Source organism: Papio anubis, chromosome 16 (assembly GCF_008728515.1).
Source record: "Papio anubis isolate 15944 chromosome 16, Panubis1.0, whole genome shotgun sequence".
Taxonomy (NCBI): domain Eukaryota; kingdom Metazoa; phylum Chordata; class Mammalia; order Primates; family Cercopithecidae; genus Papio; species Papio anubis.
In genome coordinates this window covers 56,028,386-56,144,751 of record NC_044991.1, presented here as the reverse complement: position 1 = coordinate 56,144,751, position 116,366 = coordinate 56,028,386, and the positions used below count along the sequence as shown (strand labels likewise).

General features: G+C 43.7%; 3 protein-coding genes across 5 annotated transcripts in view; 2 read left to right on the top strand and 1 right to left on the bottom strand.

Moving 5' to 3' along the window:
- Positions 1–5,074: 5,074 nt before the first annotated feature.
- On the top strand, positions 5,075–6,648 carry LOC101017281 (heterogeneous nuclear ribonucleoprotein A3-like). Of its 2 annotated transcripts, XM_009216450.3 has the most exons (2): positions 5,075–5,134; positions 5,201–6,648. In XM_009216450.3, exons 1-2 carry the CDS (start codon positions 5,129–5,131, stop codon positions 6,263–6,265), a joined length of 1,071 nt encoding a protein of 356 aa, XP_009214714.3. In that variant the 5' UTR covers positions 5,075–5,128; the 3' UTR covers positions 6,266–6,648. The 2 variants fall into 2 exon arrangements, with proteins under 2 accessions (XP_009214714.3, XP_003905018.3); XM_003904969.4 differs by having other exon boundaries at positions 5,086–6,648.
- A 24,434-nt stretch (positions 6,649–31,082) lies between these two features.
- On the top strand, positions 31,083–85,788 carry TGM6 (transglutaminase 6). The gene is made up of 13 exons (XM_031656025.1): positions 31,083–31,089; positions 44,807–45,016; positions 45,583–45,825; positions 46,865–46,983; positions 48,273–48,401; positions 49,931–50,108; positions 50,671–50,809; positions 53,744–53,847; positions 53,929–54,171; positions 69,301–69,642; positions 82,448–82,602; positions 82,896–83,029; positions 84,489–85,788. The coding sequence occupies exons 1-13, from the start codon at positions 31,083–31,085 to the stop codon at positions 84,640–84,642; spliced, it is 2,157 nt and encodes a 718-aa protein (XP_031511885.1). The 3' UTR covers positions 84,643–85,788.
- Positions 85,789–111,742: 25,954 nt separating this feature from the next.
- SNRPB (small nuclear ribonucleoprotein polypeptides B and B1) overlaps positions 111,743–116,366 on the bottom strand; it is a 9,131-nt gene continuing 4,507 nt past the window's right edge. Inside the window, exons 3-7 of one of the 2 annotated variants that reach the window (XM_017944952.3) lie at positions 115,732–115,843; positions 113,852–114,004; positions 113,194–113,332; positions 112,746–112,871; positions 111,743–112,040 (exon numbers count right to left, since the gene is read on the bottom strand). In XM_017944952.3, coding sequence (XP_017800441.1) covers positions 112,030–112,040; positions 112,746–112,871; positions 113,194–113,332; positions 113,852–114,004; positions 115,732–115,843 — 541 coding nt within the window. In that variant the 3' untranslated portion in view covers positions 111,743–112,029. The remainder of the gene's footprint in view (positions 112,041–112,745; positions 112,872–113,193; positions 113,333–113,851; positions 114,005–115,731; positions 115,844–116,366) is intronic. The other variant, XM_003904973.4, reaches the window with a different exon arrangement.

Here is a 116,366-nt window from a genome sequence, read left to right as displayed (position 1 = left end):
GGTTCTGGAGCAGGGGAGCAAAGACAGTTGGGAGTACCCCTGGTGTGTGTGCGGAAGATAAAGGAGGCAATGGTCCTGCAGTGAAAAAGTAAGGGTAAGGGTAACTGGAGGGGAAAACAGATCCTGTGGAGCCCTGTAAGCCGTTGTAAGGACTTGGGCTTCTATTGTGATTGAGATGGGAAGCCCAGGAAAGTTTTGAGCAAAGAAGTGACAGGATATGACTTGTGTTCTAAAGGAAACCCTCTGGCTGCTGCAGAGAGTCCATGGAGGAGGTTGTTGTAACCACCCAGGTAAGAGATGAGGGTGGTGTGGTCCAGGTTGGTAGCGATGGGTGGGTGGGAAGTGGAGAAGGCAGAGCCCACAAGACGTGATAAGGGACTGGCTGTGGGCTGTGAAAGAAGGAAGCATGCAACTGACACCAGTGCTTTTCCGCCTGAGCAATTCAGGGACTCCAGCTGTCATGGGGCACAGCTCTGTTGCTCTTCCTCCATGAGGTGGGCCCTAGGGAGCTGTGATGTGGGAAGCTCCTTCCCTCCTCTTCAGGTTCACTCTGTCCCCTTTTCAGTCACCTCTCTGTGTCTGACTCCTTAATCACTGTGCTGCAATCCTGGCCTCAGCTCAGAAAGTCACAGCTGCATCTTCTTTGATAAAGTCCCGGGTGCTCAGAGCTCCACACCAGTCCTGGAAGGAAAAGCAGGTTTCAGAGGGAAAAGAAGCCCTAAGGCCCAGCTGGGAGGCTGGAACAATCAGGGAGGACTTCTCATAAGAACTGGCCTTGAAGAACGTCACGATTTCCTCAAATTCAGGCAGGGGGAGAAACATGAGAAGGGAAGATGTGTTAATGAACCAGAGTGACATGAGGCTGAGAGGCAGGTGGAAGGGACCGGGAAGAGCCTGACCTCGACTGGCTGGAATTAATCCCAATTTAGTGGGTTGGAGCAGTGCGGAGTGGGTGGGCAGGGAGGCTGTAACAGATCATATTTTCCCAAAAGGAACACAGTGGTATTTCTAATTCTATACGCTCTTCCTGTCTCAATCAAAAGGCGGAGTCTAATTTCTCCCTTGGGATATGGGTCCTTTGAGACTGCCTTGGCTGGTAGAGTTCAGTGGCAGCGATCCTATGTGACTTCTGATCAATTATAAAGGCAATATGGCTTCTGCCTCTCTCGCTCTCTCTCTCGCTCTCTCTCTCTCTCTCCCCCCACCTGCCCCGACCTCCACCAGCGCTCACCCTTGGAACCTAGGCACCATGTTATAAGGAAGTCCAGATCACATGGAAATGCCTTATGTGGGCATTCAGCCAACAAATCAGCTAATCAGCCACCAATCGTGTGAGTAACTAAGCTTCCGGGTAACGCCAGCGCCAGACACTGACAGTTATCCTCAGCCCTCAAGTCTTCAAGCTGAGGCCCAGACGGCGTGGAGCACAGACAAGCCATCCCCACTGTGCCCTTGCTGGAAATCCTCACCCATAAGAATAATAAATGAATATTCTTCACCACTACATTTAGGGATAGTGTGTTATGCAACAACAGTAACTGGAATAAGCCCCAACACAGGCCAGCCTGTGTATTAATGATACACCCTGGTATCATTAATGTCCCCCCTGTTATTTCCAGGGTTACCAGTGTCTAACTAGGCATTATGCACAAGCATTAGAGCCAGTTATAGTCTATATCTAATTATTATTTTATTATTATTCCCTGGTATGCTTGGCTAATGGGTGTTTGTTGTGGTGGCGGGCACCCTCCCCACCCAGGGCAGGGACAACCCTTGTGACCCTGCTTAAGAATAGAGTTTTCTCCTCATGATGCCTTCTTGTGATCAACGATGGCAAAAGAACAGAACTGGAGTCTCCATGTGACTCTGGAGGAAGGAATGTGACCTGAAGCAAGGGGCTTATCTGCCCATCGGGTGACTCCCAGGTCAGCCCCATCTCAAAACAAGCCCTCTTCAGCCATTCATGTATCCATTCATCTACTCAACCACAACCATTTTGAACACCTGTTGCGTGTCAGGCTCTATGCTATCCGCACAAGAAGACAGTGGTCCATCACTCCGTGGAGCTTCTAGCCCAGTGGGGAGCCAGAAAGCAAGTAATCAAACAAAATACTGACAGGCTGTGATAAGCGTGATGAAGGAAAGACACAGGTTTTGTTACGGGAATAATAGGCAACGCTCCTCTGAGCCCTGGGGACGTTTCTGTGGAATGTGTTTCAGCTGAGACCTGAAGGATCCAAGCCTGGTAAGTCTGTCTGTAGCAATGAACATTCACTGGCTGAGTCAAGGAGAGGAGAAAATATTGAAAGGACATCAGGAAACTCACAGACTAGCTGGGAATATTAGGGAATCATGCTTAGAAAACATGCAGGAGCAAAGAGTGACCATGAAGCCAGGCATTACAGCCAAAATTGCACGACAAAACCCATCAGGTAACAACATCATTGCTTGACCTAAGAAAAAGGTGGCAGGAGAATCCATTTTGGCCACCAGGGCCATCACCATTGTCCCCCAGAATGGTGCCCCCACTGTGCCCTCTTCTTGACACCAGCTCCCAAGTAAAAATTCCAGGTGAGAACATCTGCTAGGCTAAGCCTGTCATGTGACCATGCCCTCGCTGCAACAAAATCCAGGGAAGTAACTGTTTAGATAAGATGCCTGGATCTGCAGCAACCACCTTGTGGCAATGAAGCAACAAGCACAGAAAACAGCCAAGTGTCAAGGATAGTGAAACACAGACGTTGAAGGGACGAGGTCCTTTGGCACCATTGCTGAGCTGCTACACCAATCTTGATACTGTCAAATTCTGGACATTGTATGAACTAAACAAATAAAGATCTTGAGGATTTTAAGCCACTGTTGTCAAAGATTCTGTTACTTGCAGAGAAGGCATTTTTAACCATTATAAAGAAAAAGAGATCCACGCTCGAGTAGTATTTATCTAAGGTGACTGGTGGAATGTGCTCTAATGGACGGGGATGGGCAGGGTGGTAAGGTTTCTCAAACTTCTGTGTGAATCAGGATCAACTGGGGGTGCTTATTAAAATGCAGATTCTCACAATCCCTCCCAAAGCTCACTGGCTGAGACTCACTAGGAATATGCATTTTTGTGGCATACAGATGCGTCTGATGCAGGAGGCTCACTGGGCAGACTTGTTGAGCAGGGGCACAGGCAGACCCAGGTCAGCTGCAATGTCTTCCTCTTCCTCTCTGAGTCCCAGCTTCTCATCTGCAAAGTTAAATGTGATCATGGATGTCAAGGCCCTAACAGTGCCTCGGTGGGCACAGTCATAATACAAGTAATATTTATTGCACCAGACGGCCTAGGGATCCTGGCTCTGCCCCTTAACTGGCTGTGTGACTTTGGGGAAAATACTTAAAGTCTCTGCACCTCAGTTTCCTCATTTGTACAAGACAGATAATAATGGTGCTCACCTTATAGACTCATGATGATGAGTGAGTTAATATATGTCGAACACTCAGAATAGCACCTGGCAGATAGTAAGTGCTCGGTAAGGGCCAGGCATTGGCTAAAGCATCATCTCTGTCAAAGTGGTTCCTTACTGCCACCTCACAGCACCAGGATTTGAGAGTACAATTCATTCTGAATGGAGGTAATTGAGAGGGCTTTTGAAAGAGGTGAGATTTGGATTTTTCTTTGGTCAGAAGTGGTCTAGTCAGAGCTGAGTCTGTGATATCAGCGAGATCCCTAGATTGAGGGATCTGTGGGTCTGCCTAGAGCACAGCAGAGGCCCCCTTTTCTGGGGAATCACGGGGTAGGCATGGATAGCTGTGGGCTGAAGACAGCCTGCTGAAATCTTAATTGTAACCAGCAGAGGGAGCCCTAGTTACCACAACCAGCCTCCAGAGTTTAACAACTAGTGAATGCCAGACTCAGGAACCCAGTGATTTCAACGTGCATCGTGCATCAAGAGTTGCGTCAAGAGTGAGATAAGCGCCCTCCAGAGTACATTGAAAGCAGCTGGAAAGCTTGTTATAAATGCAGATCCTAATCCAACATGGGAGGCGGGGACAGGGAGCTGGGGTAACATACAGATGTGTATTGGGCCCTGCAATCTCTTGACCTTACCTGTCACTTGTGCCAGTCGCTGCTGCAGGAACTGGTGTTGGCACGTGACAGCATGTCCCTTTGCACCTGTACTTTGGACTCTTGTTCCCTGTCTGTGACTTTTCTTCTGATGCCAAGGAGCCACCTAAGCAGCCACACACTTGAAACTGGAAGTATAGAGGAGTTAATACCCTGCGTGATGATCCTTTCATCAAAAAGGGCTCAATGGATACATTCTTCCACCTTTCTCACAGAAGCACACAGCCCTGAAAAGCAGCTTATAATGACTTCTCAAAGGCAATGAGTTGGGAGGCTGGGCACAATGGCTCACACCTGTAATCTCAGCACTTTGGGAGGTCAAGACAGGTAGATCACTTGGGGTCCGGAGTTCGAGACCAGTCTGGCCAATGTGGTGAAACCCCATCTCTACTAGAAATACAAAAAATAATAATAATAATAGCCAGGTGTGGTGGCGTGTGCCTGTAGTCCCAGATACTCAGGAGGCTGAGGCAGGAGAATCACTTGAACCTGGGAGGCGAAGGTTGCAGTGAGCCAAGATCACGCCACTGCACTCCAGCCTGGGTGACAGAGTGAGACTCCATCTCAAAAAAAAAAAAAAGAAAGGCAATATTTTGCACTTAGCAGTGGCTAGCTCAATAACACCCTAGTATTGGCTCTTTCTCTAGGAAAGCCCTCCTTAATAAAGTATCTACATCTTCACTTGAGCCTCTGCTTTCTTGGGATGCAGACTACAAAAAAATGAAACAAAACCAGCCATATGTTAAAATTTGTTGAACCTGTCTTGATGGATACATGGGACTTTATTATCTTATTCTCTCTATTTGTGTATGTATTTGAAATTTTCTGTAACAGAAAATACACACATACATACATACAATGCATATTCTGGAGTTGGAAATTCAGGAATAAGGACCTCTTTAAAAGCAATGAAAATGCTGATGAAAATTGTCAAAATCAGTTTTATAGAACTCAAAATTAACCACATTTATAATAATCTGAGGAGGAACTCGAGTTGGAAGAGGCGAGTCCGGTCTCAAAATGGAGGTAAAACCGCCGCCCGGTCGCCCCCAGCCCGACTCCGGCCGTCGCCGTCGCCGCCGGGGGGAGGAGGGCCATGATCCAAAGGAACCAGAGCAGTTGAGAAAACTGTTTATTGGTGGTCTGAGCTTTGAAACTACAGATGATAGTTTAAGAGAACATTTTGAGAAATGGGGCACACTCACAGATTGTGTGGTAATGAGAGACCCCCAAACAAAACGTTCCAGGGGCTTTGGTTTTGTGACTTATTCTTGTGTTGAAGAGGTGGATGCAGCAATGTGTGCTCGACCACACAAGGTTGATGGGCGTGTAGTGGAACCAAAGAAAGCTGTTTCTAGAGAGGATTCTGTAAAGCCTGGTGCCCATCTAACAGTGAAGAAAATTTTTGTTGGTGGTATTAAAGAAGATACAGAAGAATATAATTTGAGAGACTACTTTGAAAAGTATGGCAAAATTGAAACCATAGAAGTTATGGAAGACAGGCAGAGTGGAAAAAAGAGAGGATTTGCTTTTGTAACTTTTGATGATCATGATACAGTTGATAAAATTGTTATTCAGAAATACCACACTATTAATGGGCATAATTGTGAAGTGAAAAAGGCCCTTTCTAAACAAGAGATGCAGTCTGCTGGATCACAGAGAGGTCGTGGAGGTGGATCTGGCAATTTTATGGGTCGTGGAGGAAACTTTGGAGGTGGTGGAGGTAATTTTGGCCGTGGTGGAAACTTTGGTGGAAGAGGAGGCTATGGTGGTGGAGGTGGTGGTAGCAGAGGTAGTTATGGAGGAGGTGATGGTGGATATAATGGATTTGGAGGTGATGGTGGCAACTATGGTGGTGGTCCTGGTTATAGTAGTAGAGGGGGCTATGATGGTGGTGGACCAGGATATGGAAACCAAGGTGGTGGATATGGTGGCGGTGGTGGAGGATATGATGGTTACAATGAAGGAGGAAATTTTGGCGGTAACTATGGTGGTGGTGGGAACTATAATGATTTTGGAAATTATAGTGGACAACAGCAGTCAAATTATGGACCCATGAAAGGGGGCAGTTTTGGTGGAAGAAGCTCGGGCAGTCCCTATGGTGGTGGTTATGGATCTGGTGGTGGAAGTGGTGGATATGGTAGCAGAAGGTTCTAAAAACAGCAGAAAAGGGCTACAGTTCTTAGCAGGAGAGAGAGCGAGGAGTTGTCAGGAAAGCTGCAGGTTACTTTGAGACAGTCGTCCCAAATGCATTAGAGGAACTGTAAAAATCTGCCACAGAAGGAACGATGATCCATAGTCAGAAAAGTTACTGCAGCTTAAACAGGAAACCCTTCTTGTTCAGGACTGTCATAGCCACAGTTTGCAAAAAGTGCAGCTATTGATTAATGTAATGTAGTGTCAATTAGATGTACATTCCTGAGGTCTTTTATCTGTTGTAGCTTTGTCTTTTTCTTTTTCTTTTCATTACATCAGGTATATTGCCCTGTAAATTGTGGTAGTGGTACCAGGAATAAAAAATTAAGGAATTTTTAACTTTTCAAAAAAAAAAATAATAATCTGAGGAGCATTCATTCAAGAAAAATTGCAAAATCTCAATAAAAACATGAGGATCTGTGACTTTGTAATTTGACCTGTTTGCCTCCCCCTTCCCTCTTCTCTGTAGCTTTATAACCCAGAAACCTCACAATCACCCATATCTTTAAAAACCAGTAACTTGCAGCCACCAGATGGGGCAGACCAGGTTTGAAGCTCCTCATGTAGTCCCACCGCCAGAACGTTGTCACTATTTGATTCCTCTTGCAGTTCTCTGGAAAGGTGTTGTTTTTATATGATCTGACTTAAAGTTTGCCCTGGAGGAAAAGTCCTAGCCCCAAAGTGTTTTTCAAAAACAATCAGCAGCACCTGTTTAACCTCACAGCTGCCTGGAGCGGTGATACCAATTTAGTCAAACAAGAGCCTGGCCAAAAACTTAAAGAAAGATGTGAGAAGTGAAATATCCACATTGGAAAGATCTGACATATTCCTCAGGATCTAGAAGGCTGTTTTGTCAGCAGGCTTGTGTGAAGCCTCAAGAAAGCCTCACTATTTCACATGTATTTGGCCTTGAGGTCTTATGCAAGCAGGAAGTAAAGTCTAAAGCAGAAATTGTAGAACTGCCAAGTGATGCAGGTGTGCCCCAACACACACACAGAGCCCCTTAGCAAAGGATAAAAACACTTATTGATCAAGGGATTTAAGGGAATCTCTGACCACTAAGCCAACTGAATAGAAACAACAATAGCAGCACAGCAAAAAAGTGTGAAAATCTGATTTCCAGAGTCGCCAGGTTCTATTATGTAGAATGTCCAGTTTTCAACACAAATTATGAGACACACATGAAACAGGAAAATATATCCATACTGAGAAATTAAGTATTAATAAAAACTGTCCCCAAAGGGAAATAGATATTGTACCTACTAGGCAAAGAATTTAAAATCAGACTTATAAATATGTTCAAAGAACTAAGTGAAAGCATATCTAAAGAATTAAAGGAAAGTATGGGGGTGATGTCTAACCAAATAGAGAATATTAATAAAGAGATAGAAATTATAAACAAGAACTAAATGGAAATTCCAGAATTGAAAAGCACAGTGACTTTTCATAAAATAAGTAAAATGAAATTTTGACTAGAGAGGCTCAACAACAGATTTCAGATGACAGAAGAAAGAATCCGTTATCTTGAAGACAAGTTAATTGAGATTATCCAATCTGATAAACAGAAAGAAAAAAAAAGAATAAAGAAAAATGAACCTGTATGACACCATTGAGCACACCAACATACATATAATGGGAGTCTCAGAGGATATGAACTCCACATAGGAGAAAATCAAGGAAATTCACACTTAAGCACATTATTATCAAATCGTTCAAAGGCAGAAAGAATCTGAAAATTAAAAAATGACTAATTATATATAATGGATCTTCAATAAGGTTAAAAGGTGACCTCTTACTAGAAACTATGGAGGCCAGAGATTAGTGGGATGACACATTCAAAATGTTGAAAGAGCAAGGCCGTCAACCAAGAATTAAGAGAAATTAAAACATTCCCAAATAAATAAAAACAGAATTTATCACTAACCAACCTGCCCCCACAAGAAATACTAAAAAGAATCTGCAGACTGAAATGAAAGGACACTAGAAAGTAACATTAATCCACATAAATAAACAAAGATTCTTGGTAAAGTTAACTGCTTAGACAAATACAAAAGATAGTATAAGTGTATTCTTTTTGTAACTCTTTTTTTTCCTATTTGATTTTTTGAAACTTACTACAAATCATAATAGTGTGGTACTGACATTAAAGACAGACATATGGACTCAAAGGAATAGAATAGAATAGAAAGCCCAGAAATAAATCTTCACACATATAATGAAATGATTTTTGGCAAGGGCACACAAACCATTCAGTAGGGGGAAAGGACAGTCTTTTCAACAATTGGTGCTGAGAAAACTGTATATCCAAATGCAAAAGAATGAAGTTGGACCCTTACCTAATAACACATACAAAACAAATTCAAAACGGACCAAAGACCTAAATGTAAGAGCTAAAACTATAAAATCCTTAGACGAAAACAGAGAGCAAATGTTTCATGACATTGGATTTGGCAATGTCACCAAAAGCACAAGCAACAAAAGAAAAATAGACAAATTGGACTTCATCAAAATTAAAAACTTTGTAAACACTATCAATAGAGTAAAAAGGCAATCCACAGAATGGGAGAAAATATTTGCAAATCACATTTCTGATAAGGGATTAATATACAGAATGTATGGAGAATTCTTAAAACTCAAGAACAAAAAACAATCCAAAATTCTAAAAGGAGCAAAAGACCTGAAGAGAGATTTCTCCAAAGAAGATATACAAATGGTCAATAAGCACATAAAAAGATGCTCAACATGACTAATAATTAAGAAAATAACACTCATTTGGATGGCTGCAAAAAAAAATAAAAAATAAAAAAATAAAAAACACACACACACAGAAAATAATTTGTGTTGGCAAAAATGTAGAGGAACCAGAATCTTTGTGCACTTGTGTTGTGTTGGTGGAAATGGAAGGCAGGACAACCACTATGAAAAACCGTATGACAGTTCCTGAAAAAATTAAATGTAGACTTACCATCTGATCCAGCATTCCACTTCTGGGTATATATCCAGATGAATTGAAAGTAGGGTCTCAAAGAGATATTTGCACACCCATGTTTATAGCAGCATTATTAAAACTAGCCAAAAAGCAAAAACAACCCAAGTGCTCATCAATGGGTGAATGTAATAAGCAAAACGTGGTATGTGCGTACAATGGAGTAGTATTCAGACGAAGGAAAAAGAAATTCTGACACATGCTACAACATGGATGAACCTGAGTGCTAAGTGAAACAAGCCAGTCACAAAAGGACACATCCTGTATAATTTCACTCATGTAAGTTACTAAAGTAGTCAAATTCATCGAGACAAAACTAGGATAGTGGTTGTCAGGGGCTTGGGGTAGGGGGAAATGAAGAGTTATTGTTTAATGAGCACAGAGTTTCAGTTTTGCAGGATGAAAAGAGTTCTGGAGATGGATGGTGGTGATGGTTGAACAACAACGTGAATGTGTTTACTGCCACTGAAGTGTTCACTTAAAATTGTTAAAATGCTAAATTTTATGTTATGTATACTTTGCCACAAATTTTTTTAAAAGATCTATTATTTTAAAAAGACAACAGCATGAAGCAATAATAAAACTATGTTTATGTGCTTATAATGTATAACAATGTAATTTGTATGACAATAATTACACAATGAAAGGGCGAGGAAATTGAGCGTTATTGGAGCAAAGTTTGTGTATGCAATTGACATTAAGTTAGCATTAACCTAAACTAGATTATTTTTAAAACTGAGATGCTAATTGTAACCCCAGGGCAACCACTAAGAAAATGACTTAAGAATTATAGTGAAATAAATAACAAGGAAATTAAAATGGTACACTAGAAAATATTCAACATAAAATAAGTCAGTGACAGAGGAATAAAAGAACAAAGACTTAGGGCAGAAAACAAATAGCAAAATGGCAGATGTAAATCCTATTTTATCAGTAATTACATTAAATGTAAACGGCAGCTCAGAAAGGGTCCTGTCAGGGGTACGTGCATCTTAACAGAGATTTCATGTGAATAGAATAAGTGCTTGAGATTTTAATGCTGGAATTTCAGTATCTGCCAGGGAATTGGAGATACACAATCATATATGTCAAGGAGGGGCACACACAGTGAAGCTACTAATTAGGCTGAAATCAGACTGTAAAGAACAGTGTCTTTCAAATGATTGCAGCTGCAAAATGCTTTCTTCAAAACAAACAACTAATGAAACTTTGATGTACATAAAATAGTCAGGGAAGTTCTGTTATTTAGTGGGTGTTGGGTCCAGGAGCTGGGCTCACGCCACCTCCCCTTGTCATAAACATTTGTGATGCACTATGTCTTCCTCTGCGTACCACTGTAGGGTCCCATATCAAGTGCATGCCACGGCATCTCTCTGCTCTGCCTTTAGAGGAGCTTGAGAAGACTGCTCAGCCATGTGTTGTGCATTCCAGAAGTGTGGGGGTGTTAACCTCTGGAGGTGACACACAACCAGTGGAGACTGGGATCAGCCCTACAGCTCTAGAGGGACAGTTCTAGGATGTATTCCATATAGCTTCTCAGACAGTCCCAGTAAGACTGAGCCCCAGTTACCCATAGTGATCTACTCATTCACAAACGCTTGACTGACATTCCTCCCTTCTCAGTATCACTCCTAATGCTCCTTCACTTCTGCTTCTTTGACTCACCTCCCAAATCAACTTTATGTACCCATGATTATCTTAGGGTTTGCTTCCAAGGGAACCCAAACTAAGACACCCCTCACCCTGCTCCTCTGTGGAATGTGTGTGGCAATCACTGCCCTAAGCTCTCCTTCCCTGTGCTTCTCAATGATCTTAACCTTTTGCTCCTCACCTCTGAAAGCCATCTGGACTCAGGGAAAAGTTGACGCCATACAATATTTTAAATTCTTTATATATGAGAAAAACAAGATAAACAGGCCATGGTGACCAGATGTAGGAGTTGAGGGGCAGGAGGAGTAGAAGAGGACCACATGCTTCCAGCTGGAGTTGGAGGACAGGAACTGACACCATCAAATCAGATTAAGGGAAGACAAAAAGACAGCTTGGGGCATGTGTTTTTGGTGCTTGAGGGATATCCTGGTGGAGTTTCTCCAGTAGACATTGGTTATTGATTTCTGGAACTGAGAAGATAAGAGATACGAAACACATCAAACTACAGGTGATATTCAAAGTCATGGGCATGGATGAGATCACTCAAAATAAATGCTTAGAGCAGAAAAAGAATTTAAGAATCATTGTCTTTTAACCATGGTGACTTCTGAAGGGTGGATTTTAGTGGTATTGGAATGAAGAAACTTTTATTTTCACTTTATACACTTTTGATTTGTTGTTTAATATATATGTATCTGTAGGAGTTGAGAGTGAGAGAAAAGAGTGAAAGACATGGTGACAAAGACCCTCCTATGTTGTACCTGCTGCACCCTTCTCCTCACATCCTCTCAGCACCTGTAGGAGGGGGGCCAGCTTCCTAACACATGGTCCAACTCAGTGGGCAGGTTTGTTCTATCCTCTTGACATTAGATATGCCAGGTCTGGCCAGCACGGTGCCCAGAAATTGCATTCCATGGGGTTTGCTCAAGGGAGGCAAAAGCTTTATTTGTTCTACAGAGTCACCACCCAACAGTTGCCAAGCCCCTTTGGAATGTTTTGGAGGGCAGTTTCCCAAGATAGGCATCAGTAATTACACATGTTTTTCAGCCTCTTTGAGCAAAGTCATATAGGATTATATATCTGAAATTTTAGTGTAAATTATATTGTGCTGGAAACACTAACAAGGGGGTTGTTATTATTGCCCAACTGTTGTCACCAGCAATGGCTTCTTCACAAACATAAGGCTTCATGAACTCTCAGAGAGGATGGCCCCAAGGTGATCTATGAATCCCAAACTTCTGTGAGTTGTGAACTATCCTCACAATTTTCACCTTTCTCTGAGAACTATTGATTCTGTCTTTACTTAACTTTTTAATGTTTTTATATTTTTTATTGAGATATAATTAACATACAATAGAATGTAAATCTTAAGTGCTCCATTTGATGAGTTTTTGTTATTTTTAACTTTTATTTTAGGTTCAGGGGTACATGTACAGGTTTGTTACATAGACAAATTGTGTATCATGGGGGATTGATGTTCAGCTTATTCCATCCCCCAAGTAATAAGTATAGTACCCAATAGGTAGTTTTTCAATCTTCACCCTCCTCCTACTCTCCACCCTTAATTATACCCTGGTGTCTATTGTTCCCTTCTTTGTGTCCATGTGTACTCAAAGTTTAGCTCCCACTTACAAATGAGAACATGTATTTGGTTTTCTGTTCCTGTGTTAGCTGAATTAAAATAATGGCCCACAGCTCCATCCGTGTTGCTGCAAAGGACATAATCTCATTCTTTTTTATGGCTGCATAGTATCCCATGGTGTATATGTACCACATTTTCTTTATCCAGTCTACTGTTGATGGGCATTAAGGTTGGTTGCATGTCTTTGCTATTGTGAATAGTGCTGCAATAAACATAACGTGCATGTGTCTTTATGGTAGATTTATATTCCTTTGGGTACATATACAAAAATGGGATTGCTGGTTCGAATGGTAATTCTATTTTAAGTTCTTTGAGAAATCACCAAACTGCTTTCCAGAATGGCTGAGCTAATTTACATTCCCACCAGCAGTATACAAGTGTCCCCTTTCTCTATAAACTCACCAGCATCTGTTATTTTTTTGGCTTTTTACTAATAGCCATTCTGCCTGGTGTGAGATGGTATCTCACTGTGGTTTTGATTTGCATTTCTCCAATAATTAGTGACGTTCAGCAGTTTTTCATAGGTTTGTTGGTTCCATATATGTCCTGTTTTGAAATGTGTCTGTTTATGTCCTTTGCCCACTTTTTAATGGGGTTGTTTGTTTTTTGCTTGTTAATTTGTTTAAGTTCCTTACAGATTCTGGATATTAGACCTTTGTCAGATGCATGGTTTGCAAATATTTTCTTCCATCCTGTAGGTTGTCTGTTTACTCTGTCGATAGTTTCTTTTGCTGAGCAGAAGCTCTTTAATTTGATTAGGTACTATTTGTCAGTTTTTGTTTTTGTTGCAATTATTTTTGTCTTCTTTGTCATGAGATCTTTGCCAGGGCCCTTGTCTAAAATGGTATTTCCTAGATTTTCTTCTAGGATTTTTGTAGTTTTAGGTTTTACATTTAAGTCTTTAATCTATCTTGAGTTAGTTTTTGTATATGTTGTAAGGAAGGGGTCCAGTTTCAATCTTCTGCACATGGCTAGCCTGTTATCTCAGCACCATTTATTGAATAAGGAGTCCTTCCCCCATTGCTTGTTTTTGTTGACTTTGTCAAAGATCAGATGGTTGTAGGTGTGTGGCTTTATTTCTGGGTTCTCTATTCTGCTATATTGGTCTATGTGTCTGTTTTTGTACCTGTACCATGCTGTTTTGGTTACTGGTAGCTTTGTAGTATAGATTGATGTTGAATAATGTGATGCCTCTAGCTTTGTTCTTTTTGCTTAGGATTGCTTTGGCTCTTCAGGCTGTTTGGGTTCCATATAGATTTTAGAATAGTTTTTCTAATTCTGTAAAAAAAGTCATCAAAAGTTTGATAGAAATAGCATTGAATCTGTACATTGCTTTGAGCAGTATGGCTATTTTAACAAGATTGATTCTTCCTACATTTGATGAGTTTTGATAATTGTACACACCATGTAAATACCACCCAAATCAAGATGTAGAACACTTCCATCTCCTCCCTAAAATAGAGGGGTTTTTTTTATTTTTTTCAATTTTTTATTGTGGTAAAATATGCATAGCATAAAATTACCTATTTTAACCATTTTTAAATGTACAGTTTAGTGATATTCAATACATTCATATTTTTGTGCAACCATCACCATCATTCATCTCAAAACCTCTTTTCATCACGCAAAAATTAAATTCTATACTCATTAAACAATAACTCTCCATTCCCCTTTTCCCTGTCCTGGAATTTACCATTTTACTTTCTGTCTCTATAAATTTGACTACTCTAAGTATCTCATATAACTGAAAGCTCCCCATGACTATTTTCTTTGTGTGACCATGGGGGTTACATTTAACATCCTAAAGTCATAGCACTCTAATTTGAATGTATACCACCTTAACTTCAATAATACACAAAAACTCTGCTTCTTTACAGTTCCATCCCCACCCTTTCAGTTGTAAATGTCACAAAATTAATCTCCTAAATCATGTGTAAAACAAAAAAAGGAGTTATAAACCATTGTTACAATAATACCAGCTTTTATACTTGCCCGTGTATTTACCTTTACTGAGACTGCTATTTCTTCAAACAGCTTTGAGTCACTATATACTGTCCTTTTATTTCACCTAGAACAGGTTCAGCAGTGACACAGTCCTTCAGCTTTTGTTTATCTGGGGATGTCTTAATTTCTCTCTCACTTTCAAAGGACGGTTTTGCTGGATACAAGATTCTTAGTTGATAGTTATTTTCTTTTAGCCCTTTTAGTATATCAGCTCGCTGCCTTTGGGCCTCTAAAAGTTTTTATGAGAAATTTACTTTTAATCTTATTGAGATTCCCTTGTATGTGATGAGTTGCTTGTCTTTTGCTGCTCTTAAGATTTTCTGTCTTTGATTTTTGAGAGTTTGATTTTAATGTGTCTTGGTGTAGGTCTCTTTGAGTTCATTCTACTTGGAGTTCATTGAGCTTCTTGGATGTTTATATTTGTATCTTCATCAAATTTGGGGCGTTTTCAGCAATTATTTCTTCAAATATTGTCTCTGGCCCTTTCTCTCATTCTTCTCCTTTTGGGATTCCCACAATGCTTATGTTGGCCCACTTAATGGTGTACCACAGGTTTGTTAGGTTATGTTTACTTTTCTTCAATCTTTTTTTTTTCTGTTTCTTATATTCAATAATTTCAATTGTCCTGTCTTCAAGTTTGCTGATTCTTTCTTCTGCCTGTTCAAATAGACTTTTTAATCCCTCTATCAAATGTTTTTTATTTCCTTTCTTGTACTTTTCAGTTCCAGAGTTTCTGATTCTCTTTTGGTTTTTATCTCCTTTATTAATATTTCCATTTTATTTATATATTTGTTCTTTACTTTCACTACATTTTTCTTTTGTTCTTTGAGTATCTTTAAGACAGTTATTCTAAAGTCTTTGTCCAGTAGATCAAACCTTTTCCAGAGACAGTTTCTGCAAATTTATTTTTTCCTTTAAATGGGCCATACTTTCATGTTTCTTTGTACACGTTGTGATTTTTTGTTGAAAACTAGACATTTGAATCTAACAATGTGGTAACTCTGAAAATCCAATTCCCCTTTACCCAGAGTTTGCAGATTTTTTGTTTTGTTTATGGCTTTTGACTTTTTTTCTTATAGACTGTCTCTGTGCTGAAAATCAGCCTAAGGTATAAACTTAAGGTTGTATTGGGTCTTTGCTGAGCCTGCCCCTTTTGGGAGCATGTGCAGTCATTTTTTAATTTCCTCCATAAATACAGTTGCTTTTGAATATCCTAGTGTCTAATGTCTGGTCCCCAAAATCACAAAAACAGAAAAATGAAGGGAAAGTCAGATGTCCCACCCCTTTAAGTACCCTGGAATTTGCTTCAGCTGGAGGGAGAGGGGCTTGCAGCAATGACAGGAGGTGTAACAAGAGTGATTGCCCACCTCTTTGGCTGTACCTCTGTGATTAGAAGCAGCAATCAGCAATCAGAGCACAGATTCCTGATATTTGGAGGACAGGGTCCCTTTTGCCCACTCTGGCTCTTTTAAGCTGCTCCCAGAATGCATGCAAAGTTTCCTACTATGGAGAATGGGTAGTTGCTACTGCACTAAAAGCTAAAATTTAGTAAAATTAATTGCAATTTACCATCCAAACCTTCCCTTGGAATTTACAAGCCTTAGGTAGACTCCAGAGTTTCAAAATAGTTATATCAGACAGAGTCTGGCAGTTCAATTGTTGCCTAGGTGAAGAGACAGATTCCTGGTGCTTCTTATTCTTCCATGGCCCTAGAATCTTCTATTTACTTTTGTTACTTAATATATTTCTTTAACGTAACTGCCCCCTTTTTCTTAGCATAATACTAAGCAATAATATCTATCTTTTATGGGAAGCCAGACCCAGCTCTAAACTGACACCAGGCCTCATTCTCCAAGTTGACCACCCGTCATATTCCTCATGAGTCTTTCAAAAACATGCAAAGAAAAAATGAAATAAAAATAAAGTTCACTTTTTTCTTTCTTTAGAAACAGAGTCTCACTCTTTTGCCCAGGCTGGACTGCAGTAACACCATCATAGCTCATTGTAACCTTGAACTCCTGGGCTCAAGCAGTCCTCTTGCCTCAGCCTCCCAAGTAGTTGGGACTACAGGCACTCATCGCCACACCTGTCTAATTAAAAAAAAATTTTTTTTTTTTGGAGACAAGCTCTCACTGTGCTGCACATTGCTTGACCTCCTGGTCTCAAGTGATCTTCCCACCTCAGCCTCCCAAAGCGCTGGGATTATAGGTGCGAGCCACCTTGCCTGGCCCCAAAGTTCAGTTTTCTAATCAGCTTACTAAAAGGTAAAACAATAAAATGCTTTACCCTCTTTTAAAGAAAGTATTTTTATTTTTACTTCTTATTAATGACTTATACGCTTATCAGGCCTGCCTTTAGCAATTGCCAGGCTGGGACAAGAGTAGAAATGGAGGCTTATGAATTTGGTATGCAAATATTTAAAAGTCATAAGTCATTTTAATAAGCTGCTGAAAAATATGTATTCTCTACTCCAGCCTTGACAAATATGTATATTCAAAATGACCTAGAAGACCCAGTGTAAATTTTAGACAGCTCCAATTTTGTTTCATAAATAATAGTGTAGAAAAAGCTCCTACCCTTGGCCCTAGATCATCTCTGTCTTCCTTCCCACCTGTGGCTCTGTGCCACCCTTCAGAGTATAAAATGACACCTCAGGACTCCTAGTTTAAACAACACATCATAGACTTGATCACCCCACTTGTCCCCACTGAGTACAACAGTAAGCCCCAGAAATAACTCAAGAGGCAACCAAAGGAGAACTCTGAGAGGTGGTAAGAAGAAGAGGAACTAGTTAGAGATCCCAGGACTGGAGGAACAACACAGCAGCCAAGCATCTTACAACTCACACCCATCAGAGGAAGGTTACCCAGCCCCAGCCCCAGCCCCAGTATAGCAACTGAAGGTGGCTCGGGTTTCTGCAGGAAATATAAAAGAGAGCACTACCCCAGTTTTGTTTGTTTGTCTGTTTGTTTGTTGTTGTTTTTTGGGAGACGGAGTCTCAACAGAGCTCCAGGCTGAAGTGCAGTGAGGTCGGATCTCAGCTCACTGCAAAGGCCTCGGCCTCCCCGGATTCACGCCCATTCTCCCGCTGCCTCTGTATTCTCCCAGGCAGCTGGGACTACAGGTCACTACTTCTGGCCACCGAGGGGTTGCTAGTTTTTGTATTTTTAGTGATAGAGACGGGTATACACCGTGTTAGCCGAGGGATGGTCTCGATCTCCTGACCTCGTGATCCGCCCGTCTCGGCCTCCCAAAGTGCTGGGATTACAGGCTTGAGCCACCGCGCCCGGCCGTCTGTTTGTTTTTTACTGCCTTTCTCTGGTTTTGCTATCATGGTAATACTGGCCTCTGACTTGTCGTGCATATCAATAGTTTGTTCCTCTTTGTAGCTGCATAGAGGAACACAGTATAGATGTACCATGGTTTAACAATTCATCCGCGGTAGGACTGGCTGTTTTCAGCGTTGGAGTATTAAGAATAAAGTTGCTATGGACATTCATGTGCAGGTTTTAGTGTGAATATAAGTTTTCACCTCTCTAAGTTAAATGCCAAAGAGGACAATTGCTGAGTCATACGGAAATTTTATGTTTAGTTTTGTAAGAAACTGCCAAACTGTTTCCAGAGACGCTGTATTATTTTATATTCTCGCTGGAAATGCATGACTGATCCTAGTTCTCTGCATCCTCGCCAGCATTTGGAAGAAACTATTAATACATATAACAATTGGAAGAATCCCATGGAAGTTACACTGTGTAGGAAAAAAAAGTTAACCCTAAAAAGTTACATACTGTATGTTTCTATTTATATAACATTCTTGAAATGACACAAATTAAAGAAATGAAGAACAGCCTAGTGGTTGCCAGTAGGACAGAGGGAGTGTGGGGCAGAAGTTGGTGAAGTTGATGTGGTTATAAAAGAACCTAAGAGGCAGGGTGCGGTGGCTCACGCCTGTAATCCCAGCACTTTGGGAGGCTGAGGCAGGTGGATCATGAGGTCAGGAGATCGAGACCATCCTGGCTAACACGGTGAAACCCCATCTCTACTAAAAATACAAAAAATTAGCCAGGCATGGTGGCGGGCACCTGTAGTCCCAGCTACTAGGGAGGCTGAGGCAGGAGAATGGTGTGAACCCAGGAGGCGGAGCTTGCAGTGAGCCGAGATCAGGCCACCGTACTCCAGCCTGGGCAACAGAGCGAGACTCCATCTCAAAAAAAAAAAAAAAAAAAAGAACATAAGGGAACCTTTTAGTGATGGGGTTGTTTTATACATTGGCTGTGGTGGTGGATACACAAACTTACACATGTGATAATATTTGCATACAAATAAACACACACACATCTATAGGAGTAAAAACTAGGGAAATGTGCATAAGGTTGATGGGTTGCATCAATGTTAATATCAATTGGCCTTCTGATTGTCTTTTTCTCTCTTGGACATCCTTGGTTTTCTTTTTAAACAATTTGCTGAGCAGTATCTTCAGCTTTATTGTCCTATCTGTATACTTTGAGATATTTTTATTTCCACTATCATATTTGTAAATTTCTAGAGCTTTTTTTGGTTTGGATGTTACTTTTTTGTATCATATCCTGCTCTTGTTTTATGGTTGCGATATTTTTTCACAGCTCTGAAAACATCAAGAATAGTTTATTTTCCTGAATGTTCTTCTCCTCAAATGGGCTGTTTCCTCTGAGATTCTTATTTTAGTATGTTTATTTTTTTCTTTCTGTTTCATGTTAGAAATTTTCTTTAGATGTCTGGCAAATCTTTTCTGCTCATATTTAAAAGGAGGGGCTAAAAAAACTGATTGGGGCTGGGTGTGGTGGCTCACGCCTATAATACCAATGCTTTGGGAAGCTGAGGCAGGATTGCTTGAGACTAAATTTAAGACGAGCATGGGCAACATAGTCAGACCCCGATCTTTACAAAACATTTTTAAATTAGCCGAGTGTGGTGGTGTGTGTCTGTGGTCCCAGCTCTTCAGGAGGCTGAGGTGGGAGGATCACTTGAGCCCAGGAAGGTCGAGGTGACAGTGAGCTGAGATGGCGCCACTGCACTCCAGCCTGGGCAACAGAGTGACACCCTTTCTCAAACATCAACAAGCAAACAAATAAAAAACTGGAAGTTTGGAATGTGTGCTTGAGGGTGACCTTGTAAGGTGACTACACAGGGCTGTGGAGCTGAGGAAACTCCCATGTCAGTATCTTTAAGTCTCTCCTTTGGGGCTGACAGATTCGTGAGCACTGTTTCCTCCTGGCTGCCGGCATCATGGTGGAGCACGTGGGCAGGTGGAGGTGGGTGGGCCAGTGTCTCAGCATCCAGTAGACAAATGTCCCTTGAATGCCCCATTTTCAGCATAGACCCGAGACCTCAGCTGAGCTTGCTGTGCTTTGGCCCGGAGACCCTCTCTTTTACTCTCACTGAAGAACAAAGTCGCAGACTTCTGCTGGGCCAGGGAAGGGGCAGTGATTCAGTTCACAGAGTGTGGAGGGGACCTGGGACCCAATACTTCATAAATAAGCTCTCAATTCTTATTTTCTTACACAAGCCCCTCCACCCCAACCTCCATCTACAGAGGCATCTGTCAAATTCCAGAGCTTTTCGGCTTGCTGCAAAGGAAGATTGGGTTGGTTTTCACCACTGCCTGGATTTCTCATTGCCAGGTAAGAAATCGTTTTTTGTTTTTTGTTTTTTGTTTTTGTTTTTTCCCAGATCTGCTCATTATTTACCTGTCTTCTCCCTGCTTTTGAGCTTTCAAGGTTTTGTTGCTGTTACCTTCTCTTTGATTCTCCCAGTCCATCTTGCCATACTGGTGAGGCTTCAGGAACTAACAGCAGGTGTTCACGCCAATATCTATACCTGGAAGCCCCTTTTACTCCTCTGTTCTGCAAAGCTCTCGGTCAGGCATTTTTGTGTTTTAGGGAGCGGCATTCATGTCTGACTTTCTGGAGTGACTGGCCTGAGGATGAGCCAGGCTGTACTGGCCGGGACACAGTCAGAGCTGGAAGATTATCACTCCTAACCATTTCATCTTTTTCTTCCTTGTTCATCTCCCTTGAGAGTTTGAAACATTCTTTAAGCACAGGAAAGACTGGGGATTCTATTGTAAGAATATTTTTTCCAACTGATTTCCTTAAAAAACGCTTAGAATTTACAAGAAGTACATCATTCTCCCAACAGAATTAAATTACTTTCCTTCTCTTTCCCAGGAGAGTTTTGCTGGAAATGTCCTCTCCCAGCTCTGAGCTATCACAGCTCTCTGTTAATGTATTTCTTAGGAATAATCCACTTCTACCACGGGCTGTCACTTTTGGGTATTTGTTTTTCTTTCTTATAGATAGTGAGTTCCTTTAAGGCTAGGAACTGTGTCTTATTCATTTTTAATCCTTCCCTCTTCCCCACCATTATCATCTGGATGAATGAATGAATGAATGAATGAATGAAGAGATTCTGAGCAAGGTAATGCCTGGTAGCAGGATCGGGTCTAATTCCTCACTCTTCCACAATGACTTGCCCACATAGGCACTAACATAGGCTTGATGGTTGGTCAAATGAAGTGCAGAATCTTGAACAAAGTGATAATGGAGCAGCAAAGCTAGAGCATGGCAACCTCCTTGTGTTTCTGCCATATCCATCCTTGCCCATTTTAGCGCTAGCACCATGGTTAAGAAACTAGATACTAAACTCAGATTCTCTGGGTTCAAATTTTGACTCCATTCATTATCAACTTTGTGAACTTGAGAATTATGTGTATTCTTTCTGACCCTCAGTTTTCCCTTCAGCAAAGTGGGAACAACACTGGTGCCTAGTAGTAGATAAGATGCAAATTAGAGCAGCTCCTGACACGTAGAAAGTGCACAGTAAATGGTAGCACTGCAGTTCTCCAATGGGTAATGAAAAGATAACTTTATTTTTATCACTGAACTAATCTTTATTAGCCTGGTCCTACTGGGCTCCAGAAAAGAAACACATTTTAAACTTGGGTCAATCATACCTTAGACTCTTCCAGTCCAAGCCGTCTTGTAATTATAATCCAGCCCCTGCTGAGTAAGTGCTTAATCTCTCAGACTCTTCCTCCTTCTGTTCTCCTCCAGGATTGCATCTAGGGAGCCTGGAATGGGAGCTTCTATGAGGGAGGTTGGGACCCACATGTTCTCTGTTTATAGACTTGTCTGGTTTGGCCTGGTCCTTGATTGGTGACAGTTGATGTGTGTCTGATCACATCTGGCCTTCTGGATGTGGTGCTGGCTCCCAGCACTGGAGGCTGTGGTCCCTGCCCTGTGCCTCCAACTGAGAAGTCTTCACTTTCCATGGCTTCTGTCCCAACTCCAGGCTACTGCCATTCAACAAGTCCTTTCAGCATCTCCATTCCCTTCCCTTGACCATATGGGAACTTCTGGATCCCTACCTGCCGTGGACAGGAGGCTTGTTTCAGTCCTACCTCTCAAGTTCCTCTCTCTACAAAAATACATTTTTAAAAGGATAAAGGAGGACCCGCAGAATCATCAGGAGCACTCAGCTTCCAGGAATAAGATCCAGAACCTCAGAACCGGCTTGACGAGGAAATAGAAGCTGCTACCAACGCTCCTGCCCCTGCTCTGCCAATGCTCCTCTGGGGCAGGAACTCATTCTGCAGCTACTAGTAAACCATAATCCCCATGGAAGCTGGTCTCTGCCACCAGCCATGCCAACAGACCTGCTTCCTGCAAGTAATCCATGCCATCCAATTGCACACTTCTGAGCTGGAGTCTTGCTTGCCTGGGTTTGATCTGATGAGTGCATGTGGCAGGCCTGCATCCTACCTACCAGGGAGGCTGGGCTTTGAGTTTTCTGTGTTCTGGCTTTGGATGGTGGGACTATTGAGGCTGGAAATTTGCAAAATACAGCAAAGGCATTCAAAAGGGTCTGCAAGCCGTGTGCAGTGGCATACGCCTGTAGTCCCAGCTACTCAGGAGGTTGACATGGAAGGATCTCTTGAGCCCAGGAGTTCAAGTCCAGCCTGGGAAGCATAGTATAGACCTTGTTTCTTTAAAAAAAATTTAAATAACAATAAAAAGAACTGGACAGCTAAACAACATGATGCTACATGAAGCAAAAACCCTTTTTTCATTTTATTATGAAAATTTTCAAACAGAGAGCAAAGTTAAAAGAATTTAATAGTGAACGCCATATGCCCCTCACCTAGGATCCTACCATTAACATTTTACTAAGCTTATTTTATCGCTCTTCCATCCATCCATTCGTCCATCCACACATCCATCCAACCAAGTAAATTTTTGATGCATTTCAAAGTCAATTGCAGACATTGGTACACTTCCTTCTAAATACTTCAGCATGCCTATGGTTAACTAGAGTTTGTTTACAGTTTTTGTTTGTTTGTTTGTTAACAGTTTTTTTTTCTTGGTGTTAAATTCATATATAATGAGATACACAGTTTACAGTTTTTTTTTTTCTTGGTGTTAAATTCACATATAATGAGATACACAAATCTAAAGTGTACATTTGCTGCATTTTAATAAATGCCTATGTAACCAATATTCCAATCAAGATATAGAACAAATGGTCACTCCAGAAACTCCCCTCATGCCCCTTTCCAATCTCTGTCTCTAAACACCCCCAAACGCAACCACCATTCTGATTTTTTGCCTACCATAGGTTGGTTGGCAAAGGCCCTTTAATTTTGGCTTTTCCCTGAAACTATGGAAATTTGCCCCGGAAAGGGGAAACCAGATAGAGAATCTGCCGGCTTCTCCTTCCTTGGCCTCACTTCTCTTCCCCATACTCAGCAGAGGTAGGCTCCCCTCAGTGCCCTGGTAGAAAGGACTTCCCTGAAATGGTATATCGAGGCCAGGTGCAGTGGTTCATGCCTGTAATCCCAGCAACTGGGGAGACTGAGGCAGGAGGACCACTTGAGGCCAAGAGTTTGAGACAAGCCTGGGCAACACAGTGTGAGACCCTGCCTCCACAAAAAATAAAATAAAATAAAAATTTGGCACATGCCTGTACTCCCAGCTATTCGGAAGGCTGAGGTGGGAGAATCACTTGAGCCCAGGAGATCCAGGCTACAATGAGCTATGATTCATTAAGCCTGGATCCTGATAGTTAATGGAAACTAAAAGAGTTTACTAAACCCTTTCTTGGCAAAGCCTAGCTTTAAAAACAACATTGTCTTATGAAGGACTAAACAAAACAAAACAGAAACCAAAAAACCTGACTGGGCAGTCTGTGCTGGATGATGACTCATTATAATTGGTCTCCTGTGCCCTTTCCCTGAAGCACAGAGACTCTTGGCTTCAGTGGGTGGGGAACCTCAGGGCAACATAATTTACCAGAAACATGGCTGAAAATATTTCAAAAACACTATCCTCATCACAGAGTGACTGAGCAGAACTGAACCAAGGGGATGATCTAGAATCAGATGACACTGAGATGTTGATAGACAAAGTGTCAGAACCACTGACATCTCAATAGGTTCCACAGTGATTCTCCCTTTAGTGGGCATGAAGAAGTATTTGCTGAATGAGTTTTGACAGGAATGAATGAATGCAGAATGGATGACATGAATGAAGAGATAATAAGTGAGGTGATTCCTGAGCATCTAAAGCAGTGACACAGTGAGCTCTGCGGTCTTTGCAGCTTCAGAGCCGCTTGTAGGTGCTAACAATGTGTGATGTATGGAAAGACAGACGGGGCCACAATAGGACACAGATGACAGGGTTGAGGCCACCTCTTACCTCCAGGCTTGCCGCCCAGCTCTGGCCTACATAAGGTGGGCAAGGACGAAGGTCTGCTGATGACAGTACTAGAGCATCTTGCCTTCCGACTGGGTGAGCACCTCCCTGCAAGAGCTTGAACGCCAGCTGCCTATCACCTATGTCACCGGCTACAGGCATGGCCCTCAGGATGAGGTGATGTAGCGGTAAGTTAGAGCTTCACAGTCTTTTATTAGCTGACCGATGACTTCACCCAAGGGTGAGAGAGAGCAGTATCATCTTCCCTTTTATATCCAGGTAAACAGAGGCCCAGAGAGGGGAAGGGACACCCTGTTGCCCAACCAGTACAGGTCTAGCTGTGATAGTTGTTCCAACTCATTGTCTTGTGAGGATGAATTCCCAAAACAACACAGGCGACTCCCAGCCAGAGTGCACAGGGAATCCTGTGTCCAGCTGATTACTTGGACCTTGGAACTCACCCATGGGCAGTACCAGGTCTGTGGTTGCTGGACCCATAGGGCTCTGGAAATGGGGGTTCCAAGATGCAGGGAGGCCCGGGTGCCACCCACAGAGCATAGCTGCTCTGGATTTTTCTGGCCATCAGCCTCATCTTTACTTGAGTCCATAGCCTCAGGCCCCCTCCCCTGTGATTTGGGTCAGTCTGAAGTTTTCTCTTAAAGAACAGACCCGGAATCCTAGAGGGGAAGTGCACTCTAGGCCAGCAGTTCTCAATCATTTGGGGCTCAAGACCCCTTTACACTTTTAAAAATTATTGAGATCCCAAAGAGCACTTGCTTATGTGCATTATATCTATAGATATTTACTGATTTGGAAGCTAACAATGAGAAACTTACAAAAATGTATGCATTAATTCACTTAGAAACTGAAAAACCTATTGCAGCTTAACACAAACAACACATATTTATGAAAAATAATTGTACTGTCCAAGAACAAAAATAGCATTAGTAAGAGTGGCATTGTTTTAGATAAAAACTTTTTTTGCAAATTTCTTTAACTATTTAGTTCCATTTGGAAGGCTTAATAGAGAACAGCTGGATTCTCATAGCTGCTTTTGCATTCAACTTTTTAAACATTATATATCATGGAGCCTCTGGAAAATTCCACTGTACATTCAGGAGAAGATGGGAGTTAAACAGGCAAAAAACAAACAAAACCTTAATAGTAGCATTATAAAAATTCCCTAAAAGAGTCTTGAGGACCCTAGATCGCCCTTTAGGGACCACTGATGTAGACAGAGCACCCAAGGAACTGTTAAAATGCAGATTCTGGCTCAAGAGTCTTTCTTTTCTTTTCTTTTCTTTTTTTTTGAGACAGGGTCTCATTCTCTCTCCCAGGCTGCCATGCAGTGGTGTGATCTCAGCTCACTGCAACCTCCACCTCCCGGGTTCAAGCAATTCCCCTGCCTCAGCCTCCCGAGTAGCTGGGATTACAGGAGCATGCCACCACGCCCGGCTAATTTTTTGTATTTTTAGTAGAAATGAGGTTTCACCGTATTAGCCAGGATGGTATGGATCTCCTGACCTTGTGATCTGCCTGCCTCGGCCTCCCAAAGTGCTGGTAAAATATTTTTTTAAATTCAGGCCAAGCACAGTGGCTCAAGACTGTTATCCCAGCACTTCGGGCAGATCCCTTGAGGCCAGGGTTTGAGACCAACCTGGCCAACATAGTGAAACCCCATCTCTACTAAAATCACAAAAAATTGGCTGGACGTAGTGGTGCACGCCTATAATCCTAGCTACTCAGAGGCTGAGGCGGGAGAATCAAATCGCTTGAACCCAGGAGGCGGAGGTTGCAGTGAGCCAAGATCACACCACTGCACTCCAGCCTGGGAGACAAGAAGACCATGTCTCAAAAAAAAAAAAAAAAAAAAAGGTTTGGTACCCATGCTTTACTGGTGTCTTAAGCATGTGAAAAACTCATCACTGATCAAAGGGGAGGGGCCCTGCCCAGGCGTTTGTGCTTGGCTCCCTGGAGAAAGCCTCTCTTCCATCCTCACTCCCCAAGAGACTCTTATTTCTCTGAACCCCTCCCCAAAGGACAGGGTGCTTTAGCATGACCTCCTCTTCGCTGGATTTAGGGCTTGGTGCTGGGGAGCAGATGAGAGGACAGAGAGACCTGAATCCCTCAAGACATCCTCATCAGGGAGGCTGCGGTGGGAAGGAAACAAGCCACTGCAGTGTGCAGTGCATGGACGGACAGACAGACGGATGGACAGATGATGGACGTGCCCAGGAGCTCCAAGCAGGCAAGACTCCTGGAGACTATGGCAATCAGGCTTCCTGGAAGAACGTGGAGCTGGAATTCAGTTTTTAGGACAGGAAAAAGGGGCAACATGAATGCGAAATTTTTTATTTTTTTCCCGACTTTAAAGATAATACAGATTTGTATAGAAAAGTAAAGCAATACAGAAAATGAAAAGAAGAAAGTAAAAATAATTACAACTAATACTTACTGGGTGTGTGCCAGGCAGTGTTCTAAGTGCTTCACATATATTCACATTTAATTTTTACAACAACCCTATGAGGTAGGCACTGCTTTTATCCACACATTACACATAAGAAAACAGAGGCCGAAAAAGGTTACCTTATTTGCCAATAGGGAACTAAGTGATGAAGCTGAAATTTGACCGAGGCAGCTTGACTCCAGAGCCAAGATCTTAGGCAAACCATCTAAATACAGATAACCCGTCTAAACAGTCATACACTGAGCATCTTCTACATGCCAGGAACCCACTAAACTCTAGATTCATGAATCTGACTGTTGGCTGTGGTCTCCTACTTGAGCACATAGGACAGAAGAACATGATTTCTGGAAGTAGCTTGTTCAGCATCTTCATGCCATGGTGGAGTCAGGGGTATTCTGAGGGCTGCTGCTGAGCCTGTGTGAGGCCAAGTATTCATGAAGAGAAACAAAGAGACTTGGGATAAATTAAGATTGTATTGCTGGCTGAGCATGGTGGCTCACACCTGTAATCCCAGCACTTTGGGAGGCCAAGGTGGGCAGATCACTTTAGGTCAGGAGTTCGAGACCAGCCTGGCCAACATGGTGAAACCCTCTCTCTACTAAAATACAAAAATTAGCTGGGCATGGTAGCACATGCATGTAATCCCAGCTACTTGGGAGACTGAGACAGGAGAATCATTTGAACCAGGGAGGCAGAGGTTGCAGTGAGCCGAGATCGCACCACTGCACTCTAGCCTGGGGAACAAGAGTGAAACACCATCTCAAAAAAAAAATTGTATTGCAAAGGCATTGAAGGCCACCATAAAGAGTTTGAACTTGGGACCTTGTTGGCAGTGAGAAGCCACAGGGCCTTTGGAACCAGGAATGAAACAGAATAAAAATGGTGGTTTGAGAATACGTATGTATCTAGGGGAAATTTGGCAAAATACACCATAATTTTGCTTGTTTATTTGTTTTTAGAGAGAGAGTCTTGCTACGTTACCCAGGCTGGACCCAAACTGGGCTCAACGTATCTTCCCACCTCAGCCTTCCAAGTAGCTGGGAGTACAGGTGCACACCACCATGCCTGGCTTGTTGTTTTTTAAAAAAAAATAATAATGATGTTTTTGAAAGGTAGTATATACCCACAGTCAAACATTTCTAAGAGTTCAAAAATTAGGTTTCTCCCTGACTTCTCGTTTCTACCACCTCTTTTTTTTTTCACCTTACTTTTTGTTTTTAACTTGGCAATGTACCTAGGAGATTGTTTCACATCAACGTGTATCAGTCTGCCTCCACTTTTTAAATAGCTACATAGTATTTTATTACATGGATAGATCATAATTTATCCCACTAATGAAGACAGGAGAGTTTTCACTCTTTCTGTTATAATTAATGTTGCAATAAATATCCTTGTACTTAAATCTTTCCACACTTTTTGATCCATCTGTTGGACAAATTCTTGCACATGGAACTGCTGCTTTGAAGAGTGGGTTCACCTCAACAATTTCACTTTGCAGAAATTGTCCCATCATTTTTTTGTCCCATCAAAATAATACACATAATTTTGTGTATTAAGCACACAAAAATACATGCAAAAAATTACATTTCTTTGTAAGGACAAAAAAGTGGAAATGACCTAAATTCCTGTAAATTTAAGAAGGGTTAGCAAAATTATGTAAATTCACACAAGAGATGACATTTAATAATGACAATGCATAACTATACTCTGTGATTTAAAAAGCTGTAATCCCAGCACTTTGGGAGGCCAAGGCGGGTGGATCACAAGGTCTGGAGATTGAGGGCATCCTGGCTATGGTGAAACCCGTCTCTACTAAAAATAAAAATAAAACAATTAGCTGGGCGTGGTGGCGGGCGCCTGTAGTCCCAGCTACTCGGGGAGGCTGAGGCAGGAGAATGGTGTGACCCCAGGAGGCGGAGCTTGCAGTGAGCCGAGATCAAGCCACGGCACTCCAGCCTGGGTGACAGAGCGAGACTCTGTCTCAAAAAAAGAAAAAAAAAAAGAAAAGAAAAGGGAGCACCATATTTGGTCAAGCAAAAAGGACAGGTTACAAAACAGCTTCTGTGTACGATGCAGTTCATGTAAATTTATTGCCATGCATATGCAGCAATATGCATGTATGCTTTCTTCGTTCCCTGTATTGCTTGAATTTTGTACCTGAGTATGTATTATCTTTATAGCCAGAAGAACAATTAAACTGCTTTTAAAGCATCTGATTATGCACCAGGCACAGGTTTTAATTTGTGAAGCACCCACTTTATGCCTGGCATTGGGGTACCCTGAGCTGCCCAAGGCTTTGGCTCCTGTCTGTCATCTCTATCCTGATCATCAGAATCAGAGAACGTTGGAACTGGTAACACCTAGTTCACACCCTTGTTTTATAGATGAAGGCAATAAGGCCCAAAGAAGGTAAGCGACCTGCTGAAGGTTACACAGCCAGTTTGGACCGGAGATAACAGAACCCAGGACTCTACTGCCAGGCTATGATGCTCACTTCTAAACTGAGTATGGGCCAGGTGCGGTGGCTCACACTTGTAATCTCAGCACTTTAGGAGGCTGAGGTGGGAGATCATCTGAGGTCAGAAGTTTGAGACCAGCCTGGCCAACATGGTGAAACACTGTCTCTACTTTAAATACACAAAAAATTAGCAGGGCATGGTGGCACAGTCCTGTAGTCCCAGATACTCAGGAGGCTGAGGCAGGAGAATCGCTTGAACCCGGGAGGCAGAGGTTGCACAGAGCTGCACTCCACCCTGGGTGACAGAGCAAGACCCTGTCTCAAAAAAAAAAACTGAGGCATATGAATCATTATTTGGGGTCGCGAGGAGCAGGGCAGGGAGTGATTTTGATGCCCTGTCTTCTGGGAGCTCCCGTCCAAGCAAGCCCAGGATGAAAGATAAAAGGGCCCTGAATAAGACCATCATTAGTGGGGAGGAGCCTGACCCTGCATAGGCAGAAAAGCAACTTCAGCAGGGCCTGGGGTCTGCGGGGCAGCAGCCTGCAGGGTGTTGAGGAAGGAGCTGCCCTGGGCTGGTGCCAGATGTCAGTAATTATAAGGCTACGTGGGCCTGCAGACAGCCCATTAAAGATGCTTGATCTGCGTCAAACCAGGAAGCAGAACTCAGCCTCTTTGCCACTTTCTGTAAGAAATCCAACCACATCAAACACTTTGGGGTTTTGATGCAGTTTCCTGAATATTGGGGTGATCCCAGGGAGCGGCCTCATCATACTGTACTCAGCAGACAGTCGTCTCCTTGCTCCTCCTTGTCTCTTTCCCTCGATTCTACCCCCTCCCACTTTCCATTCCTCACTGGCCCAGGCTACATCCAGCCTCCGATAGCCCCAAGTCATCCATCAAAGCATTTCTCCAGCAAAAAGAAACCTACCCCACCAGCTCCCATGAGAATAAAATCCCCTCTATTTCATTACACAAAAGACTTTAGATGCCTTGAATTCCAGCATCTTCATGCCCAGAATCTTAGACTTTGAGCTAGAATGGCCCTGAAGAATAATTGAGTCCAGTCTCTTTAGTTTATAGGTAGAAACACCAGGGTTCCAGGAGGGGAGAGGTCTTGCCCAAGGTCACAGGACACCCATGGCCACCAGGCCTCTAAGCTCCTGGCTGGAGACCACTCACAAAGTCAGGGCAGATGGGCCTAGCTTCTGAGTCAGAACCAGCCCTCCCTTTTTCTTATCTACCTCCTCTCAAGAGTCTAGTGGCCCTGAAGGAGGATCATGGACCTCTGCCTCTTTAGATGCCTGCAGAACAGAGAGGAGCTGTGGGCCCAGGAATCTTCTGGTCTCACCCAGGAGGGGAGAGGGAGCCCCAGACTGACCCAGCTCTGCAGCATGTAACCATATACCTTGGGGTCCTCACGCTGGGCCTGCTTTTTCTCATCTTAGGGTTGTTGTGAAGGCTAAGAATGGTCAACCAGAAATCCTAGTTCCCTCCCACTCTTCTCTCCTTCCCCATTCTGTTTCTTGCCAGCCTTGTGACCTTTCTGAGCCTCAGTTTCTCCACAGTCCCACTCGCAACTCCATGTTTCCAAGGTCTCTTGGATGGAGCCACTTCCACAGTGAACCCCTCCAGGTGCAATTACAGGATGATTTTATGTCTCGTGGGTGTCACTGCTAGGGTGGAGGGCCACGCCTCCTCTTTTGAATTCTGACTTTCCGGCCTAGGAGTGTCCCGAGGTTTTCCTTGTTAAAATTGGTCTGGCTGGCTGCTGTGACATGCTACACTGCCCTGACGGTGCACACACCACCGTGGGGAGGAACAGAGGAGTCCAGCTGGCCATCGCATGGCAGGTGAGTGGGCAGAGCCTGGGGCCTTGGGGCACCAGGGCGTATGAGCGGGGCTTCAAGAAACACGGGTCTGTGGGATGACGTTTGATCATTGATTGTTAGGGTTTTATAGGTGGACGGCCCACCGTGAACACATGAACTCTTCATGTGTGTTCATGAGGCCCAGGATGAAAAAACCAGCCCTAGGCCACCCAGCAAGTCCATGGCAGAGGCTGGCTTAAGCGCTGTCTTCTGGGCTGGGGCCAGGTCTCACCCCTGTGCCTCACAGGACTGAAGGAGGCGGGCACAGGACGGCAGGGGCAGAAGAAAGAAAATCTTCTCGCACCCCATGCACATTCTATGGATCCAGAGACGTTTCTGGGCATAGTTGGGAATTGTGGCCTGGGTGGGAAGGAGTGAGAGGCCCCCACAGGCTGCATCCTCGCCCGATTCCCACCCCAAGCACTTGGCAAGAGCAGCTCTGGCTGAAGTGAAAAGAGCTATATGACCTTGAGCAAGAAAATTTGCCCTTGGTACCTCTGTTTTCTGATCTGTGTAATGGGGATTATAATGCAAATTATCTCACAGCCCTGCTGTGAGGAGTTGGTGAGACCATGTGTGCTGTTCTCCCACCACACATCTCAAGTGGGGACTTGTAAACAGTAGGCTCAGAAAATGTGGGTCGGGCACAGTGGCTCACGCCTCTAATCTCAGCATTTTTGGAGGCTGAGTTGGGGGTGGATTTATGGAGCTCAGGAGTTCGAGACCACCCTGGGCAATGTGGCAAACCCCATCTCTACAAAAAAAAATACAATTAGCTGGGCATGGTGGTGGACACCTGAAGTCCCAGCTACTTGGGAGGCTGAGGTGAGAGGATCGCTTGAGCTCAGGAGGTCGAGGCTACAGTGAGCCAAGATGGCGCCACTGCACTGCAGCCTGGGCAACAGAGTGAGACCCTGTCTCAAGAAAAAGAAAAAAAGAAAACGTGTCCCCCACGACCTCAATATAGTGGGCAGCAAACTCCCTCCGAAAGAACTTTTCTGTTAGATGCTGGGGCCCAGTAATGAGCAAGTCAGCAGAACCGGGGGTCCTACACTCAGGTATTCAAGGGGCTTGTCTGAGTCTGTGTCTGCCAGTTTTAATTGTTCAGCATTATGTGACAGTTTCATCAATCAACTATTTTTTTTCAACTTTCAAAGGCAGATATTTTAATTTCCTCATCATAGTCTAGCTCCCTCTTCATATTTCCTCCTGGCAGTTAACAGCATTGCTGGACATGTTGGGCCCTTCAGGCCCCTAGGATAGGTCTGTTCTCCTGAAGACCAGGCCTTGCCAACCCCAGCTTACAGCCCAGACTGCCTGTTTCCAGAGCTGGGGTTGCCTCCCTGATGGCCCTGGTGCAGAAGGGATTGCCTTTGTTCTTCCAAGATCTGCTTCTCAAGGCTCACCTAGATGATCCCTCTTCTCTGGGCCTTTGATAACCTATCAGACTTAAACTTGACAGTGCCAAGGTTAGCTGCTGAGGAAGGAAAAAAGTTGATGATGATGCCTATTGCCAGGTCTGTAACTAACTTGCTGGGTTCCTCTCTCTGAATCTCTGTTCTCTGTCTGTGAAATGTCAGCATCGGAGTTGTCATGCCTATGTAAACGGACTATGTGTTGGATTGGATTCAATTCCCTGGATTGGGTCTTCTGGGTCCTCTTGGGAGGATCTGCTTATCAGAGCAGTAGGTCATGCCTACTACATGCTCTGTGCCTGAACGGCTGAGACATCACATCCTAGATGGAAAGTGTGTTCATCTTCCTGGAGCTCCTCCTATCCCCTCTCCCTCACTCCGTCCATGGTGGACATCCCTAGTTGACCCCAGAGCTCTTCCCTCTGGAGCCTGGATGTGGCCCTAGAATGCTCAACCCAGTTCTTCAAGTACCAGTTGATCAGTTGGCAAAGGAGGTGAGACCCTTTTGCCAAGATTAAATTATGATCGTCTTTCAGCTCAGAGATTCCAAGAATTGAGTGGAAAACTGTGTGTGAGGCTGGCTCTGGCTGGGACATTGGGTTGCAGTTGATGCGTCACTGCCTCATGGTGAGAGAGAGACCAGCAGCTTCCAACAAGACCAGGAAGGAAAGGGAAATGGGGCAGTGGCCCCAGAAAGTCCCCAAGCAACTCCCGATTAATCATTTAGTCATGGAGTTCAGGTGCCCATGATGCGTACTAAGCATAGGATCATAATGGGGCCCATTAAAAACCAATTATGCTTAGTCCAGAGTCTGGGAGATGCTGCTGGCTTCAACAGAGCTTCCAGGGCTCAACCCCACTGGGCTGAGACAAAGAATTGGGGAGGATTATATCACTCAGCTCTCTGGTGTCACCCAAGGGCAGGAGAAGGAAGATGGATGAGCTAGGCCTTGGGGTGGGGATGGGTGGAGAGCTAAGTGGGCAGGAGGCAATGTTCTGCACATGGACACTTCCCTTTCTTCGGTGGAGCTCTGGGGCCAGCTGGTGAGCAAGTGAGATGGGGAGGAGGGGAGGAGGTCAGAGGGCCAGAAGTGATGGGCAGGGCCTGTCAAGGACCTTGAATGTCAACAAGATGGTTGTAGATTCCATGGTGATTGAGCAGGGAAAATTACATGCTGACACTCAGAAAAGTCCCTTCCCCTCTCTGAATCTCAGTTTCTCCATAGTGATGGGATGGATTGAACAGGATGAGCTGAAAAACTCTGAGGCTGTTGGGGCCATGCAGTCACTTAAGCAAGAGGCAAAGAGGGGAGAATAACAAGAAACCCGGTGCATGTAGGAACTGGGGAGGGGAGGACCAAAGTGATGGGGGAAATGTGGGGAAAGGAGGTGATGATGTAAAAATCCCTGTTTGTAGGCCAGGCGCAGTGGCTAACGCCTGTAATCACAGCACTTTGGGAGGCTGAGGCGAGTGGATCACGAGGTCAGGAGATTGAGACCATCCTGGCTAACACGGTGAAACTCCATCACTACTAAAAATACAGAAAATTAGCCGGGCATGGTGTCAGGTGCCTGTAGTCCAAGCTACTCAGGAGGCTGAGGCAGGAGAATGGCATGAACCTGGGAGGCAGAGCTTGCAGTGAGCCGAGATCGTGCCACTGCACTCCAGCCTGGGCGACAGAGCGAGACTCCATCTCAAAGAAAAAAACAATCCCTGTTTGTAGAGCTCATCACTGTGGACCCAGCACCAGGCTACGTACTCAGTGAATAGGGAGACATTCATCCTGGTGGAAGCCTATTGCCCTAGCGTGTTTATTAATGGCTTCTGCTTTCACTCTCAGAATTTCCTGGTTTAAGTGATGCATTTTATCACCACCCTATTTATAATTACTAACTCACTTAATCCTCCTCAAAGCCCTAGAAGAAAGATACTATTATTGCCACGTTCTAGAGGAGGAAATCAGATCCTCAGAGAGGCCCAATAACTGATCCAGGGCCACACAGCCAACAAGGAGATGATTCAGGATGGCAGGAATTGGCAGAGCACTGGAATGGCAGCCAGGAGGTCCTGTGTAAATACTAATGATCATAACACTCACATTTCCTGAGAACCTAGGATGTGCCTGGTATCGGTCTAAATACTCTATGTGAATCCTCCCAACCCGACGAGGCGGGTACGATCATCACCCACATTATTACCAGGAGGCTGAGTTTCAGAGCTCACTCACTTGCCACACAGCCAACAAGGGGCAAAGCCTGCATGAGAGCTCAAGTGTGTGCCTCTGAAATCAGGCTCCTAGTTGCTGTGCAGAGTGAAAGGAAGCCCCGAGAAGATGGTGAGAGGGAGAAGGGGAGGAGAACAGTCAAGTTGGAGGGGCTATGAGGCTTGGGGTAACAGGCAGGTGGAGGGAGCACTCTTACCACATCCTTTCCCTGTGCCTGGGGGGTACAGCTTCAGTCCTGAGGTTGGCGAGCCTTCAGCCCTGGGCTGGGAGTTCACCCTGCATATCCCAAGGGTGAAGGCCCCCCGGGGCTGAAAACAGGCTGCCCATTCTGTCCTCAGGGTCTTGGGTTCACTGTCAACTGGAGCAGTCTCAGAGCAGATGTTGCCTCTCCCATCCCCTCCATTGGGCAGTGGGTGAGCTACCTCTCAGAGGTATGGCAAGCTGGGACCATAATCCAGTATCCAACAAAAATTTAGCCAAGGGAATTTGTGCCTGGGCAGGAAGTTGTGAAAGAGATGCTCTCTGAGATTCGAGGATAATGATGATAATGGCAGTTCTGACTCATCCCACCTCCTCTTGCACGTCTGTGATAAGGATGCAGATGCCTCAGAGGGTGATGGGAGCTGCTTTGGGCTGTGGTAGAGAAGGGGGAAAACCAGTGCAGGAAAACCATGTCCCGGGGCGATGTGACAATCTGCACATTAGCACACTCTTGGCAGGGGGTAGGGGTGCGGGGGGAGGTGTCTTGTAGGGAGGAAGGCTGAGAAGGGTCCTTGCGGGTAATCAGAGGCACTTGCTTCAGCAAACCACAGACTATCCAGACCATAAGAATCCTTCTGGGTCATTTCACAGAGAAGAAAACAGACCCAGAGAGGCAATGCGTGGGGGTGGGTGGTCAGTGATCCGTCTGCCTGCCCATGTCAGAGGCCTCACACACCCTCCTCTTTCTCACTCTGTGGAAGGAAAGAAGTTAAGAAGGAAAGGCAGGCTTCGGAATGCGACAGCTTGAGAGAGAGGGATTATAGGGTGGGTGGGGTGTGGACTGTCGGAGCGTGAGCAGCTGACAGGGTGTGGGTGCTGATTCTTGAGGGCGGACCTAGGACGCTGCAGAGCATCAGCTTCCCCTTCCATACCCCAGCTGAGGGATGGGGAAGGAGATTCATCCATTCATCCAACCAACATTCACTGAGTACCTAATATGCCCTGGGCCCTTAGCCAGGTTCTAGCAACCCAGAGAGGAGGAGACTCAGCCTTTGCCTTCATGGAGCTCTCAGTCCAGTGGGGAGAGACATATGTAAGCAAACAACTATAACACAGCATCCCTGATCACAGATAAGGGACAGAAGCCTCCACCTTAATAGAATTTGAGCTGAGGACATGGAAGGGGTGATACTGGGTTTATTTTGACAAGGGGCCTGGAAACCATCCCAAGTGCACATCTATCTCCTCGCCTTGGGCTACCCTATACCTAGGAGCCTCTGCCTATGCCCATCAGTCTCACTGTCCCCATGAGGGCCAGGAAGGACACTGGCTAGGACAGAACTTATCTGTAATCACCAGTAGTTCCCCCTGCAGAATCTTGGACCCCAGCCCTGGCCATTACCCCACAAATGGCAGGTCATGGAGGTGAGATGCTGATGGGTGTGGGCGACTTAGATCACCAAAGCAGCAGCCCCAGGGACAGATTCCACGGGGATTAGAACAGCGACCTCCTGGGTTATGGGGTGAGTGTAGAGTTGGGCAGGGGACGGGCCGGGGGCTGGCAGGTTGGGATTTCTAGGTAATGTTTCTGCAAAACCCCATCAAAGAGCAAAGGAAGAAGTGTGTTCTATGTGGGTGATGGGGAGCAAAATAGGGACAAATGGGGAGAAGTTGCAAGAAGAAAGAGCTTGGTTCAGCAGAATGAAGGACTTTCTAACATTGGGCGGTGAGTGAGCTACCTCTCAGAGATATGGCAAGCTGGGACCATGATCAAGTATCCACCAAGAGTTCGGCCAAGGGAATTTGCACCTGGGCAGGAAGTTGTGAGAGAGATGGTCTCTGAGATTCAAGGACAGTGATGATAATGACAGTTCTGACTCATCCCACCACTTCCTCTTGCTCGTCTGTGATAAGGATGCAGATGCCTCAGAGGGTGATGGGAGCTGCTTTGGGCTGTGGCAGGGAAGGGGGGAAACAAGTGCAGGATCCATAGGGTTTAAACCCATGACCCAGGATCCAGCAGTCCTCATCCAATCCCAAACTCCCCTTGTATCCAGCCCTGGGGCATACCAGGGCTGAGATAATTACCACCCAACAACCTCGTCCCCTGCTTCTGACTCATCCACTGAAAAAATAGCATCCTGTTCTGGCCTGTCCCTACATACATTGCTTGGGAAGTAGCAACATGAATTGTGGGCTACAAATCCAGTGTGTCCTCAGGCAAGAAGTCCCTTTCTTCCCACTTCTGGATCTCAGTTGCTATGTCAGTAAATGGAGACCTGAGCTCCTAATGGCGCTTCCAGCTCTGCTGATATTAGACTTGACAATTCTATGTACAAGGTACCTGGTTGGGGGAGAGGGTCCTGCCTGTGTTTTCTGACTAAACCAAGGTCATCTGAGCTCAAAGTTTTGGAGTTTCAGAGGTTTGTGCCCGCCCTAGAATAACTGGGGCTAACTTGATGTGAAAGCTTTGGTTCTACTTTCCGTTGTGAGAATTGGGAAGGGTAATGGGAAAGCCCCCTGGCACTGTTGTTCCAGCTCATGCCACATGGGGTCACTGTTGAACACTGGTCCTGCACAGTCTTTGCTCACTCACCACAACAGGGGCTGTAGGAGCTCCCAATCTTGGGACACATGTGTCAGTCATGTGAGTTCCTACCCACATGTTCAGTCATTATCCCCATATCATGATGCCAGCAGGGGCTTCCGGCCTAAGCTAAGCTGAAACTAGTTTTTTCCATGAATCTCAAGCCTGAGTATTGAGACCACAGCACCAGCCCAGACAGCTCACAGGTGGAGAGCAGTTGGGAGGCTGTTGTGGTCTAGACAAGAATCTTGGCTCTCTCTATGTTTCAGTTATCAATTGCTGTGTAGCAAACCACCCCAGCACTTAGGGGTTTCAGACAACAATCATTCTCCTGCTGACAAACCTGCAATTTGGGCAGAACTCGGCAGGGACAGCTTGTGTCTGCATCAGCTGGGGCAGCTTGCCTAGGGGCTGAAGGACCCACTTGCCAGATGGCTCAGTCCCATGGCTTCCAAGTAGTTCTGTCTGTCAGCTGGGAGCTCAGTGGGCTGTGGGTTGGAAGCCTTGGTGGCTCTCCAGGTGAGCTTCTCCATGGGCCATTTGGGTTTCTTCATTGCATGGTGGCTGGGTTCTAATAACAAGCAACCCAAGGGAACCAGAAAGAAGCTGTATTAACTTTTATAATCTAGCCTTAGAAGTCACAGTGTGTCACTGTGTCTTAGCCACAAGTCTTCCAGGTCCAGAGGGTGGGAATACATACTCTACTTCTCAATGAGAGGAGAATCAACATCATATTGAAAGAAGAGTATGTGGGATGGGAGATATTACTGCAACCATCTTTGGAAAATGCAATCTGCCACATGCTATTAACCAAAAGATTGTACAAAGATGCTGGAATATTTAAAAAGTCAAACATTTTGACCAGCCCTGTCCAGACACTTGCACACACAAGCCACTGTTCTGATGCCTGTGCTGAAGCTCATGTTGAATTTTATAGTCTGGAACTTCTAGGCTGTGACTCCTATGGAGTCAAAGATAAAGGCACCATAGCCTGGGGATAGAAAAGCCACAGACTCAGGAGGCAGATTCCCAGCTCCATCACTTAGAAGGCTGTGTAACTCTGAATCATGCGCAGTGGCTCATGCCTGTAATCCCAGCACTTCGTGAGGCTGAGATGGGAGGATTGCTTGAGGCCAGGAGTTGGAGACCAATCTGGTCAACATAGCAAGACCCTATCTCAAATTTAAAAAAAAAAAGAAAAGAAAACAGGTTGTGTAACTCTGTACCTCATTTTTCTCATCTGTGACATGAGTTAACAGTAGTACCTCCCTCATATGGTTTGTTAAGATTAAATGAGCTAATATTTATAAAATACTTGGAAAAGCACTTGGTTCATAGGAAGTTTTATTAAATAAAACCTATCCAATGGTCTAGCCAACAATTACTGAACATTTCCTGTATGGTTGGCATCAAATAAGATACAGTTAAGAGTTGCATGACAAGTGTCCTTGGGTGGGGAGTACTTGGTGATATAACTTCAGTGGTTCTCAACTGTGGCAGATTATATTTCACAGGGTGGTCATATCAGTATACATCTCATCTCAGTGTTCTTTTTACAATGGGACATGACATTGGTACATTTTCAGCAAGAGATGGGGCATGTTTCTTCTCTTTGAACCTAGGTAGGCCTTTGTAACTGCCTTGACCCATAGGATAAGGTGGAGGTGACATTGTGTAACTTCTGAGGTTAGATCATAAAAACCATTGCATCTTCCACCATGGTCTCTCAGGTCACTTGCTCAGGGGAAACTAAGCACCATGCCAGGAGGACACTCAAGCATTTCCATGGAGAAATCCACATGGAAAGGAACCAAGGTGCTTCAACCTGTATTCAGCACCAATTTGCCAACCATGTAAGTTAGTCACTTTTAAAGTGGATTCTCTAGCCTCAGTCAAGCCTTCAGATGAGTATGGCCGCAGCTAACATATGATTGCAACTGCATAAGCAACTCCAATTAACAGCTGGCCAGTGGAGCTCTGCCCAAATTCCTGACCCACAGAAACCATGAAAGATAACATATGATTATCATTTTTCCAAGCTAAACTCTGGGTTAAACAGATTGGTTAAGAAGCAATAGATGAGTAAAACATCAACTCTTTTGTCCCTAATGCCCTCCCTCTCAATATAACAAATATTTAATAGTGTCCCTTCACCAACCTGAAATTGAATTGACACAGCTTACCTACCTCTATAGGCCACTTTTTTAAAAATTGTATCCTAACTATAATATAAATAGTAAATAAAAGGAAATCAGTTTTTACTAAACATACTTAAGTATGTAAATGCTTATTGAAACTTTACCAGAAGACATGATGAAGTGATCAGATGCCATCCTGTGACTGTAGTGAATCAAGACAAAAACAAGACCACTTCATAATCATGAGTGAACACAGACAAAAACATGAACATTGTCTAAGCCATTTGCTGGTCTCCATTTACTGACATATTAGCCCTATAGCTGGGCTAATATGAATAATGGCTGCTTCTTTATCACTTATGACACTAGCCTCAATTCATTCTTCCCACCTTCTATGTAGGACTATTAAGATACTCAGATATAGACTTGCCTCATTCCAAGATCAGCCTCCAATCCAGAGCAAAGCCCTGCTTCTCTGAACTTCCCCAAAACCATCTAACACAAGTCGCAATCTGTAAGTCCTCTCTAATATCCTCTTCCCAAGATGTTCCGTGGTTCTTTGTGGTGAGCGTTCTTTCTCATTGCCATGAGCGATGAGCCCTTCCTGTTCATTGTACTGATGTGTTGCTGGTGGTCTTTGGCTAGAAGGCTTTGACAGAAAAGAAAATAAATTTCAGTGTTCATCATTCATAATAAGGGGAAATAGTAATGAAACTTTTGTTTCAGTTTATATCTGTGCATGTATATATGTTTGCAGGCATATGGAGTATGGAACTTTTAAAACTGTTTCTTATGTCAATCACAATAAAACTAGTATAACCACTGACCCAGTGGTCAACAGCTGGAAGACTCCACTCCAGCCCTTGCTTGTTTGTGTGCCCTTTGGCAAGTTATTTCACTTCTCTTGACCTCAGTTTCCTCATTCATTCATTAACACATTTAAGAAATATTTGTTGAGCACCTTCCACGTATCAGGCACTGAAGATTCATCAATGAGCAAAACAGACACAGCTCCCTGCCCTTTTGGCGTTGATATTCTTGAAAGGGAAAGTAAGCAATTAAAATAAATAAATAAAATATATTGTAAGATGTCAGTAAGTGCCGTGGAGGAAAATAGTGGAAAAGGAGGGTAGGGGTGATTTGCAATTTATAAAGGGGTGGTCAGGGAAGGTCCCACTGAAAAGGTGACATTTGAAGAAGGAGGCAAGGGAGCAGGTTCTGCAGGAATCTGAAAGGAGAGCAATCCACACAGAGGGAACAGCAGGTGCAAAAGCCCTGAAGAAGGAGCCTGTCCACAGGTTCAAAGAGAAATAAGAAGGTCAGTGTGGCTTAAGGGGATGAGAGAGGGGAAGAGAAACAGAACGCCCAAAAAAGATAGCAAAGTGCCCAATCTTGAAGGGCTTGAGGGTCATTGTCGGGACTTCAACTCTGCTGAGACAGACAGGAACCAACGGAGAGCTTGAGAGCAACCAAGTGATCTTAGATTTTAACAGGATCCTTCTGACTTCCATGTTGAGAATGAGCCCTGGGGACATGCAGGGGTGGGGGCACAGGGGAGGTGAAATAGGGAACTCAGTAAGCATGACGGCATCTAGAAAATGAAAAGGATCGGCCGGGCGCGGTGGCTCAAGCCTGTAATCCCAGCACTTTGGTAGGCCGAGATGGGCGGATCACGAGGTCAGGAGATGGAGACCATCCTGGCTAACACGTTGAAACCCCGACCCTACTAAAAAAAAATACAAAAAACTAGCCAGGCGACGTGGCGGGCTCCTGTAGTCCCAGCTACTCGGGAGGCTGAGGCAGGAGAATGGCATAAGCCCGGGAGGCGGAGCTTGCAGTGAGCTGAGATCCGGCCACTGCACTCTAGCCTGGCCGACAGAGCGAGACTCCGTCTCAAAAAAAAAAAAAAAGAAAAAAGAAAAAAAGAAAATGAAAAGGGTCACAGTGCCTTCCTTAGGTGTATGTTAGAAGGCATAAGCACTTGAATACATACAAAGATTTTATTATTGTTGTTTGTATTATCCCAAATCTAATAGCTGATTGGACAAAGGAGAGATGAACTCTGGTGGCAGGGCCGAGGCAGGAACATCTCAGGGGACAATCACAGGCACCCCAACCAGGAGGGGCCTTAGGAAAAGCACAAGGCAGGAAAGAGATGTGTGGGACGTCAGGGCAGGAGGTTGCAGAGGTAGAGTCTGATGCAGCCAGAGCAAAGAGTAACTGAGCTGTGAGGGGATGGGTGTGAGCTGGAGGGGTCAGATCTTGGACAGACCATAACAGACAATGGGGCATCCAGAGGAGGCTTGGGAGCAGATGTTTGACAAAATGAAACCACAGTTTCATGAAACATCCCTTTGCTTACTAAAGCATCTCACCAGATATCACTAATTAATCTTCTACATGGCACCAGAATGATCTTTCCAAGGTGCAAATCTGATTACATCACAGCTTTGCTTAAAACAATATTTGGCTAACTACAGTCCTTAGGATAAAAGGCAGATTTCTCATCCCACTCCAAGCGTTGGTGGTCTGCCGACTATGGGCCCCTCCAACCTCATTGCCTTCCCCATACATCTGCTTTCTCCCAAATTTTAGAAGTCACCGTGCTCCCTCCTGTCTCTCTGTCTAGTGCCATAGCTGCTGGCTAGAATTCAAGGCTGCACACATCCTAGAGTTTTAAGCTGTTGCTTATAGTACTCTAGCGAATAGTTTTGTTAATCTAACTACTTTAGTTTAGGTGTTCTGTGCGCCTAGGACTCCCAATGCCTCTCCCGTAGGGTTCATCTCAAAGCTTGCCCTAAATGTTTGAGGTCTATCTGCTTAATGCCAGTCTTCTCCACTGGGCTATCAATTGTGTGATGTCAGGGCCAGAGGGTATTTGATGGACTGTTGGGTCTGTAGCATCCAGCACAATGCCCAGCACTTGAATGAATGAACGCTGAATAGAGGAAGAGGATGCTTGGACTGAGACTAGATCCATCACTCAACTCTTTCCTGGAGATACCCATCCAATTTAAGACTCAGCCTCAATTCCGCCTTCTCAAGGAAGCCTTGCTTGTCCTGCTTCAGACCAGGACAAGCCCTCCATTACTTTTCTTTCAGCTCCCATCCTTCTCCCTGATAGCATGTATCAAAGCGAGAATTAGTTACGTGGACTCACCTACTTAGGTGTCACCCCTGGAACATAATAAGTAACATTTATTGAGCTCTCATCTTCTGAGGACTCTAAATGACAGGAGCCATTATCCTCACAATCACACCACAGGCATTATTCCTATTCTGCAGAGTGGGGAACTGAGAGGCAGAGAGGTCAAGAAGGCAGGCTGGGAACAGTGGTCACACCTGTAATCCCAGCACTTTGGGAAGCCAAGTTGGGCAGATTGCTTGAGTTCAGGAGTTCAGGGCGACGTGGCGAAACCTGGTCTCTACCAAAAATACAAAAAATTAGCTGAGTATGGTGGCATGTGTCTGCAGTCCCAGCTAATTGGGAGGCTGAAATGAGAGGATCACTTGAGCCTGGGAGGCAGAGATTGCAGTGAGCCGAGATCGCGCCACTGCACTCCAGCCTGGGTGACAGAGCGACACTCAGTTTCAAACAAAGAAAGGAAGGTGGGTCAACCAGTAGATGGCCAAGTCAGAATCTGAATCCATGTCAGCTGCCCCCAGAGGACCTGCTCATAACCATTGAGCCAGACAGTCTCACCGCACCATGCATTGAAGGCAAGCCCACATCTACATCCTCAGCACCAGACATCAGCCTGGCATAGAGAATATACAGTCAATCCTCAATGTTTGTGGATTCTGTACATGCACATTGCTAATATTTATTTTTAAATCCAAAATCTATACTCTACACCTTCTTAGCCATTCACAGACATGCACAAAGTGCAGAAAAATTGTCGCCTGACCTGACATGCATATTCCCAGCTGAAGCTGAACAGGCAATATTCTGCCTTCTTGTTTCAGCTCTCATACTATAAACAAATAACCTTTCTCTGTCCATTTAAAACTAGGGGTTTTTTGCATTTTTGTGCTTTTTTTGTTGGTGATTTCTCTGTTTAAAATGGCCGCTCAGCACAGGACTAAAGTGCTGTCTCGTGTTCCTAGGAAAGCTGCAGGAAAAGCAGGAGCAGTAAAGCTGCGATATGCCTTACATGAAAAACATGTGTTAGGTGAACATTCAGGCATGAACTATAGCGCTGCTGGCCACAAGTTCAATATTAATGAATCAACAATATATATTAAATAATGTTTGTTTCTTCTGAGAGGGAGAGTCTTGCTCTGTGGCCCGGGCTAGAGTGCCGTGGTACAATCTTAGCTCACTGTAACTTCCACCTCCCGGGTTCAAGCGATTCTCCTGCCTCAGTCTCCCAAGTGGCTGAGATTACAGGCACCCACCACCACGCCCAGCTCATTTTTTTGTATTTTAGTAGAGATGAGGTTTCACCATGTTGGCCCCAGGGTGGTCTCGAGCTCCTGAGCTCAGGCAGTCCACCCACCTCGGCCTCCCAAAGTGCTAGGATTACAGGCGTGAGTCACCACGCCCAGCCTGAATAATGTATCTTTAAACAGAAATGCACATTTATATACTGATCAATTGATGAATAAGTTGGGACCAGAGGCTCACAGGAACCTAAACTTGTATTTATTCTCCCTAAGGGCAATGGGTCAGTTCTCATTAATTCAACCTTTGCAGTGATTTTACAGAACTTAATGACTAAGGCTGGGCATGGTGCCTCACACCTGTAATCCCAGCCCTGTGGGAGGCCGAGGCAGGCAGATCACCTGAGGTCAGGAGTTCAAGACCAGCCTGGCCAACATGGCAAAGCCCCATCTCTCCAAAAATATACAAAGAAATTACCCAGGTGTGGTGATGTACACCTGTAGTTCCAGCTCCTCGGGAGGCTGAGGTACGAGAATTGCTTGAACCCGGGAGGCAGAGGTTGCAGTGAACCAAGATCACACCACTGCACTCCAGCCTGGGTGACAGAGTGAGACCCTGTGTCAAAAACAAAACAAACAAACAAAAAAAAAACAGAGACTCGCTGACATATGATAAATAGCAGTTGGATGAATAAATGACTGGCTGGGATTGAATGGGAGGACAAGCCCAGAGTGGGTGAGAAACACAAGGCCGTGTCCTCATCTCCCTGTCCTCTCCCCACCCAGGGATCAGAGTCACCAAGGTGGACTGGCAGCGGTCAAGGAATGGCGCTGCCCACCACACCCAGGAGTACCCCTGCCCTGAGCTGGTGGTTCGCAGGGGCCAGTCGTTCAGCCTCACGCTGGAGCTCAGCAGAGCCCCGGACTGCGAGGAGACCTTCATCTTCATGGTGGAGACAGGTAACTGAGCTCACCAGCGCCCCCTTCTCATCCGCACCTGGAGGGACCTGTCTTATGACCCAGTAACCTGAGACCTTGCAGTCAGCAGCTCAGGCTCTGGGGGAAGCAAGTCCCTGTAGGTAGACGGAGCCTTGAACCCTGGAGGCTTCTGGTGGCAGCTTTCTGGGGGTGGTTGGCAGGTGCTGCCAGCAGACAGTGGGATGGATGGGATGCGTCTCTGGAACCCTGTGTGTACCAGACACCCAGGGCTCTGGAAGGGTATGAAAAACCATCAAGTACTTTGAAGCCCAAGCTTTTCTTTCCTTTCCTGGCCCGACATAGGCAGACTTTGGTTTCAAAGGATGCTGTCACTTTCTCCTTAGCCTGGAAGTGGCTGGGGTGTCAGGGCAGCTGAGGTGGACCCTCACTCGGCCACTGGCCTTCTTGCTCTTGGTTAGGTCCTTCTCCCAAAGCCTCCCAGCAGTTCAGGGGTGAAGGTGGGGCTTCCAGGCCTGTAGCTTTTTTCGCTTCTCTAAAGCTGGGTTTCCCAGGGGCAGGGTCTCCTAAGTCCCTCTCCCCTCCTCCAGGACCCCGGGCTTCTGAGGCCCTGCACACCAAAGCTGTGTTCCAGACATCGGAGCTGGAGCTGGGTGAGGGCTGGACAGCAGCAAAGGAGGCTCAGGTGGAGAACACTCTAACTGTCAGTCTCGCCAGCCCTCCCAATGCTGTCATTGGCCGCTACCTGCTGAGCATCAGGCTTTCCTCTCACCGCAAACACAGCAACCGGAGGCTGGGCGAGTTTGTTCTTCTTTTCAACCCATGGTGTGCAGGTAGGAGTGGCCAAGTCCAAGGTAGAGGTGTTTCCAAAAGACATCCTCAGAGGAGGGCCTGCCCTTGGAGGGAGCCTGGGAGGTGGGTTAAAGGACAAGAAGGTGAATGCCAAGAGCTGGGCAAGTACTTGGCCTAGGAAGAGGTAGGCAATGGTCAGAGAAACCTGGTAGCAGGTGCTTCAAAGCCTGTGCTAGAGGACCCAGTGGGCAGGAGAGGCCCAGGGGTGGGTAAGAGCCAGGACTTGGGAATCAGACTGGCTTGGTTTAGTCCCAGCTCTGCTGAGCTGCTCCCCTCTACCAGTCTCCATTTCCTCATCTGTAATATGGGAAAAATAACAGTGCCTACCTCTTAGGACTGTGGTAAAAATCCATAGAGCTAAAACTTGTAACATATGAGATGCATCATAAGGCCTTAGTAAGGGGTGGCCAGGATCAGTATTCTTATTAATATCTAAGAAATATGGCCGGGCACAGTGGCTCACACTGTAATCCCGGCACTTTCGGAGGCCGAGGCAAGTGGATCACCTGAGGTCGAGAGTTCAAGACCAGCCTGACCAACATGGAGAAACCCCATCTGTACTAAAAATACAAAATTAGCCAGGTGTGGTGGCGCATGCCTGTAATCCCAGCTACTCGGGAGGCTGAGGTAGGAGAATTGCTTGAACCCAGGAGGCGGAGGTTGCATTGAGCCGAGATTGAGCCATTGCACTGCAGCCTGGGCAACAAGAGCAAAACTCTGTCTCAAAAAAAAAACACAAAAAAAAAGAAAGAAAAAAGAAATATGAGGCTAATGTGTCAGGTCCCATAAAACTCTCCAGTCTTGGGCTGTTTTGGGATTGGTCCCTGCTTGGATAAAGACTTGCCGGGAGGGATGGAGTTTGGCAGGGAGGCAGCACGGGAGCTCGCAAGCCCCCTCTTGACCTCTCCTGCCCCAGTCAGCCTCCGGGCGCTGTCCTGCTGCTGATCCCTGATGCAGCCCTTCCCCAGGCCAGCAAGGCCAGAGCCCCAGTCCACACCGGGCCTGATGACTGCTTTTCAGAGGACGATGTGTTTCTGGCCTCAGAGGAGGAGAGACAGGAGTACGTGCTCAACGACAGCGGCATCATCTTCCGAGGCGTGGAGAAGCACATACGAGCCCAGGGCTGGAACTACGGGCAGGTCTCCAGGGGCACAGGCCAGACAGGGACGTGGGCTGGGGCATGGGGAGGTCGGTGGGACTGGAGTCCCTCTATCTGCTCACTCTTCTCAGGAGGGACAAAGGGGGACTCACTCCTAGAGAAAATCCACTCGTTCATTCATTCATCTACTATTCATTGGGCCAGGGCATGCGCTGCATCCTGGGGAAGGGGAATTGCTTTGAACACGGTATGGACACAGAATAGGTCAGTATTGTTGTGGAAAAATGAACAGCTCTGATCAGTGGTTTTCAAGCTCAAGCATACATCAGAATCCCAGGAGGGATGGCATGCTGGACCCCACCCCCAGAGCTGCCTACTGAGTAGGTCTCGGGCAGGGCCTGAGAATGTGCATTTCTAACCAGTTCCCAGGTGATGCTGATGCTGCTGGTCTGGGACCATGCTCTGAGAGCCACTGGCTTAGATAAGTAGTTCCAATACCAGGTGAAAGAGGGGAAGGAAAAAGAATGATAGGGATGGAAGCAAAGGGAGTTCAGAAGAGGGTGAAAGGAACCTCCACCTCGGCCATTATGGAGGCTTGCATGATATTGGGGTTGGGTCTCTACAGTGAGTCAGGATCTGCCCAGGCATAGGGAAGAGAGGCAGAGCCACATGGAGGTGTGAAGTAGGGAGTCCTGAGTCTGCTAGAGGAGTTCTGTCTGCCTGAGCTCCAAGTGCCCAGCGGAAGGAAGACTGGACTTGACTGTCAGGTTAAGGACTCACGCACTGCCCTGCAGGCCGGGGGTTTAAAGCATTCGGGATTCGGGTGCTGGACAGGGAAGATATAGGGAAGAGTTTAGGGTCCATCTAAGGGGTAGCCACTACTCAGTACCCACTTTTTGTTGCCAGACCTTGCAAATTATCAGTGACCAGAAACCTAAATGTGTATGCAAACATCCCCCAGTTTTTAAATATTGTTAACTAATTCAAATGTGTTTGAAAACATCATGTAGACCAAACGAGCGTATCAGTGAGGTAGATGTGGCTCAAAAGCCATCGATTTTAGCCCAGACTTTACTGTGGGTAGTAGGGAGTCATGGGAGGTTGTTAAGCAGGGGAGACGTGTGATTAAGGCTGAGGTTCTGATTCCCCAGGTGACTCTCTGAGGAAGGGTTTCCAAGACTAGGGGGTGCTCTGTGCTGCCCCTGGTGGTTGGAAGGGGCAGCAAACTGCTCTGCACAGATGGGGTGACTGACCAGGTGAGGGCTGTGGGAGGGCCTGGAACATGGGTGACTGAGCACAGCCTCTAAGCACAGCCTCTCTGGGGAGCAGTTTGAGGAGGACATCCTGAACATCTGCCTCTCCATCCTGGATCGAAGCCCCGGTCACCAAAACAACCCAGCCACCGACGTGTCCTGCCGCCACGACCCCATCTACGTCACCAGGGTCATCAGTGCCATGGTGAGAAGCCCTTTCATCCCTGCACATGTACTTCCTCAAGGATCCCCCAGCCAACCCTGGGGCCACACCCTGTGATTCTTCCCATCACCCCTTGTTTTAATTCGCTGTTGTTGCACAACCAACCACCCCAAAACTCAGTGGTGTAAAACAACCCTTTATTATGCTTACAGTTCTTTAGACGAGGAATTTGGGCAGGGCGCCATGAGAATGGTTTGTCTCTGCTCCAAGATGCTTCTTCTGGGGGTGTCTTAATGGCTGCATATGTCTGGGATGGTTTGACAGGACCTCTGTCTGGGGCTTTGGTTCTGGTGGTCAGCAGTTCCTAGGTTGTCGTCCATGTCATGTTTCCTGGAACTGGAACGTCCAGGATGGCCTCCTCACCCTCATGTCAGGCCCTGGGCTGGGGTGGCTGTAGCAGCTGGGACCCACCAGTCATCACTCTTTCCACACAGCCTTTCCATGTGGCTATCTTGGGCTTCCTCACAATATGGCAGTCTCATGCATAGCAATGGCTCCCTCACCCCCACCTCCCTGCCCCAAGCAATGCTTCCAAAAAAGAGGAAGTAGAAACTCCCAGTCTTATAAGGCCTAGACCCAGAAACTGGCACAGCATCACTTCCACCATAGTCAGTGGTCAAAGTAGTCATAGGCCAGCCCAGACTCAAGAGGACCCCTCCTCTTGAATGGGACATAGACCCACCTCTCCATGGGAGGTATGACAACTTTAACCTATCACAGGCCTCAGGCCATGGTGTTTCCTCCAGAAAGATGTCTGCAGGGCCCACCAGCTCCCTCTACCACATGCAGGTATTAAGGTCAGTGGGTGGTATCTGAGATTCCAAAATTGCACAAAGCTATATTTCTCCTATTTGATACTCTCAATTCCTCAAGACCTCAGAGAGCAGTTGGAGCACAGAGAATTAACATGAGTGACAATCCCAAACAGCAGAGCATCACAGCCCTGAGGACGGTGAAAGTCCTGAACTCTAGGCTCCCGAGTCCAAGTCCTAGACTCATGGATCACCACTTGGACTAACTTGCTGTGTGATTTGGGCAGGTCCCTGAATGCTTCTGAAGCTCAGTTTTCACATCTGAAAAAAAAAAAAAAAAAAAAAAGAAAAAGGATAAATAATCAAGCCCACATTGTAAACTTCAACAGGTTAATATAGTGTCCACAAAATTCTTGGCATAGTGGTGTCTGGCACACAATAAGCGTTGAATAAATGTTAGCTGTCCCTATAATTATTATGCCAACAGTTCCCCAAAACAGATCATTTAACATAAGAAATGCTCTGAAGTTGTAATGATTTTTACAACACAGTATCCAAATGGAAGATAATTGAAAATGACAAGTGCTACCAAAAAGTAGGTATTTTAAGGCAACAGATGCCCCTAATTTTCAGGCAGTTAAAAAGCAAGAGTGACCCTGATTGACCTGGTGGTCCAAAGTTGGAGAAGATTTTACCACGATGCGGTTCTTGAGGTAGGAAGCCCTGTCTGGTGGTGGACTCGTGCCCTCTTCTGCCCAGGTGAACAGCAACAATGACCGAGGTGTGGTGCAAGGACAGTGGCAGGGCAAGTACGACGGCGGCACCAGCCCGCTGCACTGGCGTGGCAGCGTGGCCATTCTGCAGAAGTGGCTCAAGGGCAGGTACAAGCCAGTCAAGTACGGCCAGTGCTGGGTCTTCGCGGGAGTCATGTGCACAGGTACCCTGGGAGAGAAGGGCCCCTCCCCCAGCCTCCTCTATCTAAATGTATTTACATATATTTGCATATGCTGCAACCCATCTTCATTGATGGATTCATTGAGGGGGAGAACCAAGTCTGGCTAATGAAGAGAGAAGCCAGAGAATTTATTTCCTTCACATCAGATCTTTTATTTTGAAAGAGTTACCTACCTCCCTCTGTCTCTCATTCATTGAGTACCTTGGGCGAGCCCTGTGGCTCCCTCGGCCTCCAGTCCCCTCAGGAAGATGAGTGGGCTCTATCAGGTGGCTTCCAAGTTCCTGCCAGCCTCAAAGCCTGTCTGCTCACATGAGGTGGCAGCAGCATCTCCTGAAGTCCTTGAGAGAATATGCAGGAGATGGTGGCATTTCTGAGAGTGGAGATGGGAGTCTCAGCCCCGGAACCTGCTGAAGTAGACAGACAGACAAAGATGGGGGGCGGAAGGCTTTGGCCACAGATAAGCCAGGGCACCTGTGGAAACCAGGCCCCTCCCTCAGGGGCCGGGGTCCCGCCTGCTCCGAGCCTCCCAGTCTCTGCTCTGCAGTCCTCAGGTGCTTGGGGATAGCCACACGGGTCGTGTCCAACTTCAACTCAGCCCACGACACAGACCAGAACCTGAGTGTGGACAAATACGTAGACTCCTTCGGGCGGACCCTGGAGGACCTGACAGAAGACAGCATGTGGTAGGTCCTGCCCCCAGCCCAGGCCCAAGGGCTCCGGAAGCCCTGCAGGTGGAGTAAGGCGTCATCTTCCATAACACCACCAGGGAGCGGCAGGCCCAGAGCCCAGTTCTCCTGAGTCTGAGCCGGCTCTGGAGGCAGCGAGAGGCGCCCTGCGGATAGAGTGGTACCTCTTCCAAGATGTAAGGTCTGAGGTCAAGAGATGTAGACTCAGAGGTCAGGAGGGGCCTCAAGATTTGATTGCCTCGAATGCCTGGTTCTACTCTCTGGGAATCTGTGGCTTCCTGAGGTGGGGTGGGAACTCCATCCACACAGGTAACTCTGGATCAGGCTCCTGCTTCCGTATCAGCTGCGGTTCTCCGTGCTGTGTGTCTCAGGTGGGAAACAGACTCCTTCCTCAGTTAAAACAAAATTCTTCACATAAAGCTTTAAAAAATTCATTCTAGGCTGAGCGCGGTGGCTCACAACTGTAGCCCCAGCTACTCGGGAGGCTAAGGCAGGAGAATTGCTTGAACCCAGGAGGCAGAGGTTGCAGTGAGCTGAGATCACCCCATTCCACTCCACGCTGGTCAACATAGTGAAACCCCATCCCTACCAAAAATACAAAAATTAGCCAAGCGTGGTGGCAGACGCCTGTAGTCTCAGCTACTCTGGAGGCTGAGGCAGGAGAATCTCTTGAACCTGGGAGGCAGAGGTTGCCTCTGTGAGCCAAAATCACACCACTGTACTCTAGACTGGGCGACAGAGTAAGACTCCGTCTCAAAAACCAAAAAAAAAAAAAAAAATCCTTCTAACTTAATTTTCTAAATAGGAAATACATTTATGTGGTTTAATATTCGAAAAGTATAAAATGGGTTGCAGTGATGTCTCCCTCCCGCCCAGTTCCCCAGCCTCCCCATCCTCCTCCTGGAGGCAACATTATCACTGTCTTCTACATCTCCTATCAGAGAGATGCTCTGTAGACACGAGAACATATGTACCTGCAGTGCCTCCCTGCCTTTTCCCCACTTAAACAGTATTGGCAGCTTTATGTGATACTGTTCTTGCTGGAACATTTAACAATTCCACATCAATACACAAAGAGTTTTCCTTATTTTCCATAATATTTAAAGTAATAACGTAACACTCACCAAACACCTAGCCTGTGCCAGGTCTAGTTCTAAGTGCTGTATATAGAGTAACTCATGTATTTCTTCAAACAACCTGTGAATAAGTTAAGATCATTGATTCTATTTTGCAGATGATAAAACTGAAGCACAGAGAGGTTAAGTAACCCATCCAAGGCCACACAGCTAGTGAGTGGAAGCATAAGGGTATGAACCCAGTCGGCCTCTCAGTTACATGAAAAAGCCATTGTTCATCTAACCATCCCATATGAAATGGACATTTCAGTTGCCTCAGTTAAAAATAAGTTTGTTTTTACAAACAACGCTTCAGTGAATAACCTTGTTCAAATGTCTGTTCACATGTGTGCAAGTCTGCCACTCAAAGCCAACTTTCTAAAGATTAGGAGAGACGGCCGGGCGCGGTGGCTCATGCCTGTAATCCCAACACTTTGGGAAGCCGAGGCTGACAGATCACTTGAGGTCAGGAGTTTGAGACCAGCCTGGCCAACACAGTGAAACCCCATCTGTACTAAAAATAAAAAATAGCCGGGTGTGGTGTCACACGTCTATAATCCCAGCTACTGGGGAGGCTGAGGCGTGAAAATTGCTTGAACCTGGGAAGCAGAGGTTGCAGTAAGCTGAGATTGCACCATTGCACTCCAGCCTAGGGGACAGAGCAAGACTCTATCTCAAAATAAATAAATAAATAAAAATTAAAAAATACAGATTAGGAGAGATGGTGAAGAGAACACAACACAGAGACACAGAGAGCCTTGTATCCTTGTTCCCCAGAGGAGCCTGCCAGGAACCCTTCCCAAGCTGGCCTCCAGCTCAGCCCATCTCTGCTGCCCTTGGTCTCTCCTCTTTTTTGGTTCTCTTCATTCCCTGGAACCCCAAAATACTCACATTCTTCTCTTTTCTTCATGCAGAAAGCACAGACACTTCATTTTGATGTTGAGGACTCTGTCATCACCCAGGTTATCAGGGTCCCACTTTTAATCCCCAAATGCTAATCAAGATACTTTCCCGCAAAAAAGACAGTTGCCTGCCAAAGAGGAGTTCTGAGGCCGGCTGTAAAGATGCCAAGACAGGCAAACCAGGAATCAGGTTTCTCTCTGCTCCTTTCTTTCTGCAAGACCTTGAGCAAGTGATATCTTGTTTCCTACTCATATTCTCATCTTTAACACAGGGAATTAAAAATAAGGCTGGAATTACCAGGGTCTATAGAGCTCTGCATAATCAGAACCCTACCTACCCTCTCTGCTGGCCATATCCCAGAGATACTTAAATACTTTCTGTTCCTTGAACACACTAGGCTTTTTCTCGTCTCACTCAGGACCTTTGCACATGCTGTTCCTTCTGCCTGGAATATTATTCCTTCACTCTTCCTATAGCTTATTCTTCCTCACTTAAGTCTCATCTTCAATGTCATTTACCTAGAGTAGGTCTATAGGGGTTGTTCTCTAGCTCAAGCCCCTCTTTATCTTCATAATATTTATTGTCACTTGCATTTCTTTATCTGCTGACTTAGCTTTGCCTGTCTCCTTTGTTAGAATGTAAGCAGCAGGAGAGTAAGGATCTTCTGTCTTAGTTGCAGTACCTTGAACAACAGGTTCTTGATAAATATACATACACATCTATATACACACATACACATATATACAAACATATATGAATGCCGTGTGCTCATTAGTGTGGTTGAATGAATGATTCACAAGATGCAGCCACAGTTCTTGTGCAGAGTAGGGCGCCCAGGGCCTGCCTTTCAGTAGGATCTTCCCTTCCTGTGCCCTCACTCTAGGCAGCTTCACCCATCCTCTCTCTGTGACAGGAATTTCCATGTCTGGAATGAGAGCTGGTTTGCCCGGCAGGACCTAGGCCCCTCTTACAATGGCTGGCAGGTTCTGGATGCTACCCCCCAGGAGGAGAGTGAAGGTATGCTCAACTGGGTGGGGTAGGTTCCAGATCCCTGCTTTTTCCTTACCCATGCTGCTCAGGCCCACCCCTCCTGCCCAGGCGTGTTCCAGTGCGGCCCAGCCTCAGTCACTGCCATCCGCGAGGGCGATGTGCACCTGGCCCACGATGGCCCCTTCGTGTTTGCGGAGGTCAACGCCGACTACATCACCTGGCTGTGGCATGAGGATGAGAGCCGAGAGCGTGTATACTCGAACACAAAGAAGATTGGGAGATGCATCAGCACCAAGGCAGTAGGCAGCGACTCCCGCGTGGACATCACCGACCTCTACAAGTATCCGGAAGGTAAGGGCCACATGGCAGCCTTTATTACCTTTATTACCTTCCCCAGGATGGCCCATGTGCTGCAGAGATCCCACTGCGGGTAGCCTGGAGTCAGGCCCCGCCCCAGGTATATGATGCTGACAGCAGCTTCCATGCACATTGTCTCTGTGCTCTGAGCCAAGTGCCTTTATTTAGGCTACATTAATAACTTCCTCTGTTTGCTAAGCACTTCTTCTGCCTTAGAAGATTTCCCATATGTAATAATAATAATAGCTACATTTCCTTGAACACTTGCCATATACCAGGCACTGCATTAGGTATGTTCACATACAATAATAATCACTACTAGTAATAATGGTGATAGTAGCAGGTATTATTTATTGAACACCTAGGACAAATGCATGGCACAGGCCCAATTCAGACTAATAATAATACCATCTCCTGTTTAGCATCTGCCAGGGCCTGTGCCATGATACCAATTTATGGCCACTGGTTTATTGAAGAGCCCTTACTTGTTAGGCTACAAAAACAAAACAGTTGTATTTTTTCTTACAGCTGCTTCCAACTATACACTTTAAAAATCTCCCTTTCCCACTGTGTAACAGTTTCCTTAGCAATGTTATGATCTGATTAACATATTTTCAACCATTTCTGCTTGTTAAAGCCATGTCACCAAGTAATTACGACTTCAAGCTCAAACTTGAATTAGACCCTGTCTCCTCCTGTCCCCTGAGCACAAGCTACAGCAATGACCCTGGAAGATTGCTAAAGAGGAGACACAGTCTGCTCTGAACACCTCCTCACCTCCCTTTTCTACTCTCTAGCATCATATTTTACAGCTCTGGTTGCACATTTTTTTTTCCTTTGAGATGGAGTCTCACTCTTGTTGCCCAGACTGGAATGCAATGATGTGATCTCAACTCACTGCAACCTACGCCTCCTGGGTTCAAACGATTTTTCTGCCTCATCCTCCCAAGTAGCTGGGATTACAGGAGCCCACCACCATGCCCGGCTAATTTTTGTATTTTTAGTAGACATGGGGTTTCACCATGTTGGGCAGGCTGCCCTTGAACTCCTGACCTCAGGTGATCTGCCCACCTCGGCCTCCCAAAGTGCTGGGATTATAGATGTGAGCCACTGCACCCGACCCCTGGTTGCACATTTGAATTATCCAGGGAGCTGTTTCAGTTATGTATCTTAAACAATAATTACTTATTTGGTCAATTCTATGGGTCAGCAATTTGGGCTGTGCTCAGCTGGGATGGTTCATCTCCAGGTGGTGTTGGCTGGGATCTCACATATGTCTGTCACATGGGACTGCTGAGATGGCTGGGTCTGTGTTCCCACTTGGCCTCTCTTGTCCCAACAGGCCAGCCCTTGCTATTGTCCCAACAGCAGCAACATTCCCAGAAGGTGAGAGATGAAGCTGTGAAGTTTCTAGAGGCCTGGCTCAGAATGTGCACCATGTCACTTCTGCCACATTCTATTGGTCAAAGCAATTCATGAGCCCAATCTAGATTCAAGGGGTGGGAAGTTGCAAGGCATTATGGCCATTTTAAATCTACCTCAGCAGTCCAGATTGCACCCCTGACTAATTGAATCATAGTCTCTACAGGATGTGGTTCTGGCATTGGGACTTTTTAAAGCTCCCAGGTGGTCTCTAGTGTGCTACCAATGCTGAGAGCACTGTTAGGCTAAGGGGGAGGAAAAGAGGAGAGAAGAGAGCAGATGCCTTGTCTTAACTGGGTGAGGATTCAGTGCCGGCTAAGTGGGCGGGTACTGCTGCCCTAGTTTCCTATCTATGCTTGCTGAGGACAGATGGTGGCTCCATCACAACCTGCTGCCATCAAGGCTAATTCCTGTGCTGTTCCTGTAGATACTGCTGATTTCTTGTGCTATTTGGGCCTTTTCAACACGGCTTCTTTCTGATGCATGGTGACTTTTGTCCCCAAGTTCTGCCGAGGTTTTACAAGGCTATGGTGCCCCACCCTAACTTCCACTGTCTCCCACTCCAAGGCTGGGAACTGAAACCTGACACTTGTGGGTAGGAGGAGCAGTCTTGACTGGCTGTCTCCCACCTGCTGTCTCTCTTCAGTTCTCTTCTCCCTGCTCACGTAGTACACGGCTTAGTAAGTAAGACGGGATGAACAGATCTCCCACAGGGAGGGGAATACCAACTTCCCTTTCTGTAGGCACCCCCAATCTTGATCAGCCAGTCATTTCTTGCTGAAGATACCCCCAAACCTTAACACTGATTCTTTTAAACACCTACACACACCCCCAACTCACACTTTAGCTCCTATCTCCAGGAACATGGCACTTTCTTGACTGTCAAAGACATCTTCCACTTTAGCCATCTTCTTACTGTCTTGGGGTGGGCTATGGATGAGGGGAGTATGTGGTAAGGCCTCTTCTGAGCTGGCACCTCTCTGATAAGACCTACAGATTGATGGCTGGGTCCCTTCTGCTGGGAGCTTCTGGAACTTAGAATGTGGGGTCTAGCCTGGGCAACATGGCAAAACCCCATCTCTACAAAAAATACAAAAGAATTAGCCAGGCATGGTGGCATGTGCCTGTAGTCCCAGCTACTCAGGAGGCTCCAGTGGGAGGATTGCTTGATTCTGGGAAGCAGAGGTTGCAATGATACAAGATTGTGCCACTGCACTCCAGCCTGAGCAACACAGTGAGTCCCTGTATCAAAAAAACAAAACAAAACAAAACAAACAAAACAAAACAAAAAAACATGAGATCTGTGGGTCTTTTGTCCTAAGATTTAACCATGACCAGCTGGGTGCAGTGGCTCGCACCTGTAATCCCAGCACTTTGGGAGGCCGAGGCAGGCAGATCACCTGAGGTCTGGAGTTCTAGACCAGCCTGGCCAACATGGCTAAACCCCATCTCTACTAAAAATACAAAATTAGCCAGGCATGGTGGCACATGCCTGTATTCCCAGCTACTTGGGAAGCTGCGGCAGGAGAATTGCTTGAACCTGGGGGGCAGAGGTTGCAGTGAGCCAAGATCGTGCCACTGCGCTCCAGCCTGGGCAACAAGAGCAAAACTCCATCTCAAAAAAAAAAAAAAGCCACAGGAGAAATTAACATCCTGTTACATGATGACAGTGATGGCAATCACTGTCACTGAGCGCCTGCTGTGGGCTGGCCATTTCCACAAGTTATGTAGTTATTTTATGTAACAAATGTTTACAAAGCCCTTACCATGAGCTTTTAAGTGAGACACAGATACAGCGTTTATTTTACAGAGGAGAAGACAGAGGTACAGAGAGGCAAGTTGACCCAGCCAGAGAACATAGCTAGTAAGGGAGAACTCCCCTGCAGAATCCAGAGCCCATGCTCCTCACTCTGCACTGCACTGCCACTGTTTAATTATACTATTGTTTACTATTTATTGACCACCTACTGTGGGCAACGTGATTTCACATCTAGGTTAACAAAAATAATAATAATAGTATCTAGAACTTGCTAAGCACAATGGTAAGCAATGTCCATGCATTAGTTCATTTAGCATTTATTTTATTTTATTTTTTATTGGTTTTATTGTTTTTTTGAGACGGAGTCTCACTCTGCTGCCCAGGTTGGAGTACAGTGGCTGGATCTCAGCTCACTGCAAGCTCCACCTCCCAGGTTTATGCCATTCTGCCTCAGCCTCCCAAGTAGCTGGAACTACAGGCGCCCGCCACTTTGCCCGGCTAGTTTTTTTTTTTTTTTTGTATTTTTTAGTAGAGACAGGGTTTCACCGTGTTAGCCAGGATGGTCTTGATCTCCTGACCTCGTGATTCACCCGTCTCAGCTTCCCAAAGTGATGGCATTACAGGCTTGAGCCACCACGCCCGGCCTTAATATTTATTTTAAAATCGTTTTATGAACCAGGCATGGTGGCTCACACCTGTAATCCCAGCACTTTGGGAGGTCACAGTGGGTAGATCACCTGAGGTCAGGAGTTCAAGACTAGCCTAGCTAACATAACGAAACCCCATCTCTATTAAAAATACAAAAATTAGCAGGGCGTGGTGGTGGTTGCCTGTAGTCCCAGCTGCTCGGGAGGCTGAAGCAAGAGAATTGCTTGATCTCAGGAGGCGGAGGTTGCAGTGAGCCAAGATTACGTCACTACACCCCAGCCTACAGAGCGAGACTCCATCTTAAAAAATAAAAAAGTCATTTTATGGATAATCAAACTGAGGCACAGGGAGGTTAAGTAACTTCTCCAAGTTTTCAAAGCCCCAGAGGAGCTGGAGTTCTAATGAGGCAGTCTAGTCTCAGGGCCTCTGCCCTCCTCGCTATGCTAGACTGCCCCTCTTCGCTGAGTGGCCTCGGTGTGCCATACACCATGCTAGGCTTTTTTCATGTGCTCTCAAAGTAGACAGCCTCCTGAGTGCCAGGCATGATTCAGAGGCAAGGGGACAAAGAGAGGTCCCCAGATAACACACCACATGGTGAGCTGACAACACGGAACAATTCAGAGTGACTGCCACTGTACTGGGGTGTCCAGAGGCTAAAGGAGCAGAGGGGAGGAGTCTCTAACTCAGCCAGGGCAGAAGGTATCAGGAAAAGCAGCCTATGAGAGGGAATGCTGAAGGGAGTAAGATTCAGCCAGGAGATGAAAGGTTGAGAAGGCATTCCAGGAAGACAGGGTCCAGCCGGATTCCAGACTCATGCTGGGCAATACTGCTCATGGAAGCCAAGACATCCTTGACTTGCATAAGCAGTATTCTACAGATGAAATGACAGGGGCTTGTGCCTCTCTGAGTCATGAGCCCTTGCTGTCTGTGGAACCAGGACACATGCTAGAGCACAAAGATTCAGAGCCCCTGGGTACAACGTGCTTTGCCCATACTCCTAAGATAGCCTGGAGACTAAGCAAACAGAGAATGAACCTTCCAAGCAAAGAAAATACAAAGTCAAGATCTTAGTTGGTAAGGCTGGTACCAGCAGTCAACAGGGAAGCAAGGCTGGTGCACCTGTCCAGCCATCAGCTTCTGGTCCTGTGTATTAGTTTCCTGGGCCTGCCATAATAAATTACCACAAACTTGGGTGGCTTAAAACATCAGAAATTTATTATGTCACAGTCTGGAGGCCAGAAGTCCAAAGTCAAGGTGCTGGCTGGGCCATGCTCCATCCAGAGGCTCTAGGAGAGATTCTTTCCTTGACTTTTCTAACTTCTGGTGGCTCAGGCATTCCTTGGCCTGTAGTCACATCACTCCTATCTCTGCCTCCACCTTCTCATGGCCTTCTTTCCTCCTATGTGTTTCAAATTCCTATCTCCTTTCTCTTACAAGGACAAAAGTCATTGGATTTAGAACCTACCCTAAATCCAGGATGATCTTATCCCAAGATCTTGAATTATATCTTCAAAAATCCTATTCATAGATTATATTCACACATACCAGGAGTTAGGACTTGGGCATATTGTTGAGGAGGACATTGTTCAACCGACTGCAGCCTGTGTGGGAAGACCAAGCACCTGCTGCCCAGGGCCTGGATGGCCAAGCAGACAGGAAATAGTGAGTGCAGTGGCTGTGGGGCTACAGCTGCTGAGAGGTTGATGCAGAGACCCTGTGACCAGCCCAGGACACTCTCCTTCCACACTCTCTATCTGTCTCCCAGCCATTCTGCTCTCTGCCTTTCTACTGTGCCTTTCTCTCTCCCTCCCTTCTTGCATTTAGTGGGCACCCCCAAATACCAGGTGGGAGGGTGGACAGGAAGCACAGGAAAGCAGATAACCCCAATGCAGTGTGATGAGGTCAGGCTGCCGAGGTACAGAATGATCAGGTTACAGCAGCAGGGAGGACAGTGCTTGTTCAGGTAACAGCAAGAGGGAAAGGTCATTAGCAGCTCTTTTATACCTAAAGGACTTGGCACAAGACGCTTTCTTTGCCTGGGAAGGACCTGCTGACTTCACCCCAAACTTTTGCCTGGCCAGGGGTCTCAGCACCCTATTGACTTCCTTCTAAGCACATATCACAACTTGATGTTTGCTTGAATCTTTATTGTCTACCTAGAACTCTCCTAGACTGAGAGTTCTAGGATGGCGGGGAGCCTGACTGTTTTGTTCACTGCTTTATCCCCAACCCCTACAGCAGCATCAACTGCATAGTAAGTGCTCAGTACAGATCCATGGAATGAATGAATTGGGGCCAACAACATATGAAGGGCTTTTAATGTCATAAGGAGTTTGAGCTGTATCAAGAAGGGCCTTGCTTTGTTGATTGTAGGACTGGCTTATGTGAAGCTACAGGACATGTAAGCCACATTTTCACATTGTTTTCTATTAGCATGTGTTTATTGAGCACTTACCGGGCGCCAGCCAACCAGTGAGCAAAATGCATATGATCTTTATCTTAAAGAAGCTGACATTCTAGTGGGGCAGGTAAAAGTAAACAAATAAGTAAAACGACTAGTATTTCAGTTAGTGATAAGTATTCTGGGGGAAAATAAAGAAGGGAAAGAGTTTAGGGACTGGTTGAGAGGAAGCGAGCATTTGTCATTTAAAATCAGGTGGACACTAACAGACACCTATAGAAGATTCCACATTATAGCAGCAACATATACACATTCTTGGAAAGTACAAGGGTAGCATTATCTAGAAATGACCATATGTTCAGCCATAAAATAAGCCTCCGTAAACTCAAGAAGATTGAAATCATACAAAGTGTATAATCTTATTGCAATAGAATTCAATTAGAAATCAGTATCAGAAAATAATTTGATACATTTATAATATGTGAAAATTAAACAACACATACATCTAAATATCCAATGAGCCAAAGGAAAAATCACAAGTCAAATTAGAAAATACTTTGCAGTGAAAGAAAATGAAAACACAATGTGCCAAAATTTATAAGATGTAGCTAAAGCAGTACACAGAGGGAAATTTATAGCCATAAAAACCTATATTAAAGAAGAAAGATTTCAAACCAATAGCCTAATCTTCTACCTTAAGAACCTACAAAAATGGCTGGGTGCAGTGGCTCACACCTATAATCCCAGCACTTTGGGAGACTGAGGTGGACAGATTACCTGAGGTCAGGAGTTCGAGACTAGCCTGGCCAACATTAGGAAACCCTGTCTCTACTAAAAATGCAAAAATTATTTGGGTATGGGGGCATGCACCTGTAGTCCCAGCTACTCGGGAGGCTGAGGCAGGAGAATCACTTGAACCCGGGAGGCGGAGGTTGCAGTGAGCCTAGATCAGGCCCCTGCACTCCAGCCTGGGCCACAAAAAAAAAACAACTCTGTCTAAAAAAAAAACAAAAAACAAACAAACAAACAAACAAACCTAGAAAAAGAAGAGCAAAGTAAACCCCTAAAAAAGCAGAAAGAGAAAACAAGAAAGATTAAAGTGGAAATAAATGTAAATGAAATAAAAAGCAGAAAAATCATTAAAGAAAATCAACAAAACCAGTTGATTCTTTGAAAAGATTGACAAAATTGATAAACCTTTAGCTAGACTAAGAGAAGAATCAAATTACTAAAATTAGAGAGGACATCACTACCAACCCTACAAAAATGAAAAGAATTATAAAGAGTGTGGTTTTTAAAGAAAAGTATTTGGTTATCATCCCCAGTTCCTGACACACAGCTCCTAAAACCCTTGGAGTCTTCAGAATGAGAAGAGCATCAGCTGTAGTATGTTAGTGAGATGACTATGTGCACCTAGATCACTTTCAGCATGGGGCTGGTTGCCTGAAAAATCAAGACATGATTAGGGATTTGGGACTTTAAACCCCACCTCTGACCTCCAGGGAGGGGAGAGAGGCTGAAGATTGAGTTAATCACCAAAGGCCTATGATTTAATCAGTCATGCCTGTGTAATGAAACTCTGAACTGTTTTTCTGAATTCTGTGAACCATGCTAACAAATTATCAAACCTAAGGCTGTGGGCAGTTGTGATAACCCCAAATCTGTAGCAAAGTTAGACAGAAGTGTGAGTAACCCTGGGTAACCAATACTTGTGACTGGAGTCTGAAGTCTCAGTCTTGTGGGACTGAGCCTTTAAACCTGTGGAGTCTGATGCTAACTCCAGGTAGTTAGTGAATGGAATGGAATGGAATGGAATGGAATGGAATGGAATGGAATGGAAGGAGACCCAGTTGGTGTCCAGAGAGTTGTAGAATTGGTTAGTATGAAAACCCCACACACATTTGGAGTCAGAATTGCTATAATTAATGACAGTTTATTAGGGGATACTATGAGCAACTGTATGACAATATATTAGATAACTTTAGATTAAATGGGTAAATTTCTAGAAAGACACAACTTACCAAAACTATCTCAAAAAGAAATAGAAAATCTGAATAGATTCACAACAAGTAAAGAACTAGTAACAGTTCATACTGAACTACTAATATGAAACTTCCCACAAAGAAATAATCAGGCCCAGATTATGTCACTGGTGAATTCTACCAAATATTAAAAGAACTAATATCAATTATTCATGAATTATTCCAAAAATTAGAAAATGAGGGAATACCTCTCAACTCATTCTATGAAGTCAGTATTATCCTGATACCAAAACCAGATGACAACGTCAGAAGAAAAGAAAACTATATATCTATCTCCCTTATGAATGTGAAAGCAAAAATCAATAATGAAAGCAAAAATTCATGAATATGAAATGAATTCAGTTGACTGATAAACTGAATTCAGCAACAAAAAGATTATATGCTATGAGTAAGTGGGATTTATCCCAGGAATGCAAGATGGGTTTAACATTGAAAATCAGCTAATATAATACATTGTATCAATAGAAAAAAGGACAAAACCACATGATCATCTCAATAGATGCAGAAAAATCATTTGACAAATTCTCATACCCCTTTTGATTAAAAAGAAAAAACACTCAGCAAATTAAGAATAGAAGTAGTCACCTATAAAAAAGCCACAGCTAAAATGATATTTAATAGTGAAAGGTTGAACACTTGCACCCCAAAATCAAGGGCAAGACCAAGATATCCTCTTTTGCCACATTGATTCATCATTTTGATGGAAGTGCTAACCAAGGAAATTAAGCAAGAAAAAGAAATAGATATCTTTTTAAAAATTGTGTTGGGAAAACTGGATATCTATGTACAAAAGACTGAAGTTAGACTCTTGCATTATATAGAAAAATTAACTGAAAATGGATCAAAGGTCTAAACGTGAGAGCTAAAATTATAAAACTCTTAGAAAAAAAATAGGAGAAAAATTTCATGATGTTGGATTTGGCACTGATGTCTTGAATATGTTGCCAAAAGCATAGGCAACAACAAAAAATACATAAATTGGACTACATCAAAATTTAAAATGTCAGTTCATCGAAGGATACATTCAAGAGAATGAAAAGGCAATTCAGAGAATGAGAGGAAATATTTGCAAATCATACTTCTGATAGGGGACTACTATCCAGAATATATTAAAAACTCCTGTAACTCAACAACAAAAACCAAATAACTTAATTAAAAAATAGGCAAAGGGCTTGAGTAGCCATTCTCCAGAGAAGATATACAAATGTCCAATAAACACATAAAAAGATGTTCAAAATCACTGATCTTTAGGGAAATGCAAATTAAATCTGCAATGAGGTACCACCTCATACTTACTAAGATGGCTACTATCAAATAAAAAAATTGTTGGAAGGAATGTGGAGAGAGTGGAATTGGTGGGAGTTGAGAATGTAAAATGGTGCTGCCACTGTGGAAAATAATATGGCTATGTCTCAAAATATCAAAAATAGAATTATCATACAATACAGCAATTCAACTTCTGGGTATATACCCAAAAGAATTGAAAGCAGGACCTTGAAGAGATATTTGTACACCCCTGTTCAGAGCAGCATTATTCAAAGTAGCCAAAACATCTATGGCCATACCACCCTGAATGTGCCCGATCTCATCAAAATGGCCAAAGGTGAAAGCAACCCAAGTGTCCATCATTGAATGAATGAACAAACAAAATGTGGTATATACATACAATGGAATATTATTTAGCCTTAAAAAGAAAGAAAATACCAACAAATGCTGGAACACAGATGAAACTTGAGGACATTATGCTAAGTGAAATAAGCCAGACATAAAAGAACAAATATTCTATGATGCTACTTATATCTATGAAGTACCTAGAGTAGACAGACTCATAGAGACAGAAAGTAGAATGGTGGTTGCCAGGAGCTAAGATCTGGGGAGAATGGGCATTATTGTTTAATAGGTACAGAGTTTCAATCAAGATGAAAAGAGCTCTGGATAGATGGCAGTGATGGTTACACAACAATAAGAATGTACTTAATGACACTGAAGTGTACAATTAAAAATGGTTAAGATGGTAAATTTTATGTTATGTGTATTTTATCACAATTTTTAAAATAAAAAGAAAGAAGAGAAAAGAAGAGAGGGAGGGAGAGAGGGAGAGAAAGAAGAAATGGAAATAGAGAAATTTCCAAATTAGAAAGATATAAAACTATTTCTATTTGCACACAACATAATCTTGTATATATAAAATCCTAAGGAATCCATTAAAAAGCTATTAGAAATGATAAACAAGTTCAGCAAGTTTGCAGAACACAAGATCAATATACAAAAATTAATCATATTTCTAGATACTAGCAATGAATAATCCAAAAATGAAATTAAGAAAATAAATCCGTTTACAATAGTATCAAAAAGAATAAAATACTTAGGAATAAATTCAACAAAAGAAGAGCAAGACTTACATGCTAAAACTACAAAACATTGTTGAAAGAAATTAATGATATAAATAAATGAAAAGGCATCCCATTTTCGGATTGAAAGGGTTTATATTGTTAAAATTGCAAGACTCTCAAAATTGATCTACAGACTCGACAAAATCCTATTAAAGTTACAGTTGAGTTTTTTCCCCAAAATTAGCAACCTGATCATTAAATTCATTTGGAAATGTAAGGGGACCCCAAATAGCCCAAACAGTCTTGAAAAAGAAGTTGGAGGGCACATACTTCCCAAATTCAAAACTTACTGCAGCCAGGCATGGTGGCTTATGTCTGTGATCCCAGCACTTTAGGACGCTAAGTCAGGAGACTCCCTCCAGGTCAGGAAATCTCCTTTCAGGACAGCTGGGCAACATGGAAGACCTCATCTCTACAAAAAATTTTAAAAATTAGCAGAGTGTGGTGGCATGGCTACCAGCTACTCAGGAGGCTGAGGTGGGAGGATTGCTTGAGCCTGGGAGGTTGCGGTTGCAATGAGCCATGATTGTACCACTGTACTCCAGCCTGGGTGACAGAGTGAGATTCTGTCTCAAAAATAAACAGACAAACAAAAATTACAACAAATATACAGTTACCCAGACAGTGTGATACTGGCATGAGAATGGACATATAGATCAAAGAAATTGAACTGAGAGTCCAAAAATAAGCCCTAAAAATTATGTTCAGTTGATTCTACAAGAGTGTCAAGACAATTCAGTGGAGAAAGAATAAGAATAGTCTTTTCAGCTAATGGTGTTGGGACCACTGTATATCCACATGCAAAAGAATGAAGTTGTTATACCCCACTGGTCACATGAAAAATTTTAAAAAGGAAAAGAAAAAGAATGAAGTTGGCCTCCTATCTCACACGATACACAAAAATTCCTCAAAATGCTTTATAGACTTATATGTTAGAGCTAAAACTATAAAATTTTTGGAAGAAAATGTAGGAGTAAATCTTCATAATCTTGGATTAGACCAAGCCTTTTCAGATACAACACCAAAAGCACAAGTAACAAGGGAGAAAATTGGACTTTATCAAAGTTAGAAACTTGTCCTGCAAACAGTACCATCAGGAAAGTGGAAAGATAGCCCATGGAATAGGAGAGAATATTTGCAAATCATGTATTGAATGGATAAAGTACTCTTACCTAGGGAAAAAAAAAAAAATATATATATATATATATATATATATATGTAACTCTTAAAACTCAACCATTAAAAAAATAATTTAAGAGCACTGGAAAGGCCAAGTGCTTCTCCCGCCTTGGCCTCTCAAGGTGCTAGGATTACAGGCATGAGTCACCATGCTTGGCCCATCCTATTACCTTGAAAGGCCAAGGCAGGAGGAGCACTTGAGGTTAGGAGTTCAAGACCAGCTGGGCAACATAGCAAGACTCCATCTCTACAAAATAAATAAATAAATAATCCAATTTTAACATGGCAAAGGAAGTGAATGAACATCTCCCCAAGGACCATATATAAATGGCCAATAAGCACAGAAAAAGATGCTTAACATCATTAAGTCATTAGGAACATGCATGTCAAAACCACAATGAGATGCCACTTCACATCCACTAGATCTACTGTCATCAAAAAGACAGACAATTAGTGTTGGTGAAGATGTGGAGAAATTGAAACACTCATACATTGCTGGTGGGAATTTACAATTGCGCAGCCACTTTGGGAAACACTTTGACAGTTTCTCAAAATGTTAAACGTGGTGTTACTGTGACCCGGCAATTGCACTCCCAGCTACATGTCCAAGAGAAATGAAAACAAACACCCACATAAAAACTTTACATGAATATTTATAGAAACATTATTTAAAATAGATAAAAAGTAGAAACAGCCCAAGTACCCATCAATGATAAATAAAATGTATATCCATCTGATGGAATCCTAGTCAGAAATGAAAAGGAATTCAGTACTGATACATGCTACAACATGAACGAACCTTGAAAACATTATGTTAAGTGGAAAAAATTTCACAAAAGACCACATGTTGTATGATTCCCTTTATATGAAATGTCCAGAATAGGCAAATTGTGAATTAAAGTAGTGGTTGCCTAGGGCTGGGGTTGGGGTGGGGAGGAATGGGAAGTGACTCCTGATGGTTACAGAATTTTTTTAGGGGAAGTGACCAAAACGTTCAAAAATTAGATTGTGGTGATGGGTGCACAGTTCTGTGAACATACTAAGAAACATTGAATTGCACTCTTAAAATGGGTGAATTGTATGTTATGGAATTGTATCTCAATAAAGTTGTTTAAAAAAATCAGGTGGTCAGAGAAGGCCTCCATGAGAAGGTGGCATTAAATTCTTTGGCAGGGAAATGAAACATTTTCATAGTAAAAAATATATTGTGCAGTAGCAGAGTTCACATACATTTAAATAATAAAACATGGAGTGTTAAAGAACCTTGGTGTCCACAGCAACACCAAGCAATCACCAAGTGATCTGATCAGGGTCACACAGTATCAGGGTACCTTTTGGGGAGAGTGGTGTGAAGACCACATGCCGCAGGTTTCAGGTAGGGAAGGGGAACCACCAGAATTGGATTTTGGAATCATCAGAGTGGAAACAGAACTGGAACGGGATGGATCCTACATTCCCAGGAAGGGAGCGGACGTTCTTGATTGTCATGCTCAGTGCCTTGCCTGTGGGCCTCTTGTCCCCACTTTACAGAGAGGAAAACTGAAGCTTGCAGGGACAGAGTAATGAAAACAGTGATAAAATTCACACGCTGACCTCATGGTGAGGTTGTTTGTATGGTGGTCTGATGGGGGAAGAGAGATGAGAGAAGAGGACAAATTCCAGAGCCTAAGGAGGATGTTCAGCAGGACCTGGTGAGGGCTCTGTTGTGAGTGATGAAGGTGAGAGAAGAGTCAAGAACACCCCCAGGCTTCTGGCTTGTACACCTGGGCTCATGGCTACCACTGGCTGGGATGAGGAATGATGCTGGGCAGTTGGTGGGTTTGGTTGGATTTGAGGCACCTGTGGGACGCCTGGGGGGTGCTGTCCAGTTCTTCGTATTGTTCTGGAGCTCAAAAGAGAGGTCTGTGCTAGCAGCGGGGAAAGTGGTGTATCGGGGGCCCTAAACTCACATGTCTGCAGGAGCCCCACAGATAGAACCCCATTAGTGAGAATTACGGGGTGAAGATCATGGACAACCAGAGAGTACATTCCCTCTAGGGGGCGCTGCTATTGCTCAACTCTACACTGATTTAGGGCATGCAGGCTTAGCCCAGGAGGGTTCCTGGCATCACCCAGGAAAGAATTCAAGGATGCGCCAGTGGTGTTAGCAACTTTTCTTAAAGAAGCAGTGTGCAGCAACAGCGAAGGTGATGCTCCTTGTGGGCCAGGGCTACCACATAGGCAGTATGCCCAGCATAGCAGCTCTGGGTGACAGAGTGAGATCCTGTCTCAAAAACAGACAAAAAGTACTACAAATATACAGAAACTCAGACGGTGTGATATTGGCATGAGAATGGACATACAAATCAAAGCAATTGAACTGAGAGTCCAAAAATGAGCCCTTATAATTATGTTCAATTGATTTCTACAAGAGTGTCAAGACAATTCAATGGAGAAAGAATAAAAATAGTCTTTTCAGCAAATGGTGTTGGAACCGCTGTATATCCACATGCAAAAGAATGAAGTTGTTATACCCTACAGTTTTGTAGTCATATTTATACTCAGTTTTAATTATGTGCAAATTAAGGGGCAGATTATGCGGAAACTTTTAGGAAAAGGGTGGTAACTTCCAGGTGATTGCCTTGAAAAGGGGTAGTAAGTTCTGGGTGTTGCCATAGCACTGGTGGGCGTGTCTTATAGAGAAGTGCTTTTGCCTCCTCCCTGTTTCCATTCATCTTTAATCTAGTCCTGAGTTTGAGCCCCAACTCCGGAGTCAAGTCCCGCCTCCTGCCTCAAGACCATTATTGCCATGTAGAGAGTGGTAAGGGAGCATAAATGGAATTTGGAGCTTTACTGCCTGGTTCAAGTCCCAGCTCCCTCACTTAACACATAAGCTGTGTGATTGAGGAGTTACTTTACTTCTTTCTCTGTGTCTTGGCTTCCTCGTCTGTTAAATGTAGGTGATAATAATACCTCTGTAGTACCTCCTAGAGAAAAAAAAACACAGCACCAAGTGCTATAGTACACATAGCAAATCTGCAAAAGTGCTAGCTATCATTACTATATGAGGCTTTTGACCCAGCTGTCAGAGAAGCTGGAAATTTGCATTTTTATGTGAAATTTCCTGACCTGAAGTTGTTGGCAACGGATTTAAAATTTTATTTACATAGAGAATCCAACACAAGGCATGTGGCACCGCTGTGCATATGGCTCTTGAACTGCCAGTTTGACTTCCACGAGCCGTGGTAAATTAAAGGAGCAAGGGGGTGCCTGCTGCTGATGTTGTGTAATGCCCTGCAGGGTCCCGGAAAGAGAGGCAGGTGTACAGCAAGGCGGTGAAGAGGTTGTTCAGCATGAAAGCCTCTGGAAGGAGAACCTGGATCCGCAGGGCTGGGGGGCGCTGTCTCTGGCATGATGACCTCCTAGAGCCCACCACCAAGCCCAGCATCACTGGCAAATTCAAGCTGCTAGAGCCTCCCATGCTGGGCCACGACCTGAGACTGGCCCTGTGCTTGGCCAACCTCACCTCCCGGGTCCAGCAGGTGAGGGTCAACCTGAGCGGTGCCACCATCCTCTACACCCGCAAGCCGGTGGCAGAGATCCTGCATGAATCCCACGCCGTGAGGCTGGGACGACAAGAAGGTAAGTGTACCCTGGCTTGGTGGAATCAGGCCAAGCCACCTCCTTTTTCAGGAGGGTTGTGGAGGTCGGGGGTATTTCCCAGGATCTGCATTCATCCCCAGGAAGGAAGGGGACATTCCTGAGCATTGTGCTCAGTGCCTTGCCTCTTGTCCCCACTTTGCAGATGAGAAAACTGAGACTCGGAGGGGCAAAACAATAATAACAGTAATACAAGTCCACATGCATCTGGTGGCAATCTGATGAAGATGTGATTTATAGTTTCTATTTGTTTTAATTAGAATGAATATTTACACACCAAATAAATACAGGCTGGGGGTATTTCAGCATGTATGGAATATGCCATGCATTACTTTTCTAAAATCCAAAAAAAAAAAAAAAATTCTGGAGCCCATTTGGCTCCAGATGATCTGTGGGAGAGGGCTGGACTGGTAACAGATGGTTTTCTTTGTTTTGGTTTTCGATTTTTTTTGAGACAGAGTGTTGCTCTCTCACCCAGGTTGGAGTGAAGTGGTGTGATCTTAGCTCACTGCAACCTCCACCTCCCACATTCAAGGGATTCTCTTGCCTCAGCCTCCTGAGTAGCTGGGACTTCAGGCATGCACCACCACACCCAGATAATTTTTGTATTTTTAGTAGAGAAGGGGTTCCGCGATGTTGCCCAGGGTGGACTCAAGTGATCTGCCCGCCTTGGCCTCCCAAAGTACTGGGATGACAGGCTTGAGCCAGGCCACAGATGTTTATTAAGTGCTTACATGTGCCAAGCCCTGTCCCAAGAATTCTGCATGTGACAGCATAATCCCTCCAGCCACCTTGTGCGTGGTGCTAGTGCTAGCTCCATCTTTGAAAGGAGAAGACTCACACCAAGAAAGGTGGAATCACGAGTTCAGAGTCACACAGTCAGTGTGCATAGTTGCAGGACCCAAATCCAGGCAGTCTGGCATGACAGACACACTCCTGACCAAGGCCAGCAAGGGGCAAAGCCAGGGTTCAAGGCCAGGGATGTTGACCACAGTGCACATTTACTCAGCTGATGCAATTGCTTGACTGCAGGTTATGGAATGGTCAGAGCCCACACCAAATATGCTCAACACGCCTAATGGTACATTTGCCTAAAATTTATCCTTAGTATTTCATAGCAGAAGAGAATGGCTTCAGTCTCTTTAAAGGTTTTTGTATTTTTTTAACTGACCTTATTCCAACTGCTTCTTAAAAAATATATCGAAGTCAGGCGCGGTGGCTCACGCCTGTAATCCCAGCACTTTGGGAGGCCAAGGCGGGTGGATCACGAGGTCAGGAAATCGAAACCATCCTGGCTAACACAGTGAAACCTCGTCTCTACTAAAAATACAAAAAATTAGCCTGGCGTGATGGCACACGCCTGTAGTCCCAGCTACTCAGGAGGCTGAGGCAAGAGACTCACTAGAACCCAGGAGGCTGAGGTTAAAGGATTTTTTTCGTGATCCTGGAACACATAGCACTTCATGGATGATTTATTAAATGTGTCCTCTTTGATTATTCTTGCACTTTTTTCCTAGTCTGTCTGTCTTTTTGCCTGTGTCTCCCTCTCCATCTGTCTCTCCTTCCCTGTCTCTCTCTCTGTCTCTGTCCTTTTGGCTTTTTCGCCTGTCTGTCTCTCTATCTCTCCTCTCTCTCTGTCTCTCAGTCTATCTCTGTATCTCTATCTCTCCTTTGCCTCCCTCTCCTTTCACATACTTTCTGAACTCTAAGGATTCAATTAAACAAAGAAGTTGTTGCTCTGGGCCAGTTTCTGGTAAGTGAAGCTTGTGGATTTTCACAGGGTGTGAAAATGTATGAAGGAGGTGTCACACTTCTTTAGCTTTTTTTGTCATTTATTTTTCACAAAGTCTAAATCACAAAATAACACTTCATCATAAAATTTTAATTAACATACACTTCCCTCTGGCTTTTAGCAATTTTTTTCATATTAAAAGTAATACATATTCATAAAAATTTGGAAAGCAAAAGAGAAAAATCACCTATGATTCTGCCACCCACCTACAAACTGTTAATGTATTTTACTTCCAAATTTTTAATGCCTGTTTGCTTTTTGAAAAACAGTTCTAGTTAAAGATTGCAAATAGTCATTAATGCCCTGCTCTTTTCATATTACATTGTATTTTAAATATTTTTATGAGCTCCTCACAAACACCATTTTAATGGATGTTTAAATAAAATTTAATAGATCTTTAAATAAATACATGGTGACCTATCTTTTCTCTTCTTTTAGGTAGTTATCAGCTTATTGCTATTAAAAATAAAACTAAACTTTTGTTTAATTTATCTACAGAGTGTCAGGCAAGCAAGTAAACATTTTGATGCAAAAAGAAATCATTTTTTTTCCTCTGGATTTTGGACTTTTATTAGACTATATCACAAAAGTGAAATTCTTGGGCGGGGCACGGTGGCTCATGCCTGTAATCCCAGCATTTTGGGAGGCCGAGGTGGGCGGATCACGAGATTGGGAGATCAAGACCATCCTGGCTAACACGGTGAAACCCTGTCTCTACTAAAACTACAAAAAAAGTAGCCGGGTGTGGCGGCGGGTGCCTGTAGTCCCAGCTACTCGGGAGGCTGAGGCAGGAGAATGGCGTGAACCCGGGAGGAGGAGCTTGCAGTGAGCCGAGATCTCACCACTGCACTCCAGCCTGGGCGACAGAGCAAGACTCCGTCTAAAAAGAAAAGTGAAACTCTTTGGCCAAATGATAGACTATTAAAACCTATAATTTTTTAAATTATTGGGTTTTTAAGTAGTTTTAGGTTTTCAGAAAACTTTCAGTGGGAAGTACAGAGAGTTCCCATATCCCTGCCCACCACCACACCTCTCCTGTTATTAACATCTTGCTTTGGTGTGGTACATTTGTTACAATTAATGAGCCAATATTGACACAGTATTATTAACTAAAATTCATAGTTTACATTAGGGTTCACTCTGTGTTGTGCATTCTATGGCTTTTGACAAATGTATAATGGCATGTATCTAATATTCCACTATCATACAGAATAGTTTCACCCCTTCTCCAATATCCCCATGTTCCACCTATTCATCCCTGCTTCCCTTGCCTGAAGCCCCAGTAACCACTGATTTTTTCAGTGTCTCCACACTTTAGCCTGTTCCATAATGTCGTCTAGTTGAAATCATACAGTATAATTAAGCTTTTTCAGACAGGCTTCTTTCGCTTAGCGATATGTATTTAAGGATCCCTTATGGTTTTTGTGTCTTGATAGGTCATTTCTTCTTATTGCAAAATAGTATTCCATTATATGGATGTACACAGTTTATCCATTCACCTACTTAAGGACATCTTGGTTGATTCCTAGTTTTGGCAATAATGAATAAAGCTGCTGTAAACATCCTTATGCAGGTTTTTGTGTGGGCTTGAGTTTTTAATTCCTTTTTTTTTTTTTTTTTTTTTTTTTTGAGACAGAGTCTCACTCTGTCACCAGGCTAGAGTGCAGTGGCAAGATCTTGGTCACTGCAATCTCCACCTCCCGGGTTCAAGCCATTCTCCTGCCTCAGCCTCCCGAGTAGCTGGGATTACGGGCACACACCACCACACCTAGCTAATTTTTGTATTTTTAGTAGAGACAAGGTTTCGGCATGTTGGCCAGGATGGTCTTGATCTCCTGACCTCATGATCCACTTGCCTTAGCCTCCCAAAGTGCTGGGATGACAGGCATGAGCCACCGCACCAGGCCCGAATTTTTAATTCTTTAAATAAATACCAAGGAGCACACTTGCTGGATCTTATGGTAAGAATATGTTTAGTTTGGTAAGAAACTGACAAACTGTCTTCCCAAGTGGCTGTATCCTTTTGAATTCCCACCAAGGATATATGAGAATTCCTGTTGTTCCCTATTCTATGCAGCAGATGGCGTTGTGTGTTTTGGATTATTGATATTGTAATAGGTGTGTAATAAATAGTATATCAGAGTTTACTATTCACTAATGACATATGACATTGAGCATCTTTTCATATACTTATTTGACATCTGTATCTCTTCTTTGGTGAGGTGTACAGATCTTTTGCCCGTGTTTTAATTGGGTTGTTCATTTTCTCATTGCTGGTTTTTAAAAGGTCTTTGAGTATTTTGGGTAACAGTCTTTTATCTGATGTCTTTTGCAAATATTTTCTCTCAGTCTGTGTCCTCTCTTCTCAGTCTCTTCACAGTGTTTTTGCAGAGCAAAGTTTTTGGTTTTAATAAAGTCCAACTTATCAATTTTTTCTTTCATGGACCATGCCTTTGGTACTGTATCAAAAAAAAATTATTACCGGCTGGACACGGTGGCTCACGCCTGTAATCCCAGCACTTTGGGAGGCTGAAGCAGGTGAATCACTTGAGATCAGGAGTTTGAGACCAGCCTGACCAACATGGTAAAACCCCATCTCTACTAAAAATACAAAAATTAGCTGGGCATGGTGGTGAGTGCCTGTAATCCCAGCTACTCGGGAGGCTGAGGCAGGAGAATCGCTTGAACCCGGGAGGTGGAGGTTGCAGTGAGCCAAAATCATGCCACTGCACTCCAACCTGGGCAATAGAGCAAGACTCCATCTCAAAAAAAAAAATATATATTACCAATCTCAGGTCATCCAGATTTTTCTCCCATGTTATCTTTAAGAGTTCTGTAGTTTTGCATTTTACATTTAGGTCAATGATTCAGTTTAGTAAATTTTGTAAAGAATGTAAGTCCTTTGTCTAGATTTTCTTTTCCCCATGTGGATATCCAGTTGCTTCAGCACCATTTGTTGACTATCTTTTCTCCACTGTATTTCATTTGCTACTTTGTCAAAGATCAACTGACTATATTTGTGCAGGTCTATTTCTGAACTCTTTTCTATTCTATTGATCCACAGGCATACCTCAGAGATATTGCGGGTTTGGTTCCAGACCACCACAATAATAGGAATATTGCAATAAAGCAAGTCAAATAATGTTTTGGTTTCCCAGAGCATATAAAAGTTATGTTTATATTATACTATAGTCTATAAAGTGTACAATAACACTATTCCTTTTTAAAAAAATGTGGACCTTAATTTCAAAATACTTTATGGCTATAAAATGCTAACAATTGGGGCCAGGCACAGGTGGTGCATACCTGTAATCCCAGAACTTTGGGAGGCTGAGGCGAAGGGTCACTTGAGCTAAAGAGCTCAAGACCAGCCTGGGCAACATGGTGAAACCCCATCTCTACAAAAAAAAAGAAAGAAAACAAAAAAATTAGCCAGGCATGGTGGTACACACCTGTTGCTCAACTACTCAGAAGCAAGGCGAGAGGCTCACTTGAGCCCGGGAAGTCAAGGCTGCAGTGAGCTGAGATCCTGCCACTGCACTCCAGCCTGGGTAACAAAGGGAGACTCTTTCTCAAAAAAAAAAAAAAAAAAAAAATTTAAAAAATAAATAAATAAAAGCTAAAAATCTGAACCTTCACTGAGTCATAGTATTTTTGCTGGTGGAAGGTCTTGCCTCAATGTTGATGGCTGCTAACTGATCAGGGTAGTGGTTGCCAAAGGTTGGGGTGGTTGTGGCAATTTCTTAAAATAAGACAACAATAAAGTTTGCCACACTGAATGACTTTCTTCCTTTCACGAAGGATTTCTCTGTAGTATGTGATGGTGCTTGACGGCATTTTACTCACAGTAGAACTTCTTTCAAATCTGGAGTCAATCCTCTCAAACCCTGCCACTGCTTTATCAACTAAGTTTATGTAATATTCAAAATCTTTTGTTGCCGTTTCAACAATGTTTAGAGCATCTTCACCAGGAATAGATTCCATCTTTGAAAAACACTTTCTTTGCTCACACATAAGAAGCAGCTCTTCAACTGTTCAAGTTTTACCATCAGATGGAGCAATTTAGTCACATCTTTAGGTTGCACTCTAATTCTCTTGCTATTTCCACCACATCATCAGTGACTTCCTGCACTGAAATCCTGAATCCCTCAAAGTCATCCATAAGAGTTGGAATCAACTTCTTTCCAACTCCTATTAATGTTGATATTTTTACCTCCTCCCATGAATCATTAATATACTTAATGATGTCTAGAATGGTGAATCTTTTCCAGAAGGTTTTCAATTGAATTTGCCCAGATCCATTAAAGGAATCACTATCTATGGCAGCTATGGCTTTATGAAATGTATTTCTTAAATAAAAAGACTTGAAAATTAAAATTACTCCTTGCTTCATGGTCTGCAGAATGGATGTTATGTTAACAGGCATGAAAATAACATTAATCTCATTGTACACCTCCATCAGAGTTCTTGAGTGATTAGGTGCATTGTCAATGAGCAGTAATACTTTGACAAGAATCTTCTTTTCTGATCAGTAGGTCTCAACAGTTGGCCTAAAATATTCAGTAAACCATGCTATAAACAGATGTGATATCATCCTGGCTTCGTTGTTCCTTTATGGACCACAGGCAAAGTAGATTTAGCATAATTCTTAAGGGCCCCAGGATTTAGAAATGGTAAATGAGCATTGGCTTCATCTTAAAGTCACCAGCTGCATTAGCTCTTTAATGCACAGAGTCAGCCTGTCCTTTGAAGCTCTGAAGCCAGGCATTGACTTCTGTCTAGCTGTGAAGTCCTAGATGACATCTTCTTCCAATATAAAGTTATTTTTTCTACATTGAAAATCTGTTGTTTTATGTAGCCGTCTTCACCAACGATCTTAGCTAGAGTCTGGATAACTTGCTGTGGCTTCTACATCAGCACTTGTTGCTTCAGCTTGCACTTTTATGTTATAGAGATGACTTCTTTCCTTAAACCTTATGAACCAATCTGTGCTAGCTTCAAACTTGTCTTCTGTAGCTTCCTAACATCTCTCAATCCTTATAGATTTGAAGAGAATTAGGGCCTTGCTCTGGATTAGGCTTTGGCTTAATGGAATGTTATGGCTGGTGTGATCTTATATGGAGATCATTAAAACTTTGTCCGTATTAGCAATAAGGCTATTTTGCTTTCTTATAATTCCTAAGTCACTTTTAGTTTCCTTCTTTGCTTTCTTATAATTCCTAAGTCACTTTTAGTTTCCTTCAAGAGTAGCACTTTTAATTTCCTTCAAGAACTTTCCCTTGCATTCAAAACCTTGCTGTTTGGCACAAGAGGCCTAGCTTTTGGCTCATCTTGGCTTTCTATGTGCCTTCCTCGCTAAGCCTAATCATTTCTAGCTTTTGATTTAAAGTGAAAGACATGTAACTCTCATTAATTTGAACACCTAGAGGCCATTGTAGGTTTATTAATTGGCCTAATTTAAATATTGTTGTGTATCTGGGAATAGGGAGGCCCGAGGAAAGCGAGAGATATGGGGAAATGGCCAGTGAGTGGAGCAGTCAGAACTCACACATTTATCAATTAAGTTCAACGTCTTATAGGGCATGGTTTGTGGTGCCAGCAAAGAGTTACAATAGTAGCATCAAAGATCACTGATCAAGGGCTGGGCACAGGGGCTCATATACGTAATCCCAATCCCAATCACTTTTGGAGGTCAAAGTGAGATAATTGCTTGAACCTAGGAGTTTGAGACTAGCTTGGGCAACACAGCAAAACCCCATCTCTACAAAAATTAAAATAAAAAATATCTGCTGGGTGTGGTGGCATGCTCCCATAGTCTTAGCTACTTGGAGGCTGAGGCAGGAGGACTGCTTGAGCCCAGGAGTTGGAGGTTTGCAATGAGCTATGATCACACCACTGCACCTACAGCCTGGGTGACACAGCAAGACCTTGTCTTAAAGAGAAAAAAAAAAAAGAGATCACTGATCATAGAAGCAAATACATGCTCTTGGAAAAATGGCTCTTATAGACTTGCCTGACTCAGGGTTGCCACAAACCTTCAATTTGTAAAAAATGCAATATCTGCAAAGTACAATAAAATGAAGCACAATAAAATAAGGTATGCCTGTCTTTGTCCATTCTTTCACTAATACCACACTGTCTTGATTACTGTACCTTTATAGTAAATCTTGAAGTCAGGTAGTGCCAGTCCTCTAACTTTGTTCCTCTCCTTCAATATTTTACAATTGTACAGCTGTGTTGACTACTCTGGGTCTTTTGCCTCTTGACATAAACTTTTTTTATGTCATGGATCTTTAAAAAAATCTTAATTGATATATCATAGTAGTACATATTTTGTGGGTGCACATGATATTTTGATACATGTATAGAATGTATAACAATCAAATCAGGGTAACTGGGATATCCATCACCTTATACATTTATCTGTATCTTTTGTGTTGGAAACATTACAGTTTATTCTAGCTATTTAGAAACACACCATAAATCATAGTTAACTATAATTTCCCTACTGTATTATGAAATATTAGAATTTATCCTTTCTAACTATCTTGTACCCATTATCCAACTTCTCTTCATTCCTGCCTCCCACCCACACATAAAGTTTGGAATCAGTTTGTCAATATCCACAAAATAACTTCTTCAGATTGCTTTGAATCTATAGGTCAAGTCAGGAAAAATTGACATTTTGACAATATTGAGCCCTTTCTATCCATGAACATGGAATATCTCTTCATTTATTTAGTTCTTTCATCAGAGTTTTACAGTTCTTCTTGTGTAGATCTTGTACATATTTTGTTAAATTAATGCCTAAGTATTCCATTTTTGGTGGTGCTAACATAAATGGTATTATCTTTTTAATTTTAATTTCTAATTGTTCCTTGCTGGTATATAGGAAAGTGATTGACTTCTGTATATTAGTAATCTTATACCCTGTAACCTTGCTATAACCGCTCGTTAGTTCCAGGATTTTTTGTGTGTTGTTGTTGACAATTCTTTTGGATTTTCTACATAGACAATTATATCATTTGTGAACAAAGACTGTTTTATTTCTTCCTTCCCAATCTGTATATATTTTATTTCCTTGTTTTATCTTATTGCATTAGCTAGGACTCCCAATATGATGTTGACAAGGAATAGTAAGTGGGGACATCTTTGCCTTGTTCCTAATCATCATGGGAAAGCTTGCAGTTTCTCACCATTAAGGATAACGTTTGCTGTAGGTTTTTTGTAGATATTCTTTATCAAGTTGAGTAAATTCTTCCTCTATTCCTAGTTTGCTAAGAGCTTTATCAGGAATGGGTGTTGGATTTTATCAAATTCTTTTTCTGCATCTATTCATATGATCATGTTATTTTTTTCCTGTTGATTTGATGGACTATATTAATTGAACTTTAATATTGACCCAGCCTTACATGCCTAGACTAAATCCCACTTGATCATGGCGTGTAATTTTTTACACATTGTTGATTCAATTTACCAATATTTTGTTGAGAATTTTTGCATCTATGTTCATATTGGTCTGTAGTTTTCTTTTCTTGCAATGTCTTTGTCTGGTTTTTGGCATTAAGGTAATGCTGACCTCATAGAATGAATTAGGAAGTATTTCTCTGCTTCCATTTTCTGGAAGAGATTGTAGAGAATTGCTATAATTTTTTATTCTTAAATACTTGGTATATTTCACCAGTGAACCCATCTGGGCTTAACGCATTCTGGTTTGGAAGGTTATTAAGTCCTGATTCAATTTTTTAATAGATATAGGCCTATTCAGGTTGTCTTTTTCTTCTTATGTGAATTTTAGCTGATTTTTTCTTTCAGGAACTGGTCCCTTTCATCTAGGTTATGAAACCTGTGGGCTTAAAGTTGTTCATAATATTCCTTTACTATCTGTTTTTTTCCTAACTCCCCAAACTTGTTACCTTTACTATCTTTTTAATGTTCATGGGATCTGGAGAGATGTCCTCTCTTGCCTTTATCATATTAATAACTTGTGCCTTCTCTCTTTTTTTTATAAGTTAGCCTTGCTATAAGCTTATTGACTTTATTGATCTTTTCAAAGAACCAGCTTTTGGTTTTGCTGATTTTCTCTATTGATCTCTGATTTTCAATTTTACTGATTTCTGCTCTAATTTTTATTATTTCTTTTCTTCTGCTTAAGATGAGTTTAACACTTTCTCCTTTTTACAGTTTCCTAAAGCAGAAATTTAGATTATTGGTTTTAGATCTTTCTTCTTTTCTATCATATGTATTTAATACTATAGACTTCTCTCTAAGCACTGCTTTTGCTGCATCCTACAAATGTGTGTGTTGGGGGAAGGGTGTTTGTTTGTTTTGTTTTGCTTTTCAGACAGAGTTTCATTCTGTCACTCAGGCTGGGGTGCAGTGGCACAATCATGGCTCATTGTAGCCTCAACTTCCCGGACTCAGGTGATTCTCCCTCCTCAACCTCCCAGGTAACTGGGACTACAGGCATGCACCCAGAAATTTTAATAAGTTGTAATTTCATTTTCATTTACTTCAAAATACTTTTAAATTTCTCTTGAGACTTCTTCTGTGTCCCATGTGTTCTTCTAGAAGTGTGTTGTTTAATCTCTAGGTATTTTAGATTTTTCAGCTCTCTGTCTGTTGTTGATTTCCAGTTTGAATTCATTGTGTTCTGGGGGCATATATTGCATAATTTCTATTATTTTAAACTGGTTAATGTGTCATTTATGCCACAGAATGTGATCCATTTTTGTGAATGCTCCGTGTGAGATTGAGAAGAATGTGTATCCTGCTGTTGTCAGATGCAATATTCTACAGATGTCAGTTATGTCCAGCTGAGTGGCGGTGCTATTGAGAACCATTGTTCTAGGGAAAGGAGTCTCAGCTTTTATTAGATTGTTAGTGGAGTCTGTGAGTCAAAGGACTTCAAGAAGCCCTGATCCAAACATTCTAAAGGGCAACTTTTCTCCTCCTTTCTCCCAGGGTCTGAGCTGATGCCCAGAGCTCTGCTCATGTGTATCATATGGTGGCATATGGTGGTTCTTCATGCTGGACACTGAGAATTTACATTTCTAACAAGTTCCCAGGTGACGCTGATGCTGCTGGTCCCAGGACCACACTTGGAGAACCGTGATCTATCACCATGCAAGGAGTAAATGATATAATGTATATAAAGTATTTGGCATCATTCCTACTACCTGACGAACATTCAATTTATGATGTTTATTATCAGTGTTTTTGATATTGTTATCAATAATAATATACTATCAATAAAATAATAAATCAATAAAATAAAAATAATAATACCTGCTCATGGAATTGTTGTAAGGTTTAAACAAGTCAGTCTGCGAAAGCACTTCCAAGTGTAGTACACTTTATTCCCTTAGTAAAAGTTAGCTTTTATATTTATAATAATTATTGTTAATGTTATTGTTATTTTGAGACAGAGTCTTGCTCTGTCACTCAGGCTGGAGTGCAATGGCACAATCTCAGCTCACTGCAACTTCCGCCTCCTGGGTTCAAGCAATTCTCCTGCCTCAGTCTCCCAAGTAGCTGGGATTATAGGCACACACCACCACGCCCTGCTAATTTTGTAAGTTTTTTCAGTAGAGACAGGGTTTCTCCGTGTTGGTCAGACTGGATTCGAACTCCTGACCTCAGGTGATCCACCCACCTTCACCTCCCAAAGTGCTGGGATTACAGGTGTGAGTCACTGCACTGGCCTATAATTATTACTTATTACTGTTATTGTAATAAAGTTCTTCCAGTAATGACCAACCAAACTAAGGGAGCCCATAAAAAAAAAATCATGCTTTAACACATGAATCGGCCTGCTGGCATTCAGGAGAATATGATATGCAAAGCCCTGGGGTAGCAGAGCGCATGAACCATGTTGAGCCCTTTAAGGACCTTTTCCATGAGTTAAAAACTCAGATGCCTTCAGAGTCAGGAAGAAAACGAAATAAAGGAAGCAGTGGGAGTAGAACAATAGGAAATGAGGGGGCCTGAGAGCAAACCAGAAAGAGCACATTGAACCTGAAAGAAAGAATACATAGTAGTCAGAAAAAAAAAAACACGCCTATAACTCCAGCACTTTGGGAGGCCAAGGCGAGAGGATCATGAGGTCAAGAGACTGAGACCATCCTGGCAAACATGATGAAACCCCATCTCTACTAAGAATACAAAAATTAGCTGGGTGTGGTGGCACGTGCCTGTAATCCCAGCTACTCAGGAGGCTGAGGCAGGAGAATTGCTTGAACCCAGGAGGTGGAGGTTGCAGTGAGCCGAGATCATGCCACCACTGCACTCCAGCCTCGCAACAGAGCAAGACTCCGTCTTCAAAAAAAAAGACTGAGGTTTGTGGTGATCCATGCTTACAAGAAAAGAATACCTAGGCAGGATGTTTGTGACTGGTGAGAGGGAGATAGAGATGGCCAGGACCACAGGAGCTCAGAGAGCATGAGAGCACTGGCTGGAGGCGTCAGTGAAGACTTCCCTCAGTTGGTGGGGCTGACCGGGACTGGGCCTTCGTGGAGGGGGGCATTTGGAAAAGTTGTAGGGAAATTGGCCTCACAGGATTGGAAGATTGAGGCAGGCCTTTGGTCTTCCTCTTCTCTACACCTAGCACATAATAGGTGCTCAATAAGCAGTGAAGGAGGGGATGAATGGTTGATGGTCTGAGAGATTTCCATCCTGAATAAGTAGGGAAAGTTTGGAAGCATCTCTGGGGGCTCTTGGAGAAATAGTCTGGTATTGTAGTAGCTCTCTGACCTGAATTTGACTCCCACCTCATCCTAATTTCTTGGTTTACTTCCTATATGAGTTTGGACAAGAAAATACCTGCTCTGGGCCTTAGGTTTCTTCATCTGAGAACTGAGGAGAATAAAGCCTGTCACAGAATGGTTGCAAGGACCAGAGAGAAAGGAGCTATTAGTTGGGCATTCCCTTCCTTCTTCCCAGTGCCATTGAAGAAAGACACCAAGCCCCAATTCCCACCTCTGCTTTCCCTTCCAGAGAAGAGAATCCCAATTACAATATCTTACTCTAAGTATAAAGAAGACCTGACAGAGGACAAGAAGATCCTGTTGGCTGCCATGTGCCTCGTCACCAAAGGAGAGAAGCTTCTGGTGGAGAAGGACATTACTCTAGAGGACTTCATCACCATCAAGGTAACCTCAGCCTGCACCTACCATGTTGTTCCAAGCAGCACCCACTCCCCAGAGCTGGGGGAGAGCGTCAGAAGCTGAGCATTTTGCGCCTTTAACTCCAGCTTTAGCTCTCCAAGGTGGGAGGAGTGGGTTGGACATAAGGGGATGAATGCAATGGTGGCACTCAGTAATGGGGTATACGGAGGCAGGGGTGGACATGAATAATGATCCATCCTCTAACTCAGCCAGGACCATCGGTTTCCTGGAGGGAGGAGGGGTAGGCGCGATGGCTCATCGGTGTTGTCCCCTTTCAGGTTCTGGGCCCAGCCATGGTGGGAGTGGCAGTTACGGTGGAAGTGACAGTAGTCAACCCCCTCTTAGAAAGAGTGAAGGACTGTGCGCTGATGGTGGAGGGCAGCGGCTTTCTCCAGGAACAGCTCAGCATCGAGTAAGTGCCAGCCTGGGGGGTTGGCAGGGAATGGGGCTCCCTTCCTTATGGATGAGCCAGAGAGAAGTTGCCAGGGATGGGGGGTGTGGGAGAGATTCTGGACCCCCCAGGAACCAACCCACAGCCTATCCATATCAGCCTGCATTCACTTATTTATTCCTTCCTTCATTCATTCATTTACTCAAATCATATAACTCGTTCACTCAGTCATTCACTCACATCATTCATTCATATTTTCACTTATTTATCCATTTACTTATTCACTCACTTTCATTCATTTTCTCTCATTTATTCATGCATTCTTGAATTTGCTTACTCATTTATTCACTCATTTGCTCATTTTTTCATTCATGTATTCCTACATTGATGCTTCATTCATTCATTCACACATGTTCCTGTTCTTTCATGGATTCGTTTATTTACTTGTTGATTGTCAATCATTCATTCATTCCTTCCTTCTTCCATTCATCTGCCTGCTACTTATGTGGTCCTTGATTATACTGACCTGTGCTCTGGCCCATGTGTAATTGTTAGGAACACTGACAGGAGTTTTGCCTGGAGAAGGGCTCTCAGATACAGACGGCCCTTCACATGAGGACAGTATGATTTGTGAAAAAGACCTTGTCCAAGGTCTGGGGGAGCAAAAGCAGCCCTTAAGTGAAGGTGGGGCCAGGAAGAAGTCCCAGTGGAGCTGGTGTTTGAGCTGAGCCTTAAATGATGAATTGAGATTTTCAGGTATCAAGAAGGAAGGACGGTTTGCCAGGCAAAGGTCTTGGTATCAACACCTGATGGCTGTTGTTGTCAGGGAAGGTCTCCTGGAAGAAGAGAACTTGATTTGGGCCTTGGGTGGATTGGAATAAGAAAGGTATCCTAGGTGGGAGGAACAGAGCCGATGAAAGCCCAGAGGAGGGAAGTTCAGGGCCCAGACAGAAAACTAGCCGGGCTGGATGGGAAGAGTGCAGGTGGTAGAAGAGAAAATTAAATTGGAAACATGTTTTTTTTGTTGTTGTTTTTGTTTGTTTCTTTGTTTGTTTTTGAGACAGAGTCTCACTCTGTTGCCCAGGCTGGAGTGTAATGGTGCAATCTCAGCTCACTGCAACCTCCCCCTCCCAGATTCAAGCGATTCTCCTGTCTCGACTTCCTGAGTAGCTGGGATTACAGGTGTGCACCACCGCTCCCGGCTAATTTTTGTATTTTAGTAGAGATGGGGTTTCACCATGTTGGTCAGGCTGGTCTCGAACTCCTGACCTCAGGTGATCCACCTGCCTCGGCCTCCCAAAGTGCTGGGATTACAGGAGTGAGCCACCGCACCTGGCCTGGAAACATGTTGATAAGTCTTGAATGTCAAGCCACAAGGTGAACTTGATCCTGAGGAGTTTGGGGAGCTGTGGATTGGCAGGCCAGACTCAGAATGGCAAGAGGACTGACAATCTGCCTTTCTCACCTCCTTTTCCTCCAGCGTGCCCACCCTGGAGCCTCAGGAGAGGGCCTCAGTCCAGTTTGACATCACCCCCTCCAAGAGTGGCCCAAGGCAGTTGCAGGTGGACCTTGTAAGCCCTCACTTCCCGGACATCAAGGGTTTTGTGATCATCCATGTGGCCACTGCCAAGTGATGGATCATGAGGGACTGAGAGGTGGCAATTTGGCCCCTGTCCTCCTCCTGCCCATTCTTTGTCTCTTCCACGTGGGAGCCAGGGGGCCTCAGTTAATTCTGCTTCAACCTCTGCCCTACTTGGTAAACTTAGGCAAGTTCCTTCTCCTCCTGGGCCTCAGTTTACTCTTCCGTAAAATGAAGTGCTGCACTTAGTAATCCTTAAACTTTTGGACAGCCATAGATGATGTAAGAACCTAGGGAGCCACTCCAGCCTTCATGTCTCATCCCCATAGCTGGGAGGCTGACAGACCCAAGCATCACAGTAACCCTGGCCCACTCAGCTCTGCCGTACTCCGCCCTGCCAGCTCACCGTCACCCTGGCTGACCCTTGGACTCTCCTTGCTTCTCAAATGCCCTGGCCACATCAAGAGCCAAGGATCCTCCCCACAGTCCTGACAGAGAACCCAAAAGTATAAGAGCTGGAACCTAACCATCCCTCAACACTCCCATTACAGAGAAGAAGGAAACTTATTGAGGCCACAGGGTGAGCTAGAGGCAGAGTTGAGGCCCGTGTGTGTGCCATTTATACCTCCTAAGTCCCTATCCTAAAAAGCATTAGATTTTAAGCAAAGGGAGATTTTCCCTCAGTGAAGACACAGGCCCAGGATCTGAGGCGCGACTGCTGCCTGGGATAATCTAAGAAGATAAAGGAAGGGCCCACACTGGATTGCATTCCCCTAAAATCTGCAGCTCCAAATCTGAAGAGGGCCAGTGACTAACAGCACAAACAACAGCCAACACCTCACTGGGCTCAGCTTACACAATTCTGACTGAACAATTGAAGTTGAGAAAATGTTTCATTCAATGGGTGCCAAAACTGTTGCCCCCAGATCAGCTGCAAACAAGAACAGAGCGTTCCGTGGAAATTGTAAACAAGGGATCAAGATCCCGAAGCATTTCCTCAAAGAATTGTAACAGGATGGAACGTGGCTTTACCAGTACAGTCCTGAAGACAAAGCACAATCAAAGCAATGGCTACCAAGAGGGGGAAGTGGTTCAGTCAAAGCAACAGTGGACCAGCCGGCCGGGTGTGGTGGCTCACACCTGTAATCCCAGCACTTTGGGAGGTTGAGGTGGGTGGATCACTTGAGGTCACGAGATCGAGACCTGCCTGGGCAACATGGTGAAACCCCATCTCTACTAGAAATACAAAAATTAGCCACACGTTGTGGTGTGTAATCCCAGCTCCTCGGAAGGCTAAGGCAGGAGAATCACTTGAACCCAGGAGGTGAAGCTTGCAGTGAACTGAGATTGCACCACTGCACTCTAGCCTGGGCAACAGAGTAAGACTCTGTCTCAAAAAAAAAAAAAAAAAAAAAAAGTGGACCGGTCAGGCACAAAGGTCATGAAAACTGTTTTTTGGGATGCTCAAAGCATTTTGCTTGTTGGCTTTCTGGAGAACCAAAGAGTAAGAACACCTGCTTATTATGAGTGTTAGCTGAAGCTTTCAGAAAAAGCCCCAGAAAAGCTTCACCAGAAATCCTTCTCCACCACAATAATGCTCCTGCTCATTCCTCTCATCGAACAAAGGCAATTTTGTGAGAGTGTTGACTGGAATTCATTAAGCATCTACCATACTGTCCTGATTTGGCTCCATCTGACTTCTTTTTATTTCCTAATCTCTTTTTTTTTTTTTTTTGAGACAGAGTCTTGCTCTGTCACCCAGGCTGGAGTGCAGTGGTGCAATTTCAGCTCACCGCAACCTCTGCCTCCCGAGTTCAAGCGATTCTCCCTCCTCAGCCTCCTGAATAGCTGGGATTATAAGCATGTGCCACCATGCCCAGCTAATTTTTGCATTTTTAGTAGAGACGGGGTTGGTCAGGCATGTCTCAAACTCCTGACCTCAAGTGATCCTCCTGTCTCGGCCTCCCAAAGTGTTGCAGGCATGAGCCACTCTGCCCGGCCTGTTTCCTAATCTTAAAAACAAAATCTTTAAAGGTGTCCATTTCTCTTCAGTTAATTGTGTTTAAAAAAAAAAAAAAAAGACTATGTTAACATGGTTAAATCCCTTGGATCCTCAGTTCCTTAGGGATGGACTAAATGGCAGGTATTATTGTTTACAAAAATATCTTGAACTTGACAGAGCTCATATTGAGAAATAAAGTTTCTACTTTATGTTTATGTTTTAATGTTACTTTTCCATGAATCTTTTGAAGTCCCCTTGTAGGTGTTTAGGGAGGGGAACGTAGCTAAAGGTGGTGAGGGCCACCTGCCACATAGCTCTGTTTCCAGTACAATGCTCTTGCCCTTGGCTCCTTCAAGTAGCACTTTGATGGGACAAAACTGGCCTCACTGGTTATTCCAGCCCCAGTGGAAAGCAGAAGCTGCCTCAACAGCCAATGAGAAAGCCCTGCTTGTGAGTGGGAGAGGTGGAGAAATTGACAGAAGACAGCTTAGAAGTCCAAGGGAGAGTGTGAGTGGGAATGTGGTTTTGGAAATTACTAAGAAAAATGTGCAGGTAGAGAATACCTTTCAGCTGGTAGGGCAACACCCTGACCATGCCCTTAACAGAGGAAAGGCAGAACAGGTAGTTCAAGACTGAGAAAAGCCTTAGAGTTGGCTGGCCATGGGGCACTCAGAAGGACACCAGCAACAGGGCTTTACTGAGGTACAGGACTCCTGCTTCCATTGAGTCCCCCTGTCTCTTAAACACCAACTGAAACTTCATGAAGGTCCTCGACACCAAGTTAGGTCAGGGATCCAGGCTTTCACACACCAGAGGGGTCTCCAAACCTTTAGAACAAAGGTTGGCAAACTTTTCTGTCAATGACCAGATAGTAAATATTTCAGGCTTTGCAGGCCATAGAGTCTGTTACAACTACTCAACTCTGCTGCTATAGCATGAAAACTGCCATATATAGTGCATAAACAAATGAGCCTGGATGTATTGCAATAAAGTTTTATTTACAAAAACAAGTGGCGGGCCAAGTTCGGCCCACAGGTTGTAGTTGGCTGACCTTGCCGTAGAACAAAGCATTGCCTCAAATCTTGCTCCAGGACTGAGCTCCGACACGAGGCTACACCCTGCCCTAGGATCAAGCCCAAACCCGGACCAAGGCCAAGCCCTTAACAAGCCCCAGACTGAGACTAGGATGAGTTTCCAGCTTGTGTTTGTGACCCCAGAGACAGCCGTGACTCAGAGTCTGACTAGGTCATGACTCTGAGGCTAGATGAGCCCTAGACCTTGGCCTCACACTAAGCCCTGGATCCTACCATAGCTAAATTCTGACTTGACTCTGGCTCTAGACAGAGTTCTGGCTCCACATGGAGCGCTGGTCCAGTCCCAGACAGTCCTGATGCCAGACTGAGCTCCAATCCTGACTAAGTGAACTCTGACCCCAGACTAAGCCCTAACCTCAAACAGAGCTCTGATCCAAGACTGAGCTCTGAGCCCACGCTGAGCCCTGATCCAGGCTCTGGTTGAGCCCTGACCTCACTCAGACCCCAGATGGATCTGGTCTTAGCTTTGGATTTCCATTCTGATCTGAGTTCCCCTTATCCGTGGTCACCGGGTGAAGATAGCCTGTCCCTGAGCCAGGGGTCTGCGCTCACCTTCCTTCCCCTTTGAGATACTTGGGTAGAAATATTTGAGAAGCATGGTGACCCCCTGGATCCTTTAGCTCTGCCACACTGTGAGAATCTGCGTTCATGGCCCAATCCTTATGGAGCATCTGACCAGGGATCCCTCCTCTCATCATGCGGGTTCCTTTCTCCCCATATGAATCTGCCACAAATGAAAGGAACCCTGTAAGCATCTTCCCTGCCACTCCATGTATAAAGATGCTCCTTCCCACAAGGAGCCTCCACGTGTCCCAGATCCATTCCCCCTTGTGGTGGCTCCAGACACCTCATCCTTCCAGCAAATGCCAGCTATCTGTATGTGTCAAGCTCGGCTGTTGGAGGCTGAGTTCCTAGGAAGCTGATTGTGAGATGGAGTTTAGGATGCAGGATGTTGATCAAAGAGTGATCTAGGGTTCAACACCCATGAAAGGGAGTGAGGGAGCATGAGTGTTCAGAGGGAGGAATCAAACCATGATGCAGGCCCAGAGACAGCCTGTCCTGATCCCGGGCAGCTCTGGAGCTAGAATGGCCTATCTGAGTTGTCCAGTTTGGGTCAAGATGGCTGGGCCTTCCTATGCCTGCCTCTGTTAGTGATTCACCCAGGAAGGGGCATGACTTAGGGCGAAACAGCTCTCTACAGCAGGGGCCAGCCCTGGAGCAGCTGACCGCTAAGGGTCATCTGCCTGCAGCACTCACAGCAGTTTGGGGAACGAGCCCTCCATTGAGGGAGCTCTGAGCCATGTGTCTCCATGTCCCCCACCTACATTCTGTCCAACCCCAAGAACAGAGCAGTGACATGACAGGTTGCCTAGGCTCGTGCCTACAGGGATTATCCTCTAGCTGGTGGAGACAGGTGTTCAATCACATTTGAAAAGATATGAAAAGTACAATGAGAAATAAAAGTAAACAAGTAGACAAATTCGTGAAAAAATAAGCTAATTAAATGTAGTGAATAAGTGCCAAAAAGAAAATAAAAGTGACAACCACCTCTCCCTGAGTGGTGGAGTTAAGATAGCCCTATAGCCTTACTTTATTTATTTTTATTTATTTTAGACAGGATCTTGCTCTGTTGCCCAGGCTGGAGTGCAGTGGTGCAATCTTGTTTCACTGCAACTTCCGCCTCCCAGGTTCAAGCAAATCTTCTGCCTCAGCCTCCTGAATAGCTAGGAGTACAGGCACACACCACCACGCCTGGCTAGTTTTTGTTTGTTTTTCTTTTTTTCTTTTAGTAGAGATGGGGTTTCAGTGCATTAGCCAGGCTGGTCTCGAACTCCTGACCTCAGATGATCTGCCTGCCTCGGCCTCCCAAAGTGCTGGGATTACAGGCGCGAGTCACTGCACCCAGTCAAGATAGCCCTACTTTGGATGGAGGTACCAGAGAAAGATTCTCTGAGGAAGTGATGTTTGAGCTGAAATGTTAATAACTACAATAAAAATAATGATTAAAATTTAACTTAATTAATGTGCTTCCTACCTGCCAGGAACTGTTTCAGGTGCCTTACACATATTTATTTAATTTTCATAGTAATGTAAGAAAGTAGGTGCTATTATTCTTTCCTCTTTCCAAATGAAACTGAGGCACAGAGAAATGAAGCCACTTTATACACAATTGCACAGCACATAAGGTGCAGACCTGATATTTGAACTCAGGCCAGCAGAGACTGCACTCTCAGCTGCTATGCTTTACTGCATGTGAAGAGCCAGCTGTGCAAAGACGTAGACAGCTGTGTTCCAGGTAGAGGCCACAGGCATCAGTTTGAGGCCCTTCCAATAACACTTATTGGGAATCACTTTTCCCACACAGTCTTGTGGGAGGGTGACCCTTGGCTCCCATTTCCCACTGCCCCTTTCTCTTCCTCAGGCTGAGGAAGACGGATCCTTCTGCAGCCTGTCTTCAGTACAGCCCACAGTGGGCGTCTTGACTCAGAGGGTGCATATGCTCCCTCCTAGAACTTGGATCTTAAGAGATCAGAGCGGAGAAAAGCTTCAGAAGGCACTAAAGGTGGTGGTGGTGGTAGAGCCCTAGGCAGTGTTCTAACCAGGTGATTTCTGCTGATACAGTTGCTGTGTTCCAGTTACCAATTGCTGGGTAACAAGCAAATGATAACTTAAGGCTTAAAATAATGACAGTTATTGACCAGGCACGGTGGCTCATGCCTGTAATCCCAGCACTTTGGGATGCTAAGGAGGGTGGATCACCTGAGGTTGGGAGTTCCAGACCAGCCTGACCAACTTGGAGAAACCCTGTCTCCACTAAAAATACAAAATTAGCTGGGTATGGTGGCGGGTGCCTGTAATCTCAGCTACTTGGGAGGCTGAGGCAGGAGAATCGCTTGAACCCGGGGGACAGAGGTTGTGGTGAGCCGAGATCGCACCATTGCACTCCAGCCTGGGCAACAAGAACGAAACTCTGTCTCTAAATAAATAAATAAATAATGACAGTTATTTTGTTCTTGCATCTGCAATTTGGGTGGGGCTTGGTGGGGACGTGTCATCTCTGGTCAACTCAGCAACAGCTGGTGTGGCTCAAAGACTGGAGGCTGGAATCATCTGAAAGCTCATTTACTCACCTTGCTGGTGGTTGACGCTGGCTGTTGACTGAGCCCTAGGCTGTGGTTGTCAGCTAGAACACCTACCCATGACCCCTCCATATGGCCTGGGCTTCCTCACAACACGGTGGCTGGGTTGCAAGGCCAAGCATATCCAGAGAGAAGGAGCACCAGAGGAAAGCCATCTCGCCTTTATGGCCTTGTGTTGGAAGTCACCTAAGTGTTGCTTCTGCCACATTCTATTCATTGAGGCAGTTCCTCCCCGTCCCAATAGACTCCTATGAAGGGGTGGCCTGCCCCTCCACACCTGTGGGCGTTTCTCGTTAGGTGGAACGAGAGACTTGAGAAAAGAAATGAGACACAGAGACAAAGTATAGAGAAAGAAAAAGTGGGCCCAGGGGACCGGCGCTCAGCTTACAGAGGACCCATGCCAGCACGGTCTCTGAGTTCCCTTAGTATTTATTGATAATTATCTTTACCATCTCAAAGATAAGGGAGTGGCAGGACAATAGGATCATTTTAGGGAGAAAATTAGTGGTAAGACATATGGATAAAGATCTCTGTGACATGAATAAGTTCAAAAGAAAATGCTGCGTCTTGATACGCATATGCAAACATCTCCACAAACCTCTTAGCAGCATTGCTCCAGCAAGTCCGCCAGCAAGTCCCACCTTATGCCGTAAGGCGGTTTTCTCCTATCTCAGTAAACAGAGCATACAATCGGGTCTCACACCAAGATGTTCCGTTGCCCAGGAGGTGCAGGATTTTTAACCAGCAAGCTGCCTTCAGGCACTTGTTTAACAAAGACACATCCTGCACAGCCCAAAATCCATTAAACCTTGAGTCACCATAGCACATGTCTCTTGCAAGGACAAGGTTGGGGGTAGGGTCACAGATTAACAGCATCTCAAATACAGAACCAAATGGAGTCTCTTACGTCTACTTCTTTCTATATAGACACAGTAAGAGGCTGATCTCTCTTTCTTTTCCCCACACTCCAACTCATCATAAGAGGTGGAAGGATTTTGGAAGAGCTTATGGGACTGGAAATATTGCTGTAGCTATTTTTGGAAGTATACAGTCTGCCATGCTGTTTCTTGCTGCCTGCTTCTTGACTCTCTGGAAATTCATGGGATCCAGTATTCCCTAGGTCTGGTCTGTCTCTTAGCATCCTCTCCAATGTTTGCTTAATTTCCACTCCCCGTCCCCTTTTGCTTAAGCCATCAAGAGTCAGTTTATTTTGCTTGTGACAAAGAACACTGACCCATATAGGCCCTGATATAGAGACGAACCAGATGCGTCTAAGGAACAGAGTGAAGTCAAAGTGTCCTGCAGCTTATTACCCTCTTCTTGACACTGGTCAGTTGCCCTGACCTTCAATCCCTAGATGGTAACCAAAGAAGGAGATTCAGAGGCCAATACCTTGACTCTGATCACTCCAATATCTTCTCATTCAAGTCATCTTTGTAGTTTCTTCAGGCCTAAAGGGATGTCCTTCAGAAAGATCCCTGGCCTCCTGTTCATTGGTCAGCCAGAGGAGGTTATGACTATTTCTTATGTTGAAATAAGTAAAAGAGAGGGGTGGTGTAAGTGATGGAAGTTCTTGTGTTGGCGTTCTCCAGAGAAACAAAACTAACAGCATGTGTATACAGACAGAAGAGATTGATTACAAGGAACCGGCTCACGGAATTATGAAGGCTAACAAGTCCCAAGATCTGTAGTTGGCAAGCTGGAGACCCAGGAGAGCTGGTGGTGTAGGCTCAATCTGAGTTCGAAAGCCTGAGAACCAGGAGAGTCAATGGTGTAGTTTTAGTCGTAAGGCCAGCAGGCTTGAGATCCAAGAAAAGCCAACGTTTCAGTTCAAGCCCAAAGGCAGGGGAAAGCTGAGTTTGAAGGCAGTGAGGCCGGAGGAATTCCCTCTTACACAGAGGAAAGTCAGCCAATTATTGTCCCATTCAGGCCTTCAATTGATTGGATTAGGCCCACCCACATCAGGGGGGGCAATCTGCTTTACTCAAAGTCTACCAATTTAAATGTTAATCTCATCCAAGAAACCCTCACAGAAGTGTCCAGAATAATGTTTGACCAAATGCCTGGGCACCCCATGGCCCAGTCAAATTGACACATTATAACTGACTATCACAGTGCTGAAGTTGGCCATTGAATAGACCTTAGAAAGCAGTGGCAGTCTAAGTTGGCTGTTGCTGTTTATAAAATCGGTTTGCATCAAACATAGGCATGGGAGGCAGGGAGTTAATATTGTCTAATAACAACAATATTTAATGAGCTCTTATCATATGCCAAATAGATAGATAGTATTGTTATTTCTATTTTACAGAGAAGGAAGCTGAGTCCCTGAGATGTTGAATAGCTTCTCATAGATTAATAAGTTAGTAATGGCGAAGCAGACAGTGAATTCAGGCAGTCTAGCTCCAGAGCCCTCATGTGCTCAATCATCACAAAGCACATTTCTTTTCCTTGCCTGGGACATTTCCCCAATGTCTTTCTGGAATGAGAAAAGGGCAGATCGGTGAACATGCCATACAGTGTATGTTTATGCATGTATGTGCATGTGTGTTGCTGGTATTACAGCAACTGTTTGACACTTGCACACTATGTGACACTGACTTCATTCCTTCCCTCTTTCAAAGGCATTTGCATTTTTAGAGAAGTATCTGGAGAAGACAATACTTAATCCAGATTACAGGATTAAGTATTACTCTCTTGGGGGAATTTAAAGTATTAGCATGGGAACCTATTTGGATTACAGGACTTCCCAATAATCCCTCAAATTTTAGGATGCCTCCAGAACTGGGTGAGGTTCCAGAATCCTGTCTCACTAGACCAGGTCAAGTGACACAGCCCAGCCTAGAAATCTGACCCTCTTTAATCCCCCTTCTCTCCAGAGAAGTTGTCAGCCAAGATGCCAGCAGGGACTGTGTTGATCTTCTGAGCTGTGTGAACCCAGGGAGGTTATGCTTAGGGGAGACTGAGGCCTTTTTAATCTCCAGACGAGGGCTAAACCCCGTTTCCATAGCCTCAGAGCTGACCTAGGTAGATGAGAGGGTGGTATGGTGATGCACTGGCATTTACATTTCTTCTTCTTCTTCTTTTTTTTTTTTTTTTCGAGACAGGTCTCACTCTGTTGCCCAGGTCTGGAGTACAGTCACACAATCTCGGCTCACTGCAACCTCCACCTCCTGAGTTCAAGTGATTCTCCCACCTCAGCCTTCTGAGTAGCTGGGACTACAGGCATGCACCACCACGCCCAGCTAATTTTTTTTTTTTTTTTGGTAGAGATGGGGTTTCACCATGTTGGCCAGGCTGGTCTCAAACTCATGACCTCAAGTGATCCACCCGCCTCAGCCTCTCAAAGTGCTGGGATTACAGGCGTGAGCCACTGTGCCCGGCCAGCATTTACATTTCTTGAGTATCCAGAGGCAGGAAGTGGGAGTGGTGATTGCGAATGAGGAAAAGATGTTCATTATTATTACTTCCATTTGGCAATGTACTGGAGCTTCCAGTGCAATAAAGTAAGAAACAGAAATTAAAAGGGTAAAGATTGGAAAAGAAGAACTAAAATTGTCTTTATTCACAATCAATATGATTATGTACAATTATAGAAAAATCCAAAAGTATCTAAGGTTAGTAGGATTAATAAGTGAATTTAGTAAAATTACTGGATATAAAGTTAATATAAAAGAGTAATCATACTTCTATATACCAGCAAGAAAATTTTTTAAATAAATTTTAAAAGATACCATTACAACAGCATCAAAAGTCATGAAATACTTGTAAAAAAGAATATAACAAAAGATGTGTTAGGCCTCTATCCAGAAAACCATAAAATATTAATGAGAAAAATGAAAGATCTATATAGTTGAAGAAATATACCAGGTTCATGAATTGGAAGACTACAAATTGATCTATGGGTGCAGTGCAATTGCAATAAAAATCACTATCTATCCATGTAGCCTAAAATGTATATGGAAATGCAAAAACCCAAAAGTAGCCAAGAGTATTTTAAAGAAGAACAAAATGAGAAGACTATCCCTATTAGATACCAAGATTCATTATAAAGCTATATTGATTAATATGATGAGGTATGACAGGAGGAAGATAAGGCCAATGGAACAAAATGGAGGCCAGAAATAGACCCATGGATGGATATTTGATTTATAATAAAGATAAAATGAAGGTTTTTAAAATAAATGATGTTGGGTCAGTCGAATATCCATAGAAAAGAAATTAAAATCCGGCTGGGCGCAGTGGCTCACGCCTGTAATCCCAGCACTTTGGGTGGCTGAGGTGGGTGGATCATCTGAGTCCAGGAGTTCGAGACCAGCCTGGCCAACGTGGAGAAACCCCATCTCTACAAAAATACAAAAATTAGCAGGCATGATGGTGGTTGCCTGTAATCTCAGCTTCTGGGGAGGCTGAGGCAGGAGAATCACTTGAACCCTGGAGGGAGAGGTTGCAGTGAGCAGAGATTGCGCCACTACACTCCAGCCTGGGTGACAGAGTGAGACTCCGTCTCAAAAAAAAAAAAAGAGAGAAAGAAAAAAATTAAAATCCAAACAGTACCTGTGAAGACAAACGTGACTCCATCTTGGATGCTAATACACCATGTTGACTTCTGATTAAACCCAGTCCCATGAATGCCTCCTGATTTCTATTTTATTTACTGTCCTTAGTGTGAGAACATGTACTCACTATAAATCCTGCCTTTAAATCAAAGCAACCTTGATGTTATCATACAAATTATAGGCTATGACACACACAGCATTCTTGCCTGTTCTGCAGAGTTGCCTTTCATTGTCTTTACAGAACATATACACTCTTTCCCTATAGTATGTAAGCTCTGATTTTAGGGAGTAACAGTGGGGAAATCTACCTGTATCGCTGCCACCTAAGACTAGGCTTCTGTACATAAATTCCCTAATAAACCATCCCCTACTCACAAACTAGATTTGTCTGCCTCATTCTTTGGTTTATTGGCTCCTTCTGCATTTGTGGGTCACTTTGCATATCCAGCCCTTTCACAGAACAATCAGGGGTCACTTTATCTATATGGTCCTTTCGTGGAACACTACCCCACAGCATTCACAAAAATAAATTCCAGGTGGATGGCAAATCTAACTGTGAAGGGTAAAACAATAAAGATAACATAGAAAAAACTGCTACCTTAGAATAGGAAATATTTATTAAACGGTGCACACAAAAAAGCATTAACCATAAAGGAAAACATTAATAAATTGAACTACATTAAAATTTAAGACATTGTGTTAATCAAAAAACACCAGTAAGAAAGTAAAAGGGCAAACCATAAAATGAAAGAAAATATCCGTGACACATAAAATGGACAGAAGTTTATATCCAATGGATGTCTACAAATCAATAAAGAACAGACAATGCAATTAAAAATAGGTCAGACACTTAAAAATGCACTGTAAACAAAATTTCTTAGAAAAAGATTTGAAGGAAAGATACTTTATTCCAGTGAAAAGTTTGCAAACTGGGAAGACACAGCCTTCATGTAAAATGAAGATGCTTTCCAGAGAACAAAGGGAAAGCTCAGGTTTTATAGCAAAACTTGCCACCCAGTTCCCAATTAGGTTCATTTACGCAAATGAAGGATTCAATCTTGCTCTGATTGGTCAATACAGTTGAACCCTGATTGGTCAAGGCAGGTGACCTCTGACTGGTTGGTTCAGGTGAGATCTGTAAGTCCCAAAGTTAAAAAGGTGTGAGCATTCTGGGAATGCAGAGTACACGTATAACCTCTAGTCAGCAAATGGATGCTTGGCTGTATTTTATTTTATTTTACTTTATTTTATTTTAAGATGGAATCTCATTCTGTTGCCCAGGCTGGAATGCAGTGGCGCAGTCTCAGCTCACTGCAACCTCTGCCGCCTGGGTTCAAGCGATTCTCCTGCCTCAGCCTCCCCAGTAGCTGGGATTACAGGTGCCTGCCACTGCACCCGGAAAAGAGGGGGAAAGGGGAGCATCAAAATGTCCACATTCCCAGGATGTCATCAGGAATGGCAGAGTACTAACCCACAAATTCCACTCTCCATTAAAGCAATAAGAACATTGACAAAAATTGTCAAAAACAACATGTTCAGAACTCTGTAAATTAACCAAAGGCTTCCAACAATCTGAGGAGTGCTTATTCAATTAAAAAAAAAAAGGCATGAATATTAGTTCAAATGGTAAGAGCTTTGTAGTGGGTTTTTTCTTGTTTGTTTGTTTTCTGAGTCTCACTCTGTCACCCAGGCTGGAGTGCAGTGGCCCAATCTCAGCTCACTGCAACCTCCACCTCCTGGGCTCAAGAGATCCTCCCACCAGCCTCTTGGGAAGCTGGTAGTACAGGCACATGCCATCATGCCCAGCTAACTTTTGTACTTTTTGTAGAGACAGGGTACCACCTTGTTGCCCATGGTGGTCTCAAACTCCTGGGCTCAAGAGATCCACCTGCCTCGGCCTCCCAATGTGCTGGGATTACAGGTATGGGCCTCCTTGCTCGGCCTCTTTGTAGTGTTTTTACTTCCCATCTCCTTGATTGTCTTGAAAACCGACATCGCTGCAGTTATAGTGAAAATCAGTAGCTTGGCAGACACTGGAAAGGGAAGAACAGGTTTTGAACTCCTCCAAGACATCATTCCCAGTGAATTATTATTATTTGACCTCTCTGGTGGTTCCCTAAAATCTTCACTTGTAGGGTTTCTTTTTATTTGAGCGGACTCAGAGCTTGCTCAGTACAAACAGACTCTTTCCCCTAGGAGTTTGTTGAAAACAAGCAGCGGAAATTGTTTACCATCAAAACTACCTAAAGTTGGGGCAAATAGGGTAAACAAAAAGCTAACTAAAAATATTAAAAGATGAGAAATGAGATGTCCATAGGGAACTTTGAAAAGCTCCAACATACATTTGGAAATCTAGGAGGACATTTGCATGCATAGGACTGTGCACCTGCCCAGGACTTCCTAAGATATTCCTGTACACCTGCCTAGGAATAACTTAGGATGACCTAAATTTTCACCTCTGGCTGCTACACAGGGAGGAAGTGGAGGATAAGGAGTAGCTGTAACTTCCTGCCTGAGAATTGAAGGTATGTCCTAACATACACAAGGAACTCCTCAGCAAAGGCTGGGGAGCTTATTGGTTCAAGACATTTAAGGGAATCTGTGTTCAATAATTAGCAGACTACCAAGCTAATTGAGCAGAGACTCCATTGGCAATACACAACTTGAAAGAATTAATACAAGAAAGTCACTAAATGAACAACAAAAATAACAAGGCCTTGGGGAGCAGTGAACTTTGGCTTCCAGAGTCGCCACGTTATTTTCAATATCCAATTTTCAAAAAATATATGAGACATACAATGAACTAAGAAAATATAGCCTATACCCAAGAAAATTTTAAAAACTCAATAATAACTGTTCCTGAGGAAACCCAGATATTGGATTTACTGGACAGTTTAAATAGCTGTTTTAAATATGTTCAAAGAACTAAAAAAACAAAAGCTATGTGTAAAAAAAGTTTTTAAGTATGAGGAAATGGCTCACCAAATAAAGCATATCAATAATAGATAGAAACCAGATGAAAGAACAGAACTTCTGGAGTTGAAAAGTATAATAAATAAAATAAAAAATGTAATAGAGAGACTCAAGAACAGATTTGAGCTGACAGAAGAAAGAATAAGCAAACTTGAAAACAGATTAATTTGAGGTTAGAGACCAGCAGGGCTTGTTTTCTAGTCACAACCCTGCTGAACAAAATAGGATCTGGTCCAGACAGGATGAAGTGAAGACACTGGCTGAAACCAGCAGATGGTGACAAAAGTAATCCTCAGCTGCCCTCGTTGCTCATTAGCATAAATCACTTCCACCAGTGCCAAAGCAGTTTTACAAATGCCATGGCAATGACGCAGAAGTTACCACCCCTTTCCTACAAAGTTCTAAATAGCCCACACCCCCAATTTGCATCAACCTGCCCCTTAATTTGCATGTAATTGTAACTGGGTAAAATACAGTTGCCAACACCTTGCCGACTCTGGGTGCACTGCCTATCAGTTAGCCCTGCTCCACAAGGAGCAGCACCATTCAATAGATGATTGCCGTCTGGCAGGGCACAGTGGCTCATGCCTGTAATCCCAGCACTTTAGGAGGCCAAGATGGGCAGATCACTTGAGGTAAGGAGTTCAAGACCAACCTGGCCAACACAGTGAAACCTCGTCTCTACTAAAAATACAAAAATTAGCTGAGCGTGATTGTGCACACCTGCAATCCCAGCTTTTCAAGAGGCTAAGGCAGGAAAATCACCGGAACCCAGCAGGTGGAAGTTGCAGTGAGCCACTGCACTCCAGCCCAGGTGATAGAGCAAGTGAGACTCCATCTAAAAAAAAATAACTATATATATACACACACACACACACGCACACACATATGGTTTTTTATGAAAAACATAATCTACGTTAATCAGTTGGAAGCTGAACAACACATTTCCAAGTAATTCATGGATCAAAAAGGAAGTCTCAAGGAAAAGTAAAAGATGTACTGAATTGAATTAAAATGAAGATAACCACATATCAAAATTTGTGAGACAGTACTGAGGGGAAAATTCGTAGAATATTTACATCAGAAAAAAATGAAAAGCCTCAAATCAACAATCTAAACTCCCACCTTAAGAACAGAGAAAAAGGGCGGGGCGCAGTGGCTCACGACTGTAATCCCAGCACTTTGGGAGGCCAAGGCGGGCAGATCACCTGAGGTTGGGAGTTCCAGACCAGCCTGACCAACATGAAGAAACCCCTTCTCAACTAAAAATACAAAATTAGCCAGGTGTGGTGGCGCATGCCTGTAATCCCAGCTACTCGGGTGGCTGAGGCAGGAGAATCACTTGAACCCAGGAGGCGGAGGTTGCAGTGAGCCGAGATCGCGCCAAAACAAAAAAACCTGGGCGAAAAAAAAAAAAAAAAAAGCCTAGAAAAAGAGGAGCAAATTAAACTCAAAGGAAGTATAAGAAAGGAAATAATCACCAAAATCAACGAAATAAGAAACAGTAAAACAGGCCGAGTGCGGTGGCTAATGCCTATACTTCCAGCACTTTGGGAGTCGAAGGCAAGCAGATAACTTGAGATCAAGGGTTCGAGACCAGCCTGGCCAACATGGTGAAACTATGTCTCCACAAAAAATACAAAAATTAGCCGGGCGTTGTGGTGGGCACCTGTAATCCCAGCTACTTGGGAGGCTGAGGAGGGAGAATTACTTGAACTCAAGAGGCAGAGGTAGCAGTGAGCGGAGATCGCACCACTGCACTACAGCCTCAGTGGCAGAGTAAGTGAGACTCTGTCTCAAAAAAAAAAGAAAGAAACAGAAAAACAGTAGAGAAAATTAATGAAATGAAACAAAGAGTTAATTTGTTGAAAACATCAATAAAGTTGATAAACTTCTAGCAAGACTGATCTCCCAAAATTGAGAGAACATATAAATTGCCAATATCAGGAATAAAACAGAGGATATCACTATAGACCCTGAAGACATCAAAATAATAATAAGAGAAAATTCTAACTTAGAAGAAATGGACCAATTTCTTGAAAAATATGCTACTGCAAGTCACTCAGTATGAAGGATCATTAAAATAGCCCTATTATTATTAAGGTTTTAATTTGTAATTTTTTAACTCTCAAAAAAAACCCTCCAGGCCCAGGTTATTTCATTAGAGAATTCTACCAAATATTAAAGAAGAATTAACACCAATTCTACACAATCCCCTCCAGAAAAGAGAGGCAGGTGGCATTCCCATCCCATTTTATGAAGTTAAAATTACCCTTATACCAAAACCAAAGACAGCACAAAAAGAAAACTATAAACCAATAACCCTCATTGATATAGATGCAAAAGTCCTTAGCAAAATGAAGGAATAGAAGCTGAGAGTAAAGCAATGAATAAAGGTTCCAATATTCCATTAACATATCAAAAGAGGCTCAGAGCAAAAGGTGACAGTAAAAAACAATCTAATTAAGAACATGGCCAGGCCCGTTGGCTCACACTTGTAATCCTAGCGCTTTGGGAGGCTGAGGCAGGCGGATCACTTGAGGTCAGGAGTTCAAGACCAGTCTGGCTAACATGGTGAAATCCCATCTCTACTAAAAATACAAAAATTCGCCGGAAATCACTTGAACCCAGGAGGCGGAGGTTGCAATGAGCCAAGATCGTACCACTGCACTCCAGCCTGGGCGACTCCATCTCAAAAAAAAAAAGAAAAAGAAAATGGCCAAAAGACATAAACTTTTCACTGAATTGAATGTGCAGATGGCAAACAAGCCATCTGCCATGAAAAGATGTTCAATATTATTAGTCATTAGGAAAATGCAAATTAAAACCACAATGAAATGTCACTATATAAGAACAGAATGGCAAAAAAAAAAAAAAAAAATAGTGACAACACCTTCCTTCCTGGCAAGGATGCAAAGAAACTTGGTTACTCATCTATTGCTGATGTAAATGTAAAATGTTATAGCCACTCTGAAAAATAGTTTGGCATTTTCTTAAAACAACTAAACCCGTAACTAACATATAGCCCAGCAATTGCACTCCTGTTCATTCATCCCAGGGAACCGAAATTTGTGTTCCCACAAAAACCTGTACGTGAATGTTTATAGCAGCTTTATTCAGAATAGCAATAGATGAAACAACTTGGATGTCATTCAACCTGTGAGTAGTTAACCTGTGGTACATCCATACCATAGAATACTACTCAGTGATAGAAAGGAATAAATTATTGGCACCTGCAACATCTGGAGGAACTTCCATAGAAGTATGCTGAGTGAAAAAAGTCAATCCTGAAAGGTTACATACTGTTGATTGCATTTATATGACATTCTTGAAACAACAAAATTATAGATCTAGAGAACAGATTAGTGGTTGCCTGAGGTTAAGGAGGGTGTGGGAGTGAGAATGAGTGGGCGGGTTATAAAAGACAGCACAGTCACACAAAGAACCTTGTTATGATGCAAATGTTCTCTATCTTGATGGTATCAATGTCAATATCCTTGTGATATATCCTGGTTGTGTTGATTTACTATAATTTTGCAAGATGTTACCATTAGGATAAATCGGGTAATATATAAGTATGTCTCTCTATTGCTTCTTACAAAGGCATGTGAATTGATAGTTACCTAAAAATAAAAAGTTTAATTTAAAAAGTTTAATTAAAATAGTTACAGGCCAGGTGCAGTGGCTCACACCTATAATCCCAACATTTTGGGAGGCCAAGGCAGGAGGATCACTTGAGCTCAGGAGTTCAAGATTAGCCTGGCCAACGTAGCAAGACCCCATCTCTAAAAAAAAAAAATGTTCAACTTGAGACAGCTGATTGAAAAATAAAAATATAAATATAACAAAATTAATTGAGATTTGTTGTATTGCCTAGCATGTATATTCTGTGTATTCTTGAGAATGCTCAATGGGTACTCGAGAAGAGTGTATTCTGCTGTTGCTGGGAGTTGGGGATGTCTGTAGATTTGTTAAGCCAACATATTTATAACAGCTGTGGTGAACCCTGTGTCTGCTAAGTCTAACATCTGGTGCCCTCAGAGATTTTGTGTATTGACTGCTTTTTTCTGTATATGAGTCGTACTTTCCTGGTGTGCATGTGCGTGTGTGTGTGTGAGACAGAGAGAGAGAGAAAGAAGAGAGAGACAGTTGCATGCCTCTTAATTTCTTGTGGAAGACTGGACATGTCACATAATATATTGTTGCAACTCTGAATTCTGATTCCCCCAGGAGGGGTGGTTGTTACTGCTGTTATTTGGTTATTTCCTGGATTTGGCTGGATTAATTCTGTGGAACCTCTTTCCCTAGCACTGGGTGAGGGCTGATGTCTCTGTGGGTTTTTTTTGTTTTTTTTTTAATTCTTGTTTTTATTATTGTCTGACTTCCTAGAAGTCACCCCTGAATTAGCATATGATTAGTCAGAGGTTGTGCTTAATCACCTTGAGCAAATAAGCTTTCCATCCTTTGGTAGATTTTCTTAAATTAATGTTCCTCGATTTGTTGTGTGTAATTAATAAATCCAAAATGGAATTCCTGATTCTTGTCCCCTTTCATTGTCAATGAAAACTCTATCACTTTAGCTTTTTAGGTCAAAACCCTTGAATTATTCTTTATCCCTATTTTTCTCCCTCACCTCATTAAATCCAACTTCAAACCCTGCCAGTTTGACCTTCAAGAGGTACCCAGAATCCATCTGTCTCTCAACACCACCACCAAGCCCAGCCTGATCCAAGCCCCCATCATCTGTTGTTTGCAATATGGCCGTAGCCTCCTCGCTGGTCTCACCGCTCCTGCTCCTACCTCACTTTCTGTCCCTTCTGCTCCTTTTAAGCAGCCACAGGGAGCTTCTGAAAAAATCTAAGTCACATAATATCATTCCTTTGTTCAAATCCCCTCCATGGATGACCCCTCTCACTCAATGTCCTCCAGGAACCCTAGCTCCTCTCTGACTTCATCTCCTACCCTTTATTCTCTTACTCCTTTAATGCCAGAGTGACTGTATCAGTCAGGGTCTACTAAGATAGAAACCATACAGTAATTTGTGGGAGAGAAATTTAATATACAGAATTATTTACCATAACAGGGGGTTGGAAGAAATGCAAGGTGTTGAGGTCAAAATAAAAATACAGAGATGAATCTCTACATTTAAAACATTTTATTTGGAAAGCAAGAATTGCAACTCAGTACACACACATAGACCAGGGTGTCTTTAGTATGTCCAAAGAACAAAGAGAAGGTTGGGAGTTTAACTGGAAAAAGTAATGTTGCGTATTGTTTTGAAAGAAAGTTCATTGGCATTAGAGGAGCTTTTGGGAGCTGGCAAGCTCTGACTGGGTAAAACCAGTCTTAGAGGCATGGCATGTTGTTTCACCAGCTACTAGGTAACACTGGTCTTAGGGTTACAATAGGACATTTAGCAGCTGGGTGTGTGGAAAATTTAATTCTTGGAGTACGTGCTATGTGCCCAGTGTGATTTTTTCCCCCTGGCCCCTCAACTCAGATTTAGTTGGATATGACAAGAATGGCCTCAATTTGTACAGTCAATTTTCACAGGGGTGAGCTAATAAGAAATAAAGAGAATGCCAAAGAATGCAGGAATTGCAGAATTAAGGAACATCTACTATCCCTAGAGTGCCCAAGGCAGAGCATACTCCCCTCACCCCAACAAGGTTGAGGGCCAGGCTTCGTTGGACAGGGCATGCTGTGGTTCAGTGGATCTCAGAGAAGTCACTGTGGTTCCTCACTGGTGGAATTGCTGGAAATATGCCCAAAGGGATAGCAGGGAAAGCCATTCATGGTAAGCCATTTCCCCAGAGGCACTCTGTTGCAAATATTATCCCAGAAGGTGCCAAAAGCAGCTGCTGGTTGCTGGGTGCTGATGGCCACCGTGCATTGCAAAAGCCATCTTCCTTACAGAAGTCTGGTGCTGGAGAAATCACTGAGGCTGTGAGCCAGGCCCTGGGGAAGCAGGGCAGGCTGCAGAACTGCTAAGACCTGGAACTCCAGACTCCAGAACCTGGAAAGAAAGCCTGTCTTCCTCCAATGTCTCTCCAGCACCCTCTACCGGCCAACCTTAACATTGTGCCGGCTGGCAAAAACTATTACGAGGCTTACATATTCTACAGAGCAGGCGCTGAAGGGTGGATTTGGAGCTGAGATGCAATAAATTGGTAACTAACATTGTGACCTTCTTGATAGTCTTTGAAAAATAAAGCTAGTTCCCACCTCAATGCCTTTGCCGTTGGTCTACTCTCTACCTGGAATTCTTTTTCTCAATTCCCAAACATATCTGTGTGGCTTTTCCCCTTATCTCCTACAGGTTTCTGCTCAAGTTGATCTTTATCACTAGAGCCTTTCCTGACCACCCTAATGAAATAGATCCATCTTGACAGCACTTTCCATCTGCCTCTCTGTTTACTTTTCTCCATAGCGATTATTACCATTTGACATCGTTTATTTACATGTTTATTGTTTACTGTCCATCTCCCATTTCTAGAACGTAAACTATCAAGGACAGAGAATTCTTCTATTTTGTTCCCTCTTATACCCAGGAGAGCTGAACAGAACAGTACCTAGCACATAGTAGGCATTTAAATATGCCTTGGATTAATGAGTGAATTATAGTAAACTGGAAGCATACAGGAAGAGAAGGGAAACCCCCAGCCACAGTCTCATCACCTGGACACTACCACAGCTAACATGATGGCAACTTTTCCTTTAGGTTTTTCTCCACTGAGGAAGTTGGCTTTTTTTTTTTTTTTTTTTTAAGACTAGTCAAGATCAGTAGTGAGAAGGGGGGAAAAAGTAGACCAAAGAATTCGATCTTTGTGAACAATCAACGGAGATATCTCACTACCTTCAGACTAGTTCATTTTAGCTTTCTTTTGTTTTTTTAATTTTTATAGGGGCTTAACATATACACTGAAATGTATTTATATCAAAAATGTGCAGCTCACTGAATTTTTTCCACAAACTGAACCCACCCAGGGAACCAGCCCTCAGATCAAGAAATAGAACATTATCAGCACCCTGGAAGTTCCCTTTGTGCCCCTTCCAGGGTAACCATTATCCTAAATTATAGAAGCAAAGATGAGTTTTTGTACTTTATATGAGTGGAATGACATAGTACGTATGCTTTTGTGTTTGTCCTTTGGCTTCTGTCATTGACATTTTGTATAGTATATTCATTCATATCGCTGTGCTAACGTTATTGTGGACCTTTTGTGCTCTTTGATGTGTAATATTCCATTGTTGGAAACACTATAATTTGTCCATTATACAATGCTGTTTGGGCAGTTCCCAGTTTGGAGCTATTATGAATAGAGTTGCTACACATATTCTTGTACTTGTTTTTTTCGTGAACACATGTCAGTATTTCTGTTGGGTATGTATCTAGGAATGGAATTGCTGGATCACAGGATATGCAAATGTTCAGCTTTACCAACCAATGCTTCCCCCAAGGATATATTCTTTCCTTCATGTCAACTAGTATTTGCTGACATAACCTACATGAAGCATTGTGTGTGGCCTTCAATACGAGGCATCACTCCCTCAAACCATTTTGGACCTGCTAGGGAGCCTGCCCTGCTCTCCCCAGAAAGCCTCATGATGTCAGTCTTTTCATGCCTCTTGGTACATGTGTAGAATCCTCCGCGGCAGATGACCAACCACATTTGGATGGAGAGGGAGGGTCAATGCCACCCTCGGGTGAGGCAACTACAAGACACGCCCCCATTCTACAGCTGAGGAAACTGGAGCTCAGAAAAGTTATTCATCATTCATTCATTCAACAATATGTATTGTCGGCACAGAGCACAGAACAACATAGACAAATTCCCTGCCCTCCTTAGAGTGGGGGAAGTAGTTCACACAAAAATACTGCTTTTTAACTGCATAAAAACATAATTAGCCTCCTTTATAACTAAACATATACAATTAAAACAAGGAGATTTTTTTATCAGATTGAACAAGATCTAGCAAAATAACAATACACTGTATTGGCAAGGACGTTGGGAACAGGCATCGGTATACACTGTTATCAATAGCATAGAATAATACAACTAGAGGGCTGTCTGTTCAGCATAGCTACCAATATTTATTGTATTTTATTTATTTATTTATTTATTTATTTATTTATTTACTTTTTATTTACTTCGAGATGGAGTCTCGCTCTGCTCTGTCACCCAGGCTGGAGTGCAGTGGCACAATCTCAGCTCACTGCAACCTCCGCCTCATGGGTTCAAGTGTTTCTCCTGCCTCAGCCTCCCAAGTAGCTGGGATTACAGGCATGTGCCACCATGCCGGGCTAATTTTTGTGTTTTTAGTAGAAATGGGGTTTTGTCGTTTTGGCCAGTCTGGTCTCAATCTCAAGTGATCCGCCCGCCTCGGCATTGCAGGCGTGAGCCACTGCGTCCGACCCTCTACCAATACTTTAAATGTAACCCCGCCCCCGCTCCTCAGAATTCTACTTTTAGGAATTTAAATACAGAGGGATGGCTACATGGCTAAAGAGGGACAGGGCCTGACACTTCCTCCTCTCTTTAAATAAAATGTATTTTATTTCTATATAGGTCTTAGTAGAAAATGGGGACAATACAGAAAATAGGAAAAAAATGTAAGTCACGATCCCAGCACCCATGCTAAGGCGGAGCCCACGCACTTGCGGCTTCCTTCCTCCCTGCAAAGCAATGCTGCCCCCTTGTGGATTTGATGGAGGTTTTTAAAAACACATTATTTCACACTTAAATTTTTTTAATGCAATTAATTTTTTTAACTAGGTAAGGCACTTAATGGTTCAATATTTATTTATTTATTTATTTATTTATTTATTTATTTAGAGATGGAGTTTCACGGTCTCGGCTCACTGCAACCTCCGCCTCCCGAGTTCAAGCGACTAGCCTCAGCCTCCCAAGTAGCTGGGACTGCAGGCATGCGCCACCACCCCCGGCTAATTTTGTATTTTTAGTAGAGACGGGGTTTCTCCATGTTGGTCAGGCTGGCCTCGAACTCCCGACCTCAGGTGATTCCCCCGCCTCGGCCTCCCAAAGTGCTGGAATTACAGGCGTGAGCCATCTGCACCAGGCTCAATATGTAAAAGGTTCTAACTGGTATTCAGTGAAAATTCTCCCTATCTTTTCTATTCCTCTCAAACCAGGTTCCTTTCCCCACAGGCAATCAAACTGGCCAATTCGTTATATACAGACTTCCAGAGATAGGTCATGCACATGCCTCGGTTCAATAAATGACAGTTTCCTTCTTTCCAGCCCCTGCCTTTGAATCATGACTGTTGCTCCTAAAAGCCTAGAAACGCCAAATAAAAAATACTTTTATGCAAATTATCCAGCATTGCCTGATTTACAGTTACGAAAAATCAGAAATATGAATTCCCAAAATAAGAGCAATGCCCAAGTTAGACTGCATTAAGTAATCATTAAGACTTGTATAACAACATGGAAAAATGTCTATCACAAGTTTTGTGTTTTTTTTAAGACAATATACAAAAGAGGACATAGGTAATTTAAAAGTAGAAACAAGAAGCCTGGGCAAAAAAGTGAGACCCTGTCTCTACCAAAAAAAAAAGAAAAGAAAAGAAAAAAAAGAAAAAGAAAGTGAAGGGAAAAGAGAAAAGAGGAGGGGAGGGGCAAGGAGAAGAGAGGAGAGGAAAGAAAAGGAAAAGGGGAAAGGAAGGAAGGAGTCAGGGAGGGAGTGAGGAAGGATTAGCTGGGCATTGGTGGGGTGTGCCTGTAGTCCCAGCTATTCCGGAGGCTGAGGCAGGAGAACGGCTAAAGCCCAGGAGTTCAAGGCTGCAATGAGCTAAGATTGCACCACTGCACTCCAGCCTGGGTGACAGAGTGAGACTCTGCCACTCCATTTCCTGCTGCTCCCACCCCTGGAAACCTCTAATCTGCTGTCCCTACAGATTTGTCTATTATGGGTAGCAAATATCCCCATAAAAGCAATTATATAATAGGAGATTTTTCGTGTCTGGCTTTTTTCTACATGGTAACATGTATCAATATTTCTTTCCTTTCGGCTCTATTGTAGTCCATTATATGTATTGTGAAAGTTGTCAGAACCAAAATGGAGTCACCTGTATGTCTTTTAAAAATCCCTGACAAAGCCTAAAAAGGCTATGGAGGATTCTGATGCATAAATAACAAAAACTATCACAAAAGACTGTAAAAACATAATCTTGCACAAAGACCATTGCAACCTTATATACATACAAAAATATTTCTGCAAGGACTTCTGCCTGGCCACCGCTTGTCCAACCTCAGACTGGTGCCACCAGGACTTATTATTAATCCTTGGAGTTAAGGTTATCCCAAGACAATTACATAATCCTTGTTTTTCCTTTTAATCTGTCTTCTTTTACCTCCCTGAATACGCATAGTTTACTATGGCACACGGACTCCCATTGCAATGCCCTGTTCATGAATAGGTATCATTTTCTTTTACAGCCTGTTTATTTAGGTTGACAGTATATACCACAATCTGTTTATCCATTATATGTTGAATACTTTGGGTTGTTTCCACCTTTGGGCTGTTATGCATAATTCTGCTATAAACACTTGTATACAAGTTTCTGTGTATGAAACTGCCTTTGCAAAAGTGACAGTAAGAGAAATCTGACATGGCTAACTCTGTCTTGCTTCTGAACTCACAGGCCTGCATCTTAGTACAATTCAGGCCCCTCTCATCCTCCTAACTTTAGTGCCTTTCACTAGTTTTAAAAGGGCAGTTTAGCTTTTGGGAAGAGCTCATCAAATCTCATTGTTGATGAGTTTTTATAGAGCTTTATCTCCAGCCACCTCTACTCCAGGAGGCTGGGGGTAGTTGGGAGTGAAAGTTCCAACCTTCTCATCACTGGGTCTTTCTGGTGGCTGGCCCCATCGTGAGGCTAGCTAGGGGTCCCACTCTAAGTCATCTCATTAGCATGAATTCACGTATTACCAAATGTGCTGATTACAAATAACAGATACTCCCATTACATAGGAAATTCCAAGTGTTTTTTAGGTGCTGTGACAGGAACCAGGAACAAAGGCTAAATATATTTCATATTATTACCACAGATAAAAATACCTAGGAGTGGAACTGCCATATTATATGGTAATTCTGTTTAGCCTTCAGGAACTGCCACTGTTTTCCATAGGGGCTACACCACTTGACATTCTCACCAGCAATGCATGAGGGCTCCTGTTTCTCCACATCCTCACCAAGAGTTGTTTTTTTGGTTTGTTTTTTGTTTTAATAAATGAGCCATCCTCTTGGGTATGAGCTGGCATCTTATTGTAGTTTTGATTTGCATTTCTTTAATAACCAATGATGTTGAACCAGTTTTCATGTACTTTTCGGCCATTTGTGTATCTTCTTTGGGGAAATACTTGTTCAATTCCTCTCATTTTTGAAAAGGGTTATCTTTTTACAAGAATTCTTTTCACAGTTCACATAGCAAACTATAGATATCAGACTATCAGATAGTTTGCAAAAATATTCACCCCTTCTGTAAGTTGTTTTGCACATTCGTCACCGCATTCTTGGATGTACAAGTTTTCAATTTTGATGAAGTCCCATTTGCATATTTTTTCTTTTGTTGCTTGTTTTCAGTGTCCAATCCAATAATCCATTGCCAAATCCAAGGTCATGAGGACTTACTCATTTTCTTCTAATAGATCTAGCTCTTATAGATTGTTTACCAATTTTGAGTTAATGAGTGATAAACAAAGGTATATGAGGTAGAGCTCCAACTTCATTCTTTTACCTGTGGTCATCCAGTTGTCCCAGTACCATCTGAAAAGACTACTCTTGCCCCAATAGATGGTTTTGGTACCATTGCAGGAAATCAATTGACCATTTATGTAAAGGTTTATTTCTGTACCCTCATCTATCCATCGTCTATCTTTGTCAGATGCAGCTTTGATTAGTTTTCTAAGTTTTGTGAGACTTCTACTAATGTGATCAAGATTGTTTTGGCTATTTGGGGTCCTTTGCAGCTTCATATATATGAGGATTAGCTTCTCCAATTCTGCAATGACCACTGCAATTTTATAGGGATTACATTGAATGTCTGGAGACTATTATTTGCTACTATAATAGTAAGTCTGGAACCATGAACATGTTGTCTTTCCTCATCTACTTAGTTTTCTTTCAGGATTTGTAGTTTTCAGTAGTCTCATTACCATGGTTTGATTCCTGGGTATTCCGGTATTGCTTGCTTTCTTAGGTATTCTTTCGATTGCTATCCCAACTGGAATTCTTTTCTATTTCCTTTCAGATTGTTGGTGGTGTATGGAATAGTTTTTATGTGATCTTGTACCCTAAAACTGCTGAATTCATTCATTAGCTCTAGTAGCTATCTTGTAGATGGTTTCCTATACACAGGATATCTTCCGCAGAGATAGTTTTACTTCTTCCTTTCCAATTGCAATTCTTCTTTTTCTTGCCTAATCGCTCTGGTTAGAACTTCCAGTACAATGTTGGAAGTGGCCAAAGTGGGAACCCTTGTCTTATTCCTAATTGTAAGGGTAAAGCTTTCAGTCTTTCACTATTGTTAGCTATGTTTCATAAATCCCTTAATCTTGTTTAAAAACTGCCTTCTGAGCTGGGTGCAGTGACTCATGCCTGCAATCCCAGGCAGAGGCAGGATACCTTGAGGGCAGAAATCTTGAGACCAGCCTGGGCAACACAGTGAGACCCCACTATCTCTTAAAAAAAAAAAAAAATCCCTTCTATTCCCAATTTGCTGTGTGTATTTATCATCAAAGGGTATTGAAATCGTCTCAAATGTTTTTTCTGCATCTGTTGAGAAGATCCTATGGCTTTTTCTTCTTCTATTAATGTGGCAAGTGCCGCTGACTGCATTTACAATTATCTCCCCCCTACACAGCAACTTTAGAACAGTGTTCACCTTATTTTTGCACCCTTAGAGCTTGATGCACTAAGTACTAGAGTGCTGCTCAGTGAACACAGGCTTTGGGTGGAAGAAATCATGAAGATACCACAACTCAAAAGTTATGTTAGGCTATATGTTATGTGTGTGACCCTGGCAGAAAGTTATGCCAAAATTGTTCCTCTCCCAGTAGAATTTTCATTGTTAGCATTTGCTTCATGGAGGAGCTATCCAGGTAAGTGCCTTCCCAAGAGGATATTATGGGTACTGATTTCAACAAAACTGATCTTTGAATTTGATTAAGTGAAAATGTCACTTTTCAATTGAAAATGTTCAATTTTTAACTATCTTAGTGTACAAGGATGTACAGATGCAAATGGGTAGTAAAATGTTTTATAGGGAAGAAGCTGAGGGATTTTTCCAAGGCAACCCTTCTTGACTCTATTAAGCACCCAATATATCAAAGATTTTTCTAAAAATAAAGACACATAGGTGCAATTATAATGTTCTCTTAAGAGTTTATTATAAACCAGTTTCATAGGCCACAAGGAAATAAAAGGACTATGTACAGCCTTACGGGAAACAGGCAGGGAGCTGAGGAGGGCCAAGATGAGTCTAGGGCCTTGGTGGGCGCATTCCCGGGGGAGGGGGCCCTGTAAGGGAAACCAGACAATCCCGTGAGACTCCGCGAACAACAGCATAAGAAACAAACAGGTCTGTGGTAACGTGGCCCTGAGGAATCGAGCCCACGCCTCTGCGGAGCTATTTCCATACTCTGTGGCCAAGGGTCAAAGAAGGCCTGAAGTAAGAGTAAGAAGTTTAGTCAGTGCCTGATCTGCAACTTGAATCCCCAACCCTGCCCCAGCCTCCCAGGCCCTGCAGTAATCAAGTGAGGAGAGGGGTATACATGGCATATGTGCTAACTAGGGATTTCTCTGAGGCTGACTGGGTTCCTATGCCTATAAAAACCCATAGAGGAATAACCCAGACTAAAGAAACAGGGGTCACCAAGTTTGCCAATGGGTTATTTTATGGGGAAAGAACACTGGGCTTGGAGTCCAAACTCTCTGGGGGCCTATTTTCTCATCCATGTGGGGACTGATCTCAGAATTTCTCCAACTGAAGTTAAAGAGAAATCCATAATAATAATATAGCAAAGCCCAGAGCCCCCTCTTAATTACTAGGCACTGTCAAACCAAAGAGCAATAAGACAATCTCATAACTTTTGTTAGGGATCCTCAGAATGCTTATTTCATAGTGTCCTGAGGCCACTGCCTCAGATATTGAGAAACACTTTGGGTACAGGGCTGCTCTAACTGTTCTAAGAGGGGTGGTAAGCCCAATTTAAGAAATGCATGTTCCCTCTTCTCTTTCCTTTCTGGATTTCCCTAGACTTAAGGCTTGAAAGCCCATGGGATATGGTCTAAATGCAATCTTCCCTCCATTTCCTATCCCCCTAGGCTCTAGGGAAAGAAGCCGAAGTTTTACCACTGCAGGCACTTACCTCGCATCCCAGGGGGAGGAGGCCGCATTCCCGGAGGGGGCATGCCCATTGGAGTCCCTCTTCCAGGGGGGATCCCCATTGGGGGACCCATAGGAGGCCTCATACCAGGAGGTGGGCCCATCATGCCTGCAAGAGAAAAGCCCCAAGAATATAGCTCAAGTGTCTATCTTGAAAAGGTAGCAAAAAAACTACCAAGCTTTCCACCAAGTTCTGAGAAAACAGGGACCATTCCACCCTCTCAGCAGCTCCCAGAAACTGACATTGGGAGCACCTAGGGCTCCCAATGGTTCTTGTCCTACTAGTTTCATCAGTCAGCCACACTGGATCTCAGAGTAATCCTGCTTAATTATATAAACTCATCATCAGTTTCAGTGAAGTTATATCTCATCATTAATCCAGCTAAGGCATCTTCTATCAATTAGCACTGGTCTCCTTATGGGCTCCTCACCTGGAGGGGGTGCTCCTCGGCCCATTGGTGGGGGAGGACCCCCACGGCCAGGTGGGTACTGGGTCGGGGCCCCGGCAATACTGGCTGTGGCAGCAGCTGCAGCGGCTGCAACAGTACCTCTTCCTTGTGGGGTCATCACCTAACAGGATATAAGAAGAAAGAGTTAGAAGAGTCCACTACAATGCAGCTTCCCACTCTCCTCCCCAACCAGGGGAAGGACAGCGGGAAACAGCAGACACCAAATCCCTTAATGCCGCAACTCTCAGCACCAGACTTCCTATCCTAAACCACATGTCAGGAAAGATCAAGCTTGAATGCCCAACTCCCATCTTCTAGACCTGAATGTAAGGATGTCCAATCCAAGTGAGAGAAGGCAACTGCCTTTCAAATATGACTCATGATTTCAAATGTTGTCATGAAAATATTTTCCTTAAATAAAGTTGGCTAATTCGTACATCTCTTTGATAGCACCAACATAATTTACAATGGCAAATTATCATTTTTCACTTGATTCTAGGGCCATGTAGAAACCACAGTGAAACACTGATAGTCTGACAATCATAGGTTGGTCACTCTGGACCCTTTTGAAACTATGGGCCCTCCCCTTTATCCTTTATTTTAGCCACCAGGAGGTGGTACCCTTTCCCCAACCCCTCACCTGTTGGGATGGCCCGCCAACCCCACGGACTGGCCCAGCAAGTCCTGCAGGAGCCTGAGGCATGGGAACCCCAGCCGGGATTCCTCTGCCAGCAGCCCTGCCAATCCCTGGGCCCCCGGCAGCTCCAGCAAGCGGCACTCGAGCAATACCAGTCTGAAAAATAAACAAACACGCTCTGACGCCCAGTGGCCTGAAGATCAGAAGCATACTTTGGAAAATCATTGCCAAGAGAGCCCCTCAGATTTACAGGGCATCGAAACAGCTTATAAATACTACCTCTCCATGTGTGCCAACACCACTCTTCCTCCATCAAGACTATGAGTGATCCCTGAAGCAGGGTAGAACTTAAGAGTAAGTCTAGAGAAACATGCCACAACTCAACCACCTATATGCACTCCTGTGAAAGTTCAACCAAGAGCAAAGGGCCAGGGTTCTACTCAGGGTTCAGCAGGCAAGGCATTAAAGGGACATGAGATCCATTCCCAGCTGATTCTAATCCGCTAGGTGACAATGGGCAAATAATCCCACAATCCCAGGCTGAGTTGCCTCATCTGCAAATGACATGGTTATGGTAAAACTGGTTGTGATCACAAAGGTTTACAATGGGTTACGTTAGACCAGCCAATTCTATTGGAAGTAGGTACTAAGAAATTTGAATATGTACATGGGCTTTGAACCAAGATATGCTAACATCCCTTGCAGACATTTATAACTGGAAAAGGCAGAAACGTAAAAATCCCCAAAAAAGAAAATGACGAGGATAAACTACTCTGTACTCACTTGAGAAAATCTTTCGGTCGTTAACTTGACTTGGTGTAGAGCAATTAGAAAAATGCTAACATTAAGTGAAAACACAGAACAAATGAAGAGGCGATATTATGTGTTGGCAAAGCAAAAATTCAGATAATCTATGTGTACTTGTAAAAAGTTAAAAGGATTATTCTCTTTTGATTAAAATGATGTCTTGGCAGGGCCCGGTGGCTCACACCTGTAATCTCAGCATTTTGGGAGCTGGCTGTGGGCAGGTCACACCAAAGAGACCCATGACCATCCCGGCCAACACGGCGAACCGAAACCAAAACACAAAAAATCAGCGGCGTGATGCACATCTGTAACCCCAGCTACCGAGGCCGAGGCAAAGTGGGAATCGCTGGAACCCAGGGGAGGCAGAGGCCGTGCAGTGAGCCAAGATCACGCTTGCCTGGCGACACAGCGCCGCAGACTCTGCCTCAAAAAAAAAAAAAAAGCCTTCAAATGCAAAAGGGAAAGGAAAAACAAATTTCACTAGGTCTCTAAAGCCTGTTCTATTTCTATGTGTAGCTTGGTGTTTACAGAATCAAGATTGTCTGAGATCAAATGTCAGTTTCACCACTCAGTAGCTGTGGCACCGCGGGCAAGTTACTAAGCCCTGTTTTACTCTATTTATAAGGTGAGAATTTATCTCTAAAGACTTACAAGGATCAAATAAAATACTGAAGTGGTTGGCGCAAAGCAGATTCTCAGTAACTATGAACTGTAACTGTACAAAACAAAATACACACATATTCTACTGTTTTGGAGTTACAACTTTTTAAAGTCCACCTAGGCTTTATCATCACATTAAGGACTGACCCAGATGGCCTCAGGTGCTTCCTCCAATGACTCACTATGTACATCATCTGAGAAAGAAGTAGAGCTTTAAAGTCAGAGATACCCAAATTCTAGTTCCCTTTTTCCACTTCTTTCTTGCAGGGTAACCTCTTTAAGATTCTATTTATTATCTGAAAAAGGGGGCAAAATCCAGAGGATGCCTGTGAGAACTGCAGCGAAACAGAATCTAACACAGAGCCTGGCTCACGGTAGGGCCTCCCTCCTCCACAAGGCTTCCTGCTCTGACTTACATCTTTGGGAGGAGGGCCCTCTACTGTCATTGAGACCAGATTCTCCCCTCGCAGCAGCACCAGACCGAGGACTCGCTTCTCTTCCCTTTCTGCTTGTTTGGAGTTCTTTGGCCTAAAGAGAGGTTTAGAAGAAACAAAAAAAGTGTTAGAGGTAGGTAGTTCACCTGCCTAGTGGCCTCCAAGATTTGCTTACACTGCATCTCCTAACAAATAGTACACAAACTTTCCCAAGATAGCCCTCCTGGATAGTCTCTGCAGGCTGAACACATAACCTCTTAGGTGGCTATCTACCTGTTTCCTACCACAAGAGGACACACTGACCAAGAGATAGGACAGGGCCAACAAAGCCCAGCTCTGGCCCATATACTATTCCACAGCAACTGTGAAGGCCCTTCCCTCAGCTAAGTCTTCTTTCTTATGACCCTATTACCTCCCTTCAGCTTAAGGCCTTGCCAACATCAGGAGGCTGCCTAAACAATTCCAGTCCAATGACTCCCACCCACCTCACGTGCAGTGTCCTTCCAATATCAATTCAACCTCACAGGCCTATAATTCTGCCCCTTATCTTACATCAGAAATAGAAGCCATAGAAGGAAAAGGTTAAGAGAAATTTCACATACACAGAAATTGAAATT

Bases quoted from the DNA above. Each gene is read 5' to 3' on its own strand.
- TGM6 (XM_031656025.1), top strand. The intron at 46,984-48,272 runs GTCTCCAGGGGC...TCTGGGGAGCAG, and splicing joins AGGGCTGGAACTACGGGCAG to TTTGAGGAGGACATCCTGAA. The intron at 54,172-69,300 runs GTAAGGGCCACA...AATGCCCTGCAG, and splicing joins CCTCTACAAGTATCCGGAAG to GGTCCCGGAAAGAGAGGCAG.
- LOC101017281 (XM_003904969.4), top strand. From the start codon at position 5,129: ATGGAGGTAAAACCGCCGCCCGGTCGCCCCCAGCCCGACTCCGGCCGT.